The sequence below is a fragment of the Melanotaenia boesemani genome, chromosome 1, assembly GCF_017639745.1.
Source record: "Melanotaenia boesemani isolate fMelBoe1 chromosome 1, fMelBoe1.pri, whole genome shotgun sequence".
Classification (NCBI taxonomy): Eukaryota; Metazoa; Chordata; class Actinopteri; order Atheriniformes; family Melanotaeniidae; genus Melanotaenia; species Melanotaenia boesemani.
Genome location: NC_055682.1, coordinates 12,916,819 through 13,045,569, shown reverse-complemented (window position 1 = coordinate 13,045,569; position 128,751 = coordinate 12,916,819). Strand labels below are relative to the sequence as shown.

At 38.4% G+C, this 128,751-nt stretch overlaps 7 protein-coding genes across 11 annotated transcripts; 4 read left to right on the top strand and 3 right to left on the bottom strand.

The window, feature by feature from the left end:
• Positions 1–7,707: 7,707 nt before the first annotated feature.
• Positions 7,708–10,514, bottom strand: LOC121638151 (RING finger protein 148-like). Its single transcript, XM_041982702.1, has one exon. The coding sequence runs from the start codon at positions 10,105–10,107 to the stop codon at positions 9,010–9,012; it is 1,098 nt and encodes a 365-aa protein (XP_041838636.1). The 5' UTR covers positions 10,108–10,514; the 3' UTR covers positions 7,708–9,009.
• A 2,752-nt stretch (positions 10,515–13,266) lies between these two features.
• Positions 13,267–21,146, top strand: slc24a5 (solute carrier family 24 member 5). Its single transcript, XM_041982575.1, has 9 exons — positions 13,267–13,588; positions 15,079–15,258; positions 16,463–16,546; positions 16,799–16,902; positions 17,063–17,163; positions 17,570–17,853; positions 17,973–18,179; positions 19,810–19,911; positions 20,503–21,146. The coding sequence occupies exons 1-9, from the start codon at positions 13,432–13,434 to the stop codon at positions 20,823–20,825; spliced, it is 1,542 nt and encodes a 513-aa protein (XP_041838509.1). The 5' UTR covers positions 13,267–13,431; the 3' UTR covers positions 20,826–21,146.
• A 373-nt stretch (positions 21,147–21,519) lies between these two features.
• myef2 (myelin expression factor 2) lies at positions 21,520–29,332 on the bottom strand. Of its 2 annotated transcripts, XM_041982507.1 has the most exons (17): positions 29,157–29,332; positions 28,073–28,275; positions 27,238–27,290; positions 26,320–26,327; positions 26,131–26,224; positions 25,434–25,625; positions 25,193–25,346; positions 25,053–25,102; positions 24,905–24,965; positions 24,295–24,396; positions 23,918–23,959; positions 23,741–23,836; positions 23,510–23,605; positions 23,328–23,387; positions 22,244–22,428; positions 22,111–22,162; positions 21,520–21,900 (listed from the first exon to the last, which is right to left on the bottom strand). In XM_041982507.1, the coding sequence occupies exons 1-17, from the start codon at positions 29,264–29,266 to the stop codon at positions 21,737–21,739; spliced, it is 1,722 nt and encodes a 573-aa protein (XP_041838441.1). In that variant the 5' UTR covers positions 29,267–29,332; the 3' UTR covers positions 21,520–21,736. The 2 variants fall into 2 exon arrangements, with proteins under 2 accessions (XP_041838441.1, XP_041838450.1); XM_041982516.1 differs by lacking the exon at positions 23,741–23,836.
• Positions 29,333–32,883: 3,551 nt separating this feature from the next.
• On the top strand, positions 32,884–40,454 carry ctxn2 (cortexin 2). The gene is made up of 3 exons (XM_041982946.1): positions 32,884–33,099; positions 33,994–36,148; positions 40,443–40,454. Exon 2 carries the CDS (start codon positions 34,063–34,065, stop codon positions 34,306–34,308), a length of 246 nt encoding a protein of 81 aa, XP_041838880.1. The 5' UTR covers positions 32,884–33,099; positions 33,994–34,062; the 3' UTR covers positions 34,309–36,148; positions 40,443–40,454.
• Positions 39,905–53,295, top strand: slc12a1 (solute carrier family 12 member 1). Its single transcript, XM_041982179.1, has 27 exons — positions 39,905–40,311; positions 40,749–40,886; positions 41,163–41,238; positions 41,790–41,885; positions 42,996–43,135; positions 43,238–43,348; positions 43,443–43,554; positions 43,668–43,795; positions 44,007–44,091; positions 44,422–44,582; positions 44,684–44,791; positions 44,894–45,017; positions 45,503–45,604; positions 45,858–46,013; positions 46,099–46,198; positions 46,316–46,427; positions 46,729–46,869; positions 47,424–47,530; positions 47,627–47,709; positions 48,946–49,068; positions 49,698–49,826; positions 51,327–51,438; positions 51,635–51,721; positions 51,812–51,947; positions 52,069–52,136; positions 52,245–52,403; positions 52,447–53,295. The coding sequence occupies exons 1-26, from the start codon at positions 40,063–40,065 to the stop codon at positions 52,378–52,380; spliced, it is 3,120 nt and encodes a 1,039-aa protein (XP_041838113.1). The 5' UTR covers positions 39,905–40,062; the 3' UTR covers positions 52,381–52,403; positions 52,447–53,295.
• A 2,457-nt stretch (positions 53,296–55,752) lies between these two features.
• dut (deoxyuridine triphosphatase) lies at positions 55,753–58,859 on the top strand. 2 transcript variants are annotated; one of them, XM_041982842.1, is made up of 7 exons: positions 55,753–55,939; positions 56,623–56,779; positions 56,931–57,022; positions 57,174–57,218; positions 57,315–57,389; positions 58,072–58,142; positions 58,717–58,859. In XM_041982842.1, the coding sequence occupies exons 1-7, from the start codon at positions 55,828–55,830 to the stop codon at positions 58,771–58,773; spliced, it is 609 nt and encodes a 202-aa protein (XP_041838776.1). In that variant the 5' UTR covers positions 55,753–55,827; the 3' UTR covers positions 58,774–58,859. The 2 variants fall into 2 exon arrangements, with proteins under 2 accessions (XP_041838776.1, XP_041838769.1); XM_041982835.1 differs by lacking the exon at positions 55,753–55,939 and having other exon boundaries at positions 55,946–56,779.
• fbn1 (fibrillin 1) lies at positions 58,313–126,930 on the bottom strand. Of its 3 annotated transcripts, XM_041981986.1 has the most exons (67): positions 126,902–126,930; positions 126,641–126,734; positions 126,146–126,431; positions 123,990–124,072; positions 122,450–122,548; positions 121,499–121,594; positions 119,723–119,818; positions 110,834–111,031; positions 108,531–108,656; positions 107,442–107,567; positions 106,308–106,460; positions 105,992–106,219; positions 105,196–105,348; positions 104,986–105,105; positions 104,776–104,901; positions 103,912–104,034; positions 102,965–103,087; positions 101,134–101,286; positions 100,562–100,615; positions 100,325–100,450; positions 100,114–100,239; positions 99,882–100,001; positions 98,934–99,071; positions 98,804–98,854; positions 98,550–98,675; positions 98,222–98,449; positions 98,008–98,133; positions 97,018–97,146; positions 94,877–95,002; positions 92,761–92,886; positions 92,486–92,608; positions 90,801–90,926; positions 90,086–90,211; positions 85,055–85,177; positions 84,499–84,621; positions 84,286–84,411; positions 82,655–82,777; positions 82,367–82,489; positions 82,101–82,268; positions 80,655–80,723; positions 80,440–80,565; positions 78,284–78,406; positions 78,025–78,183; positions 77,871–77,942; positions 77,659–77,784; positions 77,414–77,536; positions 75,436–75,561; positions 75,213–75,329; positions 74,994–75,119; positions 74,793–74,912; positions 74,041–74,166; positions 69,934–70,086; positions 69,749–69,811; positions 69,527–69,649; positions 69,305–69,424; positions 69,099–69,221; positions 68,456–68,587; positions 66,747–66,872; positions 65,921–66,127; positions 64,874–64,999; positions 64,517–64,639; positions 63,870–63,986; positions 62,504–62,632; positions 62,298–62,417; positions 61,544–61,775; positions 61,291–61,462; positions 58,313–60,852 (listed from the first exon to the last, which is right to left on the bottom strand). In XM_041981986.1, exons 3-67 carry the CDS (start codon positions 126,334–126,336, stop codon positions 60,466–60,468), a joined length of 8,697 nt encoding a protein of 2,898 aa, XP_041837920.1. In that variant the 5' UTR covers positions 126,337–126,431; positions 126,641–126,734; positions 126,902–126,930; the 3' UTR covers positions 58,313–60,465. The 3 variants fall into 3 exon arrangements, with proteins under 3 accessions (XP_041837920.1, XP_041837911.1, XP_041837926.1); XM_041981977.1 differs by lacking the exon at positions 126,902–126,930 and having other exon boundaries at positions 126,641–126,876; XM_041981992.1 differs by lacking the exons at positions 82,655–82,777; positions 84,286–84,411; positions 84,499–84,621; ... (4 more) ...; positions 92,761–92,886; positions 126,902–126,930 and having other exon boundaries at positions 126,641–126,876.
• Positions 126,931–128,751: the final 1,821 nt, after the last annotated feature.

The window sequence follows — 128,751 nt, the reverse complement described above, 5'->3', positions numbered from 1 at the left end:
GGTAAATCAGTCTTTTCACTTACTGTTACACCTAAATTGCCCTTCTGTGATGGTTTCTCTAGAAATAACCAAAACTAATGTTTCTTCGCTCTCTCCACCATTATCCCTGCCCTCCAGTTCTTCATATTGTTTCTCAACATGAAAGCAGCTGCTAAATACACAAACTAAAGCCAGCAGACATAACCCAGCTTGGCATGGAAACTTGGGATGAATATCAATGCAGAGGAACCTGATATTGCTAAAAGAAACACATGGCAGACACAGAATAGAGAAAGGGATACAGATTAACTAGAAAACAGACAGTAAAGGGGTTTCACACCCAGTTCTACAATCTTTTAGTACAAAACTCCTCATGAAGTTCATTAATTTGCAAAGTATCATTCTGCCGCCAACAGTATACCACAATTCATTCAGTGCAGCCTGAGTTCTAAGCTTTTACCTTAAACACTGGCCCCGTTATACAATTAGACATAAGGCATGCTCTGTTATAAGACAAATGACCTTATTTTTGCGTATAGGAAAATTTTCCAACTTCGAACCAAATAAATTTGAATCCTGGTTGGAATAAAAAATTTTTTAGTAATACTGTATGTTGTAATAGGTTGTAGACTACTGTGATTACCAGTTATAATCCTATATTATATCATCCTATAATAAACTATTGGGGCATCAACACTGAGATATCAAACATTTGTTTTGAATATTTAACAGGAATGCAAAAGAAAAAAAGATACGGTAAATCCATTATCCTTCCATATTCTAAACGCACAACCTACTTGGTGTGTCCCGGAGTAAAAGAAGTTAAGCTCTCAGAGACATGGTCCAGGTACTGAAAGCTGAAATATGACCAACATTGAATAAGATTTACATGACGTAACATCTAGATTGGGCCCAGCAATACAGGAAAACAGAAATTTATTTTTTTTATGTTCAAATTAGAGGGTCCCTTGATGGAGCAGATGGACAGGCCTGAGGCTAAAAACATGCTACCACTTTGAGTCAGACACCAGCAAGATGGAGGAGGAGCACTGGTACCGGCTACTGTTAATAAAGCTGAGCTAGTTGGAGCTTTACAAGTTAAAGATGAACTAAAAATAAACTTCTAATTCTGCTGCCAGTTTCTGGAGGATACTTTACCAAAGAAGTGCTACAGGACGAAATCTGGAACATGGAGTTCAATCCTCCATCACAACCATCCAAACAACAACCACCGTTGTGATGGTATTTGGCTTTTTTCTATACGTCACTTAAATCCTACAAAGAACTTCCCAAATGAGACTTACAGTGAAGATGGACAGTTAACCTCTTTGCTAAAGCAGAATCATGAACAGATCAAGAAACTGATTTCTAGAACAGAAGGCTAATGTAAAGAAAAAGTGCTCACAGTGGTCAGTAAATGTTTTATACTTAAATATCATGAATAAACAAGTGAATTGGTAATACTTGCCTAATAACATTGAATACAAATGTATTAAGAATTAAAAGAAAACTCACTTCCTGTTAGAAATTGTAAGTTGAGGTTCAGATTTCTGATTCATAAAAGATCTGTATTTATTGAGTTCTAACTGGATTTCCATCCATTGGCAAAGTCAATTTGTAATGAGGTTGTGAGATGTTGCTTCAGAAAACCAAAACCAAAGAAGTAGCAGAAAACCTGGGGAGGAAAACGCAAACCTAGTCAGTCACTTTGGTCATTTGTGACAGAAACATGATATCCTCGGGATTGTTATCTGATTGAGATGGTGGTCTTTATACTCTCATCTGTCCAAGTATGTTTCTGTCAGAGACAGCTGATCGCTTGTTGCACAAGTCATAAGTGTGTAACAGGTTTTGTATGTCAGAACTGACTCATGTTAGGAAAAAACATCTCCTCTATTACATTACAACCATTTTATTTTTCTTAAATAGAAGCAAAAACATCTTAAGGCATAATATGGAACTTTTAAATGTTCCACTTTCAGCAACCTCTTTTTAAAAATCTACACAGAAAATATTAATTAATTGATATTTTTTCATTTTACCAAGTAGCTATAAAGATCCATATTAAGAATTTAATATTTTCTATAAACAAAGCTATAGATCAGTTTGCTCAAGCTTTAGCTGAAAAAACTTTATAATGTTTTCTTTTGAGAAAACATGGACTCAACAACAGCACTTCACTGAGCAAAGAAAACAAACCAACAAAAAAACTAAATAAAATATCCTAATTTCTCCTTTATCATAACTTCTTCCAAAATAAAGCTCAGGTTGGGGTGTGCCCCAGCACTGACCCTTGCTGAACAAAAATTAGGACAAACCTTCAAGTGACTTTTAATTGGTGAACCAAATGGCAGCCACAGCTTGTGGACAAACTGTGTAGGAAAGCCCAGGCACGGCGGCGACAGATGGCCGGAGCGAACGGGTGACTTTTCACAATGTGTGCAGCGCGCAGGAAAAGCACATTCAGCACAAGACACACAAAAGGACAGAAAAGAACCTGAAGCTTCTGTAATGTCACAAAAGACATGCAGAAACACACTGTGACAGAAAAAAACACTCCATCATGCAGCCAGGAGGGACGCATCAACCTGCAGCCAGCTCGGGCTCACCTGCTCTCTCCCTTACAGCGAAACCCTAAGATAAACATTACCCTTGCAATCCCCATGTAATCACCCTTTTTGCTTTTCTCTTTGTCCTGCTGGCTCTTTGCAATTAAGCAAATGGGTCATTAATTAATCGCTGCTGGCAACAGGACACACGAGGAGTTAATCAGACTGGATGGATGGACTGCTGGGAAAGATTGTGAGACACATACATACACACAGACACACACACACACACACACACACACAAAACACACACCCCTTCTCAATAACTATTGACATTTCTGAAAAGTGAGCCTCCAGTAAGATGATGTGCATGAATAAAATGACAGAAAATGGCTGGAGCTGATGAAAAGCGGCCTGATCATTGATTTGTGTTGTCAAACTGTGCTGAATGGCAGTTTCTGCTAGGAGGAAACTTTGCTTGAATCCTTGCCTTTGGCGATCAACGTTTAGAGAAAGAGAACATATTTTTCCAACTTGTGATGGTACGCAGCTCAGTTGAGTTGTTGTGGCTAAACAGTGCTGACAAATCATTTCCACAAAGCACATATAAATGAGCCTATTGATGAGAAAGCCACATGGGATTTACACAGGAAGGGTTTACACAGAGCGAACCAGAATAAGTCGAGATTCAGATGTAGACAGGTGCAAGCTCAGTGCTGAGACATCAGTTTGTGTGTGGAGAGTGAAGCTGATTGTGAATGCAGACTTTTTTTTTTCTTTTTTTTTTACCTTTAAGACGGTTTCTCTGGAGACACGTGGAGGTTTTCCTTTTTATTATCTGTTTCACTTCTCCCTCGTTCTCACATGTGTGTGATGGGGATTGAAATAGCAATACAAATGGAGGGAATGTTTGCAATCTGAACCAGCAAAAGGAGGAATTTAGATGTTTCCCCATACCACACAGGAAAAAAAAGAGATTTTATTTCATTATTTTATTCTAATTATTAATAAGTTTAAGTAAAATGCATCTTAAAAATTCATCAAATCTTATCCAGTATATGGTGAAATATGCCTTAACGATTACACTTGTTAAAACGTACTGAGACAAATAGTAACTGTTCATATCTTTAAAAAAAAAAAAAAAAAAAGCTATAGATATAGAAGACATTTCGTATTTTTCCTTATAAATACCAGCATGAAAAAAATCCAGAGGTTTAAAAAAAATAGCACACTTGGTCATACATTTGCAGAGGGAATTGATGTACTATTTTATATTTGTGAGTAAAAGATAAAGCATGAAAACCCTCAGAATTCACAGTTACATTTAATTGTTGAAAAGTTTCATTATTTTTAGTCGATAAGGTGGCAACCAGGTTTGAGCAGTTGCTCTATTTTAAAGAACTGGGGCCAAAGTCTGATCTGCACAATGCATGTTTGCAGAGGTGTATCATGGTATGAATTTAGGATTTAAACTGTTATAGATCCAAATCTAAAGAGTATTGCTTATATCAGTCTACAGTCCGATAAATTGTGTTTAGATGGACATAGCTCAAAACCATTTTTACACTTATTAATTGAACAATATAGATCACTCCAAGATGGAGATGTGTAAGAGATTGAGTTCACAAAAGAATCTTTGGAAGCCTTTCTGGCTAAAGTTTACTCACAAGCCCAATAAACAACTATAAATAACAGTGATTTGCATAATGGGGCATCAAGGACAGAGCCAATGTTCTCTAAAAGAAACATGACTGCTGACTGAAGTTTACACAAGCCCTTGTGAACAAGCAAGAAAGCTGTTTAAAAAATGTTTTGTGTTTTGGGGGCATCTGTGCAATGACAGGTTGCTATGAAATTAATGGAAAAATGAATTCGTGAATGATACAAATGAATTCTAAAGAAAAGAATGTGAGGGTAATAGTGCACGAACTGAATTTGAAGAGAAACTGGGTCATGTAGCAAAGCTTCCCAAAGCAAACAAGCTCTTCAACCACAAGATAGTTACAGAAGAATAAAGTAAATGTTTTAAAACAACCAAGTCAAAGTCCTGGCTTTAATCCAACAAAAATATTACACAGGGGTTGAAAGTGAGGAGTTCATGTAAGGACACGCCAGAATCAGAGTTGAAGCTGTTGTGATTGAAGGGACGAGCTAAAATCCCTTCAAGCCAAATTGCAGGTTCTGATCAGTACTTGCATGAAATGTTCATTTTCAAGCACAATTATTTGCCTCAAGACTCATTCTCATAATCAAAATACTCCACAACTTCTCCAGAAGACCATGAACAAAGAAATCTGCTATCAGATATAGCTAAAGTTATATTTCTCCAGCAGATGGCAGACTTGTTATCCTTGCAGTCTGTCTAGTACTTCTACCAAACCACATGCAACATTTCAGTTGAACGAGTCAACATTAGGAGGAGTGATGCACTAAAGCAGAGGGTCAATGTTTCCACCTACAACAGTCATATAACCATGTGACAACATTTCCTTTCGTGGAGTCAGTGGGGAAGAGGTGTCTCTTCCACAGACATGCCCTACTTTGCTTTAACCTCTCATGCCTGCCCTTTTGCTGTCAGCAGGGGGGAAAAAAGCTATGTAGACAGTCAACATGACAAAGGACAGGGCAAGAGGGGGAAGTAACAACAATGACACAGGATGAGATTTGTAGAGTCCGGTGCACTCAGCAGTATCTGATCTGCCAGAGGGTCAACAACGGGAAAGAAGGAATCACAACATCAAGTACAGGCAAACCTTGAACACGCCTGCTGTGGTGGGGGCTTTTAAAGTGTACACAAAGTGCAAAATAGACTCTGTGGATGGATTGTAGTTACATGAAATCAGGCCATTTTCTGTAAGAGAGAAGCCAGTTTTCCCAAAAATCTGGGCATAAATCTAGTGTAACTAGTAGTCACACTTCATCACAGAGTGAGACAAATACTGTGGAGCATGGGTTTGAGCTTCTGATATATTTTTCTCTGTAAACAGGAGAAAAAAAAATAAAAAGTGCTTTATGTCATAGTTTGCTCAATGGCTAAATGGATTCATTTGTTTCTTGCTGCACTTTTGTAATCTAATTTCTCTCCTTCATTAGGATAATTACTCAGTCTGGGACAAGAGACGCTGAGATGCGACCTACTGTAATTTAATTAGAAAGACTCTCTTTCACTCTGCCGAAGCTGCAGAGACCACACAGAAAGACAGAGTGTGTGTGTGATATAGAGAGAAACTAAAGGCCCACTAAGGATTTAAAAGGAATCAGAGATGATGAAGGCAAGAAGATCTCCTCAGTTGGGTCATTAAAGTATACAGCATGTTAAGTGTTCTGTTTTATTATGGCAGAATTTATTACACAAGGTTTTTCTGTTAAGTACCTGAGGACTAAAAGGATACGACTGGTTTGTGACCACGCTGGGCTGACTGTGATGCATTAAATTTATTGTGTGTGGTAAACCTCTCCACCAGGTGGTGCTGACAGATAACCCTGAACATTCACAGTGACAAGCCCTGAAGTTGAAGCATCAAGCAAGCTTTATCATGTCTAATTAACCCCAAACACCGCCCTACTTTCAATATCTTCCATTCAGTTACAAGACTCTAGTTTGTTTGTTGCCACAGAAAACAGGAGACTTTTATAATGATTACACTGTACAGAGAAAGATAAAGCTCTCAGGCCACTATAGCAGTTAATTTTACTGTTAGGCTCCAATCTGAAACTGAAGGTCAACTGTGGCAATAGAGTGCAGCCACTGACTAGTATGCCATTAAATGAAAACCTTCTGACTCAATTTTCTTCGTAACAACTGCTATAAATCAGAGGAGTGCCACCGCTGAGCAGAGCACACCTCTAAACGCAAGGGTTGCCAGTTGTTTCCAGCCTGGCCAGTTAGTTCTGTATTGATTCTCTGTCTTCCTGTTATACCACTGTAACCATCCGACCTGAGAATGCTGAGCTCACAGCACAGGGTCGGAAATTCAGTGTGTGCCTCAAAAAGAAGGAGAAACACAGTGAATAGAAAGCCCAAGATCAACCTCTAAAGCTTTGTTATGTAACACCTTTTGAGGACATATCATGCCTTGTTAAGCAACCTGTTGTAACCTCTACACATTTCATTCATTCTCACAATATCTGAGAAATCAGTATTTGATTAATGGGGAAATTTGAGCTTTCTGCCATAAAATTAGCACGATTTTTTATATTTTTTTAAAAGGACCATAGGAACAAGAATAAGTAATTGATATACCATGTAAAAAGGCTGCCTGAGAGCCTTTGAGCAAGACAAGTTCTGTAGGTACAGAACATAAATATAAACATAAATGACAGTCCATCTGAGGTATCAATAAAGTAGGGCTCCAGTTTTTAGGAAAACAAGCACTATCATTGTTGAAATATGCAATAAAGATATGACTTGTGGCAGTTACTTCCTTATGTGCGGCTACACAGCATTTTAAAAGCTGCATTCCATTTTTGCACCTGTGCTTTGATGTTAGCTGTAAAACATTTACATAAGCATGACTTTCTTTAGTCTAATGCAACCCTGGCAAATGCACTTGCATAATATTTTCAAGGCAAAATCATTATAAGATTTTCTTTTGCTTGTGAAAATACTTGATACTTTCACTAGTTTAATTTGCTTACTCACTTCATAGTCTGAGCATTAGAGGTACATGTATTTATGACTTGTGAGTTCTTAGTTTAAGAGCTCACAAGTCAGATAGATTGGGGAGCATAATGTAAGACACAAGCCTAAAATTCTCAAAAAAAAGCCTGAAGAAATTCAGCTCCATTAGAGAATTTACTCTGGATGTATTTCTGAAGCAAAGTTAAAAACAGAAAAGAATATTTCTATTCCATTGCTTCATAGCTGCATATCTTTCCCTGCTCGGTCAGGCCCTCCTACTTCTGTGGTATGAAGATTAGTCAGCTCCAGCTCATGGTGTGTGTGTGTGTGTGTGTGTGTGTGTGTGTGTCTGTGCGTGTGTGTCTGTGCATCAGCTCCCACCTGTGTAGGTAATTATCCTCCCCTACAGTCTTTGGGAAAAAGACCAGAATTCAGAAAGCAAATGACAACATAACCACACACACCTGTCTAATGTAAAATAGTCCAACTGTACAGTCACACTCATATATCCTCCCTTCCCACACACATGCTTACGCAAACACCACTCTCACAAGCTTGTAAAGTTTGCCTCATTTTGAGGGATTTATTGCGTTCTAATAAGCATCAATGTGATTTAATACAGAAAGAGACTATTTTTTAACCATATAATTTAAGACTCCTGGAATCTGTAAGAGTGATGAAAAGGATTCAACAATAGAAAACTATATTTTAAGTACCATAATCAGCATCTCCCCACCAGAAAACAAAGAAGTGAGGCAATTCTTTAGCTTTATCATTTACTGAGAGACACACTTAAATCATGGAATTCTACGAACCTTTAACAAGCTTCTAAAGTCAACCATTTTACAGTTCAGAGGTAGACATCAGAGACTGAATAAAGGCACAACCTGGAAGACATATTCACTCTAAAACAATCTGTGCTGTGCAAGTGGAAATCAGCTGCTTAGAAATTAAAACACTAAACATATTATTTTGTCATTTTTTTATATGAACAAATAAAATTTCATGTTTCATAAACAAACCTAAATATACAGAATTTCAACAAGTACACAAAAATAAATTTCCCATATCTAAGCATTAAGAAAACATTCCTTTAAAAGTGTATCTACAATTCAGATGACATTCATTTTACTGTCTCATTACTGCATGATTCTGGTTCTCAAAAGTAGCTTCTGTTTCAGCCAGTTTTTATGGATGAAAAGCCCCAGATGATTTTATTCCCTCATGGTAGTACAACGTGTGACATGCTGTATTTGCAGTGAAGGGTGTGTACATAAGGAAATGTTTGCAAATCCGGCCTGACAACCTGTGAGACCCAATGAAAGTGGAAAAACCCACACCAGTGTAAAAACAGAAAGAGAAAGAAAATAAAATGGACATCAACTGCATGAAGACAAATAATTTAGAAAGACAGTGAGTAACTGTCTGTGACTGCAAACTATTCAATGTATAGAAAGAAATTTGGCCCCAGTTTCAAACAGATATTCAAACTCTTATTCAGATATTATTGAGATATTTAGATATGTTTCCCACTTTCTCCTGAACCAGTGTCAGCTGTGTTGATTTGACACCAGCGTCTGTGCACAACTTCTATGTTTGCATCTGAACCATCTAAAGCTAGTTGCATGAGCGCCATAATTTAAACATTTTTCCAAGATCATCTGATGAAATAAAGCTAATCAAATAGTCTATTTAGTCAAATCCTTGGTTTAAATATCTATTTCAGCATACCATCATTGCAAGATCATTTTCTCCTACTGCAACATAACAGTGGGATCCCATTTAGTTCAATGTATACCAGAAAACGATTTCAAACAATTTAACCATGTCCTGTTTTGTTGTTTTGTTTCCAGCTGTAGTTCAACCCCTCGCAGGCACCAGCTCTTCCTCAAAGGCCCTGTTGTCATAGTGACGCTCATGTGGCTCTGGGTCGGGGCTCATTGTGTCATTCAGTGGAACTTCATACATGGCGTCTCCTCCTGTTACTGTGATCACAGTGACCTCTGCTGGTGATTCTGCAGGCATGTTCTCCTTGATCTCCTCCTCAACTCCTAGGGCCTTCAGGATGTCGCACTTACACATGGGGCAGGTTCTCCTCTCCAGCAGCCAGGGCTCAATGCAGGCTTTATGGAAGATGTGGTCACAGGTAAGCACTGTCACCACATCGCCTACCTTGTAGGATTCAATACACACTGCACACAAATGGGTGTCAGAGGTAGTTTCCTCATCCCCCCGTTTCAGTGTGCGTACTTGGAGGCGACCAATTGCTTTCTTGGCCTCAGATTTCAGCTTCCTCTCGGTGCGCTTATGTCTGGTCAGACTGTATAGACGATTTGCAGAAACAAACACAAAGTAGGCGATTGATGCTGCTGTGACGATAAAAAAGGCTATCGACAGAAGGTACAGCCAGTAGGTGTCCATCCAGGGTCCATGGGGTCTGCCCACATTAATACACAACTGAACATCTGTTCCATTTTTCACCAACCTGAAGATGTCCATGCCCTTAATATTGCCGATCATGATGGCCACAATACCACCTGCATCTCCATGTGCCATGTTAGTAGTCTGGTTTCCACTGCCATCAGAATTATACACAACCACACCAGTTGCTCCCTGACGTTTTGCAGCATTGATCTTCTCGCTGAAGGTACAGTTACCCCTTTTCACCAGGGCTATCCAAGGCGGGGAGCTGAAATTGCGGTTGTAAACAGGATCTGGGCCACAGCCTTTGGGATCTCCCTTAGGAAGTGTTACAATCCCTGAAGTTTTTTCCAGTGGAGAATTACGACCATACAGACCACATTCACAATATGTTTCCACAGTCTCATTGTTGCTCTGAACATAGCTTACTTCCACCACGGATGTCCAAAACATCATGGCAGCTGAACGAGGAACAAGTCCTGACAAACACAGCAAGAGCAGCAGAAACTGGTGTGTCTTCTTACCCACGGTAACCATCTTCTTTACACAACAGGAAGCACTCTGCTAGCTTCTGTAGCGTCTTTAAAAACACCTTTGTTAATCCGAGTTCCTGGTTAGTTTCGTGTCACAGTGATCCGAGTACAGCTATGGTTTCACCCAACCTGCTGTCTTTGGTAATATGATCCTTTGGTAACATAACACGAGGTATGCGTCAGCCACTCACCTCTCGTTATCTCCCTGAACCTTGAACACTGAGCACTCCACACAGGGGCAGAGTGCTGCTATTCAACAAGTTGAAGTACACTAAAACACAGACCTGTGCTGTTTGAAGAGTCAAGGAACAATGTTCTTCAAGAGGGCGGGAAAAAAAATGCGATAAGCTGATGATAAGGAGAATTTTGTGGATCAGGAAGCAATACAGTGAAACTAATAAAAGCTCCTGACTTGCTTGTGTAATGATGAGTAAAGCATTTCAACCAGTTTTACCGGATCAACTTCTTTCCTTCCTTCCCCCTTTTTTTTTTTTTTTTTGTTTTGTGTCTTTTGTTTTTTAACCACCCCTCCTCCACGTCAATGGTCATTGTTTTCTAAAGCAAGCTGACAGGTTTTACTACTCAATTTTGTGATGTCTCACAATACAAGAACAAAACCTGTTTCTAACACAGATTTTTATTTTTAAACCATACATATAAATATTAATATTTGTCCTCTAAATAACACAAGATACACACACTATTATAAGTGTTTTCCCACTGTTTGGAGGCACAACATACCAGTGACAACTGAGATGGAACAAGGCATTGTTAAGTTTCCATTGTATCTTCTTACACAGAAGTGAAAGCACACAAACTCTGACCAGCACAGAAGCTTCCAATGACAAATGAGATGGAGAAGCTTCTTACCAAGCTCATTCTGCCTTGGTTCACAAATAAACTACAGTACAGAAACCTTTGAATAAAATATTATTAAATAACCCAGTGGCACAAAAAAATCTCCAGATAAAACTATTTGTTTAGCTGCAGCTCACAGTCATTGATAACGAGAAGAATGGTGTTATTATGATTCTTTCTTTCCTTAAACAGCCACACAGCAGAAAATAAAATGCAATGCAAAATGATAAGTAGAAGAAACATGCATTCCTTTTATCCATTAAAATTGTTCTGCTAACATGATGTAGTATTCATTTAGATTTTATTTATTTACAGTACCTTCAGTTTTGTAGAAATGGTGGCATCTACTGGTGTTTTAAGAATCTGTAAATAATAAATATATAAGGGCTGGTGCTTAATAATTATTTTTTCAGCTTTTAATAGAGTTCAGAATGATTTCTCGACACTTCATCAAAGTGAAAGTTGACGCAATTATTATAAATGAATTTAAAGGGGGTTCCTGGCATGAAAAGCATTCAAATAGCAAACCCTGAACACGTCAAACATAAAGAAAGAAACATTCAAAGTAACAAAGTTTACGAGGACAAACACAGAAAATAAAAACTTTTTTAAAATGTATCATGCCATTCATTAACCCTTGAAGGCTCATAGGCAAAGTTCAGATGCTAAAAAACAATTATTTTTAGTACAGACAATATTTGGAAAATATTGTATTGCTGAAGTTTATCAGTGACATATGTGCAAGAAATTATTGTTTGCCTGGTGTTATTGTCTGTCTAACTGGGGGGGGAATAAACGGATGAGGACAGAAGAACCAACACATCCATGGGGAAAACATGCAAGCTCCACATAAAAAAGTCCCAGCCGATCTTCAAACCAGGAACAGCCTTCTTGTGAGGTGTTGGTACTAACCATCACCCCACCATGCAGCCTGATCCAGGTTTTTATCTTACTTAAATTCAGGTCACCGCACATGGTCTACTGATGTTCCAAGTGGGTCTAAAGGTGCCAACAACCCCAAAAACATAACCAAGAAACCAAAACTGGTAACCACAGCTGCCAGAACACGACCTCGGTCTGTCAGGTCAATACACTTTAATGCACTGAAAAACACTGAATAAATGTATAGCTATCCAAAAGGCTTGGAAACATAAATATATTAAAAGTTAAACTGATAAACCACCAGATAAATAAAGACATATATGGATCAAAAACAAAAAAAAAAACAAAGTCCAACTTTTAAAATCCGGTTTAATAAAGGAATTTAAATTTTTAAAATGGGATTAAAAGATGGAAATGATATTAAATGACTTGCAAAGTACCGTATTTCATATCAAAGGCTTCAGAGCTACTGCTCATCCAGTATTGTCTCATACTGAGGCCCCTTTTCTATGAATGAACCAACATTCAAGTAAACCACAACCACAACACCACCGAGGGGCGCCATTAGCTGAATGTTGTGTGTGAACTGATCAACATACAAACACTGGGACTCAAAATCATCCATCACAGCAAGAGTAGAATGTGCAGCTTGACATAGCTTATATGCACTGATTACTGATGCGGGAAAAATAGAACGATGCAAATATGTGTAAACATTAAAAGTTAATTTTGCACATAAAAAGTTTGCTCCTGCTTGCCAAGTTTAGCTAATCTTCACAGATGGGCCTTTGAAAACATACAAGCAAAGCAACTCACCAGCTTGTGCTGCAGGTTTGTGTGTGATGCAAACTGTTGCATTTCTCTCGTGCGTCCAGGTAGAAATGCCCCACTGCTACAGTGATGCTGTTTGAAAGTGGGGAAACGTGAGGCATGTCCAAACAAGTCCAACACCCCATTACTCTTAACTCGACACACCCCCTTCTCTGTCACATGGGCTGTTTAGTGGAATGCGGATTTTATTTTTTTATTAATAAAATGCAGCCTCATTTACTACACTGGGTAAGTATGTTGTATTTGTTGTGATTGTGTTATGTAAAAAAAAAAATGACACTGATTGACTAATACAACATTAGTAACATGACTAATCATTTCTTCTTCATTTATAAGGTGTTTTTATCTCCCACAGTTAGTGAAAGCATCCCAACATTATAATTAAAGTACATCAACCTGCTTCGATCCTAAACTATAATTCTGTAACCCCCTCCGCCGCCTTAAGATGTGGTAAAGTGTTACGATTGTGACGACTTACACCCCCGGTGAGCCTCAGGGTGGAGGCTGTTCAACTCAGCTGGAATGAGTCGGAACTCGTGATCCCCCGACTCTTGGTAGCACCAGACCTTAAAAGATGCTTTCTCCCCCCGCTCCAATAATCTCTCTTTGCTGCTTGTAGCTTAGTGTTAGATGCAGTTCTCACCAGCACTTGCAACCTACATTAAATTTCTGCAAGCTAATTAGATTGTATAGACATATGAATCCTTGGAAAACTTTATAATTTTACTTTATTAATATTTAACATTTTCACATTAGTATGGGTAAAGCTGAAACGCTGCAGCAAAAAAGGAGAAAGGATTTTATACCCTACTTTTTGGGCTTTGTCATTTTTTTGTATGCCTCGGTTCATCTTGTATCATTTACAGCAAAATCAACTCAGGAAATCCACTCAGTGAGGCGGCGCCGCGCTCTTGGTAAGCGCATGTAAATATTATTATATCGTGTATTTATTTTTTTTATTTTATTTTTTTTAAGGTTGGTTTCTTTCACAACAAATCGGGAGAGTTTTGTTTCTAGTACTGAGTCGGTTTAACGCAACAACATAAATGTCAAGTTCATTTAAGTGTTTATAGGCTGAAGTTGGTTGGCAGACTTTTCACTTTCTCACATAGTGGTAGCCAGCTGCTATAAACATAGCTACTTTTATTCTACAGTTATTCTACAGTCATTTTTAGTTATGGATAAATGTTGTTAATGTATTTTTTAATATATAAATTAAGTAAGCTGAGATAAATTACTAATAAAAGTAAAACTTTGATCAGATGCACATTGTAAAGTTAGTTGGCACAGTGTTTAAATGTTATTTATTGACTAAATGAAAAGCAAATTCAAAATTATAGGAATGTATAGAAATAGAATGTATTGGCACATATATAGTCAGTTTCTGTCTGCTTATTTGTGTCTGGCAGATAAAGATCTTACTGTTTTCAACTGTAGTTAAGCTATTAAATCATTTGATTACCCTTTGACCTATGTGATTATATAAAAAAAATAAGATTATGATTTGATAAATTTCTTAAAATGCTTTTTACCTGTTGTGAATGTTGAGGACATATAAATATACAATCATTAAAAGATAACATTAAGATTGCAGTGCAAACAATGACACATACTACTTTCACTTGAGGATTACATGAGGGTGATGACTGGGGAGTAGACAGTTTTCTTAAAGCCACAGTTAACCACAATTTTCTTGTAACAGTAATACAAGCTAAAGAGGGGGGGAAACTGCAGTGGGGGGAAGTTGAACAGACTATTTTAAGTTGTCTGATAAGTTTGAGACAGCTAATTTTATTCTTGGTTTTGTGGGATTCTGCCTTTTATTCAACCAGTTTAGATGCTGTTAAAACTCCAAAAATGTTAGAAGCATTTCCCCCTGGGAATATATAAAGCGTATGTGGAAGCATACCTATTGAAGGTTTTTCAGGTATGTCCAACTGGGAAACAACCCAAGAACACAGTGGAGGGATTATATATCTCCTCTGGCCTGGTAACAACTCTGGATCCCATAGGAGGAGCTGGAATTGGTTGCTAAGGCAATGGCTATCAGGGGTTTCTTAATGGACTTGTTGCCCAGAATCCCAATCTTGGATAAGGGGAAAAGATGGATGGATGGATGGATGGATGGATGGATGGATGGATGGATGGATGGATGGATGGATGGATGGATGGATGGATGGATGGATGGATTTCTTACTGAATGTCACACAAGCCCAGCTAAATAACCTCTAATCAATTGTGGCTGACCAGCCATGACAAGTGTTTGCTCCTTCACATATTGCCATGAAAAAGCGTGTAACTGCCATTAAGACTTCAACCAGCCTATTTCCCCCCAAGCTACTTGCCAGTTGTTTGGGGTGACAGACCACTAAGCAGTGTGCATTTGTGTGTTTCCTGATTTTAGAGAATGAAACAGAGTGCATCTCACCACAGGCATCTGAGTTTCCTGAGGGCTTCTTCACGGTGCAGGAGCGGAAGGATGGGGGGCTCGTAATTTATTTTATGATTATTTTCTACATGCTTTTGGCTGTTGCGATAGTCTGCGATGATTACTTTCTTCCATCCCTAGAAGTAATAAGTGAACGTAAGTTGCATGAAATACCCTGTTTCTTTGTGTGTAAGTTGTGGGAGTAACCAGGCCATTATGCTCTTGTACAGTCAGGATTTATAATTATAATTATAATTGTGACTTGAGTGTTTGAAGTGAAAATATTTTGGAGGTTTTTAACAACAGACTCAATCCCCCTCAGCATAGAGAATACTAGTGTTGCACACATCACTGGAGGGATTCTTTAAGAACATTTTTCTTTGCTGAAATGGGCTTTGTTGCTCTGATCAAATGCCCCTCAATGAAGTCATTTGACTGCAAATCAGGTGATACACTTAGCCATGTATAGGTCCTTGATTCATATACTCCATATAGGTTGACATTACACATTGTCCTTCTGAGCTGTCACAAAGACTGATTTAACTGATAATCCTGTGCAAGTAGCACACCGTCTGTGGTTTTATTCTATGACAGACACAGACTCTGACTATAAATATTGTGTTTTGTTCTTCTGAGCTGCATCTGTGTCACTACTCATTTGCAGTCGGTCACTGATCTCCCTGTGACCTTTGCCACACTAATTCATTCCTCTTCCTGCCTTTTTTACATGGATCCATGATTTTAAAAAAACATCCAGATAGATGCAGCAGATGTCTTACGGTTTGTATAGAAGAATAGAATAAGCTTTATTGTCATTGTACAAGTACAACAAAATTGCAGTAGTCTTCCAACAATAGTGCACTCTTTAAATAAAAGTCTGGAAGTGTGAGATCTGATTGACCTGAAGCGTCATCCAGACGGTCACTAGTGATTGATTTGACTATATCATACAGTGGTATACACCAACTGTATCATTTAAACCTAATTTAAGGTATTTTTAATTAATGCAAATGACTTAAAGTAGTCATTCAATCTTTCTAAAGTGTCTGCATGTGATGAATTCTTAATATAAACTATAAGAAGTCTTCAAAAATGGTGAAAAATGAAAAACTCATGTTTTCAGCAGCTCACCACCACACTAGAGATTAGAATTAGCAAATATTCAACTTTTTTTTAAATAAAATTAATAAAAATGTCAACTAATTTATGATTTATCTTTAATGTAAACTAAAAGTTGCAGACGGATGAACACATTCATCTTATATCAAGCATTAGAGATTACAGTTCATATTACCCCTCTGTTGAACAGGTTTGTGTTTCATCTGCTTTTATCTTGTTTTGTTTCTTGGGACTGCCTCAGGTTTGGGACTGTCCCAGGATGTGGCAGGAGCCACATTTATGGCAGCAGGAAGTTCTGCACCTGAACTGGTCACAGCGTTTCTGGGTAAACATAAATCAGAAAAACACAACTAAAACAAGTGGTTATCATGACACTCATCATCATCATCAGTATCACTATACCTTCTCTGAATCAGTGCTCTCAATACTATTTGGGAACTCACAGGGAGGCAGGCCTTTGGTTGGGACATTTTTCCTCTCAGCTTTGTTTATTTTGCATAAGTTTCCTCTTCTGTTTTAATAAATTTACACGTTGCACCTGCCTTTAAAGCTAAGACATGCTGTTTTTATGCCTCAGGTGTGTTTGTGACAAAGGGGGACATTGGGATCAGCACCATTGTAGGATCAGCTGTGTACAACCTGCTGGGAATCTGCGCTGCTTGTGGAATCTTGGCTTCTATGGTAAATGTTCACAGCATACTTATTTGTTCTAACAAAGACCACCTATTTACTAACTCCTTGTTTAATGTGAGTGAAAACTTTGAAGGGTCAAAGCAGAACCATTTCTGTGCACATTGTGCTCTGTACGCTGTAAACCATTTATTTTTGTTGCCTTTATCAGGCAGGGCGTCTCACCTGTTGGCCCCTGTTCAGGGACTGCCTGGCATATGGAATCAGTGTTGCTGCTGTTATTGGCATAATTACTGATAACAAGGTGTACTGGTGAGTGAATGCGTGCGGTGATTAAACATTATATGGATCTTCAGAAGTTACGCCGCCTACATATAAGGTGTATACTTATAAAAGACAAACACAAATATGGCTGTTTATTGCATAACAGTGAGAACATGAAAAACAGATTTAAAGAAACAACCTTGACTCGCTGACATTTATTATGTTGACAGTTGAGAGCTATAGTTACTATAAGGGCTGAATTTGTTCTGTAATAATAATAAGTTAACTCAAAAGACATAAAATAACTTAAAATTTGGTGTGAAATAGATCTGCACTTATTAATGGTAACAAAATGATACTTGAGTTACATCCATTTATGAAAATGACCCAATGGTATGTGTACAGCTCTTTAAAGTGGACTTTTATGTACATTTTCAATGCTCAATCTTTCCAGGTATGAGGCTGCCTCTTTGCTGCTGGTCTACAGCGTCTACATTGTGGTTCTGTGCTTTGACCTCCGCATCAGTGAGTTTGTCCTAAAGAAGCTGAGCCCTTGCTGCACCTGTCTGGGCTCAGGCACCAATGAGAAAACGGAGAGACAGCCTCTAATGGGCTGGAATGATGACACCAGTTTGCGCATCCGCGGACGCTCAAGAACGGATAGCGGGATCTTCCAGGATGACTCAGGGTATTCTCAGCTCTCCCTCAGCCTGCATGGCCTCAATGAGATTCCTGATGGTGAGATATGCTCTCTTAGCTACACAATTCACAGTTTTATCATGAACTTGTACTCTATCACTTTGCTTGAGCCCCTGATGACGAGGAATAAATCTTGTTGTACAACTTCGTTCCAGCAGAGCAAAAAAGTGTGTTTACCATGCCGGAGAGTGACCTGAAAAGGATCCTCTGGGTTCTGTCTCTGCCTATCATCACTCTGCTTTTTATTACCATCCCTGACTGCAGGAGAAGATTCTGGAAGCACTGGTTCATGATAACTTTCTTCATGTCAGCTGTCTGGATTTCAGCTTTCACATACGTACTGGTCTGGATGGTCACTGTTGTTGGTACGGTCCTTGGTTTACAGAAAGTCTCATTTTGGAGGTTTTTCTTTTTTTTATGTGTATTATAAACTTTATGTATGTATAAAACATCCACCCTTTCATCCATCTATCATCTATACCGCTTTGTCCATTATGCGTCTCAGGGCAGCTGGAGCCTAATCCAGCATTTAGCAGGTGAGAGGCAGGGTACACCCTGGACAGGTCACCAGTCCATCATAGGGCCAACACAGAGAGACAAACAACCATTTACACTCACACTCACTCTTTTCTTTAGAGTGATCATTTAACCTAACATGCATGTCTTTGGATGGTGGGAGGAAGCTGGAGTACCCAGAGAGAACCCCTGCATACACGGGGAGAACATGCAAACTCCACACAGAAAGGCCACTGTTCGAACCTGTCCCCAGCCGAGGCTTGAACCAGCAACCTTCTTGCTTCTTGCTGGTTTGAGCCACATCACCGTGCAGCCCGTATATAAAAAGTCCACTAAATGAAATTGCCCATTGTCCACACCAAAAGGGTCACAACAAAAGCAGTTCTCCTCCTCCTCATTTGTAGTCCAGGATTTTCTTCCTTTACTTTAAAACTTTACCTTAAATCATATTTCAGTCTACTGGCTGGTTTTGAACACAGTAAACAAAGAAAGGGCAGCTACACAGCCCCTTAATAGTTTTGACCATAGCTGGAGCCAAAGTGGGAGGCAGGGTTTCTTAAAGAAATAGGAGCCTGAAATAAGCCATTTCAGTCTGAACTTGACTAGTGGCACTGCAACAATGCACAATACAAGAAAAAAAAATCTTAAAACAAAAACAGTATGAAAACCGGTTTATTTGGCCCCAAAACTCAAATGTTTGAATGAACTTAATACATGCTCTTTAACTCTTGGCATGAAGTTGTGTTATTGTTATATACAATTTTCTTTGACTTTTCAAATAAAAGTTAGGTGCTGAGCAGCCCCATCCCTCTGCAAGCCATTGTGGATCACAAGTGTTTGAAACTTGTGAGAAAAAGGTCCAATTTGCAGAATACAGTCACATGTTGGTCTGCTGGCTAATTCCTGAGATGCCATTGTTCGGGCCAAGGGGGTGGGGGGTATTATAGTTACATTGGGCCATGAGCCTAACCAGCCACAGATTATAGCAGCTTCACCCGGAGGAAACACAATCATGTGAGGACTGGGTGTACATACAGAGCCTGACATGGGTTTAACAACACATTCAGCCTCTGTCTACAATAGAGATGTAAGCTATAAAGCTGGCCCAGTTCATAAAGGCCAAAGTTATCATGTGATGATTGTAGGTCTACTGACGTATAATAAGATTATTATCTGGTAGTCATCAGATGAACATGAATATGAGTTAAGTCATATGAAAGAGCTAACAAAAAACAGAGTATGTGAAATTTATTTTGAATTATTTTAGTAAGCAATTCAAGCATAAATGTATAATTCTTATTTTGTATAGCCTGATTTAAGTCAATTGGATTCAGGATTATATATTATATTAAATATTATATATATTATTTAGGAGTATAGAACTTAAAATTGTCATGAAAATAGATATTTTTAGTTTAGTTAAATTAAGATATTTTCACATCTTTCAACTGTTTCTTTGTTTGCATTTTGTTTCCACAGGTGAGACTCTTAATATACCTGACACAGTAATGGGACTCACTTTGCTTGCTGCTGGAACCAGTATACCTGACACCGTGGCCAGTGTGATGGTGGCCAGAGAAGGTAACGTTGTTCAGTTTTTAACAGTAACAGTTAACAACATGAGGTCAGGAATGACAGAATGAGGAAAAAAAACAGGAATTTTATAGGTTCTTTACCAGCAGTATTAAATCCCTTATCGTGTGTGGTGACTGTGCAAAATACTAACGTACAAGCATGATTCTCATTAGATGTGTAAGAAAGTCTGCATTTTCCCAGAATACTGTCAAAACACACTGGAAGGTAGAAAAGATTATAGGAAAGTATACTAAATTTCTTTAAATGTCTTCCTTATTTACTCCCAATAACCATACAATAACTTAAACAAAACACTTCTTGCAGCTTATCTATTGGACATTAGAACTTAAGTGTTTTGGTTAATGTGTGAACAGAAGACAAGCTCCAGGCGAGGAAAACAAAGTGACCCTTTCTTGGGAGAGAAAACAAAAGATTACATACCCCAGGAGAAAACCTTGTTTCAGGGGAAATTTTCAATCAGGGCAGAGGTGTAAGGTCATAGAGGTGGTTCCCTTTTCAGCTGTCTTTTAAATTCTGAGAAAGCTTTAAAGGTGAAATTGTGAGTAAATTAACCATATTTACTTATTTCTTTGTCAGGGAAAGCTGACATGGCCATGTCCAACATTGTGGGCTCTAATGTGTTTGACATGCTGTGCCTGGGCCTGCCTTGGTTCATCAAGACCGCCTTTGTGGAGACCAACAATCCTGTAGAGGTCAACAGCACTGGACTGGTCTTTGTTTCCGCCACACTCCTCCTTTCAATTGTCTTCCTTTTTGTTGCTGTACACATCAATGGATGGAAACTGGACTGGAAGCTGGGACTCGTTTCTCTTATTTTATACATCCTCTTCGCCACTCTGTCCATCCTGTATGAGTTGGGAATTATTGGGAATAATCCCATTAGATTGTGCAGCGACTAAAATCTCATCATCTCAGAACTTAAGTTATATTTTTGAGACTAATAGCCCAAACAATAGAAATTGTAAGCTCTTAAAACCTTAAAATGTCAAGCCAAAGATGTATTTGCCCCATTTAAAATAATACACTATAGAAAACATGTGCTTGTCACAGTTGTGGAGGATGATGATCTCTGCTAGTTAATATTACCAAAGGTGGACATTTGACAAAGATCATTTTCTTCTATGCGCCACTGTGATTAAAGTAAAGAACCACCATCATTCTAAAATGTTTCCCATCTCAAAGACCTGTCTTCACAACTACCAGTTTGTAATTTATCCTATCCCAAGAAATAAATGTGAACTGAACTTGTTTTGCTTTGTTGGTTCGAATTGTGTGGAAGACAGAAAAAACTGATAAGCTTTTATGAGCAGGATAAAAAAAAATTCTCGTAAGAAGTAAAAGACTTCACAACACCTATGTGAACTTTAGACTGAGCTCTCATCTTATTTTTACCAGAAATGACCAAACATCAGGCAGGTGTGGCTCTAAAGACACACCTGACAAGATTCAATCACGAATGTCTTTATGATTAATGTGGAATGTCCTAACGTTAGATAAGCAGATGTGTTGGGGAATATTGAGAAATTAGACCACAAGGAGCATTTAAGAGCAAGAAGAACTTTGAGACTTTGATCTCAGAAATTTTACAACCTGTTTAAAAATTAAAAAGTTTATTTGTTCAAATAAACTGCCTGACAAATTATAAAGGGTTTACAAAACAAAGATAAAATACCTATGTAGTATGTATAAACAAAAAGAAAAAAATGAAATCAGTGAACACATGAAGTAATTGTGTTTTTAAAACAAAACAAAAGATCATTGGCAAGGGGGCTGAATGTGTAAGTGGGTTATTTCATCTTCTACAAAAGCTCTAGGCGTTGCGATCAATGCGGACGTCCACCTCCCGGCCATTGATCTTGGTTCCATTCATCATCCTGCAGGCCTTCTCAGCGCTCTCTGGAGAGTCAAATCTCACCGTTCCACATCCCTTTGACTTTCCATTTTCCATTTTGATTTCTGCAAACATTACCTGACCTGCAGGAACAGGAAAGAGCAAAGGCTGAATTCTCAAACTAGAATTTAAAAAAAATTTTTTTTTTGATTGACATTAAGCCTGTAATTCTGGCCCATTAGTTGACCGATTGATCATGATGAAATATCAGAAGTGAGTGAACGCTTTGTAAGTTAAACAACAACAGAAGCAATTTATACTGATCAATTATTACTAAGCAGAGGGGGACATACCACAATGACTGAACTTCTCTTTCAGCTTTTGCCATGTCAGGTCATAGGACAGCTGCAACACAGAAATATCTCAGTCAGTACATTTGGCAGGTTTAATGTTGGGTTAGGGCAGAAAGATTTAACCCATACTTACATTCCGCACAAATATCTGACAGCCGCCCTTGGACCCAGAGCCTCTATCAGACATGCCTCCACCCATGTGGCCTGATCCTCCACCTCCATAGCCACCAAAGCTGCGGTTCATGTCCATTCCAGACATTCCTAAACGGTCAAAACCGGAGCCCATTCTGTCCATGGACATATTCCCCATCCCACCACCTGCAACACACACAAACAGGTACATAGATAAATGAGATCAGTACATCTAAATATGATCATGTTTTACCATATGTACAGGTCTGAGCAATGCATCTACAGATTTGTATGAATGGGATTTTAAAACAGTGCTAACACTTTTACATTCATTTCACTTCAGTGAACAGAGTGAGAGAGCCACTACGTTATTCAATAAAACCTCTAGAAAACAAGACAAATGCTGAGGCATGAGCTCGTGTCTTCACAAAGGCATAGTAGATACTTCAAAAGTACACAGAAATTTACAAAGGACTGGGATGAAATGACATTTCTATCAAAGAACGTCCTGCAAGTTACAAGAAAAGCAACATCAGCAAAACATTTCAGCCTGTATTTATCAGCTAGAACAAAGACTGCAACAGCAAAATATTTCACAATTGTAGCGCACATCAAATGCAACATCTTCACAGGTTTGTTCAGGTTCAGAGGGTACACTAGGTGTTGCCACACGTGAAAAAGTCTTTCCAATGGTTTATCATTCCAATGTAATTCATTTTAGAATAAAATTGAACATATTTTCATTGATCAGGCCAGCTAAAATAAGGCTGACAAAATTACTGTGCACTTCTTGATCAACCTGTGTTAGCCTGCTGCTGTTGCAGCTTCTCCTTACCACAGACACTCTTTACAGGCCAACGGCTCAATCTGCTGCACCAGCAATTATTTCTTAACTTTGTTTTTAGATCACTGTTCTCTTTTTTTTTTTTTTTAAACCAAAAAACTAATTTTTCCCAATAGAGTTTAAAAAAAATGAAAAAAAAATTTGTGAATACTGTGACTATTATTATCTTAACTTTTTTAGAATAAATTAAGTTAAAAGAACTGCTATTAAAATTACAAAGTGGATTTAATTGATCCTTTACCTAATCCAGATCCCATATGTCCCATGCCACCACCTCCCATGCTTCCTCCAAATCCTCCACCTGAAGGACAGATTTAAAAAGGAGACAACAGCAGAGAAAAGTCACAAACTTATTCAAATTTGGCTTCACCTAATAAGATAGGAAAGGAATTCTGGATTGTCTGAGGTCAGAATGTCACATACCCATTCCTCCAAAAGAATCCCCAAAACCTCGACTCATTTGCATGTCACTGTGGCCAAAGTCCCGATCCATTCCAGTCATTCCTGACCGGTACATTTCTCAACACATAAAACAAAAAGAAAAACCTTAGACTGAAGTTTCCAGTAACAAATATCCTGATTTCAGTGTTTACAGCTCAGCAACCCTGAACTGACCCAAATCTCTGTGCAGCTCAAATTAAAATACTCTCTTACCTCCCATTCTGCCAGCTGGTGCCAAGTCTCTCCCAGCAAAGCCACCCATGCTGCCCATGCTTTCCATGCTACCAAAGCTTCCACCACCACCCATTCCTGTCAAAGCACCACCAAGTTAGATCATAACTGCCCCATTAACATTAGTTTTCACAGAAAAACAGGTAGCAAAAATCTTACCTCCAAGTCTGTTCACTCCACCATAACCTGAGACATCCATTCCTGAGCCAGAAAATAAATTAAAGTGAGACTAAATCAAAGTACAAAATGAATCTACTTTTAAATGAATTCAGTGGAAATCCACCCAGTGTTGAATTTTTTTGTAGGTGCTCTGCTTGTCTTGTCTCTGCAACCAGATGGAAACTGCTGCAGAGCCTAAGCGCGAACCCACAGATTTGCCCCAGACTTGTTGAACCCCAGGTTTAACATTTTCTTAGTATTCTCGTCTTTATACATCTACAGCCAAGAGGTGCTGATTAATTTATAAAAAGCAGCTTTTTGCAAAAATAGACCACATATGAGAATCATTACATAACAATATTTGAGAGGTGACTGACCTCCAGGTCCCATGGAGCCCATCCCACCACCTCCGCTTAGACGGTTTGCATTTATAGGCTGCCCTCCTGGCCCAAGACCCATGCCAATACCACCCAGACCTCCTATAAGGTAAAAGAGAAATAAAGAGAGACAAAGAGACAGATACATAAAGAAGAAATTGTTAAAATTAAAAAAAAATATATTAAAGGCTGACTTGATCTCTTCATTTAAGCCTTTCTGCATAGCTCAATTCATATTTAGCAAGACTGATGCTTTCTTTTTTTTTCCACTGTGTGGACATAAAAACCTTCCTTTAAATAAAAAACAGGCTTTGAATAAAGAGTGTTTCCAATTACAGACACAAACTATCCCTTTAACAACTTCTCCACAGTTCTACAAAATGATCGCAAGTGTTCCAGCTACAATTTATTTTCTGGTTAACAATTTTCTTTGATTGCGTATGTACATGTCAAGCAATGTGTATATCACAGACAGCATCAACATTTCCAAAACTAACCCACTTGTTCTAAAAATTCTGTCAATATGTGCTTTGATAAAAATGTGTCCCTGAAAATGTTGCTATCTTCAACTCCATGAACGTCCAAGACAAGCTGATAATGGCGTACTCACGTGGTAACTGAGGTGATTTGTCTACTTGACGGAAATCATCAGGAGGAAGAGACTTTTCATCCTGCAAACCCACACAGAAAATGTTAACTCTGGTTATTTTCACATCTTTAAAACAACTTAAACCAAAGAATAACTAGAAATGATGTACCATTTTAACATGCATCTGTCTGTCAAAGAGCATCTGTCCATTGAACATGGCTGAGCACAGAGTCAAGGAACAGCGCACAACAGAATTGTTAAGCTTTGCTCTTAGTGTTTTTATTTTTATGTTCTTATTTTAAAGGATACATATGGCCTGTACAGCTTCCAGTGGCTGCTCAAAGGTCACTGTTCCCATTCCTCGGCTCTTGCCATCTTTATCCTCCTTTATATCTGCCCGCTTCACCGCACCAGCCATGCTGAACACCTCCTTTAACTTCTTCCAGCCCACCTTGAAATCCAACTGCAGAACACAGAAATGAAACGATTTAATACAACACAACCACCCATCATGGTTAGACTTAGAAAGGCTGTATTACTATGTCCTTACGTTAGCCACAAAGACTGTGTTGCCCAGCCGTCCAGCCTGCAGTGCATGGATAACCTCAGGTGGGATGTTTGGGTTGTTGGCAATGGAGGGTGGGATGTTCATTCCACTAGGCCCCATGTCCTGTCCACGACCTCCCTGCTGACCTCCTCCCATGCGCTGCAGTGCACGTCGGGCATGCTCCCCATCAGGGTCCTTATATAAGAAACATCAGAAACTTACATTTATTTTCTATAGAAATCATCCACAATAAGCGTTAAGAATCAGAAAGGTGAAAATTCACAGTAATTCCACATTTGGTTGGGCTACTTGGTGAACACTAACTGTGGACTATACTTTCAGTCCAACATGAAACAGATAAATACTCCAATTTACAGAAATGAATAAGCTGTTTAACAGAGATCTAAAAATACAATCACTTGCCAATGGGGAGTATTTGGGTTAACAGAAACATGATAATCATTGACATTTCAATTATTTACTGTATGAAAAACTAATAAATTTGCACCACTACTACACCGGAGTAAGTACACTTTATATTTACTGCTGAATATGTACAAGCAAAGCAAAGAAACTATTGAAAAAGTCTTATGTACTTATTCTAAACGCTTAAAAGATAAATGTAAACAGTAATAATAATTAATTATAGTAAAAAATAATAATAAAGACTTAGTTATTTAACTATTAAGTTCATTCTCACCTCCTTAATGTTGAGTGGTCTCCCATTCAGGTCATGCTTATTCATGGTTGACACTGCCTTCTTCACAAACTCCTCATCTTTGAACTCCACCACACTGGTGAATGAGGCAAACATGAGGAAACACATGAGTCCATGAAAGTGACAGAAAAACAAACGTTCTATATTTGAGAGAGTATGACAGTTTCTTACCCACAACCCTGCACATCGGTGAATCACAGGAGTCCAGGTGGCACACAATGAGTAAACAAAATGCATTTAATATAAAGACAAAATACTGTGACATTATAAATTAAATTTATCAACATGATTTTATGTTCTAAGACTGCATGTTGGCCATACTTGGCTTAAGCCAGCAGGTTATTGCTTGTTTACTGCAAACAGAAGAAAAGGGACAATAAAAGCTAACTCCTTTTTTTAAACATGATGTAAGAAAGATGCAATCTTTACCATATACTATTAACAGTAAATAAATAATCTGCAGTATTTAAGTTTTAGTTAAACATTTGATCAGACACCCAGGTATTACATTTTAGCTTTAACATTTAGGTTTGAACTGGATCACAGTTGCTTTGTCATGAAAAAAATATATGCCCTCAATTTTTTAACAATTCTTTCAGGCTTTACCTATTTTGACTTAAAAAAGGATGGTGTCATTTACACTTGACTCTATAACATGTACTTAATATTACATGTATATCATCAAGACTGTTTCACTCAATTGAAGAGAAAGTTGTTGCATATAAAAGAATTTAAAAAATAAATATCTTTTAAGACATTAGGGTCAATCAATCAGGTAAATCACACAAACCTACATTTCCCTTTGAGAATGGCCAAGCAAACAAACTTTTAAACCAATTAAAATGACAACAACAAAAGCAAAATATATACTCTTGGATGAGTTCGTTAGGCTACTTTTCCAAAAAATCAACAGGACATCTCCCTTTCAAATGAATATCAATCATTATCCATCTATCAGGCTCTAAACACAACCTATTATATCTCCAGTTCAGTGGACCCAAAGGATCAGAGCCTAAAAGAGCACATTATTAATGAGAGCCTGCTGAGGGCATTTAAAACCTCGTGCAGCAAGTTGGCCACATCACTTACCCTTGACTTTCCTTCTGCATCCTTAAAGAGCTCCACGTATGTAACCTCACCAACTACATGAGACATACAAGGGAAAAATACCAAAAAACAAAGTAATTTAAAGTCACCAAGTCTTCAAGTTGCCTTTGGCCTTGGCAATGCCGCTACGGATGGAGATGTCCCATTAATGATCAACAGTCAGCCCAGACCAACATCCCACCAGACAACACCATGCCTTGCTGGGCATTGACTGAGACACCCAAAGGCCAAGGCCAGAGAGAAACACAGCTACGTTAAACCTGGGAAATTCAAAACACTTCAACATGATCAGTTTGTCAACAGATTCCATTCATGGCAGTAAAGAGTTTTGTACCATCCTTTGAGATCAAAAGGCTTCATTAGACCCCCTTAATTCAGGAAGTAAAACATTACAACATTTTAGTCAAGATTCACCTTGAAGCATATGCAACAAAAACATTCAACAATCAATTCTACTACTAGTTTGAGGTTACAATTTGAAGCTGACAATGCCAGAGAACAAGTGACAATAGAACTAAGTTCATCTTTCTTTTCCCACATACATAATCAGCCCAAACTAAATTGGTGTCCATCCAAAAATATAATTATATATATTTAATTTAATTTAAACACCAATAACCTATTGAAAAAAATATCACTCGAAGTTGTTTCCTTAATATCTGCACAAGGAACATCCAAATAAAACTACACACTAACAGACTAATGCTGGAAGCAGGATGTTGCATCTGGTAAACAAAAAGAAAGGGTCAAGAACTTCTAATCAGATAAGAAGACAGAAAGAAGGGTAAGACACCATACCCATCACTGGGGACATTACCTTTCTCACGCATTAGATCTTTAATAGCCTGCCATTTCATGTCGTAGGGGATATTGCTGATGAACACACGGTTCCTGTGAGAGCTCTTCTTCTCCCCACCATGTTTCTCCTTGTAGGGGTGAAAGCGGGTTCCTCTTCTGCTGCTTGAGGATTTATCTTTAGAATCATGTTTTTCTTTGGTGGTCTTGTTTTCTTCACTGTCCCTACAATGTGCACAGAACTACAAGTCAGAAAACAGTCCAACTTCAAACTTGCCAATGACATGTACAACAAGTCGGACTGATTTGTTTGGTTATTTAGATGACATTTGACAGATCAGTATTTGAATGGCCATGTGTTTTGGATATCTGGAGATTTTCTGAAATGTGGAAGACATATTATCCCAAATAAAAAATAAATAAATGCCCTATAATAACAATAATAATACTTAATTGTTATAATCAGGGTTTATAAAGTGAGTGTAATTTTAACATATTTGATAATATTTGTATTTAAAAAATATTTTAACACCCTTTCACAAATAGATTATGCTATGTTTGAAATAGAATCGCATGCAACTGATTCACCGACGCTGGCTTATTGTGCGGCATTGTGGAGCCATTAGCAGCTGACTTTACGTTCGGTACCTGCCACAATGACCGAAACACTACTTGGTTTGAAAGAACTAGGATGTTGACGTTTGTAAAAACGCGTGAAATAAATTAATACCAGTGTTATTTATCAAATAAATCAAATGAGGTATAAAACTAAGATTAACTTGTTGACTGATTGAATTTGGATATCTACATTTCCACAAGATGTAGCTAACACGAGCACCACACATGAATTAGCACAACTTGGCCCATTGCACCTAAGACTGAAAAGACCCCAGCATTCATTGTCGTTCTGATGTTTATATATATATATATATATATATATATATATATATATATATATGTATTCATTACACAATTTGTACTATTGTTTTAGAAAGAGGGGCAAGAGGCCTCTTAGCTAACAATAGCTAGCATCCTCGGACTCCATTTTGGCTAAGCTAGCTAGCAGCTGTATAGACGTTACATAGAGAAACGTTATTATTACACACGTTTTCATGCCATTGGGGGTTTCTTGAGATGTTTCATCGGTTTCGGACTTGACGGAAGCAGCAGACTCTTCTAGTTGAGGCTCCTCATCAGGCGTTATAACGTCTGCCATGTCGAGACTCTCCTAACCCTTTCACACACACACACAACGTAGATGCCCCGACGCAGTTAGAAATGTGCAGTATCCGCCTCCAACGCGAGATTTGGAGCTGTTGCTAAGCAGCCTGGGTGAATAGAATAGAATAGAATAGAATAGAATAGAATAGAATAGAATAGAATAGAATAGAATAGAATAGAATAGTGTATATCTAATGGATGGTTACACATGTCCAAGTATCCAGTCAGCCAAGTATTTTTTTTTTTTAATTAAAATTAGTCCCTGAATATCTTGCAGCTTTTGGTCCAATTAAACTACTATAATATAGCAGCCAGATTATACTGTACACAAATTTTTTGAAACATTGTCATTGTAACAGAATGCATTGACTGGTAAAGCTTACATTTAATTGAAATTAAAACAATTTCATAGGCTGAAAAAGTGCTTTAAAAAAAGGCTCAGTCTTTAAGACGAGAAAGCATACATAGTGTACACATCATTTTAACAATGCCACTTCTAAACATAAAACCTAAATAATATAATTAAAAGAAGTAATATATAACAGAAAGATGAAGATGTAGCACAGTGGTGAATATACTCCTGCTCTAACTTTTTAAAATCATATTATTGACTGGGAGGGAAAGGGAGCCTTCATCTAAAGCAAATAAATAACTTCACAGTCCCAATTTTTAATATTAAACCCTCAGCTCAGTATAGGGTCTTCAGAAAATGGCCTCTTCAGCTTAGCTTCAATAGGAATTGGTACATTATGCTCTTTCAATAGCTTTATAGAGTGAGTATTTGAGGTTTGAAATCCATAATGTATTTTGGTTTTATTATTATGACATTTTTCAGAACCATCTGTTACCATCAAGATGATATCTTACAGACCTGTTTTTGTTTTTTCTTTTTTTTAACTATTGTCAGAGATTTTATTGGCCTATGATAAAATAGCGAGACTAACCTTTAACATACTGGATGGCACATGCATGATTCTGTAGAAGCAAAATCAGGTCAACAAACTGATAATAACAGCTGCTGGATGAGTTGGATGAGATGTTCTCAAGCTTACATTCTATAGATGATCTACAGTTCATACCTGTACTGCTGGGAAATTATTTAACCCCTTATCAAGCGGGGTTTTTTTGGGCAAAAACACCTGTAATATGACCTCTCCAAATTAGAATTACTGCTGTTATTGAACCCTCTGGATTGTAAGTACAGGCTTGGGCTCTTTGTAAAGGTAACACTCTCTAGTTTCACCCACAGCAATCAGAAACACTGTAAGTATTACTGATAAAAAGTTACACACTTTAGAACACACAAAAAAAAATATTTTTTTGTCCTCACCTAACCTGTACGGAGGAATGAGACCAATCTTTATGGGAAATATTGATGTTTGCTCTATAGCGAGCCCTCAAAGGTAAGGAAAGTCAAGATTTAAACTTTCTGCTTTTCTGTAAAAAAGGCTTTAGTGTTAGCGCTGTGGTTGTTGGTTGTCAGAAGGGTTTATATCATCGGAAAGACGAGACTTTGAGCTTTCATTTGATGTGTATATTATGGGCAATTATGATGGAGGGGCTTGCACACATGGCTGCAATGTTGTTGATTAGTAGTCATGTTCCCGGGACCGGTACGTCTGCATCGTAAGGGGTTAATAACCTTGCCGTTAGTAGGTCATCACTTAAGCTTGTATAACAACAATAAACAATAAAGATCATTAACAACAACAATGAAGATCTTGAATTGAATTAAATTGAATTGAACTGAATTAAATTGATGGCTAAATCACAAATTTTATCTGTGTCAGAGTCCCAAGTGGAAGTAACACCAATAAAAATGTATTGCTACATTGAAGATTTTTAAAATTATTTTATTTTAGGGTGGAAACAACAGCAGCCTCATTAGACTTGTTATTTCTTCATAAAAGTGACTTGTTTATTGGCTTCATTAAAATGTTTGCAATGCAATATTTGATCATTTATCAATCAAAATATCACACCATCATCCATTAAAAAAAAAAATAAAATAAAGAGTGGATTTCATAGAGTTGTGGGGTCCGGTAAGAGATAATAAAAGGTTCTACTTTTGTTATTTGGTAGGCCTAATTAAGTATTTTGAAAATCTGTGTAAAGTCTCTGCATCTTTGTATTTTACAGTAAGAATTTGTAATCACACAAGAGTGTTGCACAGAATTCTGTAAAGTTGAAGCAGGTCTTAGAGTCATTGTTTTATAGTTTTTATTATCAGTTTTATTCCTGACCTGTTGCCTGGCTGAGATAAAATTCAAGGAATCTTTATCCATCTGTCCTCTGGACACGGTATGGTATTTGAGTGTACTTTATGCAACATGTTCTTGCCTCAGCCGGTTCTCTTTAAGAGCCAGAAGAGTCCAATTACTGTCCCTTGACACACTAGTAAAGTCATTTTTACTCGTTCTGCCTGTCAAAAGATATGATAAAGGCAGCGCAGAGGCATGTGTCCTAATATAAGTCATTGAACTTTTGATCCTTGTCACAATAATGGACCTACAATCCCTCTCTAAGAGCAAATTCACTTTAAAAGATTAATAAGACACTGCAACCAAATTCCATTCAACTCTGACAGGACATGATATGATATCAATAAAGTAAAATGTCTCATGACTTCATTGTGAGCAAATCCTAATCTAATATAAAGGAACAGTCAGTAAAATTAGTGTGAAATAAAAAAATGTTCTTATTAAAACCGCCTTACTGCTTGCTTTTACTGAAATACAGCCAAGATTCAGCAACACAGCAAGTCCAGAAAATGCTGCTGACCCAAGAAAAGAACCGTTGAGAATATGCATGAACTTGAAAGTGAATATTTTCTGGCAATTAGCAGGCTGTGTACATCTGAAAAATAAATGATGCCATGAATTATTGCACATCACACACCAGATAAGAACATTTCCCTCATGATATACCTCATCTTTGGATTTGAGACACTGCATTAGCTTGAAGAGCATAACAATAAAAACAGATGGTCGAACATTTCTCTGCAGCATTCTGTATTTGCGGGTAATCAGATGACCTGCTGTGTGTTTTCGGATGCAATGCCGCTTTTGTTTTTCATCAATGTAAAATCTGTTTAAATGCAAGTCAGCTTTAGTTAGCCTGTGTTCATAAGCCTTCAAGTAAAGGGGCTAATTCAATTTGTCCCCAACAAACTGCACCAATTGCAGACACATCATCAAACCAGGCTCAAAGGATAATGCTGCGGTGTCACAAAAATTCCTTTGTAGCAGCATTTATTGTAGCTAGAGGCATTGGGGGGGTTTATTTCTCCTGTTGGATAAGCCATGATGTCCCTCTTAGAATTAACTCATTTTGGAGGGAAAAAGACAAATAAATAAATAAACCAGTGAGGGAAGAACAAGGAGAGAAGACACAGGAGAGGCAGATTCCTTGTTTTTTTACTGCTGCATCCATCCCGGTGTTGCTGAGGGGGGGCTGTTGTGAATGACTGAGGCAGCAGAGCAGCTGAGTGAGACTAACAAGTGGTTGCCATGCAGCAGGAGCAAGCGTGCGTGCTTCTAGAGGGAGAGATAGAGAAACAGAATGATAATGAGCAGGAGGCAAGTAAAGCAGCACCAGGACAGGAGCTGTATCTCTCAAAAGAGATGCATGTTATAGATTGATCCAGCTTATCCTGTGCTCCCCCGTTTCTCCCTTTTACTCTTTTTGCTTAGATGGGCTGTTAGCCTTGCACATCCAGTATGCCAGAAATGGATGAATTAATGGAAATATGTTTGAAAGCTCAGAGGAGGAGGAGTTCTTCGGAAGAAACGGCAGCAACAGGTCTGTAAGGATGGTACGATAATGATGGTGAGACGCCTTTTTTTTCTTCCTTAGACGTCCTCACTAGAGAGTCTGTCAATGCAGTCTTTCTTTCACCCTACCTCACTCCCTCCCTCTTCTCCCTCAGCATACTTGTGCAGTGTCCTCCTCATCATTTTACTTCCTTTTCCCCTCATCTCTTTCCCCATTCTCTCTGTTCATTACCCTACCCCTGTCTATACATGTATCCTACCTCTCTCATCTAACTCATCTCCTCACACTCAAGCCACCTGCTACATGTTGTCATATGTAAGATTTGGGAGGAAAACAATGACAGAGGCAGACATCCACTTGTGTGACCAAACCAATTTTGTGATTATGTGTGGTCAATTACTGTCGCTCTCTTACCGCTTAATGGAATTACACTGTCTGGCAGGCATCTGCTCACATGCAACAGGTAGAGATCTCATTCTTCTCAACCCAACAAATAGAACATTGCATCTTTATGTAATGTGATATTTTTATATACATTAAAGCTTGGTTTATGTTTAACAGCTGGCTGTGCACTGCGACATACTGTAATTCTAACCTGACTTGAAGGAATGGGGCCAGAATAGTGGCTTGTTTTTCTGCACCTATTTTCAAAAGTCTTTACCACTTCTCTCTTCATGTTTGCTTATTTTGTGCAATTGTCTGCAAAATCCCCAGAGGGAGCAGAGTGGGAGAGATCACTGGACATTTGTTTGACACCTAATTTCACAGGGGCTATATTTAGATACCTGTAGCCTTTCATTGTTATTTAGCTCTAAATTTAAATGCGCAATTTACTCAGCTTATTTGGTGTCTGCTTTAATTGTGATTAAATAGGTAGATAAAACAGCTCTTTTCTGCATAACAGACCAAACAGAACTAACCAGAAGCCATTGTTTCACCTCCATCCAGGTAACATGCAGGCTTCTCAATGCCTGACCCCATCAGAGGCGAGATGAGGCACATAGATGTTGGTTTACCATGAGCAGCGTCCACTTCAACCACTCCCTTGCTGCCATGAGTGGAAACGACATGATGGCGCATTCTCTGACTCTGGAGCAGAAGACAGCATTTGCTTTTGTGGGGATGCTACTGGTGTTCTTGGGGCTGCTGATAGTAAGGTGTTTCAGGATCCTGCTGGACCCCTACAGCAGCATGCCCTCCTCCAACTGGGCTGATGGCATCGAAGGGCTGGAGAAAGGGACGTTTGAGTACGCCCTTACTTAACACAGGGACACACGTCCACACATGTCCTCACAAACAGAAATATACATACGTACATGGATAAACACATGCAAAGACACCCAAGCCACAATCCTGCACAACCACTGCACCTGATACTAAGACATCTCTTCGTGATGCACCAAGCCGAGACACTGAAGCTGTTTATGTTCAGTTTGTGCGCATTGTTAGTTCAGAGTTTCTCTACTGTATGTGACAACATATTTGTTGTGTGTGCGTGGTTGAGTGTGAGGCAGATGCTGCGTCATATTCTCTGCCCTTCTGCCAGGAAGTGTGTATTTCAGCTTATCGACAGAATTTGGCTGAAACTCCCTTTAACCCATACCTCCAAGTTGAATGTCATTAGATGAAAAGAGGTGGATGTTTGTGAAACACAGGTGGACATTAATGTGCAGTGGGTCTATTCAGACATAGAAGACTCAGGGACAAGACTGGTTGGAAGAGGACAGAGTGGTTGCACCTCTGCACAGCAGAACCATTCAGCATAAGAATGTATATGGGTGGACACAGGGTATTATATCAAACTAGCGCTTTCTTGACTAATCAAATCCAGTTTGTTGGAGATCCAAAGGAATGCTGCCACTGCTGTTTGTGCAGATTGGTTCTGTGTGTTTTTTTTTTTGTTTTGTTTGTTTTTAGTGGTATCTTGTTTGCCTTGAGCAATGGAACAAACTGCGATTTACATTATGGTATTACTGACTGTAAATGATGCAAAATAAGCTCTCAGAGTTTGTACTGCTGCTGCTTTCGAGAGATGATCTATACTGTGTGTTGCCACAATTACATGTTGGGTGAAAAATGTTGCAATGTGAGCTGTCAAATGTTCCCCCTCACAAAGAATCTGTCTCAAGGTTAGTTGATGAAAACAACACAAAGGACTTTTAACTGTGGATTAAAAACTCAAAACTACACTCAGCGCTGCTAGTTTCCTAATGACTGGCAGAAACGCTCACTCCCTGTCTGCAAAGGAAAAGGTCACAAGGAAAACAGGGCTGGGATGTGTGTCAGCACTACATGTGAGCATCTTTCCTCTCTGTCCTCAGCCATCCTCATCCTCTCTCCCCTCCTCTCTTCCTTCCAGACAGAGGAAGATATAACGTCCTAAACAGAGATTCTAGCAGACAGCTCAGAGTCTAGACTGTTCCTTTGCTGATTTTTACGGTCTACGGTTTCTCCTTAGTGCTGTGAATCTGCCTTACTGTGACCTTCAATGGGTTTATGTGCCTTCATCTAGAAACATTAGAGCACCTGTTTGTGGGTGAGTGTGTGTGTATGAGAACTTGTCATATCATGATGACAGACCTGTTGCTTGCTCCGTTGGTGGTAGAGTTTTATCACTGATTTAATTAATTTAATGATGTGAAATAAAATGGATTTGTTCACTTTAAAATATTACTGTTCAAGTCTTTTGCTGTTTTGAATCTCTCAAATATAATCTATGGCAATGCAGAGCTCAGTTTTACCTGTTATGTTACAGGGAAGCACATGTTTCCATTTGCACAGTTTATTTTGCAACTGTGCCGTTAAATTTGCCCTTGACGAAGATATCAGACCTATATTCCCCAATGCCTATAAACCCTGGCCACAGTGGTCCAACATCCCTGCGGTAGCAGACAAGAAGGGAGTAAAACGAGTCTTAAGGCGGCACTGGAGAATAAGATGTCATGTGATTTTCTTTAAATAGTGATATGACTTTAGAGGAGTAAAGAAAGTAAATTGATAATAGTGTAGAAATGTATGTGCCAATACATAGATGGGTAAGGGGCCAATGTAGAAGCAGAAAATAATTCACACAGGCATCCGTCTTGTGGTGATAAGACTGGCCGTTATTTTGCGTGTCCAGTTCCCACTCAGAGGCCACTGTGCACGCTTCCCTTCACACACATCATTCGTCAGGAATGCAATGGTTATTGCACTATTATCTCTGTTACCTATGTGACTTCCTTATCTGAAACTATTTTTAGCAGAAAAAATCAGTTCTCTTTCTGCCCGCTTGGAAAAAAACAAACTAAGGTTGCTTATAAAGTTTTAATAAACAAGTGTTTGCACTTTTTATATCTTGATGTACAGTTAGGTTGTTTGGTGTCTGGAGCTGATTGAAAATCAGTGAACAGGTGACGTATATTAAATATATTAATTTATTAAAGTATCATTCAATAGTGCTTTTCATTTACCTGATTATTTCAATATTATACTACTTTATAATCATACTTCATTTCAAGGTTTCCCTTAACCTAAAATTTTATTTATTTGAAACTTTAGTTACTTTTAAGATGAACATTTTATAAAGATAAAAGCCTTTTAAAATATTAGACTTCGTTAAAGATTAAACCAGTGGTTTTTCAGCCATTTCATGTCATCTAGGTCACATTTAGATGTTCATGAGTTAACAGTTTCACCAAACAAGTTTCCTTCTAGAGTTCAGGGTTTCATTCAAACAACAGCATTTAAAGGGGTCAAGCTAAAGAAAAGCTGTTAAAGAAAGAAAAGCTGTCTCTTTTTTTTAATGTGACAAGTTTTACCTCACAAAGTTTTTGAAACCAGTGTCAATGAACAAAAAGACTTACTGTCTTACAGCTTAAAGCTGTTTAGTGAGACACACAGTTCTGAATTATTCCTGAATATATTTGATGCTTTTTGTAAGGTAGAAGACTCAAAAATAGTCAAAAGTTTAATAATTTAGGTTTTATTGACAATATGGACTCACATTAAGTCACTGGAGTGCATGACTTTTACATGGCATTATCTAACTGATTTATTAGTAGTTTTATTTAGTTATTTATTTATTTGTTTGTCTGTTTTTTTTTTACCAAACTCAGTGAGCACCTCATTTATTATTGTTTAAAAAATCCATGAATCACTTTCCCTTTGGTGAGTGGAACAAAGATAGAGGCAACAAACAACGGATTTTACGCAAGAGTCAGAATTATTGTCTCTCAAATGGTTCTGTATGCAGGTATGAAAAATGTATAATTAATTTGATTTATTCATCTAGTACTTTCTTTCTTCCTTTATGCACACAGAAATAATTAAGACACTGTAAGTGCTTCTGACCCAAGTGATTACAAAATCCTTGTTACACAGTGCAGCATTGATGATATGGCAGAACAATGGACCTTAACTTTGCTGATTATGAATCATTAGTTTGATTGCTTTTAGTAAGCTATGTCCTTGTTTTGTTGTGATAAGACCAGCAGATAATCATGCTTTTTATTACCTAAGATAGCAACTATATCTATCATACCTACAGTGCTTTCCAAAAATAGCTTTAGGAAATCAGTCCAGTAAGAGCCATACACTGTAGAATGTATTTTTGCTTTACTTCGCACACTAAAGAAATAGAAGTGGTTGTGAGGTGAAATAAAGTGGAGCTAACTTGCAGTTTTTTTCCCCAAATCTGAAGCCCGATCTAAAGCTAGGACTTAACTTAACCCCCTAGGACCACCTCCAGAAGCCTGTGCCAATGGGTACATTAAGCGACAATGACATATTTACAGTATCAATGTTTTATAACAGTTATTAATGATTAGAAAGTCATTAAGTTTAATTATTTACTTTGAATTGATTCAAAAGTGCACTTTTCTTTGAGCTAAAATTTCAAGTTCCTGGATATAATTTTCCCAGTTATTTTCAGGTTAGTGATACTTTGAAACAAAAATAAAATCAACCTTTCTTTTATATTTTAATGGCAGAACTTTAAGGAAAATGGATGTCGCCAATAAAACAGACCTAAAACCTGCAGCTTCTTGTCTGTTGCGAAGCCACTTTAGTCTGAGGTCCAGGCAAGGGGGACAGGCAGCACCTAACATCAGTTGGAAATTTTTTTTTTTTTTTGTTAAACTGACAAGAGAATTAATTCAACTCTACACCTAAAGGTTAATCTAAAATTTCAGCTTTTTTATTTTGGCCACTCTCATTTATCTTTTGCGAGGTACACAGAATAGCTTTTTTAAGATAAAAAAAAATCAAATTTTGCTTTTCATTTCCAAATATAACAAGCAAGGTAAAATTGCTCGAGACTATAGCTGATTCGAGTTCTAGTGTTTTCCTTCAATTTATTTGTAGGACCCCTTCAAAATGGAGTATCAAGGACCCTCCTTATATATGTATTTTACTTTTTACATTGCAGGTGAAGGTTTTAATGCTTGTTGCTAAGGGATTTTGTCTTCTACTTTTAAGCACTTATGACATCGGCTAATTGAGGTATGTACACCTGCTGCCACAGGCTCACTGTGCAGACCCCACAGATTTCAGAGGAGGGCTGTTTCCTCTGAAATTACCAAAGCAGAACAGAAAAAAGTCATAAGGGAGAGACTGTGAGACCTGAGTTTCACTGACAACTACAAAAAAAAAAGCAGAAAAAAAAAAAGCTGCAGTGTAGCATGAAACAAGAAAACAAAATAATCTCTAAATGTGACAATGAACCTGAGTCAAAGAGTGAAAGACTAGTGTCATAATTACTTGCAAAAATGTCCTGAAGTGGTACGATTAAGAAGCTGCAGGCAAGAAGAAAGGTCCACTGTTGTACTTTTTTTCTCTAGCATGACTCGGTCACTGTCATTACAGCTGAGGATCATTGCTGTCGTGTTTTAAATCTGATGTGAATTGTGCAATTGGTTGTCGTCTTTCAATCAGCACATAAAACATGTGCTGGAGATTTTGTTTTTCAGCTAGAAATACTGTCAAGGTCAGATTTCAAGTCATTAGCCTGCCTTTCACTGCACACATAAATCACTGTGGTGTATCAGTAATCAGGAAGTTTACTTGTTAAGAGGTCTTTTAAAGGCACTTTAAAAGTCATGTGGCTCTAGTGAAGTGCCTCTGGCATGTTCCTGTAATCTATGGTCTTATATTAACTCTCATTTTCCTCATGAATATGGCCATTTCTCCTGCGCTACCCAACCAAATAACTTTCCTCTCTCAATAAACCGTGGCAAATAGAATAATTAGAGACATTTATTAAATTGATTATATAACCTCCAATATTTTAGTATAAAATCATGCTGTTATCAACCACTTGTCACTGACAGTATCCTATTGCAAAAATATTAGTTTTTAAAAGTATTTTTAAAACCTCTCATATCAGTCTTATCTTTTTCTGTCCTAATCATATGCATCATAAATTCTCTGAAGCCTTGGACATTTTCCATGTTGGCTATATTGTGTTTTTTTTTTTACTAGAGGGAAACTCCATGTGGATGTTTCATGGTTGTTAGACAAAGGGCCTGGAAATGTGAAGAAATACTCTTCGTGGTCCTATAAACTGCAACCACGGAACAACGTGTGCTGTTACCATGCACTTCAAACAATAATATTAGTAATCAATTCTCCAGAACTCAGGCAATGAGCACCTTTATCTCTCTTTTGTTGTTTATGACTTGGTTAATCATTAAGCAACACCTTTTTGTCCCCTATGATGGAGCAAGGGCATACCTGACACCCCTTGTTTAGTTCTCTAAGGGTTGATCCAGAGAACTAGCCAATAGCTGACAGCCAGTGTATGACCCTGAGTATAAAGGTTGGCCATTGGAGACAAACCAAGTTCATGCTCAAGACGCTTAGTGGAGTGGTCAAGATCTTTACTAACATAATCCTAGACTAGTCTTTCCATCAATAAACAGAATATCCTGCCAGTAATGCAGTGTTCTCTTCTTTTGGATGTCTGAAGACTTAGAAAGATCTACACTGCTGTTTTATCATTGACTGTTAAAAATCTGAGAAGCTCCTCCAGCATTCTTGATGAAGAAGTTGAAGTCTAACGGAATGGAGTATAATAACTCCGCTTATGATTCCACTCTGGATGACCTTCCAGTCTATGAGGAAGCCAGTGGGGAGCACCGGACTGTCCGGCCCTCAGCAATCAGTGCCTTTGGTCATGACACTTTAGACCGACTGCCCAGCATTGACTTCTATCGAAATGCAGGCAGTTTGAGTGGTCACCGGGCTGTGCGACCATCCCTGCAGGAGCTTCACGATGTGTTTCAGAAGGTGAGTGAATGCATGTCTTGGTAGAGATTTTGGTGAATACAATATATGCATATTTGCTCTTCAAAACTCTTTGTGCAGAAAGTAAGTATCTGAATTGAGAGCAGATTGTGTTCGGTTCTTAAACTATAGAGTTAAGCTTTAGAGCTTTTATTGCTCTTTATGAGGCTATGTTGCAGTTTATGCCAGTTTGGTTTATAGCATGGACAAGATTTTCTTTTAGTTTTGATAGATATAAAAAAGACCTTTTTGCACTCATGCCAACGGGAACTAAAGGAAATAATGTGCCAAACCAAACTCATAACCCAACATGAGAAAACTGTTTGTTTCCCCTGTAACAGAACAGATAGCAGTAAAACTACACCTGTAAAACAACTGCTAAAAAATATCCAAATTCATGTTTTCCATCGTTTATCTTTGCTTTTATGTTCTTCTAAAAGAACGGAGCGATCTCTGTGCCAGACACACTCCAGGACGATGGAGAAAAGAGCGATGGGGTCCCTTCCGAAGACCTGGAGTCTGCTATGCCCAGTGAAGACATAGGACTAATAAAGTTTGGCTGGATAAGGGGTGTCCTGGTGAGTTATGTTGGCTGTTGGCAAGCTCTCTCTGTTCTACACTATATTACAGTGACCTGGCCAAAAGAGGACCCTTGTGGCTCAATAACACGGCAGGACACTGCTTGTTACTATTGATTTTGCTGGCACAAAGACAAGAAATAAGTCTTTGAATACAATGTCACTTAAATAAGAATAATTTATATATGCTCTCATTTACATTATTGTACTATTACTTTAATAAATCTTGATCTGCAATGAGGAATTTGAAGTTTAATTGTGCCTCTCTTCTGACAGGTGAGATGTATGCTAAACATCTGGGGTGTCATGCTGTTCATCCGTCTGTCCTGGGTTTTTGGTCAGGCTGGCTGGGGTGAGTAAAGCAAAGATAGCTGCATTCTATAGAATAATGCTGATTTTAGTTAGTTTTATCTTCTGCTTACGGCTTCTTTCCCATCCTTTGGAAAGTTTTTTAGCTGGAACTTTCATTTTCAGTACTGTCAGGAAGCAATTCACAAATTCACTTTAACTTTAACACTGACCTCTCATGAATTTGAGAGCAAAACGTCTATGTACATTGTGACAGAGTTGGGGAGAGAAATGGAAACAAAGTGAATAGCTTCATACGTGTGCTCACTATTTAAAATACTATCCATTGACAGAACCTTTTGTTCAGTCAGCATACCCAAAAAGGTTTAAAAAAGAAGAAAATCGCTGCAGTTGACAGAGCTCTTACTCCATATGACTCCGACTTATGCCCTCCAGGCTCCAGTGGGTCTTTAAATCTTAAGTGTTTAAAGTTAACTGTGGAGAGGAACTTTCATCTCACACACACAGTGTTTTATGACAACTTGAATATACCAGCTGAGTCAAATGTGGTTTGTAAAATCACAAATTTAAAGCGATATTATTGTTGCATTTCAGGCCTGGGAATTGTGGTAATTTGTCTCAGCTGTGTGGTCACCACCATCACAGGCCTTTCCATGTCAGCCATATGTACAAATGGTGTTGTTAGAGGAGGTAAGTCAACACATCAGCCATCACAAGACCACTTCATATTCAGGAAAACCCATCACTAATATCGAGTAAACTTTCATGCTGCTATCTCATTTATAACCTTTTAAGACTGCAGCCAAAATCAGCAGTTAAAACATTATTTATAAATATCCCCTCAGATAACACACACTGATTCTGACATAAAATCTTTTAGAGAAAGCGTGAAATGACCCCAAGGACAGTGTGTGTAGATAAAGTCACAAAGTCCGAAAGCTGCACCTGAATGTCACCTCTTGAAGCCTGTTCTTTGTTTTACACCCTGTTCTGGCATAAAATCAATCAATCAGTGATGCAGTGATTAATCATCCACCACTCTTTAGATGACGCCATAGTCATCTGTGTTTCTGGCCAAACTTGTTATTTAGTTGCATCAAACCTTCAGAGCCTGGCACCTCTTGCTTAAATATAAAGAAAAGTCTTTCAGTGTGCTAACTATTAATGACTTATCTGCAACAGAATCACTGTTAAACCTGCCTTAATTACTTTATAATTGTATAGTTTAAATTATTTGAGCTGGCTGAAACAAACAGAAATGTAAGTTATCAACGTTGTTTTCTGCTGCGTCATAAAGCTGACGCCCTTTACATTATGAGGTCATCTTGTTGCAGCTGCTTTCTGCTACAGACATGGCATATCTGCCCTGTACAATTTTTTTATTTACAAAGATTAATGAAAATAATAGTAAGATTTTCTTATAAGTGGTTGTTATTATGCTTGAAATTCAATCTGTCTGCTAAGGTGAAGCAGATCTCCCAAAGCACTGTCATGTGGCAACTGCAAATTTACAATTTCCCTACTTTTCCTGTTAAAGGACCACCATTTGGGAGCTCACTGCCTGATTACTTGGTCATTTGCTTCAAATCTAAATCTAATGTCTTAAGGTGTGTGTTTTTTGCATCACACATGTTACATTTTAATTCAGTTAGTGATTTCCTCTTGTAAGTTCCCCTATTTTTTCTCTTTGTAGTTGCAAGCTTACAAGTTTAACTGTGTATATTTTATGTGTTCATGTCAAATATTGCGTCAATAAGTAAAATAAATTATTTGCATTTGTGCTTTATTTTGCTATTTCAGGAGGAGCTTACTATTTGATATCTCGCAGTTTGGGACCAGAGTTTGGCGGGTCAATTGGGCTCATTTTTGCCTTTGCCAATGCAGTGGCTGTGGCCATGTATGTGGTGGGTTTTGCTGAGACAGTGGTCGACTTGCTGAAGGTGTGTAATGTAATAAACGTCTGACTGCAGGACAATGACAGATTCAAGATATTTGACTGTATGCTTAGCTTTACCTCATGCCTCGTTCTGTGTTGCACTCAGGAACATGCCACCCTCATGGTGGATGAAATAAATGATATCAGAATCATCGGATGCATTACGGTGGTGCTGCTCTTGGGCATATCAGTAGCTGGAATGGAGTGGGAGGCAAAGGTGTGAAATGAGTGCTATGCTTATTGATTCTGGGCTTGTGGTGTTAAAATCTCCTTCCTTAACTTAAACTGCTCTCGCTTTTTTGTCCCCATAGGCACAGATTGTTCTACTGGTTATTCTGCTGGTGGCCATAGTGAATATGTTTGTTGGAACAGCCATTCCTGCAACTAAGGATAAAAAATCCAAAGGCTTTTTTAGTTATGACTGTAAGTCTCTCTTCAAACCTTTCTACATCTCTATTAACATAAACTATATCTTTCTCTTCCCAAAATGTTGTATTAATCCCATTTTTTCCCTTCTGACACTTTTTTTTTTACAGCAAAAGTCTTCGCGGAGAATTTTACGCCAGATTTTAGGGATGGTGAGACATTTTTCTCAGTGTTTGCCATCTTTTTCCCTGCGGCTACGGGAATCCTGGCTGGAGCCAACATCTCTGGAGACTTACGGGTAACATTTTAATATACAGGGGTCATTGCACACTAATCATGTCCAGGAATCATTAGCTTCTATATGCTAAAGTGAACAAGCAACTACAGTTAAGACTCTAATTAATAAAAGAAATCCTTTGTGACTGGTGTTCATTATCTTACTTTGGAGAAAGTTCTTCCTTCATTTACAGTAAGAAAATTTCCTGTCACCAACTTATTTTATTTTACAGGACCCCCAAGCTGCCATCCCTAAAGGTACCCTGTTGGCCATCCTGATCACTGGGGTCACCTACCTCGGTGTGGCTCTCTGTGTCTGTAAGTAGACTATTTTAATTCATAAATGTAGTTAAACATTTGTAGACTAATTAAAAAAAATCCCACTGTGTGTAACAGATTCACCAGTTCAGTAGAGAAAACTAAGTCATGGTCATGTTTTTGTTTCTGATCTGACCTCCCTAATCCTTTCCATCAGATCCTACCTTTGTCTTGAACTTACTGCAGACTAAAATAATAGTAGTCTTCACACTTTGCGTATGCATCTCAAGAGAAAAAATTTCAAATTTTTTTCAAATGAACATGTGTCTTCATATTCAATGCAAACATTCATTTAAAGTAATTCATCTGTTCTTTCCTTTATTTTGTCAGCGGCTACGGTTGTCCGGGATGCCACAGGAAACTTAACTGATCTCATTACTCCAGGAATCCCATGTAATGAATCAGCAGTAGCTGCCTGTCAGTTGGGTTATAATTTTTCTTCCTGCATCACAGAAGGAGGTTGCAAGTTTGGCTTAATGAACAATTTCCAGGTACTTGAACTTTCAAACCTATCTGAATAGAAGAAAATCACTTGTGTGTGTGTGTGTGTGTGTCCATCTCTAAGTCTCTTTACTCATCACCTCTGACTCAGGTGATGACCATGGTGTCTGGGTTTGGTCCCCTCATCATTGCAGGAACATTCTCAGCCACTCTCTCATCGGCCCTGGCCTCCCTTGTTAGTGCTCCTAAAGTCTTCCAGGTCAGTAACTCAATATTCATTCCTAAATATGGTTATAATATTAAATTTCAGATCAATACTGACACTGTTGGCTTCTCTAATCTAAGCCCTGTCACTCCCCAGGCACTGTGTAAAGACAACATCTACAAAGCCCTGTACTTCTTTGCCAAAGGACACGGCAAGAACAACGAGCCAATCCGTGGCTATGTCCTCACATTCATTATTTCTGTGGCCTTCATTCTCATCGGTCAGTTCAGGGCTCTATCACTACTTAAACATAGTATCTTGGAATCTATACACCAAGTAACCTGTTTTATATTTTGTCTTAAAAGTACTTTTATCTTTATTTTATACTCTAAAACAAAATTTCTGTTTTTATAGTCCTTAAATTACAGCCTGACACAAAGCAATTATATTTTTTTTGTGTCAAGTGTGATCAAAATTTATTGTCATGAAAACCAATGTATCTAGTTTCTATAGCTACTTAGTAGTAAGTAATGTACCAGTTATACATTTTTTTAAACTGTCAGTTTACTAAACACCAGCAGACTATTTTTCTTTGAACTGACGAAGCTTGCAAAGAACATTATACACATTTCCGAGTTATCACTGAAATACAAAAAAGATAAATAAATGATTTCTTAGGCATAAGAAGACATAATCTGACAGTTCAATAATATGACTTATCTAATTTTGTGAACTCCCAGAGACAAGTTCTTTTTCTCTTTATAGGTAATCTCAACACCATTGCGCCTATCATCTCAAACTTCTTCCTTGCATCATATGCTCTCATCAATTTTTCCTGTTTCCATGCATCCTATGCAAAGTCTCCAGGTGAGTCTCTATAAAGAAGCTCTTGAAGAAAAAAATCATGGCTTGTAAAATAAATAGTTCTCATTCAATGATATCACAGTTTTTGTTTTTCTTAAAACATAGCTCCACCTCTAAGAGTACTGATTTCTAGTGTTAGTGTTAGTGTTGCTTGAATTTAAAATATATTCAAGAAAAGTCACTGGATTATATTTTGCGTACAATCAGTTTGCCATCATTTTCCAGCAGTCTGCTTCTTTCACTACACTCTTCCCAGGTTGGAGACCAGCTTATAAATACTACAACATGTGGCTATCTCTGCTGGGTGCTCTGCTCTGCTGTGTTGTTATGTTTGTTATCAACTGGTGGGCTGCTCTGCTCACGTACGGGATTGAAATCCTCCTCTATGTGTATGTCACAGTCAAGAAGCCCGGTGAGCTTGTTTACATGCTTGGTAGTATCTGAGTGAAACCCATTTCTGGAAAACAAACTTGTTAGGTCTCTTATTCCTTCTCCAGATGTGAACTGGGGTTCGTCCACACAGGCGGTGACATTTGTGAGCTCAGTCAGCAATGCTCTATCTCTCGCAGGTGTAGAGGATCATGTCAAGAACTTCAGGTAAAGGTTTGCATGGCACCACTATAAGTGCATAATTATAGAGTAACATTAGAAAAACATTTAGATCTAAGAATTCCCTCAGAATAAATAACAAGCAATGCACCATTTCTTCCTCAGACCTCAGATCTTAGCTCTAACAGGGGCAGTGCGGTCCAGACCAGCCCTCTTAGACCTGGCTCACTCCTTCACAAAAAACTATGGACTCTGCCTCACTTGTGAAGTTTTTGAGGTAGGTTATAAAGTATATATTACATATCATATTTCTGTATTCTTAAAATTAAAATGCAAGCTTGCATTAGAGTTAAGACTTGCAGCAAATTTCATTTAGTAAAGTTCCGACTTCACAAGCAGTAGAGGGTCAATGGAATATTAACTAGGGACAGAGTGAAATGCCAACTCCCAGGACACCAGAAACTAAAGCTCTGAATAAAAACGAAAGATGAATATGGGAGCTCTTTCCCTCTCAAAAACATACATATACATATACATGATATACATATACATATATGCATATTTTGTGACCTCTGCAGGGCCCCAGGTCAGAGGTCTTTCAAGAGATAAATGCTGCGATGGAGATAAACCAACAATGGCTCGTGAAGACCAAACGCAAGGCCTTTTATGCTGCTGTGGCCTGTGAGAAATTCAGAGAAGGGACTGTGAGCCTGTTGCAGGTCAGTTTGGGCAAGATTTATACAACATCTTTGACAGATAAGGAAGAAAACAACTACTATCACAAAGTAATCTACTTGATTAAAGTGTAACCTGTGAGATTTGATCAGAGGGCAATGGCAGATTTATAGAAACAGCTCTCATTGACCCATTTCTTCTTCTCACTACTGTACATCTATTGCTTTGTTATGACTCTGGCCAAGACCAGCCGGTAGGATCTCGCCAGAAACGTGTGATAGCAGGTAGAAGAAGAGAGACTTAATGAGGAAATAAAGCTTAGCTTGATTATCACACTCCAGAGATAAGACCAGTGTTCATTGTCAGGACTGATTACTTCAAACAGCACAGCAGATATAAAACTATAATTGATTAACACTGCACTGGATGAGTCCCTGTAGGCAAAGCGATAACCTTTACCTGTAAAACAGTTTCCTAGCCTTCTTGTATGAGACAGCTTGAAAGTTTGTGGAGAATGCTTTTTATACTTCAAGGTGCCTGTGTTGCTGCTGGTAACAGCTTGCTCTCGTCTTTTCTTTTTGGGGGCTTTTCTTTTCAGGCTTCTGGTCTTGGCCGTATGAAGCCAAACACAATAATGATAGGTTTCAAAAGAAACTGGAAGACAGCAAGCACAGATGAAGTGCAGACTTATGTGGGAATACTACAGTAAGTCACAAATAATTATGCATATCTGCCAATAATAAACGGAAACATGAAAGAAAGATCTGTGTTGAACTGGTGTCCTGATTCTCTTTATGACAGCGATGCCTTTGACTTTGAGTATGGCACAGTGATGCTGAGGATGAATGAGGGCCTGGATGTGTCGCATATTGTTGAGGCAGAAGGTATGTATGAAAGTTAGCTTAATATGGAAGATTTTTCCCTCAGTGTAACAATAGCTGTGTGTCTATTTTTACAACGTTTCATGAATAAATAGTTATAAATGCACAAAAGCACATTATGAAAAAGGAAGAATCTCTATGGCAGGTAGTATGTGATATTAAAATTGCAAAATGAACAGCAAACATAGATACAATATTTAAGAAAAAACATAGATGTTTATTTGGCGTAAAATAAATGTTTTTTGAGATGTTGAAAAAAGTGAAGTTATTGTTGACTAAAACTGATTGTCAGAGCTCAAAATTGCTTTGATTTGTAGATTGCAAAGCCTTTATGACAGTCCAGTAGATGTCAAATAAATAAATAAATAAATAAGGTCTTTGTGGCAATGTGCAGACAGCAAAACAGCAAACTTACGTTGGTACTGCATGAGGTGCACATGAGGAAATGGGTGATTCTCTTGTACTCATTTTCACAGGAAAGACCAGAATCTGCTAAAAATCATAATTTTCTTCTTTGAAGGGGTCAATAAACATCTAGTAGGGGCATTTGAGAGGTTAAAATACCAAACTTTATTTAAAATACTCAAGTATAGAATCACTAAGAACTTAAACTCATTGCAATAGTTGAATGAAACAATACTCAGACGTAAATGTTAAAGTTTTCATGAAAGAGTATCCAAGTGTTACTATCAGGACAACCCACAACAAACAATAATTATAATAAAGTAATACTGATAAACCAGAGCACTTTCTTTTATAGATTATGGAGTATTTATAACTGTCAGGTAATTGTTAGACAAGATGCAAACATAACAGCCCAGTCCTGTGGAGATCTTTGCCCTGACAAACAAATTGTTTTTGTTAAAAAAAACACAGTAAAACCATATTTTATCCTGTTTTTATATATGCTGTGTAATTCCATAAACTGGTCTGATAATAAAAACAAATAACTAACTAATAAGTGCTTTGTTGGTATTAATAATAATAATAACTTCCTCTAAAGCCATTAAAAATATACTAATGAATCCTTATACATGAGCAATAATTGTTGTTAACACAGATTTAAGCTTTAACAGTGTGTTCTATTCTAATATGTTTTCCTATTATTTATTGGCTATTAGTGATAAAAAATAAACAATTTAACATTAGTGGAGCAGAAAGTGCAATATGTACAGCTGACAAAAAGGCACTAATTAAACAAATACAGCATCTGACTGGATATAAAATTGTCTTTTTCAGATGAGATGCTGAAGGCAGCGAAGGAACAGCAGGCTTTGGATAATGAGATGATGAACGGAGAGAAAGCAAAAGGACTTTTCAGGAAGTCCAGGAATTCATCTCAGCAAGTCCTCACAACACGAGGTTTGTATCAAGAAATCGTCTTCTAACGCATGAAAACATTCATGCTACTTAAAGCAAAAGCTGCATCACTGGATGACAGACTCATAGATAGATAGATAGATAGATAGATAGATAGATAGATAGATAGATAGATAGATAGATAGATAGATAGATAGATAGATAGATAGATAGATAGATAGATAGATAGATAGATAGATATTTAACAAATGAAACCAAAGTTTTTTTTTTAACTTTCCCCATACTCATATTGAGATATAATTGAATCAGCCACTCCCATTAAAGACGTCTCTCAGGGTGTAATCCAATAACATGGCCCCTTCAGTTCCACTTTAAAGAACATTTCATAAGAGCAGTCCTTCAACCCAGACAGCAGAGGGTGCCTGAAGCCTCTCACTCAATCTGTCTCTGTCTGTCGCACAAACACTCACCACTGAGCTGCATCTCAGCGATGCTCGTTAGTATACATTCTGCATCCTACATTAAACCTGAGAGATGGTTGTGTCTGGTCAGCTTCTAGCACTGCTTTTTGCTGCCATTCAGCTTCAGTTTCATACTTCCTAAAACGCCGTCCTACTGTTGCTCTCCCACATCCAGCTCTCATTTCCTATATCTTTTTCTTTCTTTTCCAGTGTCAGTGTGCAGTCCTCCATCTCCGCAGGTTGCCAAGATGAATGAGAAGCTGGTGGAGGCCAGTTCTCAGTTTAAGAAGAAACAGCCTAAAGGCACTATTGATGTGTGGTGGTTATTTGATGATGGAGGTAGGTGTTGGTTTCCCAAGGCAGCTTCCTGTTTTGTACCTTGCCTTGAGCTGTAACAGATGTGTAAGCAATCACACAACCAATCCTTTTCAATATTTAAGTAGTCTATGAAAGCAAAAGAAGTTTTACTGTATTTCTGAAAACAATGTTAGCGGGGTTGTAGATGTCACCTGTCCCTTATCGACTGCTAGATGCTAAAAAGTTCAAGCTGAATCTACCGGAGTGTGTGTAAACAGTACAGGGATGGTATAAGCTATTGATTATAAAAATGTCCATCGGTTGTAAATTCCAAGAAAATCTGTTAAAATTTTGCCTCAAACTGCTGTTGTTTTGAGAGCAAATTTATGTTGACAAAATTGTGCTACTGTGAGCACAGTAAAGCTTTCTAGCACATATCAGTGTGGCATTTCTGGTTCTGTGGAGCATAAAGATGAGATTAAAAACCAAAAAAAATTAGGCCATTTTCACACATGAACTGACAATTTGGTCCAGTCTTTTTTGGCAGTTTCTGTTCACACAAGCACTTCACAGCAGGAGGTTTTATGCTGGAGAAGAACTGGAAATGCCTGAGAGGGGCTGTAGGAAAAAAAACAAAAAAAAAACAAACAAAAGAAAATAAACATAAAAAAAGGTCTTGCAAAAAATACACTGTGGAAGTAACTGTGTTTGCTTTTCAACACATTCAGAATTGCAAGTATTGCAAGAAGTAAAGTTCCTTGATATCTGTTGCTGTGTTGATAGCAGCTTTGCATATATCTGAGAGTACACGCAACAACGAGGAGTGTATGTACAGTTACGTAAGGACCAGGACTCCAGTGCTTGTGTGAAAGGGGCTAGTCTGTCCTCCTTTTTGCTGGAGTCTGTGGGACCGTTATTGGTGTTCCTGAAACTGGCTTCTAGCTCAAAAAGCATAGATGTGTATCATTGTGAGAGAGAAGAAAAACTCCTTTATACGACTTTTCGAAGAAAAACTATTGAGCTCGATTGAAAACTGGACACTACAACAGATAAAAACGAAACATTTCTACAAGAATTTTTCATCCTCCCCCACTCTGGTGACTGGTCATTTTTTCATCCTCACTTATGTTTCTCACATCCTGATTTTGCGTCCTTGCTTTGAGGACCAAATATGCAGGAATAATAAGAGTAATAAAAGCAAGAAGGCATTAGCATAATAAAAAGTACCCTAGGTGTTCATCAGGGTCTGACAAACACATAATCAGTCTGATTTAGTCAAGAACTGTAGGTGACAGCCTATGCAACACTTCTAGTCTCATATAGAAACCCATAAAGGCCGACTTTACAAAAAACATCAGTTCTGTACATGTTAAAGTGTGGATGGGCACTAGCAAAAAATGCCAATAAAGGAAAGAAATGTATTACAATAAATTACTAACTAACATGTAATGCATGCTGTAAAGCATAATGTAGTGCATACTGATAGATTTCTTACATTGGATTGGTTTTATAACTAAGAAAATTGTGTTTCCCTTCTCTCAGGTCTTACCCTTCTGCTTCCCTACATCCTCACCACCAGGAAGAAGTGGAAAGACTCCAAATTAAGAATCTTCATTGCAGGACAGCCTGGACGCAGTGAGCTGGATAAAGAGGAGTGAGTAAACAAATAAATGTTTCAATGTCAATTACGACTTAATGTGTAGAAGTTAGACTGGGCACAAACACTGGCAAAACCCAGTGATGAGAATTAATGAGAAAGCAACATCAGAGTAAAAAAAAAATTTACTCTAACAAATATATATATATATATTTATATGAAATGTAATCAGTGTGTAATCATTTCATTGCAGGATGAAGTCTTTGCTGCATAAATTCAGAATTAAATGCAGTGACATTAATGTCATTGATGACATCCACATCAAAGCACGCTCTGACAGGTAACCAGATAGGGCAACTGCAACACATTTAACATTTCAAAAGTGAGTATTTTCCATAATTAACTTGCTTTCTCAATAAAATTCCTTCAGCTTGAAAAAGTTAGATGACATGATTGAGCCTTTCCGTCTACATGAGGGGTCTAAAGACTTTGATCAGGCTGAAGCCATGAAGAAAGTGTATCCTTGGAAAATCACTGATGAAGAGCTGAGCAGCTTCGAGGAGAAGGTAAAACTGATGACACTAGGCTTAGTTCGAAATGCAGAGAAGGCACAATTGTGTATCATCTCTCTTTGGTGGTGTTTGAGTTGGAATAAATAATTTAAAAACAACCACTGCTGTTTCTCAGACCAACCTCCAAGTACGACTCAATGAGCTCCTTCAGGAAAACTCCAAGTCAGCCAACCTAGTCATTGTGTAAGTATAAGCACCTGACGTCTGGATAAAACTGAACTATTAAACCTAATTCAGAGTTTAAAGTAAAAGCTAACTAATCTATGTGTCTGTATCATTAACCCTTTGCAGGAGCATGCCTATCGCTCGTAAGGAATCAGTTTCTGATTTCCTGTACATGGCCTGGCTGGATGCTTTGACCAAAGACCTTCCACCCACTCTGCTCATCAGAGGCAACCACAAGAGTGTGCTTACTTTCTACTCATGAGCACCTTGCACACAAAAGTACTACGTAGCTAAGGAGGGGGAGGGGAAGGGGATTAACATAAAAATGAGCCACATTTATAAAGTGTACAAGAACATGGATAATATTCAGTCTTCCAGACCAAACATTATTATTCTGATTGGCAAATTAATAAAAGAAAAATAGAAGAAACATAAAAAGTAACAAAGAGAAAACAAACACAAAAGTCTTCCAGTTGCACACTTGACATTAATGTGATATTTTAATTTCAATCTCAGTTAAATCCTTAAATATTTTACAATTAACCTTGCTTTATTTCTCGGTCTGGTTTGGACTGTTTCATGAAGACTTTTTGGAAATTTGTGTGGTTACGTTCAACATTACTTGTATTGTGTAGCGTTGCAGCGAGCTTGCCAACAGGAAAATCTTCTTTAGGAAGACTACACTGTATGGCTACCATGGAAAACTGTTCTGCTGCATCCAGACTTCTCTATCAATGCTGTCAGTCAGGGATAAGACTAATCTATGTGAGATCGGCTCAGTGAACAGAGGCAGGAACACAGACGGTGGCACAAGGCTGCTGCAGGGGTTATACTGACTGACTGTGACTGTAAGATAAATGTATATAAGATTCTGAAGTGGATTTTTTAAACAAAAGAAAAGTTTCATAAATCATCAATAGCAAGATATTGGCTATTACTATCAGTTCTTTGTAAACTATGGCAATAATGCTTTGATTTTTTTAACAATCTTGATATTCACTGAGTGAACTAAACTGCCGTAATGCATTCGTTTACCTGGTCCACATTATGGTTCTTCAGTGTTTTAATGTTACTATCACAGTGCACGTCTTTGTTTAAGGGGAATAGAGTGGAAAAATATTGTAAAAACAATTCTGTATATTTCAGATAAGTTTATCTCTTCCTATTTAAATGAATAATTATGATCACCTGAAATAAAGTATAAGAAAAGAAATACTGTTCTAGATTCTATGATTTTTCCCCCCCTACACCAGCTGGACATTTAAAGGTGGAACAATTCTCACGAAAATATAATCACTCTTTTACAAAGCTTTAAAAGTCCTTGACAGGAAACATCTTTCATTTCGTCATCCTAACATCCTGGAAAATATATAATATTCTTAGCTTTCACAACAGTTGAAATGTGCTTATTTTGTATATAAAGTTCTGCATAGGTTTACTCTTCTCTCTATAATTGAATTTGTTAAATAGTGGCCTTACTGTGGTGCCTGGGCCTCCATTAGAGTGAACCTAAAGGTACCTTTAGACTCACTGCATCTGGACAGGCTGTGAGCAAATATTGAAATAGCCATCTAAGTATTTTTTAGTATTAAGCATTTAATTTATTTGAAAATAGGGACCAAGCATAATAATAGCCATTTTTATATAATTTCCACTTTTGGTCCCTAGGCAGGTAGACTTAAAAACAGTTACATACTGTATAATAACATAACAGATAGTCAACAGTATATAAGAACATAATAGATAGTAACATATAGTAACATAGCAAAATAAAAATGTGTCATTATGTCTCTAACAGTGATATATAACACTCCCATGAATAATATATAATAACAAACACACAAAACTGGAAACAACAACCATATGGGAGTGGTGCTGGGGGCTGGTGTCCTCTGGTCCACCGGTGATGTCTTCCACAGGGCATAGTGGGAGGGTTAAGTGTCATGTAGGTGTGTGACAGTGAGTGTGTTGGGTACGGCACAGGGGAGGCCTGGTCCTCCTGGGTGTGGTGCAGCTTAGTTTACCTGTAAAGCTGGTTGTCTAGTGTGAGGCTGGATTGAAAGGTCGTTGCCTTCTATCTGTTGTCTCTTTGTCTCCTCTTTTTTTTCTCCTTTCCTTTTTATTTCTCTTCGTTATTCTCCCTTTTCTGTCCCCTCTGGTCAGGTCCAGCAAGATTACATAAATTCCATAATTCTAAATAAACAAATAAATAAATAATCTGATTATCAAGAGGACCCTTATAGCCATAAAACTCCCTTTATCATTCTTTCTGCTTGCTACAATACTAGACAGGACAAGTTAAAAAAAAAATAAAAAAAATAAATAAATAAAAACAACAACAAAAACCAACATTTTTTACTCATTTACATTATGCCTTTAAAAACTTTGGGGTCTAAAGGGCTCAAAAGTTCCACCACTTCAATGCTCTTTTCATTTTTACACATGTAACAAATAACTATGTGCACCCAACTGTTTTGTTGTTATGTTGGTTGTTGCTTCAGCTGTACCTTCAGAGGCTTGTAGAATAATTATCTAGGCTTTCTTATCTGCCTTCAGACTACAGAGGGACATTTAAACTTTTGCTATAATCAGACATTTTCACATTCTGCTTTTCTTACTGATGTTCATTACCTGCATTTTCCCTGTCAAATAAATAAATAAACTAAACATTTTGTTTTGTGAACTATACCTGTACAGTTTTATTAAACTTGTTTTAAGATGTATTATATTTGCTTACAGTTTGGTTAATTTGGATTTTAAGTCCAAAAACCCATGCACATTGTCAGTGCATCATGAAACTAGCCAACAGAAGACAAAAAAGTTTCCTAGGCTGCAATGAGTAAGCAGTCCCTCAAGATTTTCACATGCTTTTAATGTGCAATGCCTTTGGAATTATGGTATGCACCAACAGTCATTTAGGCAATTAATTAGAAACAATAATAAGAATACATGTGTGCACATGTTAAACAACATCATCTTAATCTTAATAGTAAATATTCTTATTATATTTCCTTCATGCAAAGCAGCAATTTGGGATTAGACTAAAAACTTAAAAACTATTTGATAATAAAAGGTAGGGGGACATAGTTTTTCAAATTTAATACACAGATTTGTATGTCTGTAAATGTTATTATTACAACAAAAAATACACAATAATGTTTTCCTTTAAGACTTTTGTTGCTGTTTATGGTTTTTAAGTAATTCAGTTTAGTTTTTAGATAATTAGGCCGAAGGAGCTAAACGTGACATAACAAAATACATCAAGAGGGGAAAAAATAAAAAAAATAATTAATCCTCAAAATTATGCTCAGGTGTGCTTTGTTAAATTCCATTAATGTTTTCTAATATATTGCTGAATATGCAGTTTTGCTTTTGTGCTTAAAAATGGTATAATGACAATTAACAATTTAGCAATATTTTCTAACAAACAGCGTTTTGTTGAAGACCTGAACACCCACCACCAAAAAAAGATGAACAAATAAGAACACTGCAAAAAGCAGAGTAGCTTGTAAATAAATTTCATTTTCAACAGAAATAAGAAATCTCTACATGTTACGCACATATGTCATATATGGCCAGCTTCTATCGCAGGGTCTGCACGCAGAAGGGAGGAGGAAGAGGAAGTGGAGCGGTGCGGAGAGCAATCAGCTGATATATCATAACTGAGCTGCTAATGCTAAGATGCTGACAGTGTTTGTGAACAGCGAGTATGACACTATTGTTAAGGTTAAATCACCTTAAGCTATGTTCGTCGTTATTTGCTGCTGCTCCCCGATTCTTGGGAAGAGAATTTCACGCTCAAATGATCACTAAAAACAAAGGCAAGAATGGATGGATAAAAATGCTAAATGTTTATTGACGTTAGCTTAGCTAGCACTCATAGCATTTTGTTATTGGCCGCGTTGGCGTTGGTGTCGCATTGCAGTTATTGTACTGACGGCCAACGTCACGTCTTTTTGGTTTACTATGGTGTAATGTAGACAATAAAATCGGATTTGCTGGGTTCGCCTGTTTTCTATTTAAATTGCAGGGTAACGATCTTACATTTATAGCAGTTGCTAAGTAATTCTGTCTTGGAAATGTAATTAGCACCAGTAACTGTCGCGCGAACCCGTTAAATAACCCAGCAACAACAATGTTGCCATAGTTATGTAGTGCCGCAAAACTGATAGGAGTTTAGTATGTCGAACATATGTTTCCAATATCGATTAGATATATTGTTAGTTACAGTTTATGCAAGATATTGGTTTGTTGTGTTGCGTAATTCCGCTTCCGTTTTGTAGTAGATTACGTTTTTTTAGAGGAGGAGCCAGTGACCCAATAAAAAGTACTATTACTGCGCGGGAAAAATACAAATTGCCGCCAAGACAGTGGAGCAGATGTTTGCAGGAGGCTTGTAGTTTAGTTTCTTTTTTGCAACCAAAAGGTTTTAAAATTTGTTTAACTTATTTAGTTTTACTATCGGGTTTTAATTGTGCACACATTACCAACATGCCTGCCCTAGAAGTTGCAGATGCTTGTGGAATTTCTCCATCCAAGAAGGCAAGGACAGAAACAAAGCCTGTAGAAGAAAGAGCTGTCCTTAGATTCGCTAAACTTTCTGAGCATGCAACAACTCCTACCAGAGGTTCATCTAAAGCAGCAGGTTATGATCTCTACAGGTACGTTATACTTTTATTATCGTTATCATTTAATTATTTTTGGGACTTTATTGGAGCAGCCTTGGTATAATGTGTTACACTGATATAATTAATTCTTATTAAAGGATAAGAAACAAGGTAATTTCTGCCTCACTTGTATGTATTTAAACAGTGCATATGACTACTCTATTGGCCCCATGGACAAGGCCATTGTGAAGACAGACATTCAAATAGCAGTTCCAAGTGGCTACTATGGAAGAGTGGGTGAGTTTCTTTCTTTTTTTAACACACTTTCTAGTAATTCAAGCATTGCCTGTTCTTCCTGTTGCACAAAGCAGTAAGTTCATTTTAAAATGTATGTTGTAATTGCTTCTACTTTTTTTTTCTTTTTCTTTTTTCTTCTACCACATTTCAGCCCCAAGATCTGGACTGGCAGCTAAACACTTCATTGATGTTGGTGGTGAGTCTTTAACTCATCAAACCATTCTAGACCAGTAACATGATCACCTGCCACGTCAGCTATATTCATTCCTGTATGATCTGTGAATTTTCTCAGCTGGCGTTGTAGATGAGGACTACAGGGGAAACGTTGGTGTTGTGCTCTTTAATTTCAACAAAGAAACATTTGAAGGTGAGTTGTGGCCTACATGAAATATATCAACTTTAATCAAATTTACCAGCAATAATAGATTCACTAAATTATAGGTTGAGCTACCATGATCAAACTCTTTACTAAGCCTGTAAAGGAACACAGTTGTGTAAGTTTAAAAAAAAAAATCCCCTTCAACAGCATTCGCAGGAATGATGCCTTGAATAGTTATGAGTTAGTTAAGAGAAAGGACGACAGCGCTAGATGTAAATAATAAGTCCAAGCATCTTTGACAGCTTACAGTACAGTTGAGTAGAGGTCCGGGGTCTATGAGACACGTGCCATGACTTTACATGCTGAATGTGAAGATAATTTAGAAGCTAGAAACAGTTAAAATGATCTGCATACAGTAACATTAATTATATTGTTCAGTCACTCATGCTTCTACAATGTCTATTCTAAAACAGTTTATTAAATATATATAATCTTCACTTAAGGGACTGCAAACCTGGCATAGAGTAAAAAATGTTTCAAATGAGCACTTGGGGTTTTAATTTGTAATTTTCCGTAACCCGAATACAAACTATAACTATTTATGTAGAGTTCATTGCTTTTTATACAAATGTCTAAGTGTATTTTGTATATTACTATTAAAAAAAGAGATTTAAAAAAAAATCTCTATTGACCGTGCATCCTAATTGTCTAATTTGGTTCCTCTTCATAGTTAAAAAGGGCGACAGAGTTGCCCAGCTGGTGTGTGAAAAGATCTGTTACCCGGACCTGGTGCAACAGGAGGTAAATTGCAAGTTGATAGGTTTTGATTTACATGCTGTGTTTCAGTTTATCAACCAGTGCAATCTATGTATAAATAAAACATGGAAGAAGTTGTAATATTTTGCTATCATTGTCCTAATTTTAAATTTCTCCCTCACTGGAAGTGCCTGTACTATTGGGGGGGGGGGGGGGGTTGCTAAGGTTTACACACAAACTTAAAGCAATGGTACATAAGTTTCTGGCCATATAATTCTGTGCCTTTGACTTGTTTTGATGGCACCCTGACATTAAATATGCACATTTCTGGAGCAAATTCTAGAGATAAGATGCAAGACAAGTGTCAAATTAGCCCTCATTTGAGGTCACATATGTACGATAATCTGAATTTCATTGAAAGTTCAATGAAATAATAAATTAACTGCAGTATTTGTCATCAATTTCTGAGTCAAGTGTTGCAAAACAATGCACATTGAAATTAGTGCTGTTAAACCCATAATTGCTTATTTAAGCAATGTCATTAATCCTCAAAGTAGTTTAATTTACCTGTGCACCCTATTTGTCATCTATATGTTAATCATTTATTCTGTTCTTTCAGACACTGGATGAAACGGAGCGTGGTGCTGGAGGATTTGGGTCAACTGGTCGCAACTGAAAGCTCCAGATAGTGTTGCAGAAGAAAAATGTTTTATGTTTTAAGATGTTTGGAATGTTTCTAATAAAGTTTAAAAGTCTTTTCTACCTTTGAGTGTAATATTTCAACGGGCATTGATCTCCACCTTTTCCTAACACTTTGAGGTCAGATTTTTTTTTTCAAATCACCACTTGGGGGCAGTATAGGACAATTTAATTTCAGCCTACACCCTGAAAACGTTAAAAGAACATACAGTGATTCTTAAACATGGGGTAGGTTCAGCATTTGAAAGGAGCTGTACAAGAAACGGTTTCAGAACAGACTATTTAGTGTAATCTGAGTTTCACTAGCCAAAACATACAGAAATCACATTGCATTTGCTATTTAGTCATACATGTCTGCAGAGGAGGAATAATGAGGCCAGCAGCTGCCCTTTCAACTTTGTTATTTCAACCTGAATGAAGGGGAAAGTAAAGCAGCGAGTACATGTACACCAAAAAAAAATGTTTTTATTGTGAATTTACAACTAAACCCTCACTGATGTGAACAGAACTCAGACTGGTGTCAGGCTGGTCGTGGAAATGCAGCACTGATTTTACTTGTGAGAGAATGTGTGGCCATGAAGACCTCAGTGCATAATCATGAAGGCCCAGGTTTGGCATCATCAAATGTGTGTATGTATACACAGTTTACAAAGAAAGTAGTTGGTCATTATAAGCACCATTACAAACCCCCTCTATTCCAGGGGCTTCCTCTAGTTTACAAATGCTTCATAGATTAAAAGTGGCATTGATTATTACAGTATAAACACAATTTACATGTAGTATAGAGAGCAGACAGGCTTTGACGCTAGCTGTTGCAGCTGCAAGGACATGAAATCTTCAGAATGACCGATGGGATTGTATCTCGTTGACTACCGAGTTTTGTATAGTAGTGCAGTGCATTCAGAAGTCTATGTGAATGTGTTGCTAGCACCAGTAGATATGAATTATTCTATCAGTAGAAAAGATGGAAAAGCCTAGTTAAAATATGCAGTAGGAGTCATTCAAGCTCAGACATGGCTACATCTCAATAGTCCATAGTGGGTTCCTTTCCTCTCCTAACCATTTTCAATCTTTGTAATCTTCACTCCACTGGATTAGCCTCTGGCAAAGGAGGAAATGTGATCATTTCCTTGTGTTCAGGTTTATTCAGTCATTTACTGGAGGGGAGGAAATGAATATTTCAGACTATTGTGACTCAACCTTATTTTCTTCCACTGAAGTTGAGTTCTAAACAAACTCAGCCTTTAGAGCTTTCTGCAGCACACATGCCCATCAAGGAGGCACCTGATTCCACATACCATCATACAACATTAAACTCTAAATTAAAAACCTATTCACACTCTCAATAGTGTTTTACACACAGCTGGAGTTGTGTGTGAAGGCAACATGTGTTTCATTTGATTCAAACATCGCCTCACTCTGCTGGTATTTTCCACAGAACTTGTATCTATGATATGTAGAATTATCTTTGGTAATCAAATGATGCAGTCCCCCCCCCAACCCCACTCTTGTCTCTTTGGTGGCGAGCCCTTCTCTCCCTTACATAGAAAGTAGAAGTTGCTCCGAACTACTGACCCAGAGTCAGAAATGTTTGGCCTTCTGAAAAGTGTGAACCTGACGCTGGACTAGCAGTTGCTGGCAACATCTGCCTCTCTCAGTCTTGTGATGGTTAATGGAGGATGAGCTGCACTCTCATCTTCAGTATGTCTCCCAGCTGTCCCGTGAGGTAGTCTTTATCATGCTGATCCTCCAGCTCTGCCAGCTCTTTCTTTCTGTAGAGGGGCATGCTGCTGATCTGAAGGTAGTATGCCCCTGGAAGGAGGGCTTTCTTCTTACTCAAATGCAGGTAGCTGACACCCCCCCTCTGGTTTATTTTGAAGTAGCCTTCCTCATTTCCGTAGTCGATGCTGTAGCGCACATGGTCGCTGAGCGTGGATAAGGCCGGGGTAAACTCAAGGATGTGGTCGCGGTTATTGAGATCACTGATGTTCAAGTGGAACTGGAGAGTGTCTTCGATGTCCACACTTGCCAAGCTGACCAGGTCCTCTTCAGTCAGCTGCAGAAAGAACAAGTTGTTCAGTTAAATTTGCCAGAAAGAGTCCAAGCGATTAATAGTGTGTTTATCTACTGTAGAAAATTATATGATGTAATAACACTTTGAATAGTGAGATATAATCTATCAATATATCTGGCTACAGTCCAATTGTGACAAAGAACATCTCAATAACTTTTTAAAAATTTTTTGAGGTTGTAAATCCTGTTAAAAAGTCATACAACGCAGCAAAAATAATAGCAACAGCAACTTAAATTTGAAAAAAAAAAAAAAAAACATGACAAAACAAAACAAAAGAAGGGTCCAAAACTACAGGAACTAGATTTGTAGAAGGTCCGCTGCTTAGGTGTTTCACTGATGAACAGCTAAAGCCTACAGTTCCTTTAAAAATGTGCATGATCAGGCCTCTGTGTCCTGAGCCCTGCATTCAATACAGATTACCTGCATGTCCTCCAGAGGTTCCTCCTGCGTTGAGTTGGTGCTGCGACGCTTGCGTCCCTTCTTGGGATAACCATTGATTTTACATTCATAGCAGGCTTCGGGTGAGAGTGAATTGTCATCCACTTCACCTTCCTGTGTGCTGCTTGTGAAGCCTAAACCTGAGACACAGTGCCTAGAAAACAAAACAAAACAAAGCCATCAGCACACTAGAAACAGATGTGCACCTTCCAAATGCAGAAACTCTTTTAAGTACCCCTGTCCTGCACGGAAGTATCCAGGTGGACATCCACAGAGGTAGCCTCCGTCTGTGTTTGAGCAGCCGAACTTGCAGGGGTTCTGGCTGGTGGAGCACTCATTGATGTCCATGCAACCTCCGGTGGTCTGCTCATAGTTGAAGCCAGTGGGGCAGAGGCAGCGGAAACTCCCCAGGGTGTTGTGGCATGATGCTCCCCCACAGATCTGGCTGTTCAGACACTCATTCTCATCTGGGTCACAGGAAGTTGGTGGGAAGTAAACAAACAAAGGGTCATTCTAGTTAAAGGATACAGACAATACTAGGAAAGCCTGCCCCGAAAGTTGTAAATATGTGGAAAGATTCAACCTAAAAATAGGCACTATTACTTTGTCAATGCACTAGTTCTACTAAATTTGACATACTTCAACATAGTGTTATGTGCTGATTCTATCTAATTAGAGAAAGAAATTACAGCCTCTTGTGACCCTAAATAGAATTTTCAGCAAGAAGGACAATAAATATTCTTTTTCCTGTGGTTTTACAGCAGGAATGAAAGGTTTGAACGTCTAGAGAATAGAAAAAACAGTTAAGAAAAGTTGCAAGAGTGTCAGGAAAAAGGTAAAGGATGTACAGCTTGTTTTAAAAAGGCTCCAGACATGACTACCTCACTAATGTGAAAGCAGCATGGAACATATTTTAGCAAGCAAAAGGCTCCAAAAGGAGAGAATTTGTATGTTTACTGATAAAAAAAAAAAAGGAGAGCAGTGCTCACCAACACACTGGTTCCACTGGTAGTGCTGCAGGTATCCTTGAGGACAGCTGCACCTGTAGCCACCCACCAAGTTCTGACATCCATGCTGACACCTATGGTTTCCATCGCACTCGTCCATATCTGCCAAGGAAAAACACAAAGCAAAATAAAAGTCTTATTATTTTTCTGTTATTTATCGGCCGGTAATGTGGTTGTGGTTTTCACACCTTCACAACTTTGTCCATTGGGATCTAATGAGAAACCCCGCTGACAATCGCAATTAAAGCTCCCTGGAGTGTTCTGGCAGACTCCATTGGAGCCACACAGACTGGGTTCCGTTGCACATTCATTGTTGTCTGCAAATAGAGGAGGAATGGTTCAGACAAGGGTAAGGCTAGAAACATAATATGATGGCTGATCATGACCTCCTTTTGGATGTGGTTAATCACGAAAAAATAGGTCAATTCACCATAGACTGCTGGCATAGCCAACTTCACAGTCTGTAGGACTTTTGGAATAAAATCTCTAAGCTCCTGATCTCATAGCAAACCAGAGGAGATAACACTGGAGTGTGAAAGCTCCTCCTTGGGAATATAAGTTTGGAAAAAAAAAATAGTCAACATCAATTTACAAATCTCTTTCAGGAATACCATAACAAGTAAGGCTTGAGGAAATGAGTTTGACTAAGGTGCTTAACTGTTTTGACTGGAATCAAGAAAACACGGCTGTGTTGTTAAGGAACTAAAATCAAAGGAGGAAAAGAATGTGATCTTTAAATCTCAGCCGGTAAAAGTGCGAGCCCAGGTCATTTCACAGCTGGCTGAGGTTTTATAGTCTTCTGATATGTTCCCAACTTAGAACTCCATTTGGTGAAACAGTTAACACATGGGAGACAGTGAGGAACAGAGTGTTTATCTTCGCAATGCGATCAAAAGTTTAGATTTTTAAATGTCTACCACTTTAAAGATGAATTGGTAATTAGTTTATAAACAAACACAAAAAACTAAATTATACTTACTCAGAATGCGTATTTCGTCTTAAGATTATATACCCTGATGGAGTTTGAGATCTTTAGGTTACACTTGTGTAATACTAAAGTATATCAGCAGTTTAATATCACACCTGTGTTTTTCCAACCTTATTTGGACATTCCTGACATATCCACACCTACTGTGTGCCATGTGCCTGAGGTCATTCCTTCAGTCAAAACTAAGGGTCCCCTGCCTTTGATTTGACATGAGCTTTACAGATGATAAAAAGTAAAGCATGTGGTAGTCATGATGACCTTCTGAAATGTTCCATAGCAAAGTATCGCTCAGTTACCATGACAGCAGTCAGTCCAGCCTAATAAGATTAGGGTGATATCAGCTGAAGTCCATTAATACTGGATTTGTAATGGATGGACATGAGGGTGCTTCAGTGGTTTTTACTGAGCTATGCTGGAAGATACTATAGGAGATTACACTGGGAAAGACCAAATCATGTCTGCAAAGAATATAAAATACAAGAATGCACAAGCTTTATCAGTATGAATAGGATTCTGAAACATTTGGATGTTTTGGATATCTGTATTCTGCATGTGTGTGTGTTTACCGATGCAGGCAGTGTGATGCTGGGTAAAGCCAGCTGGACATTTGCAGTTGAAGCCACCGATGGTGTTAACACATAAAAACTGACAGTTGTGCTGTTTTGTTGAACACTCATCCAGATCTGAAAATGGAAAGTCGTACAATAAATAAATATGTGTTTCCCAGGAAAGTTAAAGTTGCTGAAAATGATGAAATAATTATTTTAAGATACAAAGATTACACCCGTGTGTTTGGGGGCTGCTTCTTTCTGAGTTAAATTCCAGTCCTTGTACAGTCACTGACCTACAAATGAACTGAAAATGTACCAGACAGAGGACACACAGAGGGGTACTGTTGAGGGGGAAACTAAAGCTATGGTAAATAAAGATGAAAGAGGCCATTAAAAGCCGAACATCAGGACTACACTTGTTTAGACTTGTAAACAAGCTTGATAAATAGAGACACAGATAGACGCACTGTGTCACTGCCCCAACACACTGGGTACACACTGATGAACATGTAAACATTAAAGATGCTTCAGCTGCTCTAAACTGGAATTTTAATCATGCAAGATATCACTTCATTTAATCTAAGAAGTACTGGGGATAATGTGAGCTACTTTCAAATATTCAGGGGTTCTGTTTTATTGTGTGTTTGGGTTTTGTATGTCACCTCTGCAGCTCTTTCCATCTTCCTGCAGGATGTATCCTCGGGGGCAGGAACAGAGGTAGCTTCCCTCTGTGTTCTTACAGATGAAGTTACAAGGCTTTGGTGCCTGTGAGCACTCATCCACATCTAGCGGGTTAGAGTGAGACAAAAAGAATGAAAGAGTGAGAGAGTTTGTATCCTCTTGTCGGCTATTCCATAAGGACAGATGATGAGATGGACAGATATGAGCTGCATTTTTCAGAGGGTGTGTGGGCAGTCCACCCACATCGATTTAGCTCTTTACTAGACAGCAGGAATGAGAACAGGAGGCAGGAAAAGAGTCCATAAAGTGTAAATAATAGAGACAAGTTTCAGCCTTACCCACACACAGCGTGCCTGTGATGTCAGTGGTATAGCCGGTTTTGCAGACACATCTATAGGAGCCGGCGGTGTTGATGCACTGACCATTCTTGCAAAGGTTTCCCATGACACGACACTCATCAATGTCTGGATGGAATCAAGAAAAGTCAGCCCCAGAGAAACGTTTTAAAGCCTAAATACTGCTCAGCTTCCTAAACGGGAAATATCAGGATAAACTTGGTTACTTTTAGAAAAAAAAGCACATAATTGGATTTTAAAATCGACTAACAGCTTGAGATAACCACATTCATCAGTGATGCAAGTGTAAAAGCACTTGAGTGCTTGCTCTGCAGTCGACTTTAAACAACTATTTAAATCTATGTAACCATCTGTTACATGTTGTAACTCTTACCACTTCAAATCTCACAGGACCACACATGTACTTTATTCTCTTTATGTCACTGTTGACAAATTTACAAAAACTTGCAATCTATGTCCTGCAGTACTTTTCTTGGATGGTGCTCCACTGCATGGTCCTCCGTAATTCCCGTATATATAGGGTAATACATACAGTGTGTATATATAAGGTACATACACTACATACCTTAAATTTACACACTGTGGAAAAATAACTAGCCCAAAACCAGTTGAGATAATTTATTCCTGGAAACATTTTAACACTTTATTTTCCACCAGGGTTGTCTATAATGGAAAGGGAACTTTCTGATAATGAGGGACTTATATTAAAGAGAATATTTTAATGCAAACAGAGATGTAAGGGTAATTTTCCTTTTTAAGGCACCTATGATTGTTGTCTTCTTGGTTCAATCAGCTGATATAACTAATAAACTTTTCTTTGTTCAAATCTTTGAAGCTAAAATTTTCATTTTAAATGTGACAAATGGCCTTGGGTTGAATCAAGTTAAACTTTTACATATTTTTGCATTTTATTTTTTTTGTGTATGGTTTTAAAAAAATCTACACTTTGCAACTGTCTCTACATGGTTTCTAGATAGTTGAGTTATTCTTAGTTTTACTGAGATCCTTGATTTGAAGTCAGTGAGATACCTCTGCCATCAGTGGTGAACCCAGGTCCGGATGGACACATCTTCTTGTACTGGGTGGTGCCTGGGAGGGGGCAGAGTTCACAGTTGTTGCCCCAGCCCCTGCCTCCATCACAGCAACACTCTGACTTGGTGACCAAGTTCCTGTTACTAGAAGTCATCTGACACAGAGTGGTCAGAACCTCAGTGAAACAGAGACCCTCCCGGTTATCTGGAGGGTGAGAGAAATAAAAAGGAAAAGCACATGAAGTCAAAACCAAGACAGCCTGATGAAAAGCGGACGATACCACCCAGACAGAACCTGGCCTCACAGTCCAGACGTAAAACGATAACCCACACTGCTCTATCACTGCTGTCTGTGAAGAATAAGATAGCAAAAGGACCATAAGGTTTACAAAGTCCCCCTGGAGGTTTTTCCTCACCCAGCTCAACACATCTCAGCTGTCCAGAGGTTTATATTTAGACAAGGAAGGAAAGCTTTTCAGTGTTTCTGTCTTGATAGAAGCAGACAGTGGGCTTTGTCATGGAAAAAAATCCCACTGAGGCAAAAATACCCTTTCCCCTTAATTAGACAAGATTAAATAATGTCTAAACCAAAATATAAAAGGCCAGCATTCTGGGAAAAAAAGTACAAAAATATTTAAAATCCTATTTTCCTCAGGTCTTCTTACAAGAGCCTCCTCACTAAATAAATAAAATAAGGAGTCAGTGAAGGCACAGGAGTGTGATGAATTGAACTTCCATTGAGCTAAAATGAGGTAGAGCACAGTGAAAATGAAACACACGGTGAGAACAAAACATATGCACTCAAATGAAAACAAAGAACATACCAATACATTCTGTCTGCGTGGGGTTAGCAATGAATCCTTGGTCACATCTGCAGCGATAGCTTCCGACTGTGTTCTCACAGCGGCCATTCTTGCAGATTCCTGGTTTGGCTGAACATTCATTCAAGTCTAGCACACACAGACAGAGAAAAGACGAAGATGAAGATTCAGTCCTCAACGGCCTTCAAAATATTGTACAAATGTATTCAAAAATAGCATAAGGGATGTCACCGTTAGGCAAAATGTTAACTCTGATGACCATTTTAACCCTTTACCATATGACCCACTAAATGACAGGCAGAAAGTTTTTTTTTTATAATCTGAAGTCTTTTTTTGGCCCTTTAACAAAATTTAAAAATAATAATACATGCACACGCTGTCATCAATTATGTCACAGCCACTGGTCTTTTTCTATTTTCTCTCACACTAACCCAATCAGTTAATAGTCCTTTCTTTTTTAATTTTACTTGTGCTGTCATTCTTCTTCCAGACTGCATGTCACACATCCCATTTCCTCCCAAACTCCACTTTCATCAGTTTTCAAAGATGGAGCATCTTCAGAAGTCTCCTCCTTCAATTTGTTTAGACTCTGAGACTTCCGTGTCATCCTACATGAGATTTTAGCCTTAATGCAGCATCTTAGTTTAACTGCAAAAGGTTATTTTAAATCTTTAATTTAAAAATTTAAAAACCTTGTTTTAATTATTGTGCACCAATATATTTGTGTGAAACTTTCATTAGATGGCTTCTTTGTATGTTGTGCTTTAAAAGCAGTGAAAAAGATATAAAACAAATACAGATACAGATGAATAAAAGGGCTGAACTTTCCTCCTCGTCCAAACCTGCAGCTGTACCTCCCCCCCAAAACACCAGCTGTTCAAAGAGCTTTTTCTCTTAAAATTGTCATGGTTGGTTGTACACATTTTTGTGCAGCAGCAACAAACATCAAATGTAAAAATAACCTTCACAACAACGGGAATCAGGGAGATATTCAGTCTTATTGCTGCAGAAGCATATAGTACCTGCATATATGTAGGTTACTATAATTTACCTCTCAATCCCAAGCTTGATCTAAGTAATCAAGTGTGTAGAAGGATTCCTTTGGGAAGTTAAAATCCTTGTTGATACATGGAAACACCTCCAAAACATAAATGCAACTTCACCTTTTACTCAGGGAGGCACAATTTTACTCCAAAACTGATTATTTCTTTACATTTCACAAGGAGAGCTTTCTGACCATTTTGAGCAAACTATGAAAATTAATCTAAAAGTCCCAAAAGTCATTAATGGAGGCTGAACACAAGTTTGTTAAACAGTAAGACATTCAAAACAGAAATGATCAAGGGGATAAAGACTTAAAATATAATGACAATAGAACAGTTGGGATGCAACAAACGCATACCTTGGAGGAAAGATCTGGCCTAAACGTGATATGCTGAAGAGGATTAGAACAATAGTTATCGGGCTTACAGGAAAACAAACAAAAAAAAGAAAGAAGCTTAATTTAACTAATAGAAATCTGTCTTTCCTTGATCATATAAGACTTTTTCAAGCAGGACATTACTAATACTTTAAGTGAAAAAACAAAACAAAACTAAGATACATGAAACAATGTTATGAGGAAGGGCTTAAAGCATCCAAGTTACTTTTGGAAACTTAGGAAATAGCGGGTAGAAAACAATGATTGTAACATTGGACAGTACATTCCTTACCCATGCAACCCTCTCCATTGGGCTGGCGCGTGTATCCAGGCTCACAGATGCACATGTATGTCCCGATCAGGTTCTTGCATCGCATGCCCTTACTGTCACAGTCATGTGTACCATCTTCACACTCATCTTGGTCTGTGAAACAAATTAAAACCCTTAAGGCAGAGGATGAGGAAGTTGGTGGAATGTGATGAAATTTCACTAGTGATGTAATGCAGACCCTCCAGAGTTTAATCTAACCGCCCAGCCCAACACTAAACTCTGGAGCGCTAACAGGCATGTAATGGGAGAGTTGGTGGTCTGTTTGGAGCTCTAATGTAAACAGTGATGCAATAGACACTGACAGGGTCCTTCTGTCCCAGAGCTTCCTTTCAAATTCATCCGTTGCCATGGTGCCAGAGCTATCTGGGAGAACAGAGGCATAAACAGTGACTCGAGTGGCTGGAGGTTTAAGGCTGTTTTAAGATTATCCCAGACAGACAGCCCTTGAGAATCTCACTTAATGTAGATAGTGAGTTATGCAACTTTGTAGATGGGGCCAAAATGTCTGAGGTGCTTAGTTTTTTTTTTTTCAGTTAACTCTTTCCAGGAAATGTACAAAGCTCGAGAAAACTGAGCGTATTAGATAATCATTTCACTGTGTTACCTTTGCACATCCTATTGTCCTCGCGCAGCACATAGCCTGTGGGACATTTGCACTCGTATGATCCCACCACATTAACACAGCGGAAAGCACACAGTAGGGGATTTTGGGCGCACTCGTTGATGTCTGGAAAAAGGAAATGAATGGAAAGCCATTAGTAAAAAGAGACTTAATGACAAAGGTAGTACTTCCGGTAATTTCTCACATACCTTCACAGGTCATCATTGGTCCAGGCTCAAAGCCCTCATCACATGCACACTCATACCCGCCGATGACATTAGTGCATGTGCCGTTGCCACATGGATTACCAATGTCACACTCATCTGTGTCTGTATTGAAGAGTGAAATAAATGTTAGATTGAAATCTCCCAGTCACACAGACCAGTGAAGGAGAGAAGGAAGATGAGTATGCAGAGACAGAATAAACTGACCTACACACGTGACCCCACTTTCATCCAGGCGATAACCCAGAGGACATTCACAACGGAAAGAGCCGTCCGTGTTGATGCACTGGCCATTAACGCAAGGATCATTGAGGCATTCATCCACATCAACTATTAAAAACACGAACACATAGTTAACACATGTGCCACAAATATAAGAGGCAAAAACAGTTTTGATAGATTTATACAAAAGATTACTGCACATTATACCATTATGATCACCATCTGGCCCCAGTTCATATCCCGCATTAGGACAGAGAGTCTTATACGCCTCTGGAACCAAGAGATACCCGTCATACACACCAGTAAATAAAACGAATCAATTTGTTTATGAATTTGTGAGTTTTCTTCAGCATATCTGAGTTTTACCGCTGTATGATGGGAAGAATACACACCGTCTCCTTTATTTGGGCAGATATCACAGGGGTTTCCCCAGCCTTGACCAGGCATCCCAGTACAACAGCACACTTGCTTGGTTGTGTTCTGAGACTTTGGAGCTAGGCAGACACCATTTTCAAACTTGGTATAGCAGTAGTCCACTCGGAGATCTGAGGGTTAACACACATATAGATGACAGTGACTAAGTAAAAATACTGATACCAAATTTTTCATGAAATCAATATTACATCATCAAGCTTTCCACCACAATTGAAGGGACAGTTTTACTTTTGCTTGGTTCAAAGAAAACACAGTTTGCCACTTTTAGGAAGATAAAGGAACAAAACCACTCAAAACCTGCTTCAGATACAAGTACCTGCTGAACAATTAAGTGTAAATATTCTGCATTTTTTCATTCAAAGTTATTTGAACTGACTGAACTTGTTCCACGTTATTTGTGTTCAATCTTCATAAACCTCAAAATGCAGCAGTAATAAAATTAAAATGTGCAGCTAAAATGCAAGTACCTCAAATATTACACAACACTGGTGTATATGTACTTAAGTACAATCTAAAAACAGTGACAAAAGGAAAGAATCTGGTTTTTCAAGTTCTATCTCTACCCTAAACCTGCCTTATCAACTGCATATCATTAAAAACTAACCTCTTACATAGTTAGGGTCTGTTTCACTTTATCAGAGTCTGTCTTTGTGGAGATAATGTTTACATGAAGATTTGATAGATATTTGGAGCTATAGCAGCACCATTTCAAAGGAATATTTATATTCATCCTAAAAGTGCTTTTAGAACATCTGATATGTTTTTTCTTAATTTGGGCTGTGTGTCATCTACATTTATTCTTCACCAGTAATATATATACTGAGATTAACACATTTGAACAAATTTTGTTTGAAAGTGCTCCATTTACTATAACTTCAAAAGTATTCGAAGAGACCTTGTGGTTGCAGCGATATACTCATTTCATTATGGGTTTGCAATTTTCAAGCATGGGCCTAAAAAATAGTCCCATGGCTCAAAATGTTAATTTTGTGCACATCATATTATTGTTTAGCAGATGATAAAAAAGATCTAAAATTATCCTCATATTAAGAATGTGTAAACAATGCATTCAATTCTCTTTAAAACAATGCAGAAAATAACTTTAAATCCAAACGTGGTACACTTAAAAACAGAGGTGATGCAGTTTTTATGGATACAATATTTTGCTCCCGCCATCACTGAGATATGCAGCTCACCCGCAGCATTAAAACAACCTGCCTAATGTAATGGAAATGACCCTCCTATTACCAAAACACCTCTGAACCATCTAGGAATAGTTTCTACAAGACCTCTGAAGGTGTCCTGTTGTATCAGACACCAAGTAGATCTTTTAAGTCCTGTAAGTTGCAAGGAGGGGCTTCCATGGATTGGACTTGTTTTTCCAGCACATACCACAGATCCTGGAATGAACTGAGACTACCATACCATATTAAACCATATTTATTTATATAGCACTTTAAAAAGTATTTTGTTGGGATGCTTTTCCAAGCTAAATAATATATAAACATTTAGAGCAATTTGCTCTTCTTTGACAAAGTCACTCCAATCTCCTCCTGCCCAATTTATCCCACCCCTGACAGGTGTTAATGTAACAAGATGATCAGTGAGATCCACTGCTTCCATCAAGGGATTTGATTTTTGGGCTGATCTACATAAAGTTGTATTAAAAAAAATAAAAATAAATTCACACAAAAATGATCAAATAAATAAATAAATAAACAAACAGTGGCCGAGTGGAGCTCTGTTAAGTTGTGTCCAAGTTCACACTTGTACCCACAACTCTAATAATCACAGCAGTGTTTAACATTACATCCTATTAAAGAAATTAGTACTTTTCTTTCATGAATATAATACATTTTGCTGTATAAGTGTTTGCAGTGAGGATAGAGGCCGGCTAATTATCTGTACTGTGAGATGTGAGTTTGTCTTGTTCCTCCAGGACTAGGCAGGCACTTACTTGTAATGAGAAGCATATGGCCGTGCTCTCCTGCTAGCATTGGCCTTCAGTGAACTCAACACAAATAAGCTTTCTGGCCACCATAGATCACAAACACACATATACATGCACACGCACTTGGCCCAGAGGCAAAGATCACGTACATGAACACCTGGAGCTGTGAGGAGAATGTCAAAGAGCGACATGTTACTTTCCACCATCAAACCGATTTGTCAGCCTTTCTGTTAAGGAGATTGATGGTCCTCTTAGCACAGCTGTAAGTGTGTGTGTGAACACACATGTGGATCCCCATCTACAAGTGAACATCTCATTCACATTTATTTGTTTGTAAAATGAAAACTATTATGGAAAAAAATCATGGTATTATTTTTATCTTCTCACCAAAAATGTAAATGCTGCTTAACTTTTTAAATGAAAAACTTTTGATTTATATGATGATGAATAAAACAAAATAAAATAAAATAAAATAAAATAAAATAAAATAAAATAAAATAAAATAAAATAAAATAAAATAAAATAAAATAAAAAAGACTTGACATAAAACTAAATCTTGGTCAACACTGAAGGAGATGACACTAATTTAATGAAATTTTATGAATTTTATGAAATTTAATAAAAACCACTATAGTTCCATAATTCAAAACACATCATCATGACTTTGGCAGCCAAGAGGTGAAGATATCCCATATATGGCTCCGAACTCGACCCCATGTTTCATGTAATCACTCTTTTTTTTCTCTTCTCATGTTTTTCCTCTATCTGTGATCAGGACAAACCTGTCTTTTTATGAATGTGTATGTTATTAAAGTCGGACCAAATCTGATTTATTACCATGTTTTCTTCTCTACAGAAGAAAAGTATAGTCATCCATCACTACTCTTGGAGTTAGCTCTCCTTGCAGCAAGAGAGGAGAAATTGAGTGTGTGGATGATGTATATGCAAGAGTCTTAAAAATGAAAACTTTCATTTATGAACTGCTTAGCTATTACCGAGTAAAATTCCAACATACTTTTGCCAGACAAAACAGGGTTTTGCACATGCAAGTTACTCTTAAGAGATTTGAGTATTATTCTAAAAACTGGAACATATAAATATATTCAAAGAAAATCATTTATACAGGTAATAAACTTATATGAATTGATTTTTATCTGCATCAATCACTGATTGTAATACCCTTTAAAATGTTGCAGATCTAGCTCATCTCAGCTGCCAAGCAGGGTGAAGCCGCCTCCCAGAACATAAAATGATGGTGGAAAAGCAGCTTGAAGAACACACCAAAGAACCCGAGGCACTGACCACAAGATCCCACCCTAATTAAACATTTGTGGGACAGCAACAATCCACTGGTCTCACTTCACAGCCCACAAGGCCTAACGGTGCCACGTCCTGTTGCATAATTTAAGGCAGGTGGTTTAAATTTAGCACTTTCTGACATCTTTTTTTTTGTCTTAATGGAGGAAGTTGCCAAAAACTTTAAAAGAGCAAAATTATTTATAAATTCTATCAAATAAAAATATTTAATAATCAACAATGTAAGAGAACACAAAACCTACTAAATATTTTCATTTGTTATGATTTTTCATTATCACTGCTCATATTTTTTTTTTTTTTTTTTTTGCTCATTTTAACAAATACATGAGCTTTCTCACTTGGACAGACTTTGCCTTACTCGTTCTCCACCCTGCTCCTCCCATTTTATTCCCCAACATTCAGTTGAGCACCTCAGAGACTAGGGAGAAAAATGAAATTCAAACTGTATGCTGTCTCACTGAACTCATGAAGTCATCACTTCAGTGTTTGGAGAGGGAACTCCCTAACAGAGGACTTAGTGTGCACCCACCCAACCCCAAAAAACACACACACAGTATATACATAATAGCACACACATAAATGAGGAAATGGAAAACTGATCTGCTCAGAGCCACCCTTAGCCTTGTTGAGACAGCAGCAGCAGAACCAGCTGGAACATCGTGTGCTATCACGAAAAAGCCAGAAAACACCAATGCCTGCTGCGTCATCTCCACGTTGCATTTTAAAGCTGTTGCATGCAATTATTTCATAGTTTATTTTATTCTCCTTTTCAACCCGTAAATGGGCTGGCATTTACCTATACAGCTGCGTCCAGAGGATGAAAGCTTGAAGCCTTCAGGGCACAAGCAGGTGAAGCTTCCTTCAGTGTTGGAGCAGGTTCCAAGTTTACACATCTCAGGCGACTGGGAGCACTCATCAATATCTGACATGCAAGGAGGAAAAGCATCACTCATCCTGTCATATTTACAAATCATACACATTGAAATGCATTCAGATTTCACTTTTTTTTTCCTTGAAGAACAACAGTAAGTGCAGGAATGTTGTCTCAGCTGTTTGTCATGTCTACCCCAATATCCCAATGTGATCAAACAGAATTAAATCACTGTAATGGATGGTCGGATAAAAGACATATTATCTGGAGGAGCCTCAGAGTCAAGTGTTCTCTAATCAAAATGAACAGCTGCTGCTGTTGAGAATTCATTGCTAATCCTCCCTGCTTCCAAGAACAAAGCACCAAGCTGGAATGTGTTGAAGTCTGCCGAATTTCTCTTCATCAGCCTGACTGTATAAACAACCCAAGCAGTCTGGCTCAGTCCCATTCCCACGTGTTAAAGGGAGAAGGGGGGTGTGTGTAAGGGGAAGAAGTAGGTGACTTTTTCTTTGTAAAGCAGAGCTAATCTAAACTGAGATTTACTCATGCATCTGTGAAAGTAACTGTGTTGTATGTAAGCAGGCGTTTTCAGTCAGTGTGATTTATAATTTAAGTTTTAGATAAAGTTTTATGTTCTTTTTCTTTTAACCACAGAGGAGAGCCTTTTGCTGCAGTACCTTCACAGGTTTCTTCATGGAGATAGTAGCCAGCAGGGCAAATACACCTGTAAGCGCCATCCATGTTCATACACGTTCCTGGGCCACATGTGCTTGGATTCACTGCACATTCATTTATATCTGATGGCAAAGGAAAATAAGGGGGGTATACAGCAAAACTGCGAGCATTGAATTTAGAAGAAAAAAAAAGCAAGACCTTACCGACACACAGTCTGCCATCTAATGTCAGCTCATAGCCATCATTGCATATACAGATGAAGCTGCCCACTGAGTTCAAACACTGCCCATTCCGACACAAGCCCCTCTGAGTCGAACACTCATCGACATCTAAACAAAACACAAACACAAAACTTTTCAATACAGAAAACAGCTTTCTTACTTTGTCTCTTTCATCCACCCAAAATCCACTGATGCACCCACCTATGCAGTCGCCATTGTGTGAGTTCTGAAAGCCAGGGTAGCACAGACAGTTGTAGGAGCCCACTGTGTTCTTACAAGTCCCATTACCACAGGGTTGTCTCTCACACTCGTCCACGTCTGAAAGCAGAGAGCAGCGTCATAGCTTTACTTCAGACACTGCTCGCATTTCTTTCTCGAGCAGATAAAAAGCAAGTGTGAACGTGAAGAAATCAACACATCTTACCAACACACATTGACAAGTCCTGGGTTGTTTTGTAACCATTGGGACAGATGCAGCGATAGCTCCCCAGTGTGTCAATGCACTGACCAGGGTTGCACACACCAGGGGTCTCGACACACTCATTACGATCTGAAAACAGGGGAAAACAGTCGTTGTTAAATTATATATGGAGTTTATTTTTTATCAATAACTGTCAAAATATTATTTTCTTCCCCTTCATCCATAAATCTGTCTCTAGGCTTTCCTAGACTCTTAGCATTCCCCAACAAAACTAAATAATAATAATATATCAATACATTATAAATTTGCATGTTAAATAAATGCAATAATTTGCAGCTAGATCTGCAAATTGATTATAGTAGAAGGAGCCAGCTACACACCACCTTCTTTGGTCAATTAACTGACTAGTAAGAGAAAATTTGGCCTTTTGGGTGGCAGAAAAAAGGTCAAGTTTTAGCAGCAAAACAGTGATGATCTAGTTTGTGTTTTTCCCCCACGTCCAAAGCCATAAATGACAACATTATCAAAAGAAGGCCTAAGTTATCATCCATACACTTTTTCCCCTTTAAGGTGTATATATACACATTTCACCAGATACTCTGTAGTTTAAGCCAGTTTTTACATTTAAAAATAATTTTTAAATTGCTGAATTGTTTTTATGTTCAAGTGCTTTGTTTACTTTTTTTTTTTCTTTCAAACAGCGGTAACTTGTATATTTATGTCACACATTATGAGTTCAGAGTCCACACAGAAAGAACTATCATGCTATCTTCCATTCCATTTGGAAGTGCTGCACTTATGTTTAAATGGAAATACCTATAAACAACTTTTCATTTTTAAGTGTTCAAAGAGATACCGTTAATTACTTTAACTCATCTGTAAAGTGTTACTGGACTGTCTCACTTCAGGGACCAATCAGACTAAAGGATGTGATTGTGTCCCTCTGGTCTCCCCCCTGATTTTGCCCATGAAGCAAAGGCATCCAGCGCAGACATGGCTTAAAAGAAAAAGTCAGACTTGAGGTTGTACATTGAAGTCTCCGTCACTGATTGATGTATTACTTGTTATTTATATAGAAGTCACACAGGTGCCATTTTGGGGCATAAAAAACTCAAAGCTGGCTCTCTGCCTGAACTAAGTTGAAGTTTAACATGCAAATCCTCATGTTATACTGTGATAATTCTGAAGTCATTTTTAAGATGATTAAAATACCAAAGTTTTGCATTATGTAAGCAAGTCAACAAATGAAATAATTCCAACCCTCATTTCCACCTTCTTACAAATGACACAAGCTAGAAAAGTAATTGATTCATTTGAAAATGTAAATAAATAAATAAATAAAAGTTTAATTTAACTTTAGATTTAGTTTGTTTTTTGTTTTTTGCTTCAAAAGGACAGGAAATTGGCCAGCATGACAGCCAAAGATCATTATTATTCAGTTTATCTCCTGCATGTCACTGTTGCAGGTCATTCTGATCTCTAGCCACCATTTCAGTTCCTCACTGGAGTCCATCTGTTCTTAAGACTTGCACAAAAAGCAGGAAGCAAAACAGGATGTTGATTTAACATTTGCTTATAGGCTGGGACTCCAGACTGACAGCAGCATGTTTCAGATACGAGGCAGCACATGTTTAATAGCTCAACACATGCTTCACATTCTCTCCTCCTTAATAACAAGCCCACCATGAAAAATCTCTTCCCTAGCTGTCACTGTGCTGCGTCTGGTGCTTTATCTTTGGAATATCACTGGCAGGAATGTACAGCTCAAAGAATGTACATAACTGAGCAAAACTACATAATCCTGGTGGAAGACCACCATATCTATTTGGCTGCTTATTCAAAATCTTTTCTCACATCTGTTCAATATAAAGTCCACTAAGGTAATTATAAGAGCTGATTAATTACCTGTAGGCTGAATGGAGACTTACAACTAATGTTTCACCTTCTTGAATTTAAGACCTAATCACCCACACAACCTTACCAAGACATTGTCCAGTGGAGGTGAAGCGATATCCAGGTTTACAGTCGCAGCGGTAACTTCCAGGCATGTTCAGACAGTCTGCATTCTGCTGGCACACCGGTCCATTCTGACACTCGTCAATATCTGCCAACAACATTGGGCAGAATCACACACTGATTACAGAAACGCACACAGTTAAAATGAATTTACTAACTTAGCTTAAAAACACAAAAGGGATTCACAGCTTATATAATTGCGGGCCTTACCTTCACAAATCAGCAGTTTGTCATTGTAAATGAAGCCAATTGGGCACTCGCACCTGAAGCTGCCAATCATGTTGATGCACAATCCATTCTCACACACTCCTGGGATTTCCCTGCACTCATCAATATCTATCACACAATAAAGAGACAAAGGGACAACATGAGAAAAATTCTCTACATTCCATCACATAAACTTTGGAAGAGGAAAATCTTACCAATAACCCGTCCTGTGGTGATGTCGATATAATATCCTGGTCTTTCACTGCCGCACAGGATTGCAAACTCATCTAAATGTACATAGAATATAAATTTACTCATTTTTAGTTCCTTATACATCCTACACTAGTAAATGCATGTGTGAGATCTAACCTGTGCTAGGAACAGGACACTGTTCACAAGGTTTATTCCATGCACGACCAATGTTGTAGGAACAGCAACACATCTTTTTGGTCATGTTGAAGGTTAGCTCCCCATCACATGTCCGATTGTCTGAGTAAAAGTTCCGGTAGCAGTAGCTTTTCCTCATATCTGTGTGCATTTATGCAAATTAACAAGTCAAGAAAACAAATGCACAACAGCAACATGCTGATGCTTAATACAATCATTAAAGTGTAAAATGGAAACTCACCCATGCAGTTGTTCCCTCCATTAACCGGCATGTAGTCAGTGGGACAGATACATGTGTAGCTCCCGATGGTGTTGTAGCACTGACCTGGGCCACAGATTCCTGGTTGTTCACACTCATTAATATCTGCATACAGGGAGAAAAAAGAGCCAGTCTTACAATACAGATCTACATGTATTTGGCCCCTTTTCTTCAGCATCATTGTTTTTGTCTTTATAATGGCTAAATTTGACTGTTGTGTAAAATTTTTTATCTCTGTCACATTTGCCTGCACTGTTGACCAACACCGGTCCTATTATATATGCTACGTTAGTAGCTAAGTGTACAATAAGCCAAAAATTAATCTTACTGTATGCATGACTTTAAAAACTGCAATAGGTCACAAAACAGAATTTTCATTCAGTTTGTTTTCCATTAATCTTTTTTTTTTAGATATATTCCCTTATTAGGGTTCCAAACAACAATGATGATGATAATAATTATGATTGCTGTATGCTTGTGAAGAAGCAGTGAACTAAGAAACACAAGATTTCATAAACTGGTCCCAAACTGCTCCCCTATGCAGGCCCCCAAACCCAAAGGAACTACATTACTAATTTACCACTTTAAGAATGATATTTACATTTTTGTTATTATCTGCATCTTCTTTTTATTAATCTTCTGCTTTTTCTTAAACATATTTATTCACTGTCTTGAAAATGATTTGTAACATCACATTCGAAACTCTGCAATCAAATACTGCAAAACTGATAACAGCAATATCCAGACTTTTTTCCCTTTGTTTTTAGAGAAATCACTGTACATCATACAAGGTATGCAAGCTGTGGTCAATCCAGAAGTCTATTGCTCTTTGTAAAAAACGTAACAAAACCATGCAAGATTTTTTTCAAAAGCAGCCATATAATAATATATATAACATATAATAATAATAATAATAATAATAATAATAATAATAATAATAAGCTGCACGGTGGTGTGGTGGTTAGCACCGCAGCCTCACAGCAAGAAGGTCGCTGGTTCGAATCTCGGCTGGGGGGGGTTCGAACCTGGGGGTGGTGGCCTTTCTGTGTGGAGTTTGCATGTTCTCCCCGTGTATGCGTGGGTTCTCTCCGGGTTCTCCGGCTTTCTCCCACCATCCAAAGACATGCATGTTAGGTTGATTGGACACTCTAAAAATTCTCCCTAGGAGTGAGTGTGTGTGTGAATGGTTGTTTGTCTCTATCTGTGTCGGCCCTGCGACAGACTGGTGACCTGTCCAGGGTGTACCCTGCCTCTCACCTGTTAAAATGCTGGGATAGGCTCCAGCTCACCCGCGACCCGAAATGGAATAAGCGGTCAAGATAATGGATGGATGGATGGATGGATAATAATAATAATAATAATAATAATAAAAATTAAAATAATAATAATAATAATAATAATAATTTAAATGGTGAAAATTTGTCTTTTCATTGTTGCCTGTTTGACTTTTCCTTGAAATCATTTTTCTAAGCACATTACCGCAAATTAACAGTGCTTGTTCCTTCCAGTCAAACTAACAGATTAACAGCTGATTATTTGGGACTTGAGTGGTTGAGCTATCCTGGACCTCACAAAGCCGACATCCTCTTTTGTTCTTCTGGCCAACAAACACATGGCAATTAAACAGACAGCAAGTTGTTCAAACCTCAGCCTCCGTCTCTCTGGTCCTGGTTTTGTTTTCAGTACGCCCATTGTATTTATCTTTTTCCTGGCTATCTTTCATTCCTGCATTTTCCTCTCAATCTATCATCTCTGGCCTGCCTGCTTGGGACTCAGTGTACTTCCCTGAGGAGAAAGCTGACCACATCATAGCCTTACTCCTCTGGACATAGTTAGGCTCTCAGCTGCTTCATCATCCTGACTGAGCTTCGCTGGGTTAGCAACAGACGGGAATGAGAGCAGACACATATTTAGATTGAATGAGCTGCAGTGGGACTACATCATCCAATATTTCTTTGTCTTTTTTGCTCTCAGTGCTTTTTCCTTCCTCTCCATGTGTCGCACAATGAAGGCCTCAATGGATGGACTCAATTTCCTTCCCACGGAAACACCCCAGGGCAAGAGATCGAGAGGGATGGGTCACCTATGTGCAAATGTGCCTGTGGTGCTGTGCAGAAACATATGGATGTGTTTCATACCTTCACAGACTCTGGTGTCTAGGTTGAGGGCAAAACCTTTCGGACATTCACACTGGAAACTCCCAAAGGTGTTGATACACTGTCCTCCCTGGCACAAGCCTGGCAGCTCTTGACACTCGTTAATGTCTAGCAAGGAAAAAAAAAAAGGAAAAATACTCAGTGGCATGTGGGTGTGTGTCTAAGTGTGTACAGATGGTAGCGTGCCTCAGCCTGACCTTCCAAGATGACAGTTACAGGGTTTGGTCTGAAGCCTTCTCCTCCAGGACACAACGTTTTGTACTCAGCTGTAACACAAACCACAATAAACAACAATGACAAAAACATGCAAAACAGAGCAGAGTTTGCTCTGTTACAGGAATTGTCAGGAAGAGTTGGCTGATACTGAAGACGATGAATTAAGTCACATGTTTAATTGATTAAAATGCCTGCACAAAAGATGTGTTTTTCTGATCAGGTGTTTCTGATTTGAGAGTTATTTCCAGAGCTCAGCTTACCGGACATGACCTCAGCTACTCAGAATAACTAAATGAAAAAAAGGAAAATTTTGTTCTCATCACTGAAGGAAGATTTCTCATGAACACAGCGAGTCATTGCCCGTAATGTTTTCAACCATTTGCTGGGAATTTTCTAGGTTGTTTGTTACCAGCTACATTAGTTAGAGTGAACACGACATGAAAAGGAAGCATGTGAGTCTGTTTGCTGGCAGAACAGCTAACTCCCACTTTATGAGGCCAGATTCACTTCTACACTGCTGTTACTGTTTGATGACGTGATTGGGAAAAAAACTTAATCCACTTCAAAGGAATTAAGGGTGAGATGATTTACTCTGATCCATAATATAAACAACTACCAGAGGGGTTGTTCCCCTTCAAATAGTTTGCCACTTAGTGACATTCAAAACTCATTTTTCACTCATTTTCATGCAACATTTATTGAGGAAAAAGAAATCAAGCTCAAGGCAAGAAAACACTACACAAAAGTAGAAGCAATTTCCTTGGAATATTATGTATTTCTATTATCTGCTGCCATATCACTCAAATCAACAATACAGTTCAAATTAAGTGGACTTTTCATGTAAGTGAAATAGTAAAACCTCTTCCAATGTTTTCCACTATTCTTTTCACTTATATGAACACCGGAGAAATATCTGGAGAATTACGTATGGATTTTCTGCCAGAAATTTACTCCCTAAGCTGGAAATAATCTACAGTGTCCTGGGTAGACTAGAGATCACTGGACATGGGCAATGATACAAAATCTGTATATATCTTCTGTTTTAATTTAACCTTTATTTATACAGGCAACCTCACTGAGGCATTCTCAAGAGAGACCTGTTTCAAACAAACATGCAATAAAACAAATTGCTTATAGACTGCAGTACATAAAACAATTAGGCCCACGCACCTGAGAGAAAGCAGAATAAATATTAGGATGTTTTTTTCCATTGTCTTTAAAAAATAAAAATGTAACCTAGGCCATTAAGGAAGTGGACCTTAAAACTGAACCTTGGGAAACTTATTTTGTTTGTTGCAGAGTGCTTACAAGCACAGCGACAGCTAAACAGCCATTTCACTAAAGGTAACCAACCATTCAGCTGAACTGAAACAAAAACTAAACATTAATCGAGCATGCATAGTTCACGTGACAGATTAGTGACTCACTTGAGTTGACAGGGGGGCAGAATTCACATGGTTGTCCCCAGCCTATGCCCAAAGAGCAGCAACAGGAGGCCTTGGAAACCCCAACTCCAATCTCATTGGAGCAGACCAAATTTTCTGATGCGTCTCCCCGTGGACGAACATTCAGGTAGCAGCTTCCAGAGCGAATGTCTATATTCACACATACAGGTGTAACATTAGCTGTGGAAATAGTTCTGCGCTAAGCTAACAACAAACATTATCTGTTAGAAGAGCTCGTTGGGTCTCACCTACACAGCCCACCCGAGTGGGGTTGAGTTCAAAGTCTGGCGGGCAGTTACAGTGGTAGTTTCCAGGAATATTAACACACATCCCATTAATACAGATGGTCGGGTCTGCACATTCATTGATATCTGAGAAAAAAAAGAAATATTTACAGGACATAGTTTATATTTTTTAAATTGTATTATCAATAAATCACTATCTGTAACAACACCAAGGATAGGTGTGTGATTTCACTTCTTTTAGGCTTAAACAATTGGACAAGGCAGCTGAATTGTTTTATTGACTTGTGTTACCTGTGCAGTTTCCTTTACTTCTGTCTAGTTCATAACCAGGGTTACAATCACATCTAAAATTTCCTGGAATATTATGGCAACGTCCGTTCACACAGATGTCTGAAAAAGTGCATTCGTCGATATCTGTGAGAGAGACAGAGAGAGAAAGAAAAGAGCTCAGCTGTGAGGGATTAGTGGATCATTGGATGATGGTGGAAAACTGGCAGCCAGCGACAGGAAGTGAAAGCAGCTCATCTCTGTCACAGGATGACAGTTCTGGGACACACAAAAAAAAGACAGATTGCTGTAGTCACACATACACTGTTAGAGCTGTTCAGTCCTGCCTGTGCTGAGGCAGAGATGACCCCACAGGTAAATTAGGGTTGACCCAATGGCACAATCAGATCAGTCTATTCAAGAATTCAGCAGTGCCTATCACTGTAAGCATGTATCATAATTGTCCACAACAAATCATAAATAAAACGGTGAAATCATCCATCTTACCTAATCATAACATCTTACTTAAAACTTACCAGAGCTGCAAAATGCCCTCAATGTAGGCATTCAGCCCACAGCAAACGCAGAACACATCGAAACTCATACACAACTGATGCATTGTGTGGTTTACTCATCTTAAAATCCTTGTATAGTTATATAAATACATAGACTTTATAATGTAAGAGTTTTTTTTTATGTTACAGTTTAAAGTTAATGAGACTGAACTTCGCCTCCAATTTTTGATATGCTAACTATGTAGCTGTAAAAACCTAAATTACAACATGCAGTACAGCTGTAAGGAAATCTTTTTATTTGCTGTGTTTCTAAAGTCATTCATTTGGGATTTTCCAATAAAACCTAATCTGTCTGTTTGACATCAAGGTTTATTTGTTGTTTTCATGATGGTGACTATGTAGGTTAAACATCCGAGAATAAATCTGAAATGTGTATACAGCTTGCAGTTCGCAAGCAATAATGTAAAAGGATTTAAATCAGTTTCTAGACCAGTGTATGCTAGAATTTTATGACTTATACCGGATGCCAGGAATTAGCCTGAAATTCAAACAAAATAACTCACCCTGTGCAGGGTCTGTAGAACATTGCATTATTTTGTTTGTGTAGAAAGGTCTCAAGCTAAATAATGATATGTTTAAATAACAGAAAACTGCATTAACATCTACCACCAGATATACTTTGATTTGTCACAACTAACAAATCACTAAAAACTGTGAGAAAACAAGCATTTGGTGACAGCCTTCATGTCTCACGGTGTTGGCGTCACAGGTTGTGATGAAGAACTTGTCAGTGATCAACATGATTATTTCTAAGTAGGAAATGTGATGCTGAAACACCAAACCAACAGCCTAATTTGAAAAGGAAACAAGGCAAGATGGATTACTATTGTCACTTGACCAAAACTGTTCACACAACTGAAACCACTTTGATACTGAACACATTGTACACTTCCTGCAAACAGAAATACTATCTCATGACTTCTTTTTGAAGGCGACATCTGTTTGAATCCGTTGTTTCTCCAAACAGGAAAACAAACAGCCATTCACAAGTGCAAACACCAGACCTTTTTAAACAAAATTTAGGATGTAGGCAGATTCAGAGGTCTGGAGCTGGGACAGGCGTATTTAGCAGCACCTTACCCTCACAGGCCTTGCCGTCGAGCGTAGTGATGAAGCCCATGTGACACTCACAGCGGAAGCCTCCGGGCAAATTCAGACAATGGCCGTTGTCACACAGGTTGCGGTTCTCTGCACACTCATCACTGTCTATAGTTAATGATCACACACAGTTTATGAACACAAAATGCATCAAAGTATCTTTCTGAAGATGAAAGGTGGGTTTGTTTGTGAAACCTGAGCAGTAGAATCCATCTCCAGAGAATCCATCCTTACACACACAACGATATGAGCCCATTGTGTTGAGACAATCGGCGTTGTTGCTGCACATGTGTGTCCCATTTGAGCACTCATCCAGGTCTGAAACACAGCCAAAATCAGAATATAATTACATCTGCAGAAGTTTATTCATTTCAGCTGAAAACATAAAATTTTAAATCTAAGCACTAAAGAATGTGACATTTATTTGTAAACATATGAATAATTTACTAAATGAGGTGGGAAATATCACAGAAACAGTGATAAAAATCCATGTAAATGCATTTTAGCCATGAATTTATTAACAAAGTAATTTACAGAACCACACATACAGCTTTGGAGGACTCTGGCACAAATAAATGCAATAGGTAACTGTTTACTAGAGTATAAATGCATAGATACAGCTGTTTTTAGAAACAGTAACATCTGTTAATAGAATTACATTATTTTTACCATATTAAAATTCATTTGAGCCCTATGTTTGAAAAAAAAAAACACTGGGGACATGTCCAAATATCAATCTGCTCCAATTTACCTGTGCATTTGATGCCGTTGCCAACCCATCCTGGTGCACAGCTGCATTTGAAGCTTCCTGCTGTGTTGGTGCAGGTCGCATGTCTGTCACAGTTATGGGCTCCAATCTCACACTCATTGATATCTGAGAAAGAAGAAACAAACAAAAGGCCAATATAAAGAAAAACAGATACAGCTCTGATGGTTGGATGATTTGGGTCTGCTTTCTCATTCAAGCGGGGTTCTTGGCACTGTGGAGTGAGTTGATGCTTGGTTTGAATTGTATAAAGCTAGCAGCAGGAGACAGACGACAGAACTAAGTCTTTCTGGCTCACTGCTTTTATCCTTGGAGAGCTTTATTTCAGAGTGTAAGACACTGAGGCATTCCCCTGGTCTCTGATACTAACAACCAAGCTATGAGGGTTTAATGGTCTGGATATTCATTGTCCAAGTATGCCCAGAAAGCCACAAAAAGAAAGAAAAAAAAAAACAAAAACATATGGGATAACAATACACTAAATTTAAGTCCTTACTCTGTATGAAATGGTATTACTGAGATTACTTAGGGGTCGATTTTCTCTACTCTTAAAGACTGTAAGATAGCTTTTGGTAATTTAAAGACTATCTTTTAATGCTCGTGTTTGTTTTTTTCTTCACCCAAGATGTTATGTTGGAATTTGTAATCTTTCCAAAACATCATTTCTACAAAAATGTGTTTTGACAAGTTGCCATCTCCATAAGTAAACATCCCTTCAGAGCAATACTGTAAGAGCAGTTTCTAAACTCTGCCAGTGGAACAATTGTTCTATTTAAATATGCTAACTTGCTGCACATGTCCCTGGATCCTAATAAATGATGGCCAAAAAATAATGTGAACAATTACTATTGGCTACTAATAAATTCTGTCCTTCTCATGAAGCTGTTTACATCCTGTGGGGTAGAGCTAATAAAGATCGCTACACAGCAGCTGGTGGTGATAAGATACCCTGAATGTGCAAGTCTGGCTCCTCACATGATCGACTAAATGGGGACAGTGGAAAAACTCAATGTAGGCTTACAACACAACAATGATGACTTCTAATCTGAGCCAAAACAAACTTGTGAAACACTGACCAACACAGTACCTGGCTTTATGCCTGAGAAGTGAGTGTTAGAACTTTGATAGCATGGCTGTGTGAGTGTGTGTGGCGTGTCTCTGCACATCAAAAGGGAAGCCTGTCTATGAGCTTGATCAAGATGTTAGGAATTGTCAGCCAATGAGACACACTCCTCTCCGTGTCTGTCTTTGTGAGGCTAGTAATTCAAAGCACTGTGAATTAGAGATTATAGCACTGCTGGTTTACGGTCTTCCTGAGGAGAGGGTACGGTATATTTACACTACATTTGATGATGGGGTTAATATGAGACCTAGGAGCAAACGCATCTCCATGGATTACAGACGGAATTACTGATCTTTTCCCCCCTGGCCTTTGATGATAGCAAGAGCACAATAAACATACACAAGAAAAAAAGCAAATTGCAAACAAGGAGCTGTTGCATGCGAGGAGTGTGTTAGCAGTTGAAGCTGGAGTCAAACATAATCTTTGATTAAATTAGGACAATATTTGACAGATGAAATAAACTCATCAAAAGAGATAGCAGAGAATTACACATCTGCCTACCTACTTGTCCAGCTGTCTTCAAGTTTGTGCGCCTGCCTGATTGTCTTATGTATCTGTCTGCCTGCCAGTCTTAAATGAAGTTTATACATTTAACCATACAAACATGTGAATGCCATACTCTACAAATGCAATGAGTAGAATATACAAAATTACTACCCAGCTGAACCACATGAAACTTAATAGAGAGGAGGATTAAAGACAAAAAAAAAAGAATCTGTTAAATTTTGGTGATCATCTGGAGCACTTTCATTACAACTGCATTGGTCTAGGCCAACACATTCTCCACACATCCCTCTAGTTTCCTTTTAAGGTCTATCATCCTCCACATGTGTCTCTTACAAAGCAGAATTATGAGTTCATTTCTAAGGATATAAGTCTATGAACAAATATGCACTGTCTAAAGGCTTCTGGTATTAAAATGTTTTGCAAACAGAGCTTTTCTAGTTTCTTACTGCAGTCTGTTGCATTTAAGCTTATTAATTAGTCTTGTTCGAGGCAGTCAAGTGAGAAGAACTCAATGACAGAACACAATGGCTGAAATTCTATTTTTAGTATATCTGCTACTTTCTAAGACAAGTTTTCTTTTTATTTGCTATTGTTAACCTGTATGTATCCATCTAAAGTCTTGTTCAGATGTCTGTTATTAGGTCACACCCTAAAATATTGGCTAAAATCATTAGACAATAGTAAATTTGTTTCCAGAAATATTAAGCTAGCATTAGCCACTAATAATAGCAGGCTTAGCAGGATGGGTTAACGCTAAATATTAGCTCAAGTAGTGAGATTAAGTAACCAAAGTAGAGCCATTAAGTAACCAAACTCACTCTGTAAAGTCAATTACAATTTTAAGTAAACTTCATTAGCAAGCACAATGTAGTTAACAAGAGGAAGGGGATGAAGGAATGGCTGCAGCCCTTCAGGCATCGAATCTTCCAATTTCATGGTGACATGCACTGAGCCCACTGCTGAATGATGTGTCAGCCCTATGCTAAAAAATAAAGAAGACAAGCATTATCTCCAGCCTTGTTGCACTCTCAGATGCGGAGACACAAGGGATTAAAACAAGGTTTTGTCAGAAAAATACACACATTTCTTTTTTTTTGCTCTCTGTATCTGGACAGATGCTTCCTGTCTACTGACTGCACAAGTACTCACAATAGTGTACGACGGTCAAAGTTCAACCTATTTGAAACTTTGGACTGAAAGGCACATTATTCGCTTACATTTGCTGCCATTGTACCACAAGAGTCTACTACATGAAAACCACTGGTTTGCCATCTCAGGGACAACATGCGAGACCAACCAGATCTTTTTATATATCATATTCACACCGTCAACATGTTAATATTAAACAACACCCTAAAGTGCCTTAGTTTTTATATTTCTTACACATACTTCACTAATTGATTTAACCTTGTATATTTTAATTCCAATTAATACTTTGTTATAATAATAACATATCATTATTCTTATCATATTTTATATTTATTGATCATCTAGAGAAAAAAGATCCTTTACAACAAATATTCAGAGCTTTCAAGTCAAGTCAAAATAGCCATTGTTAGAGGTAAAACAATGTTGCTTAGTGGAAATACAAACACTGAGATGTTTCTTGGACATATTCATTGTCATTGCTTATAGTCTGTGCATTAAAATGCAGTACAAACAGCAACTAAAGGGACTTAGTTAAGCCACAATATTCATCAAAAGCCTAAACTGACTGAGACAATGTTGTATCACCTCCTAATTTATTTCACTTTTAGCAGGAAGAGACTAGAAGAGAATGATTTATTGTTTTTAAAGTTATAAAGTCCAGCTTTAAAATTGTGTGCGCTGTCATTTAACCTGTCATTTTTAAACCTGGAAAGACTGAATAAACATCCTCAAAACAAATCTCTGATGACTTTATAGTCTCAATTGCTAGTTTCAACTCTCCCATTTTACAGGCTGAAATTCATTTTGTGACATCATGTTCTCATTTAGAGTACAACATTCAATAAGAGTAAAATTCAGAGGCTTTCATGTTATTAAAAAGCCGTTATTCCCAATGGGGATGGGCCATTTCTATAATTCTCTTCTCACATGGGCATGATGGCTGAAATGCTTAGCAGATGACCACTTCTTTGGTGATGTAGAACATCAGCTACACAACAAGGACACATTTACATGGTTTACAATGTGATTTTATCCCGAGGCCCTACCAGGCTTTTAAAGCAATACATCCCCACCCAAACCTAACTTTACAAGACACATGCAAAGACACAAAAATTGCTGAAATGTGTGCTTAATACTGGGGAACATAAAGAGAAACAAATCTTGTGGGAGCCTCATCAACAGCTGGATCAGATCTGGGCTTTCAGCACCACTCAATTAACACTCAGAGAAATTCAAGATTTTATCCACACATACCAACACGGTGACACAAGGAAATTATTTTTTTTTTTAGTTTTTTGTCTGAGTACATTGGAGAGAAATCTGTTCCAAAAAGAGTAGCAGGGATTGTTCACTTGTCTATTAGAAGCCATCCTGCATGGCTGAGAGAAATTAGTCTTGATTTCCTGGTCTGGAGCTGAAATTCCAAACGAGTGATTCAGAACCGGCTGCTCGGCACCAGCTTTCTCAATACAAGGAAAATACTTTATGGACATTTTAATGAGATAAAAAGCCGGAGTGCTTGAGTGTGTGCCCTGTGTGCGTGAGCAGTCATGTTTGCAAGTGAGACATGGCCAGTGTATCAAACTTCAGACGAACCTGTTTATTTGCACCTGAAGTAAGACGTGCTGCTGCTGTCTGACTCATTTTCAAGACAAGGCCAGATGAAAATCACTGACCATACTTACAAGTAGACCTTAATTACAAACTAAGTAGCATTATAAATCAGACTTAATTCCCGCTAGATGACAAGAGAGTCCAAACTAGCACAAGACTCTAGCAGCCAGTTGGACCTTGTATTTATGTGTTCTGGAGTCGTTACAGGTGATTACGTGCTGCAGAACTCTTCCAACCATCACGTAATGTTTAAATGGGCTTAATAAAAGAGCAACACAGGAATAAACAAAGGTGCAATGTGATGCGTACATCTGATGGAAGATAGTGATCTCACTGCTCCTGCTGCTGTTATGGATGGCATGTGTGTATGGGTTAATGTGTGTGTGTGTTTGTATGTTTCCTATCAAGCCAGACAAGAGCTGTTGAACGTATGTCAGTGACGTGAGGGCTCCCTTTGATTAGCCAGACATTCTCCCTGAATCCTCTCATTTCTCACCATCCTTTGTTGATTTTCGTTCATTCATGCTGTTTAACAAAACAGTGCACACACACAAATGCACGTAATCAGCAGCAGACCACTACTGACTCAACACAATCACTTCACCATGTGTTTGTTCACTCACCTGTGCAGCCTGTGGTTCCCTTACGTACAGAGTATCCCAAGTCACAGTGACAGATGAAGGATCCCTTTGTGTTCTCACAGTTCCCGCTCAGACAGATGTTAGGGTTCAGCTCACACTCATCCACATCTAGACAGAGAGCGAAACCCACGGATCAAGATGTTAGCTTGCTAAATAAAACCACAATAAAGGAAAGGTTTATGACAATTATTAAAAGCCGTTGTTGATTCCGCCTGCCAAACTGGTTTTGATAAGCTGTGACATATTAACGTGAGTCAGAAAAAATTTACATCTTGAACTCTATTGAGGCTATAAAACGTGTTTACTTTGAATAAATACAGCAATAATAGGAGTTTGTGTTTGTGTAGACCCTTTAGGCTTCCTCGCACAGAGGATGACAAGCTTTTGTTTTCTCTCTCAGTGGAACCAGACGTCTAAATGTCACACATTCCTTCCTGCTCAGCCAAGCTAACACAATGTTCACTTATCATATAAATCAACAACAACACTACTCCCTTCTCTCTCAGGCACAGACTCATAGATCTGAGTCATTAGCTCTTATATTCTCATGACTCACATCTTGGAAAAACTTTAGAGCGAACATTACGTTGTTTCAGTAAATCGTAAGGAATTTGAACCTCCTATTTCTAATAAGTGCAGAAGTGCAGAAGGGGTTGTTTCAGAGTCTCATTTTGAACTTGAAATATGCATCCATTACCCAGGCAGGTCTTCATATCTTCAGATGACATGAAGCCGTCAAAGCACAGACACTGGTAGGTCCCTGGGATGTTGGTACACTGGCCTCCGTCACAGCTGTCAGCATTCTCTTCGCACTCATCAATATCTGAGGATTGAAGGCAGTAAGGACAGACAAAAAAAAATAATCTTAAGTTAATGCATGCTGATTTATTCAGATTACAACAGAAAACAATGTTTCATTGTGGATGTCTACAATGCAGAACACAGAAATCTACATAAGATTCTGTTGTGCATTTAGTTATTACTCTTTACTATCCAGCTCTGCCTGCTGGTAGATGCATTTTCAGTGATTACGCTGTGAAAGTAAACCTACCTAAGCCTTTTCTACCACTTGATCCAAGTAGAATAGGATAAGACATACTTTATTCATCCCGAACTGGGGAAATTCAGGTGTCCAGCAGCATGCAATGTTTCCCATAATCAAGCACTGTCACTACCATACAAAACCACAACATGACAACAGTAAATATAATAAGTTAAAAACTACAATCAATAGTAATAAAGTGCAAATTAACATGATTTATTGTGGACTCTTATAGTGGCTTGGATAAACAACCATCCTGAACCGCTCAGTCCTGCAGCGTATGGAGAGGAGTCGGTCACTGCAGCTGCTTCTCTGGACGACCACAGTGTCATGCAGGTGGTGACTACTGTTCCTGAGGATGACCTGCATCTTGCTCCTAACATGCCTCTCCACAAGTTCTCCAACAGAGCCCTCCCATCGCTGATACACATTTCCTGACAAGTTTGTTGAGCCAGTTCCTCTCTCTGGCCGTCATTCAGTTCCCCCAGCATCAACATAAAAAAATACATCACTGGTCACAACTGACTGATAGAAGAGGTACAGCATTTCGTTGTGGAGCTTAAAGGATTCAAGCATCCTAAAAAAGAAGAGTCTGCTCTGTCCTTTTTGTTTGCTGCATCTGCATGCACCGACCAGTCCAGCTTATGATTATGATATTTATAAATCTAGATATGCTACATTCCTTTTTCAGTTCTGATTTTGTAATCAGTTATTTAAAAAATAGGAATCCCTACCCTTTCCCAAGAAAATAAAAAAATTTAAATAAACATTTCTCCAATGTATTTCTTTTCTTTTTTCTTAGTTATGGCATTAAATGGTTAAGTAATTACTGTAAGGGGAATTCAGGAAAGAGCTTGTGTATTAATCTGAACATAAGTCAAAGTCATTGCTCTCCAATGACCTCAGCAATGCCTTGACGTCCATCTGTGTCTCTAGTCCATGACAAAATCTGAGTCTAACTATAAACTGCTCATGAAATCTGCTGTTATTCTCAGAAATCAACACATACAGAAACTAAAAGGAAATTATGTTGAACTTTACCAGAGATGCCAATTACCATCAGCTTTCACTGCCTATAAACAGTTCAAATTAAATAACAAAACGCAACATTCTTTAAACTTAGTTTTAACCTTCGAAGCATAAGCTAACCACGTATAAGCGTTTTCATGTGTTGCTTTTTTGCTAATCTCAGGTCTGTTTAAATACAAGTGTTGAAGTAATTTTTCACAACCATATGTGAGAAATTCTGAAGTACAAGAAAAATCACTGAAAGATTGTTTGTTTTTGCTTCCACATTTTGATAAAAGTGATCAGAAGTGGTCAAGAAGACAGATACTGACCAGTGCAGGTTCTCAGATCAGGCATCAATGCGTAGCCGCTGTGGCAGCTGCACTCGTAGCTGCCCTCTGAGTTGGTGCAGAAGGTCTCACAGCCGCCATTCTCAATCGTACACTCATCAATGTCTGAGTGGCAGAAAGAGTCAAACTAGTTACACTAGTCAAAGTTCTTTATACAGAGTAAGCCAACAACATGGCCATTAAAAGAGCTTTAAAGCAGAAACTAAATCAAAAGAATCTTTGCCTGAGAACAAAAAAAACTCAAATTTCAGACTTACCAACACAGTCCAGTCTGTCCTCAGTGGATTTGTATCCTGTGTTGCAGGTACACTGGTAGCGGCCTATCATGTTCACACACTGGCCATTCCTGCACAGCCTGTCACTCAACTCACACTCATTGATATCTGTAACACAACAATGCAGTCATAGAAATTTTAGATCTAAAAAGAACATGTTGTCGCTGTGTCCCCTGAGCTGCCCCCATAAATCCATATTCTCCCTTACCCATTGTCCGTGATTGTGAAACATTAAAAAACAATTTATCTAAGGATCTAGAAGGCCTAAATTTAGAATATGAGTAGACAAGTTCAGAAATTTACATGGGGGCCAACTGGTGTATTCTTAAAAAAATGACTTAAATCACATATGTGACTAAATTGCATGGGTGAAATACTGTCTCATATCACTGGCACAGGTTTTAAGATTCACTGCAGTATTCTGGACCAAATGCAGACAAAACAAGTGGGTCTGGCCAAGGCTGAGGTGCAAAAATCCAGCCTTTGGAAGACTGATGTGGCGGTTACATTCCTCATGTTACTGAGAAAAAGGATGGACATCAGTTTAACAATGTTGCTCAGCTACAGCGTTGTGCCACAGAGCTGAGTATGAAGGTTCAATATCAATGGCTCAAAGTGGAATGCTACACAAACTGTATGTATGTTTTTAACTTAAGCGTTTCATCAGCTTAGTAATGAAGGGTAACTTTATTTGACCAAATATTGAATAAGCAGAAGAAAGTTGTCAGGATGAAACAAGTGTTTAAAACTATAGCTGGTATGAATTTAAAATCCATGAAAACAGTGCAGCTGAGCAAAGTGTCCACCTTAAGCTGGAACGAATTCAAATTTTCAAAGTGCATTAATCTGGTTTCCTTTTTTCCTGATTAGCTCATTAATACTTTCTGGTTAAAAAATACTTAATAAACTGATCATAACTGTTTTTTCTAAAAGTACTAATAGCTTTCCACTCACTGCAATTCACAATAAGGAATGCAGCTTCAAAAAGCAGACTAAATCTGCATTAAATGTAATATGCATACACTATAACTATATTCAAACACTTATAAACCAAAAGACAGAAAAAAACACTTTTTCAAAATGTACTGTATGTTTGAGTACTTTGCAGCTGCTCTCTCTCTTTTTTTTTTTTTTTTTTTTTTCTAGCTTTGCATTAGGTCATCATAATGACACCCAGTGAGTAATGCATGACCAGCTAAATGCTATAAACTAAACAATGAGCTATAGAAAGTGTGGGAAAAGTCAGATTTGCTTCTTGCTCTGGAATAAAAATAGTAATCTGGCTACTTTTCAAATCAATAAGATACTCAAGTCAACAACATTTGAAAATAACTATATATTAACACCAACTTGTTTGAGGAATCAGCTCATTTTACAGCCAACACATTCATTCACAGACACTTGTTCAGGCAAGTTAGAAGTTTTCTGCCCAGCAACATGACCAAATCTACCAAATTTCCAATGAAACTATATACATAAAACTAGAAGTTTCTAAATAAAAATGAAAAGTACACATTGTCGTAGATAAATTCTTTATCAAAAGGGCTGCTGATATTAAGAGTCTGCAGACAGAGGTCTTTAATGATCCTTTATTCGGCCGACCAGGGGGACACCCCTTCAGGACAAAAGACCACGTTCATCCATTCTCCCAAGCTTATATAGCCTGCCTGCCACTATTTTCAGACACACAGCATCCAGGCACGCAGCCTTGTAGGGCTGACTGGTTGACATCATTTTGATATCATGTTATAATGTCATACTATTAATATTCTGCTGACCAGAGCTACACCTGTTGTTATTCAACTCAGCTCTGATACATTCATACTTCCACAACATCAACATACATGCATGCAGATACACACACATACACACAAGCCAGTTCCCATCAACCCATCTATCTAACTATACATAACCCACTAACAGATCCAAAGTGTCTCTTCACAGGCTAATCTTACTTTCACCCTTTTAACTCCTCCTTTGAGCTTTTTGTAAATTACCATAGAGAGTACATTATGGCCCACAGATGACTTGAAGAAGAGACAAAAAAAAGAAAAGGCTTGGGGAAGATTAGCCTCTCTGTGATGACTTCATCACTCACCCAGACAGGCCGACCCATCTTGGGCGATCTCGTGTCCCTCCGGGCACACACACTGGAAGCTGCCCTCTGTGTTTACACATTCACCTCCACGGCACAGCAGAGGGTTCCTCTCACACTCGTCGATGTCTGACGACAGAAGAAGACACGCACACATGTGAACAGGACACACACTGTCACAAGCATGTGCAGTCAGTGTCAAAGTTCAGTCACACCCAGGTTGACCTCTGTAAACATTTATTTCAGCTCCCAGCAATAACCTATGAAACCCACTGGACTGATCACTTTAAAACTAGTTTGAGACTTTGTTGAACTGGCAGTCAGGAAGTCTTTGCTGTTTATATCCTTGCAGAGAGAACTGAACAATGAAAGAATGATTACAATATTGCTCACGTTATTTCCATTTCAAGCTGGTAATTTTGCCCCCGCCTGCAAGTAAATTTTGTCATGCCAATTTTGGTCTAATGGGAGATTTGGGCCAAAACAATTACTGAGACTCTCAAGAATTTAATCAAATGGCGTCAGTGGTACATCAGGACCAAAACAGAGCATAAAGTATTTTCACAGACTGTAGAATATCAGGACTCACAGTTGCATATAAAATTCATATTGCTGGCCAGTAGATTGACTTCACATGCGGTCAAGCACCGAACGTAATAAAAGACAATTATCTTTGAAATAATCATAAAACTGGACCAGTTTTGTTAGCCTTTGTGACTACACTGCCCAGCTAGTCAACATGCCACAGTGATTTAAATAAAGTCATTAAAAGTCTCATTTCTCACACACATACACATATATCTGCAAATGAACACAGTTTGCAAGTATAAGCTTACATCATCTACTTCGAGAGTGAGTTCCACTTCTGGCATGTCTACCTAAGCACCTCATATTAAACTTATGAGCCAACGGGGAGCATAGTAGGGATGGCTGGGTTTGAGTTTCAGGCTGTCCCTGAAGTTTACCGTTACCGGCTGGAATAGCTCTCTGCTCTCAGATACTTCCATTTAACAAAGTGTTTAAGGGATAACTTTGTAGTACAAAATAGAGCTGAAGTCTATGCATGACTCATTCAGGTGAAGACAATGTTCGTAAGTCAGTTCATTAGTTGCTCAGTTTTTGGTGACTTATGTAGTGCTTGCTCTTTTAGGTCGTTTAAATGTTTTTAAACTCAGAAATCTTAGTTTCAGTTGATCTTATACACCATTGTTGTGTACATGTATGCTTTTCTAGCATTGAAAAATAATACACTTAACATCACATTAACATTGTAAAGAGTTCATTCAAAACACTAGTCAGCCAACTATGGTGATCTTTGTTAGCGAGTGACCTGAAAAAGGTATGAAGGTAGGAAGAAAAATGTGTAAATTGGGTCCAACAGAAGCATTTTGCTTTATACTGCAAAAGGGCAGGGAAATAAAAGATCATCACTAACACCATCCCCGATGGCCAATAGTTGGCTTGGCTAAATAAGTCCCCTTAACTGCAGCAGACACCAGTCAAAACACTCAGTTTGGAAGCTCAGGGAGGAATTTTGACTGGGAAGTCGAGCAAACAGAACAGTGACAAAAGACGAGCAAAATTTTCATCATTTGTTGCCTCTCAAATCTAAAGAATTTCATTGCAGCTTAAGAAGAAAACTATTGTGAATTTTTACACCTTGTCACTTTTTAGTCAGGCAGTTGTTCAGCATATTTTCTCAATTGTTGGATGTTCATGTTACAACAAAGGTTAACTGTCAGACTGAAATGTGACAAGGTGTTAAAATCATCAATAAAATTGTTTTTTCAAAATGCAAAAATTTTGAGGTCTGAGTTGTTTCATTTGGCCAAGAAATGGCCCCCTTCTGAGCAACGGTTGGTGTTGTTCCCCACCCATAAATCGTTCCTTAGCACTCTCCAATCTGAGAGCACGTTCACACTGGCACTGTTTGATCCGTTTTAAACAAACCCAATCATACAAAAATCATATCAATCCAACCGAAAATGGTGAAGCTGATAGGTCGAAAGAATCCTCATCGCCAGTGGAAACGGGGCTTACAAGAGAGTTTGGTATTTGCATATTGCTGAACCAAACTATCCAAAGCATGAAAGATTCATTTCATGCGTATTAAGTCTCTTCAGATATGAGAATTTATTACTCACCCATGCAGTTTTTCATCATCATGAAGCCGCTCTCGTACCCTTCAAAGCACTCACACTCAAAATCTCCTGGTGTATTGATGCACCTGCCCTGTCCACAAAGGTCCGGAGAGATTCGGCACTCATCAATATCTACAGGAAGGGAATGCAAGAAAACTAAAGGTTAGACGTTCCCTTTGAACTACACCTGTACATGCAGAATAAAATCAAAGTGTTCTTTATTGTTCTGTAAGATGAGATCAACAGAAAAAGCCAAGAGGCTAAGTTACAAAGTTTTAGTGCAGGGTAAACAGAGCAGGAAAGCCTAAAGTATTTAACAAAAGGCTGCTACATGAAAGAAAGTTTATAAAACAAGATTAAATTGAGATTAAGTGGTCCCCTAAAGCAGATTCATCTACAGTCTACACCTAAAGGCCTGGTCCCTTTCAGTTTTAAGCCACATTTTGAAACCTTCAACACAAATACTTCAGGCTGGAATCTTACTCCAATGAGGTTAAAAGGTTTCAGGTATTCCTTACTTACCAGGTGCCTATAAAACTTTTCAGAATAAATAATCTATAATGCCTTTTAAACCTCATGCGGTGTCTTCACATTTCGGCTGAGCAGTAATGTAGCTAACCAGACAACACGGGACCAGCTCCAACAAGTCCAAAGCAGCCAGACTCCCAACAGACTAAATGAGCCGAATGTAAGGCAACAGCTTTACAACACTTCACTGTAATTGGTGTTGGCAGAGATATCCAGAAAGGGGGATTGATGAAAAATAGTTAGACTTGTGGAAAAACAGTGGAATTGCAAACTTTAGCAGACATTTTAGTCAAAAATAGAAGCTGCGTGAATAAAGTAAAAAAAAAAAATAGCCTCTGCAAAACTACTAATTTGTGAATTGGTGTAGTTTAAAAACAGCTAAATGTATCATTTGTAAAGCTGAAAAAGCTGATCTTCTATCCACAGCTTGTGCAGTTTTGCACAGTAAGTATGTCACAAACTCACCAGTGCAATTCCTCTCATCAGAGTCCAGAGCATAGCCGTTATCACAGCGACAACGGAAGCTGCCAATGGTGTTCCTGCACCTCCCATTAGAGCATAGGGTGTTTATCATCCTGCATTCATTTATATCTACAGTTAAGAGCAGATAGGAAAAGATGTGAGACATCACTGATAGGATGAGTCATGCAGTTCATGTTGTCTACAAACAGCACAATACCTTTGAGGAAAGGTCTGCCATTGATGAAGTCGCCTCTGTGGGAGAAGCCTGGGCCCCGTGGGCAGAGCTGGGCATATTCTGGAGTACCTTTTTCTGGGCATTCGTCACATTCAGGGCCCCAGGCAACGCCAACTGAGCAGCAGCAGGCATCCACACGGTGCTTTCCTGATATGGCAGTCCCGCAGCGCTCATCATCATGAGTAAGGTAACAGTACTCTGTACGCAGGTCTGGAGGTCAGAGACACATAGTTTGCATGAATATGATATGAGAATATTAAGTTGTGTAAATGACTAAAATGCACAGAGGCGACGCTAACAGATAACCAACCGATGCACGTCCTCCCGCTGACATCAACAGTCATTCCTGGAGGGCACTGGCAGAAAAATGAGCCTTGTGTGTTGACACACTTGCCATTGATGCACACGCCAGGAAAGACTTGACACTCATCAACATCTGAGAATCAGCAGAGAGGAAACAGCAACATAAACAACCATTTCAGTGCTTCACATTATGCAAATAAAAAGACAAGTCTGCCTGTCTGCAGGACATCTGCATCAGGATGTCCTAAAAGCATGCCTTACCCTCACAGACGTTTCCTCTGACTCTGGCAAAGCCTTTATTACAGATTGGATCTGAAAACAGCAAGAGACAAAATAAACATATTACCAGTCAAGCCAAATGGTCCAATAACAGTTTTGTGTTTCAGATTACCTTTTTCACATTTCGCACATGGACTGTTCCAGGCTTCTCCCAGTGTGGCGCAGCAGTGGGACTTCAGTGTAGCGCCGTTGATGTTGACCTCACAACGATTATTGACTATCTTCAGCCAGCAGTTGCTCTTAGTTGTCTCTGTTTATGAAAAATGTCTGAATTACTAGAAGTCAATGCTAGCAGTTATTCAGATGATTTCTTATAGTAACTAATAACTTAACACACTAGTTTTCAAATACTTATATTTATTTTGATATTTTTTGCAGTGACAGCAAAAAAGGAGACTGACAAAGAAAGAAAAGAAGTCCCAGATGCATTATTCATCTCTTCTGCTCAGCAGTCCTCTGTGCTCCATAAAGTAAAAGAGTAATATCATAGATGGTTGCATATTTTTCTGGGGTGACAAGTGTCTGCCAGCAGAGAAGAACTTACTTCAGAACTGAAGAAGCAGCTGTGGGATGACTACAGCACCATAAACAACAACAGCTAGTTTTCAACTCTGCCATAAAGCTGCCGCTTCAAAGGAAATGTATGAACATGTTTCTGATTATATAGTGAAGGAGATTCTAACAGTTACTGCAGAGTCATCATCTTTCCATAAGAATCAAACCTTGCACAGGAGTTCTGGTCTGGCTCTGGGGTCCAAGTCTCAGTCCTTAAATGGTTTTACTAAGTTTAACTAAAACTTATTCAAACCAGAGGCGAGGAGACACGCCTGGCGACTAACTGCCTTTGACTACCCTGTCTCCTCTTGTAACACACCCAGCTGAGTGACCCTAGTGGATTAAATTAAATAACAGTCATGTGATCTATGTAGTTACTTTTAGGAATTTACAGTACAGTGCACACTAGTCACAGAAAATGAGTTTCTACAGTCTTTACTAATTTAACAGTCCACGTCTTGTTTTGGTGATAATGTTAATCAAAAACATCAACATGCTTACTTACCTACACACTCCAGACCATTCTTGTCCAAAGTACTGCCCACTGAACACGAGCATGCAAAGGACCCCTGGTTGTTCACACATTCTCCATTGATACAGGGGCTCGACTCACATTCATTCACATCTGTTGGGCACAAAAAAAAGGTCCATTTTGGGTGTTTTTCCTCAGACTTATCACATTAGGTAGAAACTGATTATGTAAAGCTGTACTGCACAACAGGATGAGTTTCCCTGACCTTCACAGACATCCGTTTCAGGGTCAAAGCGAAATCCTTTGGGACACTGACAGGTGAAACTCCCTGGCGTGTTCCTGCACAGGCCGTTGTCACATAACAGCCTGTTCATCAGGCATTCATTAATATCTGAGGAAAAGCACAAAGATGCATGATGGTTTTCTTGCATTACGACTTTTGATATAAAAAGTACACAGTGGAGCACTTCACCTACCAACACAGGTTTTGCCTGTCAGGTCTACCTCGAAGCCTTCATTGCAGGTGCATTTGTAAGTCCTCAGCATGTTCTCACACACTCCATTCTGGCAGATGTCAGGGTCGAGAGCGCATTCATTAATATCTGAAAAGGCAAAGAATAACTTGATGAAGGTGCAAGGACAAAAAAATCACATTTAAAAACTGCCTTAAATGTTTGACTGCCACATCTGTGGACTTGCTTGTGTGTTATTACCTCTTCCATCGCCAGTTATACCGATGCCACTGGGACACAGAGCCAAGAACTCGGCTGCAACAAAACAGACCAACAGCACATTTGGGTTGATAAAAGAAGAAATAGCAGCGTCTGAGAAAAATATCACAGTTACCAAAATTCAGGAAAACTCAAAGGAGGGCATTTAATACCATGTCATTATCCATTTACACACTTTCTCATTTAGCCTGGATGTATATAAAAGCATCTCTTAATGTGGTGCAGCTCTGAAGTCTTTTAATACAGAAAATTTAATTGGCAAGACTAATGAGAAGTGACTGGAGAGCATGCATGCGCTTGTGCATGTTGTGTGTGTAAGCCTTCTAAAACTTGTCACTGTGGCCGTCTTTATCAAACAACTTGAGTTCATTGCTGCTGCTCTCTCATTTATGAAATCTAATCTGGTTTCCAGAGAGAATGCATGGTTTGTATCTGGTGATTCTGGCTTTGGTAGGTGTGTTTTAAATTAAGCACAAGCTGTATTTGTGTGTGTGTGTGTGTGAAACAGAAAGGGATGGCTCTATATGTGAGTGGAGTAATTTGAATATCCGTACCAGAGTTTTCTGGTGGGCAGGGCTGGCAGGGTTCTCCGTAGGCGTACTCTGTGCTGGCACAGCAGCACTCTGACTTGGTCACAGCTCCAAATAAAGGCCTAACGCACTGGCCTCGCTTGTAGCCACCGTAACACGAACTGCGCATATGTGTGTCTGTTTTGGACAAAACAAGACAGCATGTGTGTGAGAAACAGACTTGAAGAAAAAGATCCCAACAGAGGCTGGATACAGACCAATGCAGAGGAAGGGAGGCAAGAGTCAGCACCTCCAATAAACAACAACACTGGCAAAAACAAATAGTTGTTCATTTTGCATAATACCCAGAGAATCTGGGAATTCTCCTGCACTGATATCATCCCAACAAATACGCACCCAGAGAAAAGAACAGCATTTCAACATATCTAACACAATACACAAAGAAGCATCATTTAGGGAAATGCTGGAATGTTGAAAATAAAGACATAAACAGATCTGCTTTCCAATTACAACTTCATGGGAGCGGAGCGCATGGAGGCAAAAAAACAATTGTGTTGTTGCAGCAGGTTAACTGGCTTTGCCTCATCCATATCTGATTTTTAAGTCTGTACTTCAGTCAGCTACTTGTGGCACTGACATATGTGGACAATAGTGAGATTTATAATTACTCATGTATAAATTTAATTTAATTTTATGTAAAATATTCTCATTGAAATTATATATCTATAGAGCTTGGACAGAAAAAAGTGAAATATTTAGACATAAATAGGAGAAGTGTTGCTTAAATGTTATAAATATGCACTGCAGACATTCTGTACTTGATGTAAAAACATTCCTTTTGGCAGTTGGGGGGAGGGCATCTCTCAGGATGGACGGATAGAGGTAGAGACATTAACCACAAAGCACTCATATTTACTGTGTATAGAAATCCCTTAACTACAGTCACCAAAATGGCTGTAAAGTTAAACCAAGTATTTTATCTTATTATCAACCAAAGCAACCAATTAAGAAGTCAATGCATACGGACACAACAGAGGGCCGCCATTGTCAAAGCTTTTCTGTCCCTCATCCGTGTTGAATGACGTAAAAAATGGTGGAAAGACTACAAATCTTTGACAATGAACTAGCGGAAGATGCCATCCTTGACTGATCATCCTTCATGCTTTTTTGTACTATTCAGGACAAATTTATTTATGTAGGAAAGCTCTGATGACTGATTTCAGCTGTGAAGCTCGGAGGCAGCTCCAAGGTGGTTTGGATGGCCATATCATTGAAGTCTCTTGATCCTGTAACCCTGTAGCTTTATTTCAAAGTAGTATTTGCCAAGTTTGAGTGACATAGAGTGTTTTCCAGACCTCCTTCAGAACAATAATACATCGATTTACACAACTAAAATGCTTCATCACATCAAGGCACAACAGTAATGTGGAAGACTGAGATTTACCCCCACAATCATAAAATATTACCATAATCAATGTCTATTCCCTGATTTCATCTTTAAATGAGATAAAAATGGATTTTGCTTCAATAATGGATTTAGGTTCTTCTAAAGTCCAAAACTTGTATGACTAAAGAATGACGTTATGAAGCTCCTCAAAGATAAAGAAATACTAAATAATATATTATAAAATCATTATAGAGGTAGTAGTACCAAAAAAAAGTTTCTGTATATTTATTAATTTATGTTTACAAAGACGCAATAAAAATAAAGTGCATAGAAACATGGACTCTATAAAAAAAAAAAAAAGCTGCTGCAGAATACAATATATTTTAAAAAAAGGTTGAGGATTATTGCTCGCCTTGATTTAAAAAGTGAATAAAACTGTAAACAATCCACCTCTCTACATTTACTTACCAACACAGACTCGTCCATCCAGGCCCACTGCCATCCCAGCCATGCACTCACAGCGGAAGGATCCCTCCGTGTTGACGCAGTGGCCATTCATACACATGCCTGGAGTCTCACACTCATCAATGTCTACAATCAGCCACAGCAAAAGGTGAATTAAAACAATTAAATGCTGGTTATCAAGATGCAGCCAAAGTGCAACTCAGTTTCAATTTTATGATCTCAGCTAAGAAAACATTCCTTTCTCTAAACTTTATCGCCTTACAGTTTTACAGCAATCATGATAAGGATTGTAAACAATGATATGGCTTGCATACACTACTCTGTGTTTATGTATGTGTGTGTGTGTTTGGGTGTGTTGGAGGGCAGCCAGACTGTAAAGAGAGACAATGAGGCCCCAGGGCCCCTTTAGACTACACATTTCATTAGCAACCACATACATAAGCACACTTCACCCACACCCTACTCTCCTGTTTATTTGTTCTGTTATAACTTATCCAGGTCAGTGTCTCTGAGATCAAATGTCTGTAAGCTAAAGGACGCAAAACCACATTACATTCATTTAAACTCTGAATGAATGGAATGTAAGGTTAGTTACAGCATCATACAGTGTCATATACAACCAAACAAATAATCAGTTGTTGACTTTTTGTGGCATGTTGTTCTATCACTTCAGCAAAAAACCAAATGTCTTTTCTCTTTGCTCCAGACAAGTTTAGTGAAGGCTGTCTGCTAGGCGGGCCCCAACTATACTATCAACATATCCAGCTGGCCTACCAGGATGCTGAGGGATTTTTCCAAGGCTTTTAGGGGAATTTTTACCCTGTGTGTTAAGAATCACTTTACAGAAGTACTAACATACCAGAGAGGCAGCCACCCTCCAAACTGCAGGACAAGTAAAGGCATAAGAAATTCAAGAGTCTATTCTGAATATCAATGTCTCACCAACACACCTATACACATGCGTCCACTGGTGTCAAGCAGGAATCCAAGTTTACAGATGCATTTGAAGCTGCCATCTTCATTGATACAGAGACCATTGAGACACATGTTCCTGATCAGACACTCATCCTGATCTGTGAAGAAGCAGAAACCACATTACAGGTTGGAGGTAATTTTTTCAGGTGGTCTTGCATGGTTAAGTCCCCTTACAACTATTTTTATATACTTTACATTAGTTTCTACAATTAGATCTAATAACTGATTCAATCAGTCACAACACATAGGATATCAGTACAAAATTGGAATAACTGTTATATCAGTCTCTCCTGGAAGGTATTTCTTGTGTTGCATTCACTTGCCTTGAAAAGTAATAAGCAGCTCTGTGCAGACCTCATACCTGCATGTTGGTTCGTTTTAGATAAATCTCAACACAGATTCAATGTGATCGAGGTCTAAAGGAATTCTGATTTACTATACTGGTATTGTTTTCACTCACAGACAACTAATCAACAACTAGCATAGTTTTTTTTAAAAAAAAACAGCTTGCATCTTTTCTAAGATAATTGGAAATAAATAGATGTCTGCTAGGTAAGAAGCAAATACAAACAACATTGATTCCTTCGGAAATGGGTAAATAATATAAAATTCACATATTTTGTATTTAATAAGCTCAAATACACAAAACCAGAAGCGTGATCTTTGAAAATCTCGCCTTCACAATTACAGGCCTCTGACCAGCGTTTGTATTAAATCACCACCTCCAACAGATTCATGGTCCATTAAACTTAAACATTACACTTACTGTGGTTCTTAACGAAAACCATCCTTTAAAAACAGTTCTACTCCATAAATGCAGATGTCAGAACTTAACAGACCTTGACAATTTTTGCCATCGGCTGAAATTTCAAATCCAGCATTGCAGACACAGTGAAAGCTGCCTTCAGTGTTCACACAGCGGCCATTGTTGCAGATCCGTCCGTTAGCCACACACTCATCCAGATCTGGCAGAAACAACAACAAAAAGCCCAATAAACACACATCATCTTATGAGCGTGTGCATGTATATGCTGGTGTGTATGTGTCACCTCTGCACTCTGTCCTGGTTGCAGTTGACTGGAATCCAGCTGGACACTGACAGTAGTATGACCCTTGAGTGTTCACACATTCGCCATGTGCACATGGGTTTCTCTCGCATTCATCATCGTCTGGAGAGCAAACATAAAATTCAAAAAACTTCTTTTTGAAACTTAAACTTAAGCTCAAATAAATATTTGCCTCACTCACTCAAAACTTACCGATGCACTCGCCCCTTCCATCCAACCTGAACCCCATGTTGCACTCACAGCGATATTCTGAGCCTGCCATGGGGATGCACCGACCATTCAGGCAGAGGTTGCGGATGGCCTGACACATGTTGGTGATGTTCTGTGTTTGGATTATAGCAGGACCTGATAGAAAATGTCCAACAAATATTTTACAGATAAATCATGAAATTTATTTTTATAAGCTTAAAAGGATTTTTATTAATGGAAAATTTAGGCACCACATACACAGGTACCAATGTTCATACAGAAATAGAAAGTAAGTAGTGCGAACAAAGTGAAAATTCAATAAACAGTAAAGGTACAGCATTTCATAAGAATGTGGCTTTTCCAAAGTTGTTTAGAAGCTGCATTTACAATGTATTAAGAATTGAAATTGTTCAATGTTTATCATAAGTTAAGTAAAAAAGACTGATTTAGTTAAGCACTGAGCTCTGGAAGAAGCTATTTTGCTGAATATTTTGCACACAACTTATTGAACTCTTGACATTACTAGGCAAAAATGTCTACTGTAGTTTTTTTTAAATAAACATAATAACAAAATAGTCTATAAATACTCTTACAGTGTTTATCAAAAATTTATATCGTTAGCATGTAGCTAATCAATTCAAGTGCAAACATGGGTTGTTGATCAGAACTAGTATTAAGATGGCAACGAGATCATTGGGAAGTTGAACACTACACATCCAAGAATCAAAACCATTTTCAAACATTTTATTCACATTATGTGAATATGTGAACCAAAGATAGGCATAAAGCTGGGATATACCTGGTGGAGGCTGTATGGGTAGTTGACCTGGATGAACTGGTCTTTGAATGGGGATTTGGACTGGAACTTGGACGGGAATTTGACCAGGAATCACTCCAGGTATATGGCCATTAACTGTTTGACCAGGATGAACTGGGTAGATGCCTGGTATGTCTGGAGTCCCTGGGACGCGACCAGGTATCACCACTCCAGTATCGGGAATCTGGATGCACAATCTCTGGTACTCCTCTAAAACGAGCACATTGTATATCAAAGGAAGGTTAGCTCTGTGATGAGAGATGGAGACTTGTTAGAAGTTGATGGTGAGTGACTCCACCTGTTCCACGAATGGGACACATCTCAGGAGTGGAACCGTCAGACCAACAGCGTCCACTATCACAGCAGCACTGCATTTTAGTCAACAGCTGCGAGTTTTGGTTGGCACAGCGCCCGTTCAGCAGGCTAGCGTAGCAGTACCCTCCACGCGCATCTGTGGAAAACAACACAACATGAAGTCACTTCAACAACCCAAGGTATATGGAATATGGCCTATACTGTCTGTGTGTTAAGCAAATTGGCAGGAGTTTAATCAAAAAGAAGTTATTGTTGTTTCAGAGTTTCCATCCTTAGGAGGATGGAGGTCACCTCCAATAGTAATCATTTCATATTTATGAGAACATTTCCTACATCCTGCAGTTTCTGGCGCCCCGCACCAGCATGACTCACGCTCAAGCTGCTTATTAACATAAATACTTCATGTCTTGTTTCACACCCAGCCCATCCAGTATATACAGATGGAGAGACTGACAGACCACACAGCTGATTGGTTGGCTTAACTTGATAAAATCCTTGTGATGGATGAAGATGAATGGAGGTAAAAAAAAAAAGAAAAAAAAGAAAAGCGCAGTCCTTGTGAAGATTAGCAGTTACTGCATGGGAAACAGACTAAAATGTCTGGCACAGGAGTTTTCTGGCACAAAGGACTTAAAGACAATTCTTCCACTCAAGCATGCTCTCCTGACAGGGGGCAATGTGATGTGTGTTTGCATGCATGCAAGAGTAAGAATGTGCATGTATTTCTAATGAATTATTCTGACCACATTCTTCCCTGATCTGTTTTGAGTGAAACTGAGCTGAACTACAGATCAATGCAGCTTTTCTTCTCAGCTTTTTCCTTTCACTTATTCTAACATTTCTATGGAGTTCACATTAACTCTCATCACGTGCTCTTTCTAGTTTGACGAGAGTATAGCTCACTGTTGTGCAACTACCAACAAGCAAGCAACTACTGACCTAAATTCTACCAGCTGGACCATTGGATCGATTTCAGATCTTTCTACTAAGTGCCAGACATAGATGGAAGGAACTAAAGAAATGTGGGAAAAAGAAAGAGGATGAGGCAGCACCTCCTTGGTTGAACTGCTTCATTTCTAGCAGCAAAAAAAAAAAAAAAAAAAAAGAAGGAACTCACCAACACACACGGATCCATCAACAGAGCTGTGATATCCCTGTGGACACTTGCAGAAGTAGCTCCCAGCAGTATTAGAGCATTCGCCCAAACCGCACAGACCTGGAATGTTTGCGCACTCATCCAGATCTGAGGAGGGGAGAGGTATGCACTGTAATCAAAACTTATAATACAGGCATATGAACCAAAAACTAACTTAATATGTGGATGTCTTCAACAGTAGATCGCATGTTGGCTATGAACTTGGAAACGAGACATGGTCACAGGATATTAAAGCCAGGGTCCATGGCAGCTGTTTATCAGTTAGCACCATTTTCCACAACGTGCTCATCATCAGACACAATGTCTGTTAAGAAATACAGTGTAAAGTAGAGTCGTTTTAAATGTCTTTTATACACTCCAGAAGTTTTCCGGCAATTATGTCTGGGCAAAAACTAGTGCATTTTTTACTCAGAAAAGGGAGTAGTGGTCTGGAGATCATTACATTTGAGTCTGAATGAGCCAATATTTTTCACAGGCTTACTGTGGGTCTTTACTTGCAAGTGATGATGAAAAAAAAAGCTTTTATCAAGGTTATTTTTAGATGGAAATATGAAAAACACTGCAAGTCTCTGTGTGGCTGCATTTGAATAAGAAGTTAAGAAATACAATGTAATGATTGTGGAAGTCAGAAGCTGGTAGTTATGATCCTCAGCTGAGAGAAATGCGTCTTTTCTAAACATACAAGACATCATAATGTTTCCTCATTTCCCTCTCTTTTGATTTATGGGCTGTGTGACAAATCTGGCTCAAAAACTCAAATGTATGGAGTTACACACCACTAACCTCTCATGTAAGTGCAAAACAGATGAGAGAAAACAGTGCTGCTTTGGTTTAATTAAACATATTTTAAGGGAAGGGCAAAAAGTGGCTTATGTGTGGTCTTCTCCCCACAAACTAATAACCAGAATGCCATGACTGAGGTGAAGTTAACCACAAAGAGATGTTTTAACTCCCTTAACCTTTAGGAACTTTAAAAATACTTTTCACTCTACTCTTTCATTCAAACTGATGGCACAGCTTCAATGCAATGGCTGCTAGTTTAATTCTTACCTTCACATTTCTGTGAGACCTCGTTGAACTTGTGCCCAGCGGGGCATTTACATTCAAAGGATCCAACAGTGTTGATGCAGTTTCCTCCTTGACAGATGCCAGGGATGGCTTGGCACTCATCCACATCTAAACATACAGAGTCTAGAAGTGAATAACTAATACAAACAGGATACAAACAGGAGGAAAATTGTGAATACTCATTGTATTCACCTGCAAATGTATTCACCCCTGCCCTTTTTGCATTTTTCCTAATTTTCTGCATTATAACATATATTTCAAATTGATCTTTTCAGAACGAGTGAAAATCTACAAAACTGAAGTAAAATTAATAATAAAAAATGATATATAAATAAATAAAAATGTGTTGTATGCTTCACTCTATATTTGCTGTATTTTCACCCTCAAAAGTCGGTAGTTTTTAGAGACATCTCATATAGCACTTAAAGTTGCAGGTTTGTGAATGTATGAGCTTGGTAAAGCTCTACTGGGATTTTTGCCCATTTTTCAATAAAAAACTGCACCATATCTTTCAATTTGGATAGGTTCTGCTGGTGTATTGCAGTCTTGCCATAGATTCTCAGCTGGGTTGAAGTCTGAGCTTTGACTCGACCATGTCAACACATTTAAACTTTTCCCCTTTACCCCTTAAGTGTTGTTTTAGCTGTACATTTAGGGTCATTGTCTTAGGGGGAGGTGAACCTCTGCCCCAATGTTAAATCTCTATAAAACTGAAAAAGTTTCCCTCAGAAATGTCACCGTATTCATCACCATTGATCATTCCTGTGATTTTAATCAGTTTCCCAAATTCTGAAAAAACGTCCCCACAGCATAATGCTGCCACCACCATGCTTCACTGTGGAGATAGCGTTCTTGGGTAGTTTCATATGTCAGTGAAACCTTCCATTTTTTTAAGTTTTAATAAACTTGTCTGTAAGCAGAGGCATTTTTTCTGACCTGTGTTCCATTGTGCAATAGCCTTCCAACTCCTTCAGTCTTACCTTTGGTTGTGGTTGCTTTGTTGCCTTTGATTAATACCTTCCTTACCCAGTCTGTGAGTTTTGGTGGCTTTTCTTGGCAGGTTTAGTGTGATGTCATATTCTTTCCTTTTTGTGAGGATGGATTTAATGACTTTCTGTGGAATTTTTAAAGTTTTCAGATGTTTTTCAATAACCATATCCCGATTAAACTTGCACGCAGGTGGAACTTATTTTACTAATTATGTGACCTCTAAAGGTAATTGGTAGCATAGTGGTAAATACATATGTTCATATAAATATTCAGTTTTCTACGTTTGAGCATAAATAAAATTTCACTTCACCAATTTGAACTGTTTATTGTAGATAAATGCTGTAATGCTTTTAATGTTTTATGTAAAGCACTTGGAAATGTCTTATTCATGAAATGTGCTATACAAATAAAATTGCCTTGTCTACATTGGAGTGAATGCTTTTGCAAGTATGTAGCATAAATGCACAGATGTGCACACCTCTGTGGGTGCATTGACAGACACTGAGTCTGTTTTAACACTCTGGCTCTTAGTTTTCTATGAATTGAACAAAAGAGACGAGGGAACAAGAATGTTTCATGCAGGTGGGGCTGAAACTGAAGCTAAATTGTCCACAGAAATTATTTAAACTATGACAACGAAGAGCATACAGTACAGTCAAAGAGAAGAGTATGGCATTAATCACATGAAATGACTCATGTTTCTGAAGATAAAAACGGACACTATGACGCCATTGATTCAGAGCACCTGGTTTCAAATCGGCTACTTTGTGAGTCACACTGATGACTAAATGAAATTAATTTAATGAATTTGACTAAATCTAAGGTTTCAGGCTAAAAGCTGTGACCTGATATAGTCTCAAGGTACTCTATGTTCCTCTGAGTACTGGCTCAGGTCCGCCTCCCCTGCAGAGGTTCTGATGTTGTTGGGTCTGGAACAGGGCCACTTTACCAGAAATGAGCTCTCCCACGTGGCACTGCCACTGACCCGTGTTACTGACTCTGACAGTCCCGCCACAGCGGGTGTCTGAGGGCATTCCACACACATGTGGGAGGCACTGCCACTCACCCCAATTTAACCCAATTAGAACTAATCCTCTGCAGCGTGGATGGTGGGTAGCGATGTGGGGACAAAGCAGTGCGGGTAGGCAATAAGAAAGGAGTTAAAATTGGAAGAAAGGATAGAAGCAGCATTTTACTCAAAGAAAGAGAAGTCGGGGAGAGCGACACAGATGAAAAAAGAGATATGAAAACAGAAAAAGAGACAGACTCTAGAGACTCTGTGGGGCAGACTTTACCTTGGCACGCCCCGGTGCGGTGGTTTGGTATGAACCCTCTTCGGCAGGGGTGAGGTTGAGCTGGGCACATCTCGCAGGGGTGACCCCATGCCCGTCCCACTGTGGCGCAGCACAAAGTTTTTGTGCATACAATGCCCGTGAGCTGGCCTTGACACATCTGGTTATTCACCGAGGCGAAGCACGGCCCAGTGCGGTAGTCTGAAGGGGCAAACCAGAAGCTTGTTCTTTGCTTTCCAAACTTAAATGTGTCCCTTTACTTAAAACAAAAACACAATGCAATAGATTGGATTCTAACATGTGGCAGCTTGTAAATAAAGGAAGAAAATTTTTGTGAAACTTTTTAACCAAAAGTGTGAAAAAGAAACCTTAAGCAATGGTTAAAAAGACTGGATCTGGAATTTTACTCATACACAGTGTCTGTGCCATCCACAGACAGAAACTCTCAAAATGAATCAAAGTTTTCATGACATCTGCAAAATACTCACATTACATGTGATGAAAGTGCTACAAAGCTGACAGTAACACACTCAATAAGAAATGCATTGTCTGTTCTTAACATTTTAATCAGCATGACTCTCAGGTGCATTGTGTGTGTGTGTGTGTGTGTGTGTGTGTGTGTGTGTGTGTGTGTGTGTGTGTGTGTGTGTGTGTGTGTGTGTGTGTGTGTGTGTGTGTGTGTGCTAAGAGCAGAAAAAACAGAGATAAAGAGGAGGTCTGGAAAACCTTTCAAAGTTGTGTGGGCGGCCATGGAGAGTAAAGTACACCCAGACAATGAAAAATCAGTCTGCTGCACATGTTATAAGGTCACTGGTTTTTAAGTTACCTGTGTTGTGTCTTTGTGGTGAAATGGCAAATATACCATGTACTTAATTATATTTTTAGTGATCTATAATCAAGGGGATAGATTGTCATCACTGAGGCCTACAGAGGCTGGCTGGCAGGGTGTGCCAATGGAACACAGAAGGTGATTTCCACACAAGCTGCAGCAGCCTAGAATTAAAACTAAATAGCTTTTAACTAATTTTATTGTGCAAAGAAAGTCCCTCCATCAAGCATGTTCTTCTCTGCTCTCAAACTACTTTAAACCTCATTCCCCTGAGCTGACTGCTTACATGCATTTAACCCCCTCTCCTCATTCTCTTTCCAAACACTACGCCTTAGTTACAAACTCCCAACTGATTCAATAAAATCACCAAATCTTATCAGGTGAAGGATTAAAAGATGGTGAAACACAGATAGAGACGCAAAGAAAGGGAAAGAGAGAAGGAAAAACACATCACTCTCAAAAGACTCTGGATGTGATCCAAAGGCAAAAATCATTTCCACATTTCACAGCAGACAACAGACAGTGAGAGGAAAGAGGGAGACCAGTTCCAACAGTGCAGTCGTTTAAAACAAACGAGACATTGTGTGTTTCCCGTGTGGACCTGGGCCCAGCCCAGAGCCGTCACGTGCACCACAGCCTCCTCGGTCTCTCTGCCTCTGGCACCAGTGCTGTGTGAAACAGAACTGGGTCATCTCTCTTTCTTTTTCTCACTCCCTCCTGCTCAGACTCTACTGGAGACCAAATGCTTTTGATTCTTTGTCGACTTCTCTTTCCAGTAAGAGGTGAAAACTAACTAGGTGCATATAATCCCATTCAGTTTTGAGGAACTTTTCCAATCTGGGCAGCTTCTACATATCAACATTTAAGTGGGAAATATTCTACTTGTAAATCCACTACAACTTGATAGCTACCAGAAAAAATACTAAAGAAATTCTGGTTACACAACACATTAGCAAATAACTGGAACCACATAGTAAGGCGCAAAAAGCATAAACAATATCTGCTACACCAATTTTAACAAAAAGAAGTAAATAATACAAATAAAGTATTAATACACAAAACCAACAATTAGCTCGATTACATCTGGATTAAGGTAAAAAACACAGTCAGCTAGTCTCTGTCTAAATATTCATTCTCATAACACAACTCAACAGTCTCACTGTTCAAGTCATCAATTTATAGATAGAAATTATTTCTAAACCAAAAGACTAAAGTGCATATTTCTTAACACTTTAAGATCAAATGGAAGAACCACAGAAAAAAACACCATAAATAAGAGATAATAAGTTAATAATAAAAGCATAGAATCCAAGGATAAAATTCAAAATGCAATGTCAGCTGTCTTTACACAATAGTGATAGAAAGGCTCAATAAAGACAGCTCTTTATGCTCTAATGATTGCTTTTAGTATATTATATTTCAATTTATTTATTTATTGAAACATTTCTGCTTTATAGCAGCAAAGTTTTTCGTGGATTTTTCAGTGGTGGCGATCTTGAAAATGATGCATCAAATCTTAGCAAATGGCCTTATCAGGCCGTCCCTGCTTCTTTTCCTCCAATTTGACTAAAATGCTTAAGCTAGTCTCTTAACAGGCACAAGCAAACAAGACCACATTTCATCTGCCTTGGCTTCTTTGAACTAGTGCCCAGTTCATTTTAGAACTGATTTTAGGATAATGCTTTTTGATTCAAGTTGTTAGATCAGCACCTTTGTACCTGTCTGATCTTTTGACTTTCCAATCTCAAAAGATTTCTCATGCCAGCTGACTAGATGGTCCTGGCTGTACTGAGGAGCACATTGAAACAGTAGAGGAGATTGGGATTTCGCTGAAGCCACGTCTTAACCTTGGAAAACTTCCCTTTTACATGGAACAAAACCTATTTAAACATATGTTTTTATTCTTTGGTTTTTTTTTTTTTTTTTTTTTTTTTTTTTTTAATTTTACTGTTTCTGCCTTATTATTTTACACATATTATTTATATTGTATCACATTGTGGTCAGTGGTCATTGTTTTGAAATGTCTCTATAAATAAGTTATATTGTCTTATCTGCTGTGTGCAAGCACACTCCAGTAGAAGGCTCATATTTTCTTTTAATTTCAGCTCAATGTGAGAGTCTCTACAGCTGTTTTGCTGCTCTCTTTTAGTCTAGTATATGTTTGTGCTTAACAGCTGAGCTCTGTGTGACTCTATTTAATTGATTCCAGATCTGTTACTTTGACCAGAGACATGAAGGCCTTTACGATAAAGCAGGTTCAACATATCAAGGTTTCTTTAAGTAATTTGCGTCATGTAAGCCTAACAGTGTAGATCTTTAAGTGATACCACCAAGCTGAAAAGCAACTCAATCACCCAACGCAGGTTTTATAACTTTGAATATATACATATTCATGTACAACAGGCAAGTTGACAACAGATGATCAAATCCATTCACACACGCTGAAAATCTTCAATATCACTGTCACATTAAAATATGACTATAATTTACAATTCTGCATTTTATCAAATGAGTCTAGTGTAGAAAGGCAGGGTACATCCTGGACAAGTCACCAGTCCATCGCAGGGCCAACACAGAAAGACAAACATTCACTGACACTCCTAAGGAGAATTTGAATGTCCAATTAACCTAACATGCATGTCTTTGGATGGTGGTAGGAAGCCGGAGTACCAGGAGAGAACCCACGCATACATGCAAACTCCACTATTCAAACCCCTCCCCAGCCGAGGCTAAAACCAGCAACCTTTTTGCTGATGGGCCGGCGAGCTAACCATCACTCTACCATGCAGCCCTTGATAAAGATTATTAAATCATAATTCTATCAGATGCAACACTGATTGCTTTAAATGATGTTTGCAACTAATAGAGAAAAACCATAAAAATGACTCACGTCAGTCAGTGAATTTATTGGAAATGTTCAATTTAATTTTCTGGCACTGAAAATGTAATAAAAAGGATTTAAGTTGTTCAGTGATTTTAATTCATTTCTACAACATTTTATCATATAATTGTGGGTATGTATATCCGCAAGCATCAATTCATGCAGTTTGGTGAGTTGGAGAAGCTGACAACAGGAAATCTTTTGTAGTTCTGTGATTGTTGCAAAAACAAAAAGTAAATGTTAGTTACATATCTTTAAAAGTATGAAAACTTTAGAGTAATCAGTGTTGTAGGGCTGCCTAAGAATCCTCTTCTAATGACTCTTAAAGATAAAGACTGGTGAAAGTCAAAAAGCTTAGTTGGCCTTCAACTTTAGGAGGGTCAAACAGACTCTCACTGTTTCCACATTCAGATGTGTTTTATTTATTTATTTATTTATTTATTATTGTCTAAGAAAACCAATTGATGTGAAGGCTTTGGTTTAACTCGTGTTCATCCCGTATCTTGGATCAAAACCTGTCATGGAGCAGGGTGTTGTTGGCGTTACAGCAGTAAGCCACTAATAGTGCTTAATAATGAAGGCCCCAAGGTCACAACTTTCATCTAGACACATATCCACCTCAAGTGCGTTATTACATACAACTGTAGTTTTCATAGCAACATGAAAGACACTGTATCTTTACAACATAAGTTGTGGACTTCAGAGTTGTTACAGTACATGCACTAAGCATGAGCAACTTGTGGCTTTTTTTGTTGTTGTTGTTGTTATTGTTGTTTTGACTATTTTTAAATGTCATCATTTACTTGAGGTTTGTCTTCATAGATCAGGCTGCTTGTCACAAGATCTGGCAACACCAGCGCCAGCGGAGTTCAGTGCAAAACAGGGAGGCTGCAGATGGGGCAAAGGAGACAACCAAGTAAGCTAAAGCTCAGTAGTTTAGGGATATTGATTGAAAGGAAGACTTTGGATGGGCACAAACATTGCAGGGGCATAAGTCATAAATCAGACAATGTTTGCATTATAACAGGAACAGCAATGGATAATTCTACATGCAACTAATGTCAATACGTTAATGTTACGGCCACCGCTTATTGCTGGCAGCTGCGGCTCATTTTGCAGCTGATTGCCAGTTCTGGAGGCTCTGTCTGGAGTGGCAGGAGCCGGCACACCTCCGTCCCCGCCCCTCTGATTGGCTTCACTATGGACCAATCAGGCTGCAGCTTGTTAGAGGTTGAGGCTGAAAAGGCTGCAGCCGAAGCCAGTCAGGGGGGGAAGCTGGATTGGCACAGGCTGCTTCCCCTCACTTAGTCACTATGTGTGTGTTGTAGGAATGTGGCTGGTCACAATATTTTGTGAAAATTTAGATTAAGGAAAATAGTTGGAATATTGCAATATATGGAAACAAAATCTATGGTTCTATCATTTTTCCTTTTCAGTGTAACTCTAGTTTACTTTCACATGTAAATTCCTATAAATAATATTAGTCAGTAAATTAATGTTAATGTTAATGTTCCTTCTTGGGATAATCAGTATTGACCAATTCAGTATCTGAATTAGCTAAAACAGTATGTGTCACACTACCTAAAATCACTTCTACATTTTACTGGTAACCGATTTAGCCTTCCTTGAAGGATTATGCATTTTGAAGTAGCTGGACTAGACTAAGGGATAACTCACTGATTTCCACACAGAAAGTTTTGTACTCATCAATAGGAAAGGGGAGAAAAGGCAAGAACTACAGTCCCAAAATTTTTTAACAGGCTAGAACAGTTTTGGGTTTACAGGTAAAATTGAAGACAAGAGTTGTATTCCAGCAAAATCCACACAAGAAAGCTGCAGACTATATTTCTTTTAGCTACATCCAAGTTTGGGCACTTAACCTAAAGTTTTTGATGAAGGACTTGGGCTTGAGGAGGGATATTCAGTAAGGCATCTTCTTTTTTTAAAAACAAATACAGGATATGAATAATCTCAGTAATAGTTCTTCCAACAAAGTTCGGCTTTAAGTCAACAAACCATTTTCCAAATATCTAAATGAAGTCTACGATAACAAAACAACACCCTGTATGTAGAAAAATAATTATAGAAACAATGGAAAGGTTTTAAATGATGCCCATATAGGCTCAGTACAGTAGCCTGTTTCCCATCAGATTCAGGGTTTAGGTTACTGTCAGGATACCACAAGTATACATCTGCTCTCTGTGCAGCAGAGTAAGTATTAAAACTCGGGCAGAGTATGGAATAAAGTAAATACAAGGAAAGCATTTTAACAACAGTCAGCTGAGGTAAACGGGGAGAGGCAGACAGCTGCTGGGTGAAAATTGTGTCATTTCATCCGTCATCTTTCTGTGTGTGCACTGCATACAGCTGGGGGACCCACCCATGTCCCGTACATCTGGGAGTAATCACACATTTTTACACGCAAACACACTTAAATGCACACAGACACACACACAAAATCCCAGCTTATTTCAGATCCAAATCTGGCAAGCTATAAACTCAAGACACACCAAATCTTAAATAAATGGTTTACTGCTCTACTTTGGGAAACATGTTTGAGTATCTGATTGGGCAAACATGAATCCTCATATCGGGGTGGAGAGTTTGCGTTAATGTTTGTGCGTAGCTGCAGTTGCTGGAGAAAAGCCCAATAGGAAGTTGGCTTGATTGACTCCAAAATATATTTAAACCAGAACAAAAAATCTCTCCTATTTTTCCAAATTATTGTCAATGGTGCGTTCTACAGACATCTTCTATGTCCCTCCATGAAATAATTTGTGACCATTTGAATGTACTTGTGTGATTTGTGTTTCCATGCATGTGTTTTGGGGTCATATATCTGGGTGGGGTCTCCCCTATTGGCAGGTCAGCAGATTTTTCATCCTCCCAGAACTAACAAGTTGAGCATGCACTCAAACACGCACAAAGACTCACAAACACACACAAACACACACTTGTTTATCCATCTCCTGAGATTTGGATTGGGAGAGAGCAGGGGCTGATAGGGGAAAGCCAGTGAGCCATTAAGAGACAAGAGAATCCCTCAGCTGACAGACAGACTTCCCTCTGGTGCTCTGGTTGCCCTTGTTTTTTTTTTTTGGGACTGTGTAGCTCACGTGTTGCCACGTTTCAGGCCACTCTTTCACCACCATCCCAAGTGAACTCAGTGGCGTCATAGCAAAAGCTAAATTTTATTGCTCTGTAGCTTAAATGACTCTGCAGCAGGAGGAAAGAGCCCTGAATGCCGGAGCAGTATTCCTGCTGCATTCTCACAAATTCCACATTCCACCCTAAATCACATTTGCAACCAACAAAGAAAACGTTGATGTACCAGTCAGCAGTGGCTGGTGGTGGGACCACCGGTCAGCAGATCACCAGTCACTTTGGCAGCACACAACTCTCCAGCAGTGATTTGTTCATGTCCTAAGAGCAGCAGAATACTTCTAAATCCAAGAAAACCTGAGTGCAACTACTTCTCCCCTGATCAGATCACATGTTTGTAGAAAGCTCGTGTTCTTCCTAATGTGATAAGATCAAGCCATAATGGGGCACGGTTCTGTAAATTGCATTAAAAATTGAATGGGCTGTGCAAACACATGTGCTTTATGCATGTGCTAGTGTTTATGTGAGCGCACAGTGACTTTCCCCTGAGAGGTGATGGAGCCAAGCCAAAAAAATTCCAGTGAAAGTAACTTTGCCCAAAACGCCACTGTATCCATACGACTATGTACTTTACCTTTTTTTAAATAACCAAATGCAAGTCAAATGAGCAATAATGTAGAATGGGTTTATAAATACATATTATCAATCTATTTATAGATATTTTTACTGAAAAAAGTAAAGTAAATCTAGAAATAAAACTCAACAAAGTCATAAGCATAAATACCAAACATGCAGAAAACATGTGACGCTGCCACTTCTTGAGCCAACTAGTACTACAGTTAGTACAAGTACTAACTGATGGGTGGAACAGGGTTGAATTTGGCCAAGGTCCTGTAGTCAGTCCCAGACGTAACTGTATACATATTCCTTATTTTCATTCAGTGAAAAAGAAAAAAAGTTTTGTTTTCTTGCCTGTTTTGAAATGACATCTGCAATGACACAACAGACACTTGACCTCAATTCAGCATCATGTTATGATCAATGCATGGAGATGGAAACCAGGCCCCAAAAACACAGAAATTAGTACTCCAGTTTCACTCTAAGACACATATCAATAGAGCAGAAAAAGGCAGTTGACAGTGAGTGGCTTGTTTGCATTCTCCTCACCTTGCATGGCAAATCTGAGTTTTAAAACCAGATGTGGTATTTGCATTACAACTTTTACCACAGCCCTGGGTTTCTGAGATTCATTATGCTCTCTGTAAAGTACGAACATCCTGAAGATAATGTGCTGAAAAAATGTTAAATTTGAATTCCTTAACAGTTATACACCATCTGGCCGAACTTCCACAGGAAAGAGCAAGATACCACAATGTGTTCCAGCAGATAAGGCCTGGTACTAAACCATCAGGCAACCAGATTGTACTTATTAGCTCCAGGGTTAAAACACACTAAAGTAAACCAAGAAACAAATCTAAAGGTAAACCCGACTGACAGGTCTCTGAAGCATGACCTTGTTAAAAGGGATGTTACTAATTAAAGAGTTCTGCTCCCAATCTAAATATTAGTGCTACAAGGGCAACACTTTGACTCTGAAAGGTCATCGCTGCCATAGACACTCAGAAAACACACAAAATACAGTCACACGTCTGCATATGCACAATTTTCTCTCAAACACTGTGCAGATTGCCCTCAGTTTGTGCTTGTATACGTTGGAAGCTTTGCTTATATGTGCCAGAGAGCAACCACAGGAGGATGGGAGGTCTTCAGTTAACAAACACACTCAGAAAGACATTACATTCCCCAGAGCGTCGTTTCAGAGCAGATGTGGAAAATAATGGTCATTTCTGAGCTCAAGCTTGACATGCAAATGTTCCACAACAAACCACATTCTTACAGCCGGTGGCATGACTAAGCAGTCACATAAAAACAACACACACAGTCACGTTTTCACAAAAGAAGCACATGTGGATTTGAAAACTGCCCCAGCAGCAGCAAGGCGTTAATGTAGGGCACAGACAGAATGTGATGTCAGATGAGAGGGAGAAATGCTAAGTTTTTTTCGTGTGGCGTTTGTTACCTCTCTCACACTGGGCCCCGGTGAAGCCATATGTGCACACACATCTGTTTGGAGCCACGCACCTTCCTCCATTGAGACAGCCATTTTCACAAACCGCTGGGGAAGAAAAAAAGAGACCAACAAACCATGAGACAGCACGAGGACTGCGCTGTAAGCTCCAACACCACTGTGAGATGTTTACATCTGTTTCTGATGTAACTCTTATACTTTTTTATTAGAACAAAGGTGCTAATTACAGGAGTTTAGGAACCGTGATGGGGCAGGAAATGAGCATAAACATTATGTTCATTATCTTGACCACTTTATTTTTAGGTTAAACTAAAAATAAAAACAGCCAGAGTACTGGAAATGATCATCTAGTAGCTACACAGAAATACACATATGGGCATATAAAACAAATATAGCAAGTTTTCATGGTTGTGTTTTAATCAGAAGGCTGTTTTGTTCTGTGTGAAAGAAGCTAAGAAGTGTTTGATTCTAGTATTCTCAGTCAAACTTGGCTGTTCCTGCAGATAACATCTGAGATAATTTTGGAAACAGAGAATGGCAAGTCAACAGCAAAGATAACAGCATTATCGCTGCTTTTAGACCAACAGAGAACCTGATTAGTTCTTGTTCACAAATCAGTTCAGGAGAACCACTTCCAACTGGTAGCTAAGCAACACATTCCATCCACAGCACCATTGCTACGCTACACTACAACCACAAAGGTTCTTAGTAGCAAAGGTAACACTTACAAGCTAATGTATTTTTGGTTGAAATGTTCAGAACTTTGTTCACAAATGAAAAGCAAACAGAGACAAATACTGTAAGTATATAAGTCGCCATTTCTTCTGTAGCTTTTCCCGGCAATTTGTACAATGCAAGCCCCCCCTGGCAAGTGTGCAGTTTCCTTGTACTTTTGCTGTCTATGTTTGTAAGAAATTAAAAACCAAAAACACTAACTTTTTTCTCACTAGCCATTAAATGTGCTAAAACATTCAAGGGGTCACAGTGGCTGCAAAGGAATAAATTAACTAAATCAACAAATCAAGCTGTTTTTGTTCATTTTAATGTTCGTTGATCTGTCCAAGCAAACCTCATGACCACACAGTCAACGTCATTCAATAATATTATAAACAGGTCCCATATAACAACATCCAGCACCATAACATTTAGGATAACAGCTTAATGTCAATTTCCTATTAAAAATGACCATTTGACGTTCTTGTTACTTTCTTATTTTGTCAGCCCTTTATATAATTAAAATTGCATCAACCCTTGGTCACTATAAAAGCATTATGAGACTGTTGCTTTTCTCTAATAAAAATCCTGATTTTATGATCGTAGTATCATCTGACACATCCCTATCCAAATAAGCTACAATTAACATCTGTACAGTGATTACAGCTGTATTTACATGTGCAATGATTGCCCACAGAGAAAGTTAGAAGTATGCAACATTTTCACATGCACAAGCATTTTACAGAAGCTGCCTGCTGGTGCAGAGTACAGGCATGAAGAAGGCTTTCCCACAATGGTGGAGAGACTTCGTTGTACTAGAGTTGCTTTTCCTTAAAGAGATTTTTAGATTTCTTGCTAGTTGATGTTTTAAAAGAGTGGCTGAATGAGTCAGGAAAATATCTTAAATCAGACAAAAAACATTTGTTTTGGGCCAATAGCATTTAAAAAGTGTGGATTTCATAAATATTGCACTTTTTGAGAGAGACTTTAGAGAAATGCAAAATCATGTTAACATTAACTCTTAAAATTCAGGTCAGTCGCAGTGATTCTTACGTTGTCCACAATGGTTTCCCACGTAGCCTTTCTGACACAAGCAGTGGTCCTCTGCACACGTTCCCCCGTTCATACACCGAATGTTACAATGCTGGACTGTGGGCAGAACAATACAAACACACACCCAAGGACATACACACAAAAGCAATATTGGAGTTGATTTCAGAGTAGTCAAACACATCACATGGATCATATTTACAACATAAACAATTTACTGTGAAGCATTTCTCAACAGTCAAGCTCAGATGTCATTTTCTAGAAATTTATGGTGTGCAAAAAGATGAGTGCACTGGTTTAAAGTGCTGCAAAAGAGAAACATGGGTGAGATGTTGACTGTGGACATCTTCCAAAAAGCACACACACACACACACTCAGTCCACACACATACACACAACCCACAAGATTGGCTGCTATTGCAAAAAGGTTATTGCACCATATATCAATTGCTACAATCTTAGTTAGTGAAGTTTCAAGGGATGTTTTGAGAAGGTTCTTTGGCCTATTATCTTTTTGTACTTTGGTGCCCATTACTAATGATGGGGAGAAAATTTCTTAGAAAACAAATTAAGGCATTGTGTCATTTTTAAAACTAAAACTAAAAATTTAAATAGCATTTTCTTTAATTTTCATTCTGCAGGGAAAATTGGATGACATGTTTGCATACTTCCTGTCATCTACCATCTGTCACTGCTTGTCATGTGGTGTAATGTTTTTCCAAAGATTACAGTCCTTTTATCATAAATGTGAAGACAGGAGTTGGCTATGGACCAAGCTTTCCCAAAAAAAAACTTTCAGTTTCAACATAAACTCCTCTTTGCATAAATCATATTTATCTATTGGCTTAGTGCCAGTTAACCTCTAACCTGTGCACAATATATAACATAAAAAAACATGTCAGACTTTAAAGGAGTTGGAAAGACATTAGTTGAGAAAGAGGAGGTGCTGAATGACCTGACTTGGATCCACAGGATGAGGAAATTTGACCATTAGGGCAGGTGCACATGTTGGGTCTGGAGCAGAAACCATCTCCACATGAACTCCGGCAGATTGCTGCAAATGGAAACATGACACTCAGTCAAGCTACATAAAAATGTTCTCTGCGAAGTGTAAGACAAAACAACAGTGCAAAGCTTCTTTTTGCAAGTCGTATTTTCTTGCATGTGAAAATATTCATGTTATGCATCTGCTGCTTGTCAGCCTGTCTGCTCCAGGTCTAGAATTTCTGCTCAGAATTTCACTTGGTGTAACTCAGACCAAGAGCTTAACCTCCTATTGAACCCCTACACTATCATACCTGAAAAAAAATCTCAAAGTTAAACTCCAAAAAAGGCAAAATCTTCATTTTAACCTTCATCATATTCACATTATAAAAGCCCTTTTGGCACAGGAGCCAAGCTATTTTTTGTTCTCTTTCCCACAGACTGCTGTTGGCATGGTCCACTGCCCCCAGTTCCCATCAGGTAAAGTCCAGCCACTGACCCCTTCTCACTGAACCCCACTGCTAAACAATGTCATTAGAGCTGCGACCGGCATTCAGCCAGCTAACCAGCCAGAGTACAATCGCACACCTCTACAGCCTTCCTGTCTGTTGAGGGAAAGAGCAAAAGATGGGAGTCAATACTGAGAATGAGAAACTTTACCTGACAGAAAAAAACACTTTCAGAATAACATTGTAAATGACACAATTTTTTTTTTACTAATTTACAGTTTTATTCGTAGTCATGATACCAGTTTACATCACCACTACTTTAAACAAAATTTTAAACAAATCTGTAGCAATGTTTTGTTTTAACCTGAGCAAAATCCCATTAATTCAGGCAGATAAATAAGAGGCATCAAAATTTATTATATTAAAACTATAGGTATGTTACAAGAAACTCCCTTTCACGCACTCTTGGCATATAATCCTAAAAACCTAAATCAGCTCTACACTTTACCCTGATCACTCTGTTGAAGTAAAGCTAAAGTGGAACATGAGATCATTACCATTTTTCTTTCAGAAAATAGCATTTCCCTTGATGCACTTTCTGAATGCTCTTGTTTTATATGCAGCGAGCTAAAATATGTTAAATAGTTTACTATATTACACTATATACTATACTACGAGCTGTCATCGGCTATTCTCACTCATGACATTTCTAGAGTTGCTATTTTAGCAAAAGGTGTCACTAAAGTTAAATTAAGTTTGACACTAAATAAAAAAAAATACTTGATCAGTCCATCTAAATTGTAACAACACTCTGAAAAGTGTTGGCTGTTATTATTTCTTAAATACTTCTTTAATAAGTGAAGTTTGTCTCTTACCAGTTTTACATGGTATTCACTGATTATTGGTGTGTTTCTAATAAAATATGAACTCATGCTGATTTCTTTCCCAACAAAGTCCAGCATTTCTATAGTTATGTGAGCAAGCATTGCACTTGATTTTTCCTGTCCTAAAAACATAACTTTAAGCATGACCAGACGAGAGAAGAATGGAGGTTATACTCACGAACAATGCACTGGTTTCCTCCAGTAAGAGTCTTCCACCCTGGGCAGCAGTATGCATTGTTCCTTGTGCCGCACACATTCGGTCTGCAGAAAATTTTGTATCAAAAGGTTATATTTTACATTACATCATTACATTATATTTAAATTCCCCATAGATTTGCATTGAAGGAAATAATCAATTTGAAGTGAATAAACTAAGCTGCATAGTGTACACTTCCACTAGCAGAGCATCAGAAGTGGCAGAAACAAATCCAGACGAATAAAATTAAACAAATGCTGCAGTCATAAACAAAGGAAGACATCCTAAGGAATTACATGTCTTTCTGAATATCTAGAACAACCCTAGTCATTCATGTAAGTTTAATCTTTGGCAGGTCTGACATCATTTTAATATTTGCCATGTCAAACAAATTCAAAAAGTTGTCCCCATGTCCCTTTATCAAGTGGATATCAAGTTTTCAGTGGAGAGCAGAGCATTCTGACCAGAAAGCTAACAGCTACTCAGAACAGGTTTACAGAAAACTCATTTTCACAATTTAAAACAACTCAAACCTAAAACATTTCATTGCATTTTGAGCAAAAAAGTACTTGTTAGTACTTCACCTAATCCTACTCCAAAACTATTACAACAACTCTTTATATGACATTAACATCACTCTTGACGCCCTCTGCAAAAAAACTCATTTAAAGCAGCAGGAATAATGACACATTGGTCATTGCCTGTCAGTCAAATTCCAGCTCATCTTTTTCTCAGTCCAATTCCAGAACCATTTTCTCAAATTAGACAATACAAGGACCCTCTCCAAATGCTCAAATTTGGTTTTCTCTGACCCCCCCAAAAGCTAGAAAATAGTTTTCCGAAAAGATCTTGTCCAACAGCACATTACAGTACAACATTTGTCGTTTACTTTGCCAGAGGTTCTCGGGCTTTTTTAAGCCTATGAACACATGAGCAGTTCAACTGGAGTGATTTTCCATTCTTTTTGACTTATGAATAAGGAGCACTGTAAAAACTTCAGCACTCCAAGGTTCAAATTAATCCTCTCTAAAGTCCTCTTGTGATCCACTGGAACCTTGTTTGGACTCTGTGACTATCCTATGATCTCTTGCTGTCAGTCATAGACTACCTTCCTACCAGACATGACACTTTTTAGCACCTTTTCATAAATCTAATGCAACTGTAAGAAATATTTCACCAGAAAGTGGACATTTGGGTCATCCTGCCACCTACAAGTCTGACACATGTCTACATATGTGAACCTGTGATTAGCCACTGAGCATATGCTGAGGTCAGTGTATACACTGCACAGTATAACTCAGAACAGATCCATGAGGTGAATAATACACCACTTGAGTATTTGAAACAGTGCTAAGTCAGCGTGACACAGTATGCAGCCTATATGCACTTCCTGCCTCTGAACCCAGATGTTGCAATAGATTAACATGAAGCATGTCAAATAAAAATGCCTGTGGAGAATGCTCATTGAGCTGTCTATGACCTTCATCAGCTGTTTGCTGTCATCACTGGACACAGACATCCATTCTTTTCGTCATAGTTTTCCTTCTGTCTGTATTTCTTTTCTCTCTCACACACAATTTCTCTCTCTCTCTCTCTCACACACACACACACACACAACCTCTCCAGCAGTGACCCACTGTGTACATCTGCAGATGTGATTTATCCGCAACTGGGGTGTGGTGCATTTGGCTAAAACGAGGATTAGGCTGTTAGTCTCTTTCTCTCCCCCTCTGCCACAGCCACACAAGACCAATGGCCTCCTTTGTTTGGATGTAATTTATTATTGCACTCAGCAGGAATGTGGTATTCTTGCCAGTATTTAATTACTAAACTTTGCTCCAAACTTCCCATCACACACAATGTCACTCATGCGTCTCGGTCTGCCTTATTAAAAGACACACACACACACACACACACACACACACACACACACACATATACACGCACATATGCGTTTTGACCTTCAATATTCCTGAAGGACCAGAGAAGCAAAGACACCTGCTCCAAGGCCAAATATAATCAGCGTTAAAAAGTGCGCTTTAAAAAAATAGATAAAAGATGGCAAAAGTGAGGGACAACTGGAATTTGCTGCAAAACAAAAGAAAATAGAAGAAAAATATTGATCATTTCCATGTTACCCTCTGAGGACGTCCGTTCCTCCCCTCCTCTTCGCCCTGTTGGCTCTGGAGTCGGTTTGCTTGGTCACCAGCTCGCTGTCTTCGGTGTGCACCACCTCTGCAGCGGCTCCAACCCCGGCAAAGAGCGACAGCAAGGCCAACAGAGCCACGACCAACTGCAGCAGCCGCCCTCCACGCTTGCTGTCCGGCATATCCACTCTTAAGTGTACAACGCCAGTGCTCGATAGAATAAAAACTCTTCACAAGTTTCCCAGCCCCCTCGGACCTCTGCAGTCTGGAGTCAAAGCTGAAAAACAATAATAATTATTATTAAAAAGAAAAAAAGAAACATCTGGGGGAAGAGGGGAAAAGGAATGTTGCGCACAGAATCAAAACAACTCTTCTGCTCTCAATTATCTGCACCAGTAAGTTTTATTAAATCACAAAATCATTCAGGTCACAATCGAGTAAAAACGGAAATAATAACTTGTTATTTAATTTGAGTCGATACTTTACCTTGTCTCCCGAGTAGGAGATTCGCCTGGGACCCGACTGAAGACTGCTTCACTTTTACTTGCAGGTACAGCTGAATAAACGTTTGGAAGCAAAACTGCGGAGAAGAGGAAAAGTCACTCAAACCAATCGCTGAGCTGCTATAAATAGATGCGCATTGTAACTTTTGGAGTGCAGTGGTGCGCATCCAGTTGAGTTGTTGATTTTGCACAGATAAGTTAAAGGAACTGATGCATTCCAAAGGATGAGAATGACAAAACTCACAGCGTCTCTCCCTTCCTGCAGAGCTCTTTCCTCATCCCTGCTCAGCTCAACTTTCCCCAAAACTTTTTTTTTTCTTTTGTGCGCTGCTCTCGCGATACAAAAGCTTGAGTTAAAAAATGCACTTAAAAGCCAGGACGTTTAGTTGGGTTTTTATCTGTCACAGTAATGTTATCGTGAGCTAAGACGCTTATAAATCGGTTTAAGACACTAATAAAAATTCATTCAACCGTTTTTCCATCTTTAAATAGGCTGTAATGCACCTGTTTAATGTCTAAATGCAGCGAAAGTCACTTAACAGTAGACTTTATTATATTACAAAGAGCTCATTTAAGTGCGATAACGTGTAGATTAGTTCTTACTCAAAAACAGACCAATTTTGGGGTGTTGTCAAGTTTGGTATTGACTGCAAATATTACTGTAAACCATTATCATTACAACTTACTGCACAGTATGTGCAAAAGCTACTTCTCACTTCTATATATATGACCATTATAACAGAAAATGTGTGCAGCAGTTTATTGGAATGTTTGAACACTAATAGAAACAGCATTTAAAGCTAAAACAGAGTTTAGACCATTCTAACGAGACTTGAAGTCAAAATTTGGTATGACCATTTCTTACACAGGATTTATTTTAATATCTTTACGTAGTCATCAGGAATAGTTCTAGAGGCTCAATGAAGGATTTTCCAAAGCTTTACTTTGACTGTTGGTTGCCTTTTGTTCCATTCTCTGTCCTTATGATGTTGAAGTTTGGGCTCTGGGGGAAGATTCATCACTCCATAAAACGTGTTGCCACCAGGGCCGGTTCTAGGAATGCATACATGAGGGGGCAGGCATAAATTTGAAGGGGGCATTATGAGTACATACTTCAGCATTTTCTTGTTGTTGTTTTTTAAGTGTTTCTTTAACGGAACTGTGCTGTTAGTGGAGTCCAACTTCAAAGAAAGACCTTTGACCTACTCTAAGACCTGTCCAGCTTGGGTGTCCCACCTGAAACCAAAGCTCCTGCTGGTATAGCTCTTAGAGTCACTGAGGCACGCAAACCCCCTGACCACAATAAGGTGGCAATCCCTCAGGGGGGGAACAGAAAATATCAATAACAAAATGAAGTAAGAAAAAAGAAAAGAATGATCCATTATCAAAGCTTTAACAACCAACAAAATAACAATTGCCCTATTGGACAGCCATTAGATGTCTAAGCATTTTGAATAAATTTGAAACTAATAACAATAAACTCAACTATCTGTGTGTTTGTTTCTGTCTGTATATAGACCATAATGATTAAAGAATCATAACTATCAAGCACAACAATAACAGAGCAAAAAATTAAACCCCCTACCAAAATAAGGCAGTGAACCTTCAGGGGGAAATAATGATAATAATAAATGAAAATGAGTAAAAACTAAATGATCCTTCATCAAAATTTTAAGAACCAACAAGGCATACATGAAGCTCTGAGCTGAACTGCTGAAAGCAGCGGGAATGTAGAGTGAAACTTTCTGTTATTTTTTTCTTCAAACTAGCATGCTGAACTAAAGGCTGGGCGGAGCTTGAGGGGTCTCATATGCGCAGCTCGTTTTCCCTCAGTCTAGTACCGAGGAGGCAGTCACATCTATGGCCCGTGCGTGATTGATCACTGCTCCTACTAACAGGCGTAGACACGTTTAAATAGAACAGAAACAAACCCCAGTTGACAGAATAGATGCAATAAATACGTCTGTTATTATAAGTATTTATTCAGTATCGCTACAACACATTTAACAGAGCTTTACTCTATAAGTTTTACCGCTGGAGCTCAGCAGCCGCTCTCTCTACGAGGGGGAGAAATATGACACCGCAAGATCAGGC

Bases quoted from the DNA above. Each gene is read 5' to 3' on its own strand.
- slc24a5 (XM_041982575.1), top strand. From the start codon at position 13,432: ATGGGTAAAGCTGAAACGCTGCAGCAAAAAAGGAGAAAGGATTTTATA. The intron at 13,589-15,078 runs GTAAGCGCATGT...TCCTGATTTTAG, and splicing joins GAGGCGGCGCCGCGCTCTTG to AGAATGAAACAGAGTGCATC. The intron at 17,854-17,972 runs GTGAGATATGCT...TCGTTCCAGCAG, and splicing joins CCTCAATGAGATTCCTGATG to AGCAAAAAAGTGTGTTTACC.
- dut (XM_041982835.1), top strand. From the start codon at position 56,352: ATGCAAGATATTGGTTTGTTGTGTTGCGTAATTCCGCTTCCGTTTTGT. The intron at 57,219-57,314 runs GTGAGTCTTTAA...GAATTTTCTCAG, and splicing joins ACACTTCATTGATGTTGGTG to CTGGCGTTGTAGATGAGGAC. The intron at 58,143-58,716 runs GTAAATTGCAAG...CTGTTCTTTCAG, and splicing joins CGGACCTGGTGCAACAGGAG to ACACTGGATGAAACGGAGCG.
- slc12a1 (XM_041982179.1), top strand. From the start codon at position 40,063: ATGAAGAAGTTGAAGTCTAACGGAATGGAGTATAATAACTCCGCTTAT. The intron at 43,349-43,442 runs GTGTGAAATGAG...TTGTCCCCATAG, and splicing joins GAATGGAGTGGGAGGCAAAG to GCACAGATTGTTCTACTGGT. The intron at 51,439-51,634 runs GTGAGTAAACAA...ATTTCATTGCAG, and splicing joins AGTGAGCTGGATAAAGAGGA to GATGAAGTCTTTGCTGCATA.
- fbn1 (XM_041981986.1), bottom strand. From the start codon at position 126,336: ATGCCGGACAGCAAGCGTGGAGGGCGGCTGCTGCAGTTGGTCGTGGCT. The intron at 90,927-92,485 runs GTCAGTATCTGT...TTCAATCCTCAG, and splicing joins TGATCTGAGAACCTGCACTG to ATATTGATGAGTGCGAAGAG. The intron at 61,776-62,297 runs GTGAGCACTGCT...CCTGTGACCCAG, and splicing joins CCAGTGGAACCAGTGTGTTG to ATGAGAATGAGTGTCTGAAC.
- LOC121638151 (XM_041982702.1), bottom strand. From the start codon at position 10,107: ATGGTTACCGTGGGTAAGAAGACACACCAGTTTCTGCTGCTCTTGCTG.
- ctxn2 (XM_041982946.1), top strand. From the start codon at position 34,063: ATGAGCAGCGTCCACTTCAACCACTCCCTTGCTGCCATGAGTGGAAAC.
- myef2 (XM_041982507.1), bottom strand. From the start codon at position 29,266: ATGGCAGACGTTATAACGCCTGATGAGGAGCCTCAACTAGAAGAGTCT. The intron at 23,960-24,294 runs GTCAGTCACCTC...TTTCTGGCTCAG, and splicing joins GGGCTCCATGGGACCTGGAG to GAATGGATGTCTCAGGTTAT. The intron at 22,163-22,243 runs GTAAGTATGGGT...TCTGTGTTGCAG, and splicing joins GTCAGATATTTGTGCGGAAT to CTGTCCTATGACCTGACATG.